Below are 144,179 nucleotides of genomic sequence, written 5' to 3' on the forward strand. Positions count from 1 at the left end.
CATACACGCAGGGCGCAACCATCCAGATGACCAATGACAGGGCCCGGATTTTATTAAAGGGGGCCTGAGCGACTAAGAAAACTGTAGCACCGCCGGGCCCCCTTTAAAAGTAAAAATTGCCCGGGCTCGGGACAGCTGTCCCCGCTGTGCCCCCCTGATGGCGGCCCTGCTTAAGGTATGGAGATCCAAATTACGGAAAGACCCCTTATTCGGAATAGCCCTGGTCCCAAGCATTCTGGATAATGGGTCCTATACCTGTAGTTGGACTCCCATATTAAATTCTGGTTTTCAGGTACTGCAATATAAATATATATATGTAACCCCTCTTTGGCTGTAAAACAGACAATGACCAGCTAGAATGGCTATAGAGCAGGGGTCCTTAAACTACGGACCACGGGCCAGACACGGCCCCCCAAGGTCATTTGCCCAGCCCCGCTGCATCCTCACCCCTGGCTACTACATGTCTGCCTCTGCATTGTCCTCAGCCCCAGCACATCACATCGCCAAGTTCCACCGGCTGACACTAATGGCGCGTCAAGTGGGGCCTGTAGTTTGAGGACTAACTATAGTCCCGCCCCCCAACAGTCTAAGGGACCGTGAACTGGCCCCATTTAGAAAGTTTGAGGACCCTTGCTATAGAGCATGGGGTACACTGGACTCTAACACATAGGACAAGCCTTTGCTATGTGGAAGGGGGAGGTAGTGCAACTACAACTCACTTATGCTGTGTGCAAAAATATAAGAAATAAGGGATGCCTGAAGGTTCTTGCAGCAAACTCAAGCAGAACGGGTTTTATTGTTCAAGACAATTGATCCACAAGGATAAGCACAAAATACTCACAATGCAGATGTAGAGCAATTGATTGATAGGTTAAATGCAGAGCAAGCAGAATAAGGGCTCTGGTACACGGGGAGATTAGTCGCCCGCGGCAAAACTCCCTGCTCGCGGGCGACTAATCTCCCCGAGTTGCCTTCCCCCTGCCATCCCACCGGCGAACATGTAAGTCGCCGGCGGGATGGCAGACGCGGCGGGGCGATTTTGGGAAATCGCCGAAAAAGCCTCGCGAGAAAAAAGTAGGTTGGGCAGTAACAAAGTCCTTAGGGTTTCTACCTCAAGTGTCCCAGAGCTACCTAAGGTAGCAATACCTGTAAAGGAAAATACTCCCAGCTATCTCTCCTGGTTGGAGCAAAGCTGCTCTTGCTAGCTAATTCTGATCTGATTTACTTTCCTAGAAAGTGTTATAACAAAGATCCTGCTACTGTATTATAGTGGGGCAGGGAGCGGTCATACCTATGGGCTAATAAAGCACAATTTGTAATTTGAAAAATAGATACACGTTCTTCCGCCAAATAACAGTGAAAACAGTGGTGTAACAATAATGGAAGCAGACCCGGCAGTTGCGTGGGGCCTGGGGGACAGGGGAGCCTGTACTGTGGGCAGGGCCGCCATCAGGGGGGCACAGGGGGTACGATTGTCCCGGGCCCGGACGTTTTTAGCTTTAAAGGGGGCCCGGCCGCGCTAAAGTTTTCTTAGCTCGGGCCCCCTTTAATCAAGTCCGGGCCCTCACTTCCTCCGGCTCCGGCGGCGTCCTCTGGTATGTGCCGCTACTTCTCCTCTTTTATAAGGTTGCGCCCGTGCGTGCTGACGTCACACGCACGGGGCGCAACCTTATAAAAGCGCAGAAGTAGCGCAGAGCCGCGGCACATAGCGGAGGACACCACGGCAGCAGGCCGGCCGGCCCTGGGGGAACCTGGATAAAGCTTTGTGGGGGGGCCTGGGGAACCTGAATAAAGCTTTGTGGGGGGGCCTGGGGGAACCTGGATAAAGCTTTGTGGGGGGCCCTGGGGGAACCTGGATAAAGCTTTGTGGGGGGGCCTGGGGAACCTGAATAAAGCTTTGTGGGGGGGCCTGGGGGAACCTGGATAAAGCTTTGTGGGGGGCCCTGGGGGAACCTGGATAAAGCTTTGTGGGGGGGCCTGGGGGAACCTGAATAAAGCTTTGTGGGGGGGCCTGGGGGAACCTGGATAAAGCTTTGTGGGGGGGCCTGGGGGAACCTGAATAAAGCTTTGTGGGGGGGCCTGGGGGAACCTGGATAAAGCTTTGTGGGGGGGCCTGGGGGAACCTGGATAAAGCTTTGTGGGGGGGCCTGGGGGAACCTGAATAAAGCTTTGTGGGGGGGCCCTGGGGGAACCTGGAGAATGCTTTGTGGGGGGCCCTGGGGGAAGCTGGAGAATGCTTTGTGGGGGGGCCTGGGGGAAGCTGGAGAAAGCTTTGTGGGGGGGCCTGGGGGAAGCTGGAGAATGCTTTGTGGGGGGGCCTGGGGGAAGCTGGAGAATGCTTTGTGGGGGGGCCTGGGGGAAGCTGGAGAATGCTTTGTGGGGGGGCCTGGGGGAAGCTGGAGAATGCTTTGTGGGGGGGCCTGGGGGAAGCTGGAGAAAGCTTTGTGGGGGGGCCTGGGGGAAGCTGGAGAATGCTTTGTGGGGGGGCCTGGGGGAAGCTGGAGAAAGCTTTGTGGGGGGGCCCTGGGGGAACCTGGAGAATGCTTTGTGGGGGGGCCCTGGGGGAAGCTGGAGAATGCTTTGTGGGGGGGCCTGGGGGAAGCTGGAGAAAGCTTTGTGGGGGGGCCTGGGGGAAGCTGGAGAATGCTTTGTGGGGGGGCCTGGGGGAAGCTGGAGAAAGCTTTGTGGGGGGGCCTGGGGGAAGCTGGAGGATGCTTTGGGGGGGCCTGGGGGAAGCTGGAGAATGCTTTGGGGGGGCTGTTTAGGGGGGCACTGGCTACCAAACTTTTAGGGAGCCCTGGGCTGGCTAGCAATGATTTAGGGGGTACCTGCCCTGGCACCAATGCAAAATGTAACTCCTGGACACCAATGTTTTAGGGGGCCCTGGCTACCAATGTTTTATGTTCTTTGTATTGATGGGAGGGGTCACTGGGGGAGGGGCCATTGGGGGTGTGGGAGGAGGGGGGGGCCCAGAAAACTTTTTTGTGAGGGGCCCCGTGATTTCTGATGGCGGCCCTGACTGTGGGGTCTCCATCCTCTATAGCTACTCTAACTGGAGAAGTTATGCACACCCATTGCTTAATATTTGTAGAGGGCACACATAACTTTGGTGTTCACATAAGAGCGGGAAGGTAGGGGGCAGTGGCTAAGTCCAAATAATGCTTTACCTTTAGTGCTTTAACGGGTGCTTCCTATGACAGTTCTGAAATTGTATCTCTACTAGGGATAATAAGGTGTGAATATGAAGACTGCAGCAGCAGCAGTGACAGGTCAAGCAAACCCACGGCTGCCTGGTTGTGATGGCATTAAGACCCCAGTCAGTGTGACGTATATATAGTTATAAGTTATTGTGTCTCTGTCTGCATGCAACACCATATCCCGAGGCACTGAAAGATCATCTGTGGTGTGCCAGTCTGTCTGTAAGCACGGTAAGGGGCTGGCCCTGTCTGGCTGGCTGGGCCCAGCCCCTTGCGCCTGCGCACTCCCCGCATTCCAGCATGGCGCTGCAGCCCGGCAGTGGAGGAGCTGCGCACTGAGATTGCAGCGGCCCCGGGGATAGCATTGAGCAGTACGTGGACATCGTGCGGAGCAAACTCAGCACCGTTCCCTCCACCGCCTCTTCCTATTGCCCCCTTTCCGTCTCAACAAGGTAAGTGCAATTCCACTGTGTCCCAGGAACTTCCCGAACAGCACTCACTTCTACCCGGGGCCCTCCTATCGCTCTTCTAGCATAGTCCCTGGGGACGCATCATCTGCCTCCTCAGCTGGGGCCCAGGCATTCTGGCTGATACTCTGCGGGATGGGCATGTAACGTCGGGGAATGCTAGGGTAATACTTTATGTGCCCAGCACTTCGTTATAAGGCTCCGCTTGTTTAACCCTTTGCCCTCCGGTGCTTATCATACGTCTCCGGGCTGATGGGTTAAGCCTCTGGGTAGAGCCCGATATTTGCCCGTGTTGGCCTTAGAGCATTAGCACATTTGCCCCTCTAACACATTGGGATTGCAGCCCCCATACCTCTGCCTTGTGGAAATGCCACGTAAGCTTTAGTGACTGCAGATGGAGAGAGGCGCCCTCCCTGCTCACTTCTCCCCCTCCCTCTCTTTTCCCCCTCTCTCCTTTGCTTTCAGTTCTTTCATTTTCTCAGCATTCTCTCTCGCGTTTCATCCTTCCTAACTATTTGCTCCCTGCTTCTTCTTTCCCTATTGATCTTCTTCAGGCACTGCAATTTACACCCCCTCCCCGACCAAGTCACAACAAAGGGCTATTGACTTTTTGGGTGACGTCACCCTTCTGGCGAGTTACTTGTTGCGGGCGGGCTAGAATGTCAGAGGGAATGGGGGGTGGGAGATTCAAGGATTGCTGAGGGAATGCATAGTATCGGATTGTTGCTTTTCAGGCACTAAATGAGACTGTGGCTTCCCAATAGTCCGCTGTAGTCCCTAGACTCCATTGTAGTTGATTCCTTTCTGCTGTGATTTAACAATATCTTTATATTCAGTGCTGAATATTGAGCTAAAATGTTTCCAAATTAGAGCTAAGGGTCTCTAGCATTTCACCTAGTTTGTTTAATCACACAAAACACTCCTTTCCATTAATTATAATGAAAAACCTATGGTACCATTATTGTAACCTAACTATACTGTCTAATGTTCTTTGGAATTTGCTTTTTATGGCGAGTGTTGGGGTTAACTCTGTTACCTTCTGGTTGGTAATAACATAGCACAAGGCATACATTTCTATGAACATGCTCAAAACTTAATTCAATTTTTGGAGAGCTTATTATAATTCTAACAATTTTCCCATCATACACATTACAAACTTCCAGCAGTTATATAGAAGATATTTGTAAATATGAGGGCAGTGTTAGGTTTGTCCCTTTCTATTCAGTACACTGGCAGTTCTCAGTGTAACAGAAGCCAGCTGATTACCAGACTGAAGAAATGTGCAAGGCTGACTTTTCCTGCATTGTTTCAAGAGACAGAACCAGCAGTGCAGAAAGGGACAAAACATACTCCTTCAATAATGTTGAAACCACTGAAGGTTTTTACCAAATGTATAATGGAAAACAGGTTAGGATTATATTTGATAACATTTCAATTTTACAATTAAGTCTTTTTTTAATCTGGCTGAATGTCTCATTGTATCTAAGTCTGATGAATGTTTGAGGCCACACAAGGCTATTCGGATCCCTTTGGTCTGTTCACAACATGTCATCTGTTGCTACACAAAAAAGGTGTAGTGTGCAAAATGCAATGTCATATGCAGTTATTCACATTTTCTCCTATAATTCCAGCATCATTTCTGGCACGAGTAAAAGTGGCACCCAGCGTGATTGTGATTCTCAGTAGAGGCAGGGTGAGCACAATTCTGCAGAATTGCAAGGAGCGTGTTTGGCAGAAGTACCTTTAATAAGTTGTCAATTAGTGCAATGACACATTTTGTGTAACTGTAACTGTGGTTGTGCTCATAGATGACCCCTATAATGTTCAAAATGTTGCATTGGTTAAAGTTGAGCCACCGTGGTATAGACTTGTGTTCCTAGTATTCTGCTAGAATTTGTCCTGGGTAAAAAAAGCTAGTTTTAATTCTAAATTGCATGCATAATGGTAATACTGATGTAATACATACAATTTAAATCAGTTTAAATAATTACAAAATTGTTTATTTTTCTACTTAACAAAAAAATATTTTGGTTTATCTGAGTTCTATTTTATGCATGGACCAAAAATAAAATGTTGCCCAAAGTTGTAATTCTAAGCATCTATCCAATTTACATTAATTACACTTTTTAAATAGCTGTAATGATAAGTATAACTGCTTCTGAAAGCTGTATCTGTCCTTGTTGCTCTGGTAGGTCTGGATTTTAAAACAATGTAGCAGAAGCATGCAAGACTGATTTTTGCAACTTTGTTTCAAAGACAGACCCAGCAAATGGAAACTGGAGTTATTCCACATTCATGCAAGGTACATAACTAGATTACCAATATACAGATAATGGACTTCTGATTAACTGTGCAATGATAATTATCTACCTGGCAGGAACCAAACACGGAGTAGCTTCAGTTTCCCTGATTAAACTAATGGGTAGAAATTATGTTCAGCACAAGCTCTATTCATTTCACTCATGTTGAATAAGAGCAGGTCCTGGCAATCTGTGGGTTCTGGCAAATGCCAAAGGGGCTGCTGTAAGAAGCCGTAGATAATCACTGTGTATTGGGCCTATGGGGGGATGTTTGGGCCTATGGGGGGATATTTGGGCCTCTGTGTACTTGAAATTCCAGGGACTATTTTGAATCCCAGTCTGGACCTAAACAGTTGCATATACTGCCCTTTACAAGTGAGCTCCTTGTGTGCATGTAGTATTTAATAGCTAACCCTAGGGTTAAAAAAATGCAAAAGACTTCATTACCTTGGCTTGTCATTTTGGGTTTTGAAGCTATTATTTTGATATGTGTTTGTACCTTTAAAAGTGTAATATGTTCTTACTTTTTCTCTGTTATTGGAGTACTTGATCTGATTTCTTTTAATGTCCGCCATTATTTAAACACTGTTGCAGTGCGTCTTTTTTTTGTTGCAGATTGAGTTGAATTTCATTTGCAATTTATCTTGGATAAGTATTCTCAATTCTGCAAGACTTATCCAAGATTTGTTTTACTAATTGTAAAGCTTTTAATAATCAAAACATCACTCTTGCACGCTGGCCTGTGTAAAATGCAGATAGAAGTGCAATGTATAGAGGCACATGCTGTTTTGGTGTAACAAGTTTACTGTCCTCTTTCTGGTGCACTTGGCTGAGGCAGTAGTCAGGCTATACCTTGGCAATAATATTGAATAATGAATGTCTAGAAGTGTTTCCTGGCAGACCTTCTGCCTGGCTATAAATAGGTCTTTCAAAAATGAGTAAGCTAATACTCGGCTGGGTTAGTTTTATTTTTTCTCTCCTATAGATTCTTTCTTTCCTATAGAAAACAGAGACTTCCTTGTTCTGTCTAGTTTCTCCTGTTATTTTACATCTGATTTACCAGAGCTGATTTACTTGGATTTTAATCTTTTTAAGAAGGGTTTATAACAAGAAGGAATTTTGTGTGTTTAAACATCTTATCCTTGCCAGGGTAGGCAAAACCTCAGCAGCCTGGTATTTCACCCTTGATCCTTTAAAGGGAATAATATTGACCAACTATATATTATCAGACAGTATGCATTGTGTGTGGCCTGAACATGGTTGCCCTTGTGTCTGGGTAATGCTTTGTTTAAGTTGTTATTGGTAACAGCAATGTAGGGATTCCAAACTTTTGATGAACATTTGGCTGTTGAGTTCATTGTTTCATTAGAGTCTGTGAAAAAAATTGTGCAGTGAAAGAAATATAGTTGCCCCTTATAGCATTTGTTTTTCTCTATAAATTTCCCTTTTAAGATATACCATAAATCACCTAATCCAACTGTTTCAGTCTGTGACCTTTGTTAATTTACAGAATGTATTTTTACACATGGCAGATTCTCAACCTGTGGCTAAACAGGCCATGAATCTGCCCCTACGCTTGAATCAGTGCTCTTCTGCGTCTGCACCTAGAGCTACTATGGCGGACCATGAACAGGCACATGGAGTGGATTCCAGCTCTGAAATGTTGAGTTTGCATTTCACGTCTAAATCCACTCCATTTGCCTGCATCCAGCCCAACCTGCTCTGGGTGCAGATACAGAACTGCACTGATTTAAGTGTAATTAAGTTCAGGCCGAGAATCCGCCATGTGTGACATAAGCCTAAAGTGCTTTATAAATTGCCGAAAGAATGATCATTTACTGTTTACTTGGATCCACCTCTCTGCACCCATTAAAAGTACAAACACAGATAAACATAACATAGAGGGAACATTGCTGCAAACATAGGTGTCTTTTACACTGTGATTAAATATTGCAGAGTAAGTCCCTATTAGTTGCCAACTTTATTGGAATCCCCCCCTGTTTTGAGATCTTGGTACAGTCTGAAAATGCATAGGAATGTTTTAGAAGCAAAAACATATGGAATTGTGCAAATATGGGAGCCAGGTATTTTTTCTGAAACCAGGTATAAACAGATTAATGGGGTTTAATAAATGGTTGGTTGTCGCGTGAAACTTTTGAGCAGCTGGATTTTGTATTCAACAAATTTTAAGCATTATGCATTAGTCTGATTGTTTTGTAATACTTTCACATACACACAAGGAAATCAATTCGGGCATGTGTAGCCTTTTCAGAAGAGAAAACATGTGATTTCCATGGAAACATTGACTGAGAAGTTACATAAGAAACATCTGTCACCAAAATGTTGCCCATCAGTCTTATTAGCTGTGAATCTTTGGGCTACATTGTGGCATTTGCTGATGACAGTCTGCGGTTCTGTTGTGTCTAGACACTGCTACTATAAATTTGTAGAGGTCGTAACAACAGATATGTATACAGCCAAACTGAAAGGGGCTGTTTGAAAAGTTTAATTTTCCATATATGTACTATGTGCTATAATTTATGAAATAGTCTTACCTGAACATTTTGTGTATATCCCCCCTATGTTTGGTTTGAAGTAGAGAGAGTAATAGAGGTTTGTTGTTTGCATGTATATACTACATTTCTTCTTTTTATTTTAAGTTATCAGTTTGGTAGGTTAGGATGTACTTTTGCTATTGGTAAGTACATGGGAATTTTTCTTAAATTGTAACATTTTTGTCCTGTCTGTATCCATGTGTTATATGACCCTGTGTCAAGGACTGATCGTCTTTAACAGCAGGGAGGATTTGTACTCTGCCTTCCTGCCTCACACATACTCCTTTCTTTACCGTACATGTTTGTAGAAGTTTTTCAATGTACCTATTGTGCTAAAATCACCTTTGCTGTTTGCTGAAATACAGTTTATTTGTGTGTTTGGATAACCATTCAGTTTCTAGACAGCCTAACATTCCATGTTATGCTTTCTTAAAAAATACTAATATTTTGTTTCAAAGGCTATGTCATTTATTGCCTGCCGTTTTAAACATACTCCACTGTGAATTACTCTAGTCTTATTTGAGCCATACAGTCCTCATCAACAAATCATAATTAAAAGTGATGTGGATTCGTAATGATCTATTTTCTCTTAAAACCATTTAAACATTCAATGTTCCTACACACTGTATATATATATTTTGTTTGAATAGGGTGCATGCTTGTTATTTTTTTTTATCACCTGAACACCTGACTTATATTTTTTCTGCGTTGATTACTTAGCCTTTTGGAAATGTAGCTTTGCAGTTTTAAAAAGGTGCGTTATACAGTAAGGTAGAGCTGGGCGGTATGACCAAAAATTTATATCACGGTATTTTTCAAAATTATATCGGTATCACGGTATTTGACGGTATATAAATAAAAAATAAATAATAAATATTGGTGGCCCCCCCACCCCCCCAAGCCACAACCCCCCCCACCCCCCCAAGCCACAACCCCCCCCAACCCCAACCACCCCAACCCCAGCCCCCCCAGCCACAACCCCCCCAGCCCCAGCCACAACCCCCACAGCCCCCCCAACCCCAGCCACAACCCCCCCAACCCCAGCACCAGCCACAACCCCCCCAGCCCCAGCCCCAGCCACAACCCCCCCAACCCCAGCACCAGCCACAACCCCAGCACCAGCCACAACCCCCCCAACCCCAGCACCAGCCACAACCCCAGCACCAGCCACAACCCCCCAGCCCCAGCCACAACCCCAGCCACAACCCCAGCACCAGCCACAACCCCCCCAACCCCAGCACCAGCCACAACCCCCCCAACCCCAGCACCAGCCACAACCCCCCCAACCCCAGCACCAGCCACAACCCCCCCAGCCCCAGCCACAGCCACAACCCCAGCCCCAGCCCCAGCCCAACTTACCCAACTTGTGGTTCCTCCAGCGATGCGTCCTAGCGACGTCGCGTGCGCGCCGACGTCACATGCGCGCCGACGTCACGTGCGCACGGGCGCAACCCGGATGTAATTGGATAAAAACTGCAGGAGGCGCGCATACCGGTATAGCGGTATGTTCAAAAATCATATCGTTTTTTTTTCAAAAACCGGTATACCGGTTAAACCGGTATACCGCCCAGCACTACAGTAAGGCTCTCGCTAACAAATACATTTTATAAAATGCTGTAACAAAGATATCTCCTTTCATACTAATGAATACTTTTATGTGGTGGAACTTCGCTGCAGCTTCTTTGAACTGCCAGTCACAGGCCCCTTACTCAGGATATAACTAAGGGCACCAGAGCAGAACCAGTTGTATTTCCTCGTGTTGTGGTTGTTCACTGTGCCGGTTGGTTAAAGGATCACCAATATGTCCTTGAACTAAAAATCAAATAGTTAAATGTTTCTAGTTAAATGGCACTTAATATGTTGGTGTCTGTTAGATTTTGAATAAATGATCCTTTTCTTTGTTTACTACCTCATAGAACAGTTGCTTTGCTTTAAGTGAAAAAGCCAATGCAAAATAAAAGCTTTGCACTGTGGAATGTTTGATACTGTTATACAGAGTTAATTGCAGATAAACAGGTTTCTGTTTTAATATTATAGTGTGAAGTTACACTTTAGCTGAACTAAATGAGAGCCAATGTGCCATGTAATTGAATCATTATCTGGCTTACCCATTATTGCGTATTAAAAGCATTATTATGGGTATCCAGTGTTTTTCTCATGCTCGAGAAATAGGCAGAACTGTGAAGTCATTTTAATGAAAGGAATTATTTTGACCTTGTACAGTGATCTTTGTGCAGTAGATAATCCTTGATTCTTAATATATTTATCTTCCATTTACACACTGATAGGCAACAAGTGTATCTAAAATGGTTAAAATATGTAATTACAGTTTTGTGAGTGTAAAAAATGTTGAAAGAAACATTCTCTGGTTGAGATTTAGTCTATGAATGAAAGATAATGAAACTTCAAATATGGTTGTTTGTTGGAATATGTAAGTAAGGTTGTATAATTTTTTTTTTTTTTTTGCAAGAAAAAATTGTTTCTTAAATGTTGAGATATACAAAATGTAATATGCTGGTCACTACCTGTATACCGTTAGACATGTCTGCCACAAGTTCTGCATTTACAAATGCCCTGTTGGTTGCACATATTTGCACTTGCATTGCTTAAAGACATACACATGTATATGTAGTTTGACCATCTGTGTTTGTTGACAATTTAAATGCAGATACAGCCATGTGTAGAAAATCTCCAAATATTCAAAGATCTCACTTGACACTAGTTGTGTCTACAATCAAGTCACTGCTGTGTTCTTTAAATGTAAACTGCTGCTCTGGGAGTGTTGTCACCTCCAGTACAATATAAACCAGCAATCCACAAATTATGCCACTGGCTCCTCTTGGAATTTCCAGCTACAAGACTTTTTTGAGTTGATTTTTGGGAGGATACCTGTTTGCTGTCCTAGATAATTTGTTAAGCCCAGCTTTGAGGCTAATTACAGTAAGTGGGGTGCCATGCCATGGGTATCCTTAGAACTAAATGACAAAGCTTTTAGAACAAATCAGCTGAGTTAGTCCCTCCAGACCAACTTAGCAGCTTTTTATCTTGTGTATTGGGCCTTCAGGTTTACCTGCCAACTGATATCTGGCCAGAAATCGGGGAGATTTTGGGCAGGTTACAAAATCCAGGCTGGCATTGTTTGCATTGGCACAGTATTGTTCATAATATCTTGGAGCAGAGATTTGCTCATTTGCAACTTTGCAGAAGGAGTAGATCTCAAAGTATATATGACCTGCTTAAAGGACCAGTGTGTTTGCTTCAGGAACACTACTATAGTTTATATAAATAAGCTGCTGTGTAGCCATGGGGGCAGCCATTGAATATGGTAAAAAGTAGAAAAGGCACAGGTTACATAGCAGATAACAGATAAGACACCATTTTGTTCTATGGAGTTTATCTGTTAGCTGCTGTGTAACCTGTGCCTTTTCTCCTTTTGAATGGCTGCTCCCATGCTTACATCAGGTATTTATAAAAACTCTAGTAGTGTTTCTGAAACAAACACAAAACTTTTACAAGTGCAGGGTAGCTGTACATTATAGTTTTAATTTCTTTGATATATTTTCATTTTTTGGTGTTACTGTTCCTTTAAGGCTTAAACGTTATGCAGCAAAGTTTCATGTGCCTGTAAATTCAAGGGGTGGGGGTTAGTCCTTGGCAAATGTTGGACATCAAATGGTAGTTTTAACCACTGCTATAGACTAATGTACTATTTATTTTTATACTGTTTATCCTTTAGTCATAATACCAATCAAGTTTTTATTATACAGATTAAAACAGATAATATCTCTTGATTTTCCTTCATTTATATAGATGGGCTTTCATTAACATATGTGGCTATTGCAGTATAATTTATAATTATAGGATTTTGTGTATATTCAGTCAGTGCATTTTGAGGGTGTTCTGTCTATCAGGAAACAATGGCAGTTTGGGAGAGTGCCGGAAATTTAGGCACATTTTGTTTCTATTGTAGCAAAAAGCGCAAAAATTTTAATCTTTAATTGCCAAGGTTAGAACACTTGGTTTTAGTTGATCTTTTAAGAAAGTCAAAGCGTGATTATAATATTTTGGATTCTTGATGAAAAAAGGGACCTTGAACTTTTCTTGTAAATGATCTGGGCCAAAGAGATTTAGCAGCAAATTTCTGGCTTACTTCAAACCATATACAGATTCATGATAAAAAGTATTTTCAGGATTTGCTCAGGTAAACTATTAAATACTTTTCTTAAATGAGCTGTTGGTTAATCTATTACCAATGTCCTGTTAGAAAAGGGCTACTTCGATAATACTTTATTTACTCTACTTCTGCATGTGTCATAAGCCTATAGACCACCTTGTGCCCTGATATAATACAGGTATGAGACCTGTTATCCAGAATGCCCGGGACCTGGGGGTTTTCGGATAAGGATGAATTATAACTTAGTTAGTATAAGGGTCTGTTTTATTATAACAGAAAAATTAAGTCATTTTTATTATTTGGTTAAAATTTAGTCTATTTGAGATGGCCTTCCCGTAATTCAGAGCTTTCTGGATAACTGGTTTCTGCATAAAGGATCTCATACCTGTATATGAGATGCCCAGGGATAGAAGTTGGTCTCCTCTAATGTAAAGCCTGCACTTGTTGTATGGAGACAGGTCAGTATGCAACAGACAACAAATTTTGGGAAAAATGCCCGTTTAAACAGGTGTTTAAAAATGAAATAAGGTAATCTACACAATTTGAAGTTTACCTCATTAACAAAGTTTGGAACCTTTAGCTTACAGAAACTTTTTTGCATTTACATTTTTATGTACCATCAAAATTGTGTTCTTTTTGATGGATGGAGATTTTATATTTAACCATGTCTAAGTGTGTATGAAAATAATAATTTAATTCATAAGTGCTAGATATTTCAGTACAAAACTGGTCCTGTCCCTAAGAGCTTACAATCTATCAAAAAAGACAGCAAATAGTACCAGAGACAGGATATTGTAGTAGCAGAGCAACATAACTGATTTTGGAAAGGCAAAGCAATGCATCTTTTCCCCGGAAACTCATGATGGCATGATGGCAGAAGATTTATCGCGGGTAACTAATCTATCTGTGGGACATTAGCCTAAGAAGTAACAGAGTATGAGGAGATGAGAGAGAGAAGTATAGAAGTACAGAGCTGTGTGTCCCTCTGTCACTTTGTTGTATGCCTCAGTATGTTATTCAGGAAGCAGTTACCTCCCAAACATCACTAATAATGTCCTGAGGGCTGTGCTGGCAAACTGTCAAAAGACCTCTGAAATGGCATTCTACTGGTGTAGCTTACAGTCTCCACATGGTTTTCAGTGCCTCAAGCTGGCCATACAGGTAATATTTCCACACTCAGCTGGGCGATATCAGGTTGGTATGATCAGATCACATTAGTGGGATTGCAGGCTGTTGGGGTTTTAATCCTGATGACATTTTTAAACTGTTTGCTTTACGATCTGACCGATTTTTGATCAGATGTCAGACAGACCCGAAGGCGCCCCTATACACGAGCTGGTAAAATGGGTAGCTTTTAGTGGTACGTGTACAGCTGGCCACCTCTCGGCCTGCATATATACACGGCCAATCTGTTTGTCCACGCACATGGATCAAATTTTGGGGTAGAAATGCAAAAGTGCATATCTGTGGTGAAATCCATTACATTTGTCTGTGCCCAGGCAGATGCAGGACCAATTTGAAAATTTTGATCGGGAGCCATAGAAGGCGCCTGACCAAAATCTCCCTTCAGCGCTGAATCGGCAGATGGTCGCACGAAACATCGTCAGATCGCCACGTGTATGGCCAGCTTTAGGATTGCATCTGAAAGGCTGACTTTTGGGGTTTGCAACGAATCGATCCACAGACATATTGTTTGCATTTTGTACACAGATGTGCATGAATATATGAATAATGCAATGATTTGGCAGCAACACTAAATTACTATAAAAGGAAAAAAATATTTTGTGTGGTGTCATATTTACAGCTGATTTCCTGCTTCAGTTGTTGCTAACTCATTAGGATATCATAATATCTTTCTCTTCCTTCTTTTGGCCTGTAATGCCTTCCTTCTCAATGGTATACTACTAATTGGCCCATGGGCAGAATATATATATATATATATATATATATATATATATATATATATATATATTTTTTTTTTTTATGTATCTCTTAAAAAAAATCTTTTCTTAACTTCTTTTACACCAGGCAACATGCTGATTTTATGCCCTAACATCTACTATAACTGTGTGTCTGCCAGGTACAAATAAATGTGTTCTGTTAAAACCTATAAATGTTACTGTGGCTATTAATGAACCATGCCTGCTTTTTGTGCTGTATGAGTTTTTCATAGGCCAGACACAATGGAAAGGTGCAGTGTAAAAGACTTGTGTGATGTCAGTAATACATGCAGCTGTATGTTTGTTGAAGGTGTTAAATAGGTACATAGGCAGCTGCACAAACTGAACTCATTTAATATATATATATATATATATATATATATATATATATATATATATATATATATATATATATAATATATATATATAGTGTGTGTGGTTAATAGTTTTGTGTGCCTGTTTTGGGTTTATATACAGGAGAGAATCTTAACATATGGACCTAAAAATTGGTGGGTTTCTTTGACGCCTATAATATGATTAAAAAAAACTTCCAATTTGAGAAAAATTCAGTGAGATGTTCTAAACCAATTTTTGGGTCGTAAAATTGGTTTGAACTACTTTAGGGTCCCATGAAAAAAAAGATGAAGAAAAACTGATGTAGAGACTTTTTTTGTTTGAGTTTCTGCTCTGAAAAAGTGATTCCCCTGCAGTGTGAAGTTGGATGGGGGTTGGAAAAAACATAACTCTTGACATTCCAGGAATGTCCCCTAGGATATGAGCACAGCAAATCATTGTTTAGGAATCTCCATAGGCAAATCTGAAGATGCCAGGCCCTCCAACTTAGCCTGAAACTGTATTCTTTAGGGACTGAGACACATTTGTGTATTTTGCTCTGTAAACTTGCATTATTTTTAACAGGTTTATCTAAAATTTGTTTTTTCGCTGCTTTTGTAGAGGCGTTTAAAGTTTTGTGGCCTTAGTGATTTACTCGCCAAATGAACTTATTTTTTTATAAAGGCTGACAGGCCTGTAATTTAGTAGTCAGTGGTTGAATACTCCTTAATCTGCTATTAACTGTTCCATTTTAAGTCCTGAAGAAGAAATGTGTGCCCCATATACAATTATGTGCACAATAACGTAGTCTGCACCTCCAGAAATTCAGTAGCTTTTTTGAAAGAATATTTTTGTTCACATTATCTCTGTATTTTTAGTCATCATTATGGATTTATACAGAAGACGTGGCCTAGAATAGTGAATGCTTGTGGGGTTGGGTATTGTTGATGTCTGGATTCAGAAAACAGGATATGCAAACATACCTATTAATAATGAGGTGCCTGACTGCAGAGATACATAAAACAACTACAGATGAGATCTGTAAAGGTTCCTCTTTGCTGGGTGAAGCTTACTGTGTGTAATGTAGTGATATTTTTCACAGGCAGTCTCTTATCACGTAATTACTGCACAGGGGATATCTTGCTGTTTGTTTAAGAATGCCATTATTATTTTATTAGCAGTTGAGCTTGACGCATGAAGTAAGGTACACAAGATGTCTTATCACTAGAGTGATTAGATAGTGGCAGTAAATAATACTCTTAAAATGATCTTTCTAACGTCTCCCCAGGTAATAAATGGCATTTTTTACATTGTTAACTGAGACATCACTCTGAATGAAGCGAAATCGACGAGAAGATTGATAAAAGTGAATGGGTGCACCTTGGACAACCCTGTCTTTAAAGGAACAGTAACACCAAAAAATGAAAGAGCTTTAAAGTAATAAAAATATAATGCACTGTTGCCCTGCACTGGTAAAACTGGTGTGTTTGCTACAGTAACACTACTATAATTGATATAATAAGCTGCTGTGTAGCCACGGGGGCAGCCATTCAAGCTGGAAAAAAGGAGAAAAGGCACAGGTTACATAGCAGATAACAGATAAATTCTGTAGAATACAATAGTGTTTTATCTGTTATCTGCTATGTGCCTGTGCCTTTTCTCCTTTGAATGGCTGCCTCCATGGCTACATAGCAGCTTATTTATATAAATTATAGTAGACTCTCTGAAGTAAACACACACCTTTTACCAGTGCAGGGCAGCAGCACATTATATTTTAGTTACTTTTATACACTTTCATTTTTTGGTGTTACTGTTCCTTTAATACTTAGCAGTGCAGACTTTCAGTTAGTCTTGTAACCTGTTGCATCTAAATGGCATGTAGCATTTCCTGGTCAGCTGCTTGAAATTGTTAGAATTGTGTTTTTTTTCTTCATTATATTAATTTTTTATTACTTTAACTGCACAGTTACTAAATCTTGATATTAAAAATCATTTCATATATACACATGTAGAGTCATGTATGCATTCTATGGCTTTCCAAGATAATTTGGCCTTTTCGGAACCTAATGATGATACTTAATTTTACCTTGACACACAATAGCGAGGTGAAAATGTTCACTTGTGAATTTAAGGACATTTACACACTTTTTTTTTTTTTTTCCTTTTAAGGATGCTTTCATGTGCTCGTGGCTTTTGTGTTTCACTGCACAGAAACTCGTGTGTTAATTGAGTCCATTATTTTCAAGGTAGCTTGTAAAAATGCAGTACTGAACTTCTAGGAGGTGCCAACCTACCAAGAAAATAATGTTGCGTCTTGCCTACATAAGTCAGGTCAGCGCAGCCCTGGCTCAAATTTCTGTGGTTCTTTTAGTCTCTTGGGTCTTATCGTCCAGATAGGAAGGAAATGTTTAGTTGTATCTCATTTACCATGGGAACAGGTGGTAGTTGACAATTCAGACCTCTGCAGAGTTGGTCTGCTTGTCAGGGCAGAATCTCCCGGTTCATACTTTATTTCAGCTTCAATAGAGATCAAGGGACAGCTGTTTTTAGATCTATTTGTCATTTAGCTCAACTTCATTGAGTACATAAACAGTATTCAGAGAGCTGAATTAAGGTTTAAAAAATTTGACAAAAAACTCAAATTCAAAACAAAATAGAACATTACATTTGCACAATTTGATCAGATGTTTTGTTTACACTGCTTTATTTTGTTTATTAGCTTATAAGCATTTTATATATTATATATACATATATATTTGTATTTAACTTCTCGTGGACTAAACGATAATCTGTTGTATCATGTGGGACACAACCATTTCTTACCCTTTTATGTAAACGTTAAAACATGCTTGTATACATGAGATATTTTATCATTTGTAATCTAAAATGTAAGTTTTTAATGCTATAAATGCCTGTGCCACTTTTGTCACATGTTTCTCATTTAAATCAATGTGAGGCAGTAATGGTGTTTTAACTTCAGCCTGCTTTGCTTGTAGAAGTGTAGAAAACACTGCCCAGGCCATATCCCTAAAAGTTTGTGTTCCTAATAAGTATGATCAGCCTGTCATATTGTTTGCATTTGACTCATGGTATCTTTGAAAGCAAAGCACATCTAAATATTAAGATTGCCTCATATTAACTCATTGTTTATGTTGTAGTCTCCTATAATATGACTAGTGGCCTTTAGTATGAGGTTTATTTTGATTTTTTTAATATGCTGCTGAGAGACTATATCAAATCTTATCCTTGGCCATCTTTGGAACTAACATAGCTAAAACTCACCCATAACCTGCAATGACTGCTTAAACTGATTTCTGATCTAAAGAAGTATTTGGGATGACTTTACACTTTAAAAAAAGATATGTACCCTTTTAACTATATCCATGAGGTAATTTTCCTAATAACAAATAGTATTTCTCCCCTTAAAAAGAGCTGAGAAACTGCAAGACCTTTACCTATCTATAGCTTGTATCATGCAACAGGTTAATGCTTAGAGGGATGTCCCATTTTTCTTAGCTTAAGTGAATAAAAAAAAATCAATGGTTTTGAAATTATTTGTAAAAACAGTCGCAGTTGTCCAGATCGGTTGTGCAGAGAAAGTAAACTGCCACACAGATACTTCCTTGAGTAGCAGGTACAAAAAACTTCAATTTCTTTTATATTTCCATTGTACTAGCAAATTATTAGAATTAAGAGCTGCCTTAAAGGTCTGTTCAGTGCACAGGATATTTCAGGGCTAACTATTATAATTTATCTTTTTAAGTCTTAAAATTATTGTTGAATATAAGTGTAAATGAAATTAAATATAGCAGGTTTTACCCCAGTGTGTTAGTAATTCTATATGTTCTCTTGCCTGATTACCCTGCTTTTAATGTAAGAGTAAATTCTCGTGTCTTGACATTTTCTTGGCAGGGGAGTTTGTGGTTGATATGACCCTGAAAGGAATGTTAACGAGCAATCTATGGGATTTCCTTAAAGAAGTCCATTCTGTTTGTTTCTGTTTACTTGCAGGATTGCATGTTTATAATAACACAGCCTAAGAAGGGCTAATGCACACAATGAAAAGAAAAGCATAATTTCTCGTATCTTTAGTATATAAAATTGCGTTTGCAGTTTTGTAGCGGGGGGGGGGGGCAAAAGAGTACAAATTGAATTCGGTTTGAACGATCAATTGAACATCTAGGAGTGTAAGAGCTAGAATTGAAACGGGTTCAAGGTGTGATTCTGAACATTTTAAATTTTCTTCACTCTTTCTTTTCTATCCATTTTAAGTTTTTTAAGTATTTAGAAGTAAAAGTTATATTTTAACTATAATAGGTGTGCCAGTTTGGTTCTTTTTTGTGTCTATAACACGATATATTATATTTACAATTTTAAATACTGTGCACCCTAACAAAATTACTGTAGTGCAAGGTTTTTCACACTCTAGTTTACACAGTAGACCACATACATGAACAAATTTGGTGTTTGCCTAAGGGAATTTGTTTTAGTCTGGTCAAAAAACCTAATCAGATATTGCCATCTTGGACTATTGTTAGGGCTCTGGCACACGGGGAGATTAGTCGACCACGAGGAAACTTCCGCGATTTCACTGATATCGCGCTGCCGCGTATGCCATCCCACCGGTGATTTACATATTCGCCGGTGGGATGGGATTTTGGGGAGGTTAGTCAGCCGTGAACAGGGAGATTTGGCGCGGACGACTAATCTCCCTGTGTGCCAGAGCCCTTCATTTTTGGTGGTCTGCAATTAGATGCATTCTGTTGAAGGGTGATAACAGAAATAGTCCACTTATTGGACAAGAATAATGGTAATTGTTATTTTACAGTAGTGGGTTTAATTCATCATCTAACTCGGATGGCAAAAACTGTTTTTCCTTAAAGGTATTGGCACACAAGAATACTTTGGGATACAAACCCACATAGCTTAAATTTATATTACCTGACAAGCATTGGTAGCTTGGAAATGCATTAGTGATTTATTTAGAGGCAACTGTGGCCTGAAAAGCAGTGACATCAGCAATTGTCAGGCTTTTTTCATTCATGTTTATTAGAGTGAGGACTTTTTCAGGCTTAAAAAATTGGGACAATTAGAGTTCCATAGTAGCCAGCACATCCTTCCAGGGAATAGGTTGATGTAGACATTATTATTAGTTGATGGATAATTTGTTATTAATTCTGTCTTATATGTCGTTCTCATTTAATATTTTAAAGTCTGCAAATTTCCACTTGGTGTTTATTTCCTTTAATCATCCCTCATGTTGAGTCATTGCATGTGAGAAGGTCCATTTCAGAATTGCATTGCAAAGGTCACAAACTACACACTGTCTGTTGATATTCATCATCAGCTGATTTCATGTTTAGCATCAAGAGTAAGTTATTATAGGAGGGGGACAGTTTCTGTTTTTTATCCCATTGTCACTGAATTAAAAAATATATATGCAAACTCTGCGATCTTCCCTAGTAATAATTTGTCAAATGTAGCCACAGCTTGCTTGGCATGCTTTGACATGGTAAGTACTGACAGAGATTCTATGATGTATACAGTATAATTGTTATTGTTGTCTGTGGAGTCAGCCAGTGCATGGAAACAGGTTGGTTAATTATTTATTCAAACATAGCCCTAGTGAATAGGATTTTATAGTGAGCACAAATAAAAAAAGTTGTGTATAATACTTGACTGCCTATATTTCTGTTGCAGTTATATTTAGGAATAAGCCTGCATGAAACTTGCAACACGACTTACTAGATTGAGTATGTTCTTTACGCTTGCATTTGACATGCCAGTTAATTGAATGGGTTAATTCAGATTTGAGGGTTTGGGGTGCAGGTGTGGAAATGATTCTGCAAGCTAACTATGGGGTTCCCCCAAGTGAATGGTGGCACAGCATAATATACACACGTTACCTATAGCTAACAAAGAAATATAGAATGTAGAATGAAATAAAATGTTAAAAACCTTTATCATGAAGGCTATCCATTTTAAACTGATTGTCAGCATAAGTAGGTCTCAATTGCATACCGGTTTTCTTGGGATCAGTTCACTCTTCGACTTCACGTCCCAGTGTTATCACAAGGGCCTTTTGGTTACCTATCAGAAACATGCTTAAACATCAAATAAGATGTTAATGTGCTATTTTTATTTGAAATTTGGGCACCCTAAAGAAAGTTTCTCATAAATAAAAATTAACATACATACATTGCCTCTCTCGGTAAACAGTTTGTGTGCTCAGAGCATTCCTTCTGATTGTTTGCCTGCCTGCTGATGATTAAGGATATGTCTTTTCTTAAGAAGCAAAGCGTTTGCATAGTTAGGGGTCCCGGGTGTAGGGCAGTCAGGGGAAGTATAAACAACCTCCCCAGCCTAATGCCACTCATTCACGAGGGTGACACAATCAGAAGAGACTAAAGAAAGCTAAAGAATATTTTGTAGGTATTCTCCTGTTTTATGGTTTAATAGCAGTCTTAGTTAATAGCAATCTGGTTTCTAAATATTGTAACCATTTCATGTTTTATTGTGATCTTTCCCAGAACAATTTGTGCTACAGAAGTTTGCTTTAGTAATATGCAGATGTTATATATGTTGGGGTCTGTCATAGTTGGAAAACATTTTTTTTTTTTCATTTTTACCAAGTGACTTATGTGTCCACAGCCTCAGTGGTAAATGTGTCTGCTCTGCGTCTGATTAATCTATACCTGATTTGTTTAGATATCTGTTTTATTCATTCCAGAGTAGGGCCAGTGTAGTGTGTAGATCCAAAAATGGTTATTTGTTTCACTTATCCGTAATAATAATTTGTTATTTAAGAAAAATAATTGATTAAAACATAAATTACATATTTATAATGCACGCTAAAAGCCAAATTTATGGACTCGAATAAAAAGTGCTTTGGAATGCAGGGCTCTAAGTTTTAGAATGTTCTAATATTTAAATTTGTTTACTTGAGACTGCTAATACCGCCAACCCAGAAAATCTTGATTGAGAAGAGTTTTTCATAAACTGTAATTAAAATGTTACAAATGCTCTCCTGTACTTAAAATCTGCCGATTTTGAGAATAAAGAGGCATTAACAGTTTTTTTTCCTCTGACAGCACAGACTTACTTTATGCAATAGGCAATTAAATGAAAAGCCTTACTATATAGGGTGCTCTCTGTCCGCTTGCTGTTCTTCAGGCGCACTGTTCCTCGAGAACCCAGCACAAGACCCAGGTACATGGTACCAGTGTCATGTTATTGTTTTGGCAGTAAAACACTGTTCGTGATAAAGGTACATTTTACTGTCCTGGATTGCTAGTATCTTGTCCCCTGTTAGTTCCCTGACTGGGCACAGTATAGGTGGCTGGTTCTAAGGAGCAGCTGAATCACTTCTCCAGAGCTCTAGCACAGTGACAAATCTACTTAGGGATGGAGGGCACCCTATCCAGGAAGGGTTCTTATAGATGGAATAAAGTTTCGAAGGCTTTTATAGTAGAAGGTTGGGCTGTTCCACCTTTTAGGTTAATGGCATACAGGATGGCCCAGCACAATCACTACTGCCTCTTCTGCATCTCTGCTACCTGCTAATGAATGTTCTTAGGCAATGATCTGCTTGTACTTGTGGTGTCAGTCAGTTCACTTTGAGCTTTATAGAGAGCAGCAAGGGCCATTTCAGCTGCTTTTCTGCTATCTGGAACATGTCAGTGGCCCTTGAAAGTTATTAACACAACAGCATGTTTAGCATTGACTAAATATTTAATTTGGTTTGTAGTGCCTGTGGTTTTTCATTGCACATTGGTATGTACAGAAAATGATAGCCCTAACCCTCTGGCAAGTGTTTCCTTTTTGTCATTGGTTCTTGCTAGTTTGTTTTCTGTGGGCTGCTTATAATGCGCTAATGCTACTGCCTCTCTCCATGGGACATGTCACTTCAATGTTTGCTTTGCAACAATGGGCTAGTATTCTGTCAAGGTTCACATCAGCATCAAAAGCAAACAGTGGCTGTGGATTCCCAGGCACACAGGGCCTTTCAGACTTGGCTAAAAGGGTCATAGCGACCTTTGCATTTTCTGTATAAACACAGCCCCGGAAACAAGGTCCTGCATCTATTGTTGCACCAGTTTTCTTTGTTGTAAAGCTCCCCATCTACTTGAGAGTTTTGCCTTCTCATTGCTTTATATATATTTTCTGTTCTTTCTGCTGTTCTAACTGTTACCAGATCCTAGTCTAATGTGTGGTTTCCTGCATATTGATCACTTTCTCTGCTGGCTTTTATCCAGTCTGTCTCAAGATGTAGACTACGTTCCATATCAACCATGAACTTTTAATTTCTTAGGCTCACTCCTCTCATGGAAATATGGGTATTCAGATCTGCTGCAATACAGAGCCATAGATTGTTATTTTATACAGAAAAAGCAGTATATCTGTTGCTTTTATTCTGCCCTACTGGACTATATTGCAGAAAAAAATGCAGTGCTCCATAAGTAACTAATTAGAGAGAGATAATCTTTTCAAGTTTTTGAGTGCATTGAGGGGGATTTATGTGGAAAATATTTGTATGTAACATTGGGTATACCCTGGAAATCCACCCTCCAGTGTTGGCCTGAGTTTCATGCTGTCATAAATTACAGTATAATAAAAGGAGATCTATAGCATAACTGAATATCCCCCCAGTAGGCAATAGTGGATAATATATGGTGCTGGTATTACTCAGGGCAAAAATGATCATTAACATAAAATATGGCATCTTGGCTCCCTATAGATTGACTATGGTCCCTGTCCATGTTTCAAATGAGGGGTGGGTGTGTTCCTACCAGAAGCACAGTAGGAGGGGGATAGCCAATCTCAGCCCTGCAGTCACAAGCAAAACCAGGCTTCAGTTCCCTCTCAGGTAAGCCTAGCTGCTGTTTGGTTTCTATCCTGCCATGCAGTGTGCTAGGTGAATATTAATTTTTTTCAAATTTTCAATAAATCAGCACAAAACACAACTTTTTAAAGCACCCTTAATTTATAAAAGAGTATATATGCACTGGCACATTTTTTATTTTTTCAACACACTTATATTAGGCACCTGGTGGCTTGCCTTAACAACATTTCCAGTGTTCATAATGCTGGGAAATTCCTGTTTAGGACTGGATTAAACAGAAAATTTCTCCTGAATTTTAAGTCACTGAAATTACTCTCTAGCTTTATGACCGCAGATATTTTGCATGGACAGTTGGTTAAACATTTTTAATGCTAACGTTCTGGTAGCAACAACTGAATGCAGCTGAGAAACTAAATTAGATGGTTTATTCCAACATCAGTATGACACAGCTTTGTCTTAAGCATTTTCTCAGATTGCTTTCCACTATGACCAACTATTTCCCCAGAATGTGGCAATGGAATTGGTTGTAATTGTCAGAGCTCCCATTATCTATGAATAATCGATAAGATCGTGGCTAAAACAGTTTTTGCCATTCCTCAGTGAGGAAACCTTCAGAGCGCAGCATAAGTTCTATAAATTTCTGTTAAATTCTTGCTGTTTAATCGACAAATTTTAGTCTGCACTTAACGCAATGTCTAAATAAAAAGTGATTAAAAGGCCACAGTTCTTCAGGAAATGATAATATTTACATCACTGCTAAGAGTTGTGTAATCTTGGAAAAAACTGCCATCACTTCTAGCAGTTTTTCCTGTGGCTTGAGTTAACTGTTTTGTATTCTGTGGTTATGCTTTGTGCCTTCTTTAGATCATTCATTTTCTCCACTAACTTTCAGAGCTGAATTGTCAGATATACAGGTAGAAATAGTTCTACCACTATCTGATTATTCAGCATTAAACTTTTGCCGGCGCTCGAACGCTATCAAGGCGCGTGATAAAAATTTCTGTCTAGCCTGATTGACGATACAACCGATATCATTTGCCTCGTCTACTGCCATACACATACTGAATATTGTACGAAACGATGTGTGGCCACATTTTGCATGTCAGCAGCAGCCTCTTTCTGTGACTGAGAAATCTTCTTGCATGAAAAATGCTTTAAATATACCTTTCTCTTATTAATTCCAGTATTTCCTTAAATGTAAGATGTTGAAAAATAGTATGTGAAGTTTCACAGTCCCTTATTGCTGCCAAGGTATATGAGAAAATGCCAATTGTGCCTTACTTCCTATACTGCAGGAATGTTGTTCTTTTTCTTCCCCTCCAAGAGTTAATAGGAGTCAGCTTTTTCACAGTTTAGACAAGGTGCCAGGAAGTGTCTATTCTCAAAGCAGTTTGCCAGTTAAAATTGCAGACTTTTCAGATAGCCATACATGGTCAGATTTAAACAGACAGTTTGGTGAAATTTGACTATATTGTTGCACTGTCTAGGCATGTAAGGCCGGTCAGGGATATGAGCCGTTGAAGGTGACCATATGTGAGTGTGACCATACAGTCAGCCCATGGCCAATTGATCAGATATCTTATGTATGCATGTATGTATAACTTTATTTATAAAGTGCCACAAGGGTACGCAGCGCCGTACAATCTTACAAAATTACACACAGAGAGGACAAGTGTTATAATAAATAAATATATAAATGCACAGGGAATAAGTGCCATGTGGTATGAGACACAGTAGGAAGGAGGTCCCTGACCTGGTAGAAGTTACAATCTAAGAGGATGTTCAACTTTATGGCCAGCTTAACTTCAAAAACTCAACTGTCCGTTTTATTACTCCTTTAGTCCAGCCTAGTTATGAGTTTGCTATTTTTTTCTGAGACAAAGCCGTCAGTATTTAAGTACAGTTTAGTGCAATTTTTTTCCCAGTGAAGACATAGTCTAACCATACTCTGGATCTTGATAAGCCTACTACTTTGACAAGAAATATATTCAGTATTAAAGTGACCATACATGGGCTGATAAAAGCCGCTGGCCCATCTAGTCCAAGTCGGCAACTTTGTATGGAACTCACCATTAGGCCTGCCTGAGGATTTTGCCCACTTATCAATCAGGCAGCATTAAAAATCCTGATGAGAACTATATCGCAATAGCCCTCCATAGGCCCCAGTTATGATCATTGGCCTCTGAGACATCTATAAAATCTGCCTGATTTCTTGCTGCTTGTTTGGTAGCATTTAAATATCTACACTTTTTATTAACACGTTTGCAGCCTTTCTAAGGATTTTCATTGTGTGGAAGTCCTGAATTATTCCTAAAATTGCCATTGATAGTGTCCAGTCTGAGACCCATAGCCCTTTATGGTTAGAAACATGAGCATATATAGCATAGGTGGAACACTAAATGCTATTATAGCCCATTTTCAGAAATGGCAACCTTTTAAATAAGCAGAAAATCACAGTTCACAACTAACATATCCCTAGGGCTTAACCCTTGTATTTAAAAGTGATCCGAGTACCTAAAATTGCCCTTGCAGTCCTAACCCTAGATGAATCTGGCATTCTACTCCTGGTAATTACACATTTTTCCTAATGAAGATCACAGAATGCCTTTCATGAAAGAAACTTGTACAAACATGTAGACTTGTCAGGGTGAAAGTTCTTCTCTCAATATGCAGTGTGATTTCTTTGTTATTCTCACATGCCCGAATGTTGACTTATTTTAGTGTGTCTATTTACAATTGACACCATTTTTCTTTGGTGAGAACACCTGAAATTACTAAGGGTATAAAATGCAGTATTGCATCTGTGAGTGTCTTCAGCCATTGTTTATATTGCCTTACAAAAGTGCTTAAATTTTCCTTTTTACTTCCACAGAGCGCCACATTTTTTTGGGCACATTATGGAAACTAGTGACATAAAAGATTTGTCACACGTTAAGATCCCCTTGTTTGGTGAGGTTGCCAAACTAGAGGATCTTTCACAGATATGCCTACCTTGAGTTGATCAGTTTGGCCCTCAGACCACTGTGAGCATTTACAGGTCTCTGCTATCACGGGCTGCTAAACTGCTCCGAAATGCCTTTTCACCGGCAACAATAGGAGTCGCCGGCAGAAAGGCCTTTGCATCGCTTTGGTTTTCCGAAGTCGCACAAAGTTTCCTTCTGCAGGCAACTTTATGCGACATTGTAAGCTCTTTTGGACAGGGCCCTCTTCACCTCTTGTATCGGTTATTGATTGCTTTATATGTTACTCTGTATATCCAATGTATGAAACCCACTTATTGTACAGCGCTGCGGAATTTGTTGGCGCTTTATAAATAAATGTTAATAATAATAATAATAATAATTGGGAAACTGAAGCAATAATAATAATAATAATTGGGAAACTGAAGCAATACAACGGCAGGCCTTTCCACATCAGCCTTAGGCTCCATGGGACTACAGGCATGCTGGGTCAGAAAATCTCACTTGGTAATGTATGTCGGTCTGACATAATTTGGAACACTAAAGCAAAAAAACCCTGGGTCCGGAGGGTCCCGAAACGGTGCTCTTTGCTTGTTTATATGTACTTGGGCAAATAAAATACAATTTTTTCACGGCTTGCATCTTCAGTGTGCTACTGGATTTTTTTGCTGTTGGATATTGACCCCCATGCAAGGTGAGGTTCTTCCAGTATTTGCACCTGATACCCGTTTGGGTAAGTTAACAGAGGGTTGAGCTCCCCGATACTGCTATTGCTATAATTTGGAACACTGGCTTTCCATACAAACCAGAGGATGGTTTAGACTTCACAGTGACATGGGGATTTCAGTACAGAGAAGTGATGTATAAGGCTTCTTGTCTAGTGTTCACTGTGTAACTAATTGAAACACAGCACTTATATTAATTTTGTTTTTAATTTAATGTTTAGTTATGTGAACCTTGCCAAGGCATGGCCAATGCCCGTGTTCTCTCCAGGTCTGTAAAATGGCATATAAGTCAAAGCCAGCTACGATTGATAATATAATTAATACATGTACTGGGCCCCCCATGACCAGTGCAGTTGGGCCTCTGTAAGCAACACCAGGTTCTGGTTTTTTTTTTTTGCATGTGTGGATATCAGTTGCTGGATTACAAAATAATTGCTGTCTAGGCCACCCAAGGCCTTTAATTTAAAGGACTACTCCTGATGGCTGCACTGAAATGAAAAGCTCTAAGCTTAGATCCCTACTTTTATTTTTAGTTTCACCTTGTGCAAGCCAGTGCTTATTCATGCACAGATTGTCATTGCCAGCCCATCTATGTGTTCATGAAAAATGTATTTATGGTACATGAAGATTAGTATGCTTTATATAGCAATAGCACTTTTACGCAGCAATTTACAAATAGTTGTAGGGGACTGAGTTTGTATCAGGTAATCTGCGTCCCATACATTTGGATGTCGTCAGACTGTAGCAGGTGCAGTTTCAATATAATATGGCATCTGTGCTAAGCCATTTTACATGTGATTAACAGCATCTGACCATGAACATGTGAAGCATGGAAGATGAGAAGCAAAGGCAAATTTCAGTGGTTACTATTCCAGAAACGGTTTCTCATGAATAACAAAACTTTTTTGTCCACAGCTATTTGCTTGCATCAGTGACACAATACATTTCAGATAGCTTTATCCCTATGGACTCAGTTTTGCCTTATATGTTGCAAGTTATTTATTATTTATTTTCCATAACCAAATATATTTTCTGACTCTCTTTTTCGATTTAAAATGCAAAAACAGTGCAGTACAAGCAGTGAAGTAAAATGGGATTTTATTTGCTTCCTTCTTGTCCTTAAATAGCATTATATGATTTCCTGTATGAGTTCATGGTTTGTGTGTGGGTGGGCTGCCCTGCCCCCACTACATGGAAGGCTTATTGTCTTCCTCTTAAGGACACTTTCTGTACATCCCAGTCTTGTGCTGACTAATCTGGGTATTTATAGGCTCTCCAGTTCCTTCAGCCTGTGAATGAGTTATTCAGAGAATGGCATTGGGAGGTTCCTGGCCCTAAGCAATGTGTTCAATGGGTGGCAAAAAATGTTTTTCCTCCAGTAAAGTTCAATTGAAATTTTCTAAGCAGTTTGATCAAAGTAAACTCATTTCTTAAAATTCCCTTGGGCATCAGAGTGCCCTGCTGCAGGGATCTGCAGCTTTTGTGAACTACATTACACAGAATCTCATGACAGCCTATGGCCATTGTGAACCACTGCACTGGGGATTGTGGTGCAGCAACAGCTGCAGAAACACTGAATGTATCCCTGGTTTAAAATTTGAGAGGAAACCGTATGGACATTGTACTATACCCAGTATAATGTAAATGCTGTCAGGTTATTTTATTTCCCGACATGCTAAGTTGTTTAACCTATAATTGTTCAAAACATAAGAATGTCAAATTACATATTTTGCACACCCTCTTTTCATGCCTTATCTTCTGCCTTTCGTTTTTTCCCTCCCCAACAATTTCCATTATTTCCCTATAGTCCATCTTTTTAACACTGTTCTTTGTTTCCCCAATTTTTTGCTACCTTCCAATTGTTGTGTTACTGGTACCCGGGAAGCTTTGAAAGGCCAAAAACAGTCAGCATTTCCAGACTACTACAGGTATGGGATCCCTTATCCGGAAACCAGTTATCCAGAAATTTCTGAATTACAGAAAGACCATCTCTCAGACTCCATTATAAGCAAATAATTCTAATTTTTAAAAATGATTCCCTTTTCCCTGTAATAATTAAACAGTGCCTTGTTCTTGATACCAACTAAGATATAGTTAATCCTTATTTGAGGGAAAACAATCCTATTGGGTTTATTCAATATTTAAATGATTTTTAGCAGACTTAAGTTATGGAGATCCAAATTACGGAAAGACCCCTTATCCGGAAAACCCAATAGGTCCCATACCTGTATTGCTAATGGGGGTGGGGATATACTGAGTACTTTGGAATGACTACGAGAGAGCAGTAGAATATGCCAATGCTGAAAAATGCATCATATGGGATTCATATAAGTGCTGACAATGTAATTTATAGTTTGTAAAGAGGATAGCATCAGTTCAGGCAGCTTAGCACATGCGAGCTGACCCTTTCACTACAGTTAATCATTTAAAGTGCCATCCTGCCATACAGCTCTGAACCCAGAAAAAGGCATTTTTTTTTTACAATTAAGTCAGATCGCTACATGTAATGTGTTTTACATAGGGCAACTGGAAGGTTTTTGTGAAGGGGGGTGGTGGTCTTTTTTTTCATCAGATTTTCCACAGGCAGCAGGACTCCTCGTATGCCATAACCCTAAATGATTCTAAAGCTGGCCATACACGTGGCGATCTCACGATGTTTCGTACGACCGTCGGTCGCACGAAACATCGTCAGATCCGCCACACACCATTCAGGGCTGAATCGGCAGGTAAGGAGGTAGAAACAATAGGATTTCTACCTCCTTCTGCCGATTCAGCTCTGAAGGGAGAATTTTGGTCAGGCGCCTTCTATGGCGCCCGATCAAAATTTTCTAACTTGGCCGATCGGCGAGCCGACCGATTTCAGCAGCTTCCTGCGATATCGGTCGGCTCGCTGACATGCCATACACGCACCGATTATCGTACGAAACGAGGTTTCGTACGATAATATCGGTGCGTGTATGGCCACCTTAAGGGCTTGGCTGAGGATTTTGGGAGTTCTCATCTAGCAAGGAGCTAAAGGCAGCATTGTGGTTTAGCAATTAGTCTTGCTACCTTGTAGTGCTGGGGACTTGAATGTCATTCACACAGTGGCAGTGTGCAATATGCATAGTGTTCATGGAGTGTTTGTGTTTGGTTTTCTTTGGATACTCCAATTACTTTCCTAACACTGAATACTTAATAGTATGTTAGCTGGATTAAGTACAAAGCACTGTTATTTCAGAGAAAAATGTGTTTACATTTTTTTAATTATTTGATTAAAATAAAGCCTATGGGAGATAACATTTCCCCTATTTTGAAGCTTTCTGTATAACAGGTTTCCAGATAACACAGATCCCATATCTGGATAATGTTAAAATTGTTTGGTCTGAGTCAGAAAATGTGGAAGTTTATATTCCACATTTATAGATTCCTCATATAATATTTTTTCCAAGTATTCTGCATCTAAAACTTGAGTAGTGGTTAGTGGTTTGAGCTTTGTGTAGCCAAAATGTGCCACACCACTCTACTTTGCCAATTCTACATACTATATTTATTGGTGGAAGGATCCATCTGATGTATAAACTGCTGTATTTGTGTTCTGTTTATGTCATGCAAGTTTGTGATAGCAGCAAAATCTGTAGTATATGCTCCAGAATTGTTGGTAGAAAACTTAGTGGTACTAAGTGGAGATTATCCTTATTTTTAACTATTTAATTTTTAGTTTGAGTTATCTGGAGTGCTGTACAAAACAAGGGTGTATACTTTAAAGACTTTCTGATAGATATAAGAAGAGGGCCCTCTTAAAAAAAAAAAAAAAAAAAAAAACCTTTCAATATAAACTCTGCACATTGATTTTACCAAGAGATTTTCTAGGGAACTTATTTTTTTTTTTAAATCTAATCAAAATAAAATTATGAATAATGAAACTCTGCCTTACCGCAATAGGAGTTTCATAGAAACTCTTAGATGTAGAAATAAAGTTCTGTGGTTGGATGAGCACTGGTGCAAAACAGCAGATGCCCTGTGACTAACCTCACTTTGAGCTGGAAGTGACAGAATATCTTGACTCAACTGTATGAGGAAGAGATTTTCCAGTTGCTAATTTATTTTCCCTCTGGCTTGACCTAAGAATGCAGCCATGAATGGCATAATGTTTCTACATTTTAGCAAGGAAAATGCTATTTCCTTTAACACCAAAAAATTTAAATGTTTTAAAGGAGAAGGAAAGGCTAATAAAGAGTTAATCTCAAGCTGCAGGCATACCTGCAGTTGTCTCAATAGTGCCCTTAAGTCTTCGCATATTTCACCATTTCAGAAGATCTGAAGCCAAACAGGAAGAACAAACGCTGAGCTGTGTAAAGAAGGTTCCCATAATGCCTCGCTCCTGCACAGACATTGAGACCCAACTGAACATGCTCAGTTAGTAAGACTATAGCTGGCCATACACGCACCGATAATATCGTACGAAACCTTGTTTCGTACGATATTCGGTGCGTGTATGGCAAGTCGACCGATATCGCAGGAGGCTGCTGATATCGGTCGACTCGCCGATCGGCCAGGTTAAAAGATTTTGATCGGGCGCCATGGAAGGCACCTGAGCAAAATCTGCCTTCAGGGCTGAATCGGCAGAAGGAGGTAGAAATCCTATTGTTTTTACCTCCTTATCTGTCGTTTCAGCCCTGAATGGTTAGTGGCGGATTGAACAATCTTTCGTGCGACAAATGGTTGCGTGTGTGGCCACCTTTTAGAGTCAGCTTCCTGCTGATTGGCTCAGATCCACATTCCTAAGGGGGGGGGGGAGTGAGTTCTTAGCATTCTTGAGGGAGGGGGGAGCAGGAAAGAGCAGAGAACAGAAAGCTGTGTGTCTCTGGCACAGGAATTACAGACACAACTAATCTTTTTTCAGAGAAGTCAGTGCAGCGTTTCTGTGAGTGCTTATGGATGTATTTACATAGACCTTTCTGATAAAGCTTACTTAGTTTTTACCTTTCTTTCTCCTTTAAAGTAATTAAAATATAATAGACTGTTTCCCTGCGCTGGTAAAAGTTGTGTGTTTGCTCCAGAAACAGGACTATAGTAGATATAAAAAAAGCTGCTGTGTAGCCATGGGGGCAGCCATTCAAACTGGGGAAAAAAAGGAGAAAAGGCTACACGGCAGCTTTGTTTATATAAACTATAGCCATGTTTCTGAAGCAAACACACGTTTTATATGTGCAGGGCAATATTATATAAGACCACCGTAGAATCCAACAGTGACACATGGTGGCATGCTCGCAATTTGTGGTTCAAGATTTTATGGACTCAGTAGGCATATCCAAGCAAGTTGGTCTTTTATGTACTCCGAGCTGATAATATCCATTCAAGTCAATGGTTTACATGGTTTTGCCTTTTCTATGATGCATTCCATATGGGCTTGTATGTTGCAGTTTTGTTCCTGGACACACAAGGGTGTGCCCAGTTATTTGAATTAGCTTGTAACATTTAAGGCTAGGCCACATGTTGGCTGATTTTATTTTCATAAAGGATCTATCTTTATAAAGGATAATAAAATGATAGTGAGTACATATTGTTCGTGAATTTAGCAGAGCCAGTAAAACACTGATTAGTGCTGGCACCATTGGAGCTTGCCATCTAAAGTCCCCATCATTTACATAGTGTTTTATTGTTATCAGAAGCCCCTTAACTTTCCTGTAGTTTAATAGGAATAGGCAAACATTACCAATTAACTAAAACAAATCAAGCAATATTTAATCAATACAAAAATATTGGGCAGACACATATGAAAACACTAATATTACTTGAGGTAGACCGTAATAAAGCATTGGCAGTTCAGTTTTAAATAACTGAAACTCTGTAAATGTGAAGCAATAATAATATGGAGCAATGAAATGCTTAACTGAATACAGTAGGCTTTTGTTTTATTTCTGCAGAAAAGAAAAATACCAGATAAACGTCATATGGCATGACAAATTTCCTGTATCCTGTTATCTCATTCTTTATTTTTCATATGAGAACTGGGTTAAAGTTTAATTCTTAAAGCCACAGTGTCTCATTTTTTAAGACTGTTATTTTACAGTGAAGATAGGAGGGAACTCAAAGATAACTGCTTGCTATTTCTATGAATTGTTGTGAATAACTTACAAAAGTGGTTTGGCCTTTGTGTGGTGTGAAATTGGTGGTAAAGTTGGAAACTTTCCTCATGTGTGCAACTTTATATCCGTATACACTAGTGCATTTTATCAGATATGAGGAAAGTTTAGCCCTCTATCAAGAATTATCTCTTTGCTAGAAAAAAATAATTTGTACTTGTTTTGTCAAATTTGAACTTTGAGTGATTTTTCTATTATATGTTCTAGTGTTTCAACCTTTATATATTTTCATTTTTAACAAAATTTTCCTTTCTTTTAAAAAACTAAGATGTCTTTAATAGATGACAGAACATTTACTCGCCGCAAGTAAAATTTAGTTTTCATTGTCAGCTGTGTATATCAACTGATTTCTACAGTAGTGGCTTTTCTATTCATAGTCACCATCTTAGTCTTCCTGTCTGTCACTGTAAAACTCGCTATTACTCTGGTTTGTGTTTTTGATATCTTCTATCGCAAATCTTCCTGTCCCCTAGGCTCCAAACTAGCACTATAAACTTATATTGCTGCAATATTTTATGTGTATAAATTTGCATATAATTGTTGAATTGAGTATGCATCCTATCCATTTACCAAACCTGCTCCTAACACTTCCCACCCTCCTGGTCACCTGTTACTTTGCTCAAATATTCTTTGTGTGACTTGCATTAAAGTGTTGTGAAAGTTTTTGTGCAGCAACAGCTGGAGATACTAAAAAAATTGTCTGCTCTTTAGTGATTATTTGTGCGTCTACGCACTAATACAGCGTAGCATGGTGATATGTTGTGATATATAAAAAAAGAGTTTTGCAAATTAAAAACTTACTTATATCTTTAGGTAGTGGATGTGGACACCTGTAGATGAATGATCATTTCAGCCATGATGGCCGACCAGCCTCCACCATTGGAATCAACCCCTATATTGAATGATGTGCCACTTCTACCTCACATGGTGAATGGGGACAGCGCACAACAGGTAAATAAAGCCTGGCAGCCCGTGGCTTCCTGGAGCACTACCACTTAATCTCTTTTGAATTATTAATATTCTTAAAGTTAAACAGTAGTTTCATGTTATTTTCCCCAACAGATTGTCTTTCAGCTGTTTTTTTAAAGGGGCAATATATCCTTCTTGTTCTGCTTGAATTCAGTAAACAGGACAGGTGCTTAACAAACATTTTGCCTATTGGTTTAATCACAAAAAGCTATGATTTTTGTTATGGTTTGTTTGTTATGATTTTTTGTTGAGCTAAACAGGGCAAAGGCCATGTTTGGTCCTTGAGTGGTAGATAATGGGATTACCACTTTACAGATAATCCCCCTAAATAAAGGACTTCTGCTAACAAAACACAACACAACAAAGGGTGAAGGGACTAGTTATATCGTGGTAATTCAGTTCAATATTTTTTTGTGATTAAAACAGAGTACATAAGCATAACCCCTTGTAAACACTGGTGAGGAATCACAGGAATTTGGCAGACAAATAGCTGGTCAGTATGACCCTCCACAAACTATGTCCCTGCCTCCTCTTGTCATCTTACATTAGGTCATGCCTTGGTGAAGCAATACTACATGTTGAATTGTTTAAGAACAAGCAAGTACTGTGCAGAGGGCATACCTAAATTACTTTATAGATTTTATTACTGGAAAGTTGCCCACTAGGGCTTTAGCCCAAAGGTTGGCCATACACGTTGCAATTCGCTCGTTTGGAGTGGTCGCAAAAGAAAGACCTGATTTGGCAGCTGATATCGTGTATGGCCACCTTAATTTTAACCATAACCTGCCCACCCATTGGCTGATTTTGTTGACATGTTTGGCTGTTTTGGCTCAACATTAAATCATTGTTTGCTTCCAGGACATTTATTCAGTTAATCCTTTTTATCTTTTTATGATTGTAACATCCAAGTCCCAGTGTTTTTAGGCTGATGGCCCACAGAGTGAGGTAGTCAATTGCGATAGATCTCTGCTACCGCAGGCGGCTAGCCACTCCAAAATGCCCTTCCGTAGGCCACTCATATTGTTGCCGGTGGAAAGGCATTTCAGAGCGGTTAGTCTCGTTTTATTTTATGCAGCATGTCATTTGCCCTACGAACACCCCATGTCTAATATGTGCTATTTTATAAATTGATGTTATATAGAGGAAGCTTTCTCAAACTGCTTGTGTTGGCTTGTTTTCTATTATTTTCCATGACTTCATGACATTAAGTGCCAATGCTAATAGAAGCCAGGAACAATGCCATTAATCTAACAGCTACATCTCTGGGTGATACATATTTCCTCTTTTTTTAAAATAAAAAAAAAAAAAATGGGATCTGATTGTAATAGTAAGTCTAAAATGAATTTCCCTGCAAATAAGTCTTGGATTGGCAATGTGATTGAATAGATTACTATACAGCAACAGCAACTGTGAAACAGATGTTGTCTTGTTTTTAAAGCTTCCTGTTGCGCAACTGCACTGAAATAAGCTTCTAATTGTTTTGCATGGCTCTGAAATATTCACCAGCCAAAGGGGAAAGCAGCTTTAAGAGCCTTCTTTTCTGTGCAGGTCTGTTGAAATAGAAGTCATATATTAATTACGAAAAAAAAAATCCTGCTTGCCAATGCTGAACAAATCAAATGACTTATCTTCCTACCAGCAAATATATTAGAAGGTGTAAGAAGCTCCCACCTATTGACCAAATGTTGATTAAATGTATAGTGGTTGATTTGCTCATAATTTTTATCTTTGGCATCTTGGCACACTGTTTTTTGACCTTGGCCAGGCTGAATCCACTACCAATTTAGAGTAAAGTAAAAAAAATAAATCTGTGCTGAATTAAGGGTGCATACAAAGTTGCCAGACAAATATGGGAATAATAAGTAGTTGGGACAACAATATCTCATACTGGTAAACCTGTTGAGCAATAAAATTTGGCACACAGCATGTGTAAAGGGGCAGTACACTTTTTTTCAACATCAGTTTAGTAAATATTAAAATAGGCCTTGTGTTAAACATACTTTTTGCTTATAGTTTTACTCATGAAATATCTGTTTCTTTGTTATTTCTTGAGCTAAACAGGGGCATTTATACTACCCATCTTTGGTTCATTCAAGGTAAATAATTTGATTACCAGTAAACAAGCCACTCCCTTCACCCTGTGTTGTGACTGTTTTGGCCCTGGCCCCACAGACCGTTGGCTCTGCTTCTCTCAGCCACAGAATTGTAGACTGAGGTGGATCTGGAGCTTGACTGGGGTCTGACATTCAAAAACCTGCCTGGATCAGGTTCAATCTGGGCTGGCATGGGTGGCACTTACAGGGAAAGTATTTGAGGTTTCTTGAATATTGCAGGAGTTTGTGAGCATAACTGGGTATACTCAGTTTAAACTGAAGGCGTGGCCTGAATTTGTACAGTCTTGGTTGATTTTAAAGTGTTAGGAAATATAACGTGGTGCATAGCCAAATGTAGCATACACAAAAATTAGATTGTAAGACTGGCATGCCCTATAAAAGCAATCACAACTTTATTGTGAACACATTGCACAGAATAATCCAACGTTTCAGTCCTCTATAGGATCCTTGAGAGAGGTCCTATTGTGGACAGAAACTTCGGATTTTTCTGTGCAATGTGTTAAAGGAACAGTAACACCAAAAAATGAAAGTGTTTTAAAGTAATTGAAATATCACGTACTGTTGCCCTGCAATGGTAAAACTTGGGTGTTTGCTTCAGGAACACTACTATAGTTTATATAAATACGCTGCTGTGTAGCCATGGGGGCAGCCATTCAAAAGGAGGAAAGGCACAGGTTACATAGCAAATAACAGATAAGACACCATTGTATTCTACAGGGTTTATCTGTTAGCTGCTATATAACCTGTGCCTTTTCTTCTTTTGAATGGCTGCCCCCATGGCTACACACAAGGGTTTATATAAACTCTAGTAATGTTTCTCAAGCAAACACACAATTTTTACCAGTGCAGGGCAGCAGTACATTATAGTTTAATTTCTTTAAAATATATAAATTTTTTGGTGTTACTGTTCCTTTAACAATAAAGTTATGATTGTTTTTATAGGGTGTGCTAGTCTTACTATATATTTTTGTATATATATATTTAAACTAAGATATATATATATATATATATCTTGAGAAAGGCCTTGAGAAAGGTCCCGATGGGGACCGAAACGTAACGTTGGCTGTTCATGCGTTTTTAATACACAATTGATTGTTTTTGGAACATAACTCGGTGTTGCTGGTCTTTTTTGGATATTTAAGTCATTTACCTTGCACCCGAGCTAAGAGCTGAAGCAGAGTGCCACCCTGGGTTCGCTGCTATATATATATATATATATATATATATTATAATATATTGAAAAAAAGACCAGCAACACCGCTGTTCATGTATTTTTCAATATATAATTAATTGTTTGCAATAGATCCGGTGTTGCTGGTCTTTTTTTTCAATATTCAAACTTTTTTACCGTGCACCTGGGACCAGGATTGAAGCGGTGTGCCACCCTTGGCTCGATATATATATATATATATATATATATATATATATATATATCACATACATACACATATACATAAGATTAGAAATTAGACATTTTTTTAATCGTACTGCATTAGCCCAGATACAAGGAAGATGTTCCTTGTCGCTCCCACTTGTTTTCTGCTTAGGCACAACATATACTCATTCTGCTCTGGCTGCTGTCAGTGTTGGGAGTGATCATTTTGTACCAAAACAAAAGGGACGTGTTATTTTTATAAAGCTGTGCAAAAACTGGAGTAAAGTTGTGCAGTTTATTTTTTTTTTTTTTTTTTTTTTACTCAAGAATTACCTTCTCAATCTGGACATTTCCCATTTCTTAAGGTAAAGTAAAACAATGGTGTACATTTCTGGAGTGAATCAAAATACACATTATTATAAATTATAAACGTCATTGACTTTAATGTGTTACACTGCTTCTGAGGTAGTGTAAAATAATAATGTTATTTTCTAAAATAAATCAAGTTAAATACATTTCAAAATCACTTTTAAATAGATAATGGGTATTGTAAATTGCCACATATCAGGACTTTTGCATGGCTTTTGCTTAAATGAGGTGTTTATTTTGGTTGTTTGCAAATACAATCTACCCACACAATAACCTGCACTAAGGAATGTGGTGAATTGTGCCACTTGGATCATATATTCTCAGCCAGTCTGAAAACCTAGGAGGATATTGGCAGTGTTATACCGGTTACTTAAGCAGGGAATCACTTATGAGTTCTGTTAAAAAAAAAAAAAAAAAAGCAAAAAAGAATATCTGTAAGATAGGGCACTATAAGCATTACATAAGAGATGCTGCTTGTACCACAGGTAACCTCGCCAGATCACATGACCCTCCAGTAGTAGAGACATTCTTCCCTGTCTGGTGAGGCTTTGCCCAGTCTGTGTGGTGACTGGTCACGTGGTGTCTGTATTGTGTTTGTACTTTGACATTCCTGTGATATAACTACCAGACCATGATACCGGCAATGGTGCTTAAAAGGGAGTCTTGCTTTCCACCAGCTCTTTGATCTTTTCATGTATAATGATGGAGATTGCTTTTTAGCATATCCAAGATTTGTGATTGTTGACTGAGCAATGCCAACACGTCTGCCACATGCCACTAGCAAGCACTTTGCAGTTTATTTTTTTAATTTTATTGCAGTTTTATAAAAGTAAAAAGGATCTTAATCAGGTTTTAATAATGTGCGGGAAGATTTGTGAGTTAATTAAAGCTGTTATTCCTCTTCACACTTTCTCCATTCCATTTGTATCAAGTAGTACAGCAGAAATTTTTCTATTGATTTCTATTTAGAGAGAAACATTTAAGGGCTCTTACACACAAGCTTGTGCATTTCCCTGCAGTGTTTTTTTTTTTTTTTTTTTTTGTGTGGGAGGAACTGGACAAGATAACTCAGTCTTTTCTTTTTGTTTGTACCAGCTATGTCTCAGGGAAGCGCCCATGCTAGGGACACATGGCTTCCTATTGAAAGCAGTGTTAAGTTACTGGATAATGTATGCTCTCAGTCAGTATTTGCTTAAAGGAAAATGAATGAAAGGTCAATCCACTGGAAAGAAGGGTCCAGATATTGCTTATTTGCGTTCTATTAAGATCTGCATTGCTAGTGCCACCATAAGTGCCACCAATAATCATTACACTGAGAGAAAAAATTTAAATGGCGCTGTTGCGTGGTTTGCATTTTTTGTGGTAGATGTCTTTTGATCTCCTCTTAAAGTTGGTATATTTACACTAAAGGGCAGATTTACTTAAACTCCATCATTTTTCTTTTTTCAAATTTGACTAAATTTATTTTCCCGAATGTCCTGATATTTACTAAATACAAGTTTATTGAATTGTTGCTGCAACTATTGAAAAAAGGTGTAGTTTTTGGACAAAACCCAGCAAAATCTCCAAAGTTTCGAGACAAAGGTAAGAACTTCAAGGAAAGGGAGCAGACCTCTGCCATTGACTTCTAGATGAACTCTGCAAGTTTACTCTGGCAAATGGTCAAATACGTATTTTTAACCATTTGGTCGCATAATAAATCTCGGAAAAGTTGCAGCTTTTTGTCTCTAACTTCTGAATCAAGTTCAAAATAAAAAAAATCAGTGGTTAGTAAATGAGCACCTAAGTCTTGCATCATCCGTGCCACTTGAAAGACATTGCATCATTTTGTTAACTGAATTTCAGCTATATCGGTTTATAGAATAAGGACAGCACACTTTAAATTTATATTGATTTGTACTAGATTTATATTGATAAATTACTATGCATTATTATTATTGTATATGTTAACTTGCTATCACATTTTCAACAATCACTTGTAAAACTAGAACTCTTCCAAACAGCCTCTCTATTTGCAGGTGATACTGGTGCAAGTGAACCCAGGGGAAACATTTACTATCCGCACAGAAGATGGGCATATCCGATGTATCCCAGGTCAGGATAATGCTGCTTAAAGGCATTTCTCTATGGTTCCACCTTCCCCCAGTTATAAACTTTTATTACTGTTGCATAAATTGACAACACACCTTAGAAAACCACAAGACTCTGTACTTCTCATAGTAATATTATTTAATTTCTTATACATATGTGTTTGTGGTAAAACAGTTGTACAACTGTTTTGTGTTTTTTTTTAACAAAAAAAAAAAAGTGTTTTATGATATGTGGTGATGGAATTTTCCATGTCTTTAAAAACAAGGCTATTTTTTTCCAGGGATAATTTAGCATGTTTTTTTTCCCAATTTATAGGCCCAGCACATGTTCCCATGATGTCACCAAATGGCTCAATGCCGCCTATCTTTATGCCACCTGGTTACGTATCTCAGGTAAAACCTATCTATTGCTCTGTAATCTGCACACACCCTAAATGATGATAAAGGTTAATTTCATTGTCTACACCAAATGTTCATCAGAACTAAAGTAGTTGTTCTGTCCATTTTCTACATCAGATGAGTTCGTTCTTTCAGAGATAGCTGTATAACAGTAGGGCAAACAGTGTCAGCCCTTTACTGATAATGTATGCCATAAGCAGAGCTTTTGTTGTGCTTTGCTGTGTAGAGCAGTGACAGATGATTTAAAGAGCAGTGACATGTAGTTCAAGACAGAAAGCGTGTTCCTTCGGCCAACAGTTTCAAAAGGAGCTCTTAATCAGAAAGAGTCTTATAAAAAGGTACAGATTACATATTGGCCATCAGAGTTGGCCATCAGAGTAACAACTATAATGTCTCATTTATTTTACTGTATATGTGGTTTAAAGTTTGTTTCTCCCTCTAAAAGTTCATCTACTGACTACTCTCTCAGTATGTACACTGGGGATCTGCAGTATCAGAAGAGTCCATAAGTAAACTTATGTTACATAGTTAGACCAAAGTCAATCAAGTTCAAACCTTGCAAGTGAACCCTAGCAAACACATAAACCTATACTGGCCTATCTACACACTCACATACTGTGAATAAACTATTTGTACACCAACATCAATACTAATTGTACTAATTGTAGATTTTAGTATCCCAGTAGAATATTATGCTTGTTCAAGAAATCATTCAAACCACACATAAAGGCATTAACAGATCTGCCATCAGATGTGTTAATACATAAATTGAGATTTTCTCCTGAATTAATACTAAACTGAATTACTCAATCCCCAAAGATAATACATTGAGTACCTGTGCAAATTGAATTATCAAAGCATGTAAAAAAATAACTCCTGAGAAGTGTAGTTAATGACATGAGAACAACATAGAAATGTCTAACACCAGCAACATAACTTTACTTTCACTTAAAACAGTCTGGATGTTTGGGGCTCTCTCTTTTCTACCACCAAATACTTCATGTGCCATGAACCTTCTATCATGCAAACTCCTTTCTGGCTATATCCCTTCTTGCCTTGTGCTGGCTTATGGTGTTTCCTCAGGCTAAATGTTGTTTATATTGTATACTTAGTCAACATAACTCTCTACAGTTATTTTTTTATTACTTTAGATTGATGTCTCAGGACAATCCCTGCACTGAAAAATATATCCCCATACTGTTTTCTTTGAAGGAAACAGATTACTTGCTTCAGATATTCTGCTCCTATGAAGCTTGGAAATAAATTACAATTGTATCCACCCTCAGACTGCATAATTTCATTTAAATTAGACAAACTAACACATTTTTTTATGAGTCTATAAAATATTAAGCAATATGACTGTACTGGGGAAGATCAAAATTCTGTCAAATTACTTTTACTTCGTAAAAGGCTTGTTTATGCTTATTCTACCATCAGCAGTGCAAAATGCAGTAAACATAGCTAAAAAGCACTGTAGTTTTAAGAAATGCTATTAGAGTTTTCTTAATAAATTCCATGGTGTTGTGTTGTTGTTGGTTTTTCGCCAGGATCCTTTCTGGTAAATAGTGCTCTCTGTGTGTGGTACAGAGGTGTTGAAGCTAATAACTAACCACTGACTTGTGTCATCATATTTTGTGAATCAAAGCATTTTCTTGAAACTTGTGGTATATATATATTCCTGTTAGTAAATAGATAATTAGCCTTTTTTACCCTGTAGTTACAGGAACTGCTGCATGTTCTTGGCATAAGTAGTAACTCCATATCACCATAGACCTTTAATTGTGTGAATAAGGCTAGGATAAAGTCCAAACAAAACAAATATGAATTAAAGTAGTGAGATTAATGGTGGGGCAGGTTCAAACATCGTGAGAAAGTCTCCAAAAGTGCCTTGTAAGATTCCTTTATATTATAGATTCTTAAATGCCAACCATAGGCCAGTACTGGAGATTGGCAATATCTGGCATGCTTTATGCCCGCAGGCTGCACCATAATTGTTACCCACAGTGAGCCAAATGCAGACCTGTGCAACACTTTGCCAAAATTATTTTAGCTGCCTCTTATACATGCCCTGCGCTTTGTAGTCTTTTGCTGAATGGAACGTCTTAGCATCCTTCCTCAGTTGGTGTGTATACTTGGCTTCTTTTTAGGCATGTTCAATGATGGGACAAATGCTGTCCACGGCATTTTCCCCTCCAGCACTTATGCACAGGGTTGTGAGACAGAGTTAGGAAAGTTTTAAAACAATGGATAAACCAGTGATTCTGCTTTTTTTTTTTTTTTTATATAAATATGTGGTTTATCAGACTGTTGGCCTCCTGATAAAGCCTGCAAGATCTACTTCCTGATCAACTTGTACTGTGAGATCAAGTCTCAAGCACTATTTGTAATGAGAACTTGTTGTCATTGTGACTAAAAACACAATTCATACAATTAATTTTTTTTTTTTTTGCAGAAGTGATTTCTTTTAAATGTAAAACTAAATGTTATTTGTAAATATAAAGGCAGCACAATGGAATGCCACTGTACCAAATAATGCTGTTGAATGGTTAACATTCATGTCTTTCCTTTTTTTCAAAAATTGTAATGTAAAGATTTTGTTTCAGTTTTTCTAACTGATAATTTATGCTTCAGGTTGTGGAAGAAAATGGAATGCGCAAAGTCTTGGTGTTACCACATTCAGCAGAGTTTCATCCATCAATGCACCCACCTCCTCACGTGGCACACTATATGCACCATCCTCACGCTCTGCTCCCTCACCCTCCACATCCTGTTTACCCCCCAGTGCCTGCAACAGGAGAGATACCACCCCAGTTTATCCACCAACATCCTCCACCCCCGCCACACATATTCCAGGATCAAGGTATGTGACCCTTAATGTTTCATTAATGTTATTTATTGTTCATAAATTGAAATAAGGCAATAGTTCATTATGGTTAAGCTTTGCCAGATGCAGTTCAATTGACTCTGGGGAAAAGTGAACCAAACAGCTGCTTGCTGCCATTTCTATGGCTACTCTTAAGAATTTTAATGGAGCATAATTTAAATTATGAAGTTTGGAAGCAATAAACGTTATGTAGAAGTTCTATGTTATTTCTGTGTACAAGGATAAAGGTACTTTAATGTCTGATATTTGCTGCACTCAGAATTAATTTCTTGGTAAAACATTGGGCCCTTGAGTTGCCAATGTGCTGCTTGGTAGCATCCTCTCACAAATAAGCAAAACAAAAGCATATTGGTTGGAAAAATAGGTTAAGCCATTTATGTTCTGCTTTACAGAAAATGTATTTCATCTTTATCTTATGTATTTGCTACTGGAATAGTAAACATATTATACATATACATTCTAGCAGTCAACTAGTACTTTATTGTGTAGCAGCAAAGGTTCCCATTTTAAATCTGTGGCGTTATTTTATAAGTTATTTCATGCATAGAATAGTTATCTGTGTATTTGTGCCTATGGGGAAGCCATGAGAGCTTCCATAACAGGTAGTTGCCTGCTTTAGCCAAGCAGGAGAGGTCGAGCGAGTATGTTACCTGTCTCTGCATGCTCACACAGCTTGTGCCTTGGCTTTAATGGGATCATTCTTTGATTCAAATATTTTCATACAGGCAAAATATTCATATTATCATGTATTTGTATATCTGCGGGATTATTTGAGGATTAAAAAAAAAAAGTGGCATTTATTTTTAAAATGTTATAAAAAATACTGTATAGTAGTTCCCCTATACACCTACTTTGCCTTAGAGGAAGTACTGATTCTTCAAAGGTCTTGTTTTACCATTGCTTAGCCTTAAGGTGTTTGTCTTAATATGTGAATATATGGTGCCTTTTTTAGTTTCAATTATTATATTTCAATTTTTTTTCCCATTAGATGCACGTTCCCACACAAGGCCAAGTTTTATACAAAGAGATGAACGAGCCATAAAAATGCAGGAGCAGCTTCGGAAAAGATTAAAAGACAGGCAAATTAGTGGGCACAGTAATAATAAGCTAAACAGTCCGCCTCCCTCCCCACACAAAGCACACATTGCTGCCAATGCACATATACAGAATGGATACTCCAAACCACAGCATTTGTCAGGAGGACCCATAAAACTAAAGCAAGCAGCAAAGACTAGAGGCAGTCCACCTTCTGACCCAGAAACTCTAGGTATGAGGTGTCTTTTTGACCAGGATATTCATGCGGTATTGTTAAAACTTTGTGTGTTGGTATACTTTTAGATTTGCTATGTCCCTTTGGTGGTTATTTAATTTCAATACTCTGCATCTTAAATCTCAAAGTCATTCGCCAGTGATAGTTGATAGACCTCAAACTGATCATCCCTAATCAATTTTTTAACCTACTGTAAAAGTAGCCTCAATATAGATCTATATACAGATAAAAATATGGTTAATATTATAAACTCTTTTTACATGTGATAGGTACTTAGCCTTGCAACCACATATTTCTACATAATCTTTCTCCAATTTTTCATATTTTACACTTTATTATTTTGTCAGTTTTTAACACAGCTTAAGAGAAAGCTGCTAAAAAATAATATAAAACTAATTTTTACTGTTCACCTATGAACTGAACCAAAGTATTTGGTAAAAATGTCATTTTAACTTTTCTTGCATTGGCTTTCCATGGTCAGATGATTCATAATAGTGTGACAGATGTATGTCTGACTATTAGTTTTTGTGTACAACTGCTTTCTTTCGCTTAAGCACTGGAGAGAAGAAAAATGTTATTAAAGACATATAACTGTTGTGTTCAGACTTAATGTTGCCCAGTAAGTAACTACTAACATTGCTCTCTCTAATCCGAAATTGGTTCAAAGTAGAAATGACTGATGAACTAAAGTGTTTTGGGACACCCCTTGGAGACTTTTAATCCAGGATGTGCAATAGGATACGTTCAGAGTAAAGGTAATATTAATGGAGAAGTGCAGTTTGGAAGCATACAAGAGCTTCACTGGTGCTGTCTCTAAACAAAATTGAAAAAGTAACAAAGCAACAAATTCCAAATACAGTTCACTAGATGAATTACCCTTAATAAGTATTAAATGTGCTATTCCTATTCACCTCCTGTGTGCTACTTTATTTTTTCATTGTTTGCTGTGCAACCAATAGAGGTTGTAGTCCATTTTATTGTCCCTTGTGTGTCTCCAATGAAATTCTTTATTTTATTTACTTTTTTTGCATTGCAGTTTTATAAAACAGTTATTCAGTGGTGTGCACTTACTTTATGGTTTTAAGTGTTGAATAGTAACATAACAGATGTGCAAAACATATGTGAAAGTAGCATCTGTGCATTTGCCACCCCAGCTCCTTAAGTCAGTACCAGCTGCTGGTTTCTTAAACGACAAAGGAAAAGAGAAGATATGAATCTATTTGTGTGCAGATATAGTACCATTTATGCAAGTGGATAAAATGTATTTTCATATTTTGCTTTTTTGTGTTAGATGGAGAAATGGAACCTAAAAAGCTACAGGATGTGGTCCCTGCCATGAATAAACCTACTGTAAGTAAAAAGCATTGTATTATAACATTAATGTCTTTAAGTACTCAATCTATACTCTACTTCAGTGTGAATCTGATTATAATCAGGGTTTGTACTGTGCAAAAAGCAAGAGAGTAGAATATAGTACAATAATTACCTACTATTATAATATGTCAGTGGCATGACAATTTTTCTACAGGGCCCCCTGGGTCACAAAATTTAGGCCCTCTCCATGTCGGACTGACTGCTCCCCACCCCTGTGTGCCCCCCTCGACCCCAGGGTCTGCTGAACAGTAGTTACACCACTGTTCTAGACAGTGCCATATTTTTGAAGCCATTGAAAACACTAATAAAAATCCAATATTTGAAATAAAAATCTTGCTTTATAGAAACAAAGGAAATGTTTACAATTGCAGACTATGTGAATGTTGTGTTACTGATCCTTTAATATGCATTTTAGATATTTTTATGATTTTTATTTCTGCCTATTGTCCAATATATCACAAACTAAAGTAAATACCAGTAGGTATTCTTCTAATAATAGTTTTATTTTCTGTTTTTAGGTTTCTAGTTTGGAGGCTCGTTCAGCCATCTTATGTTATAGTTTTCACACTAGTACACAAAACTGTGATAGTCCTTCTAATCTTTTACCGGGTGCCATCATTTATGAGGTGACCATATCCAACAGTGGCAAGAATGGAAAATTCAAACTTGTGTACTTGTGAGTAGTCATTATAAGTAACAGATTCTTTGTATTTAAAATCAGAGTACTTAAGTATTTCATAAGTATCATCATCATTTTGTTTGAGCAAATTAGATGTATACTCTACTACTAATGCAGTCTTGCATGCTAAGCTTCCTTAGGAAAAATGCTTTCTACACAGGGTAATACATCTACTGATTGTTGGAAAAGTATTCTAAAGGTGACCATACACACATCATTATGGTTTGGTCTGTTTTGGTCTTACTGCCTGGTCATTGGTACATTGATGGGCACCTTGCCAGGATATTTAAATGGCATGCCAATTTCATGGCATAGTAGTCTGTCTTTCCAGAGCAGCCTTCTCTCACTTTCATTATGTAGTTTATAGGCAAGAAAATACATTTGTGCTGTTTGATCTTCCATTTGGGGCATTTAGTCAGATTAAACCAAAGCTTTGTTTGGCTGATCATATTTCTTACTAATCACAATGTCTTGGAGAGAAAATATTTCCTTCTTCCCTTTTCCTTACTAAGTAACAAAACAGCTGGAAAAACTGCACACATGAGTTCTCTGTAGATGCATTGCATTCTAGAAAAGGTATGGTATCTGTTCTTCAGAAACCGATTATCCAGAAAGCTATAGACCCCATCAATAAAAAATTCAAAATGCATATAATTTTTTTTCTTTGTAATAGTAAAACCATATGCTGTACTTGATCCTAACTAAGATGTAATTAATCCTTATTGGAAGCAAAACAATCCTGTTGGGTTTATTGTTTAAATTATTTTTTTAGTAGACTTAATGTATGGAGATGCAGATTACGGAAAATATCACTTGTCCAGAAATTGCCAGGTCCTGAGCATTATTGATAACAGGTTGTGCATTTATGTGTATATATGTGTTTATATTGTAAATTGGGATTATTGCTCTTTGTAGAGGTGAAGCTGCAACCTGCACCTTGACGGACCTTCGGCCAGCAACAGACTATCATATTAGGTAAATACGGGACACCTGTTCTTTTTTACCCTCTTCTCTTTTCTCTGCTATGTAATTAAACTACTGCATAGCTTAATTTAGTGCTTTGGTTTGTGCTATTTCTTAATCTAAACAGGGCAAAATGAGAAATTTAAGGAATAATTATTTGTTATAATTATTGGTTATTTTAGAAACCTCCAGCCTGAAGCCCTTCTCCTGTTTTTGAACATGCATCTAGGAAGTTGTATTTCAGGAATAGCGTAATGGATAATGGTGGGAAATTGCTGAAATATATTTCCAATCAAATATTTTGATTTGAAATATATATTAGGGGTCTTTAATAACCATGTGCATTCAAGGAATATTGTTAACCATTCCAATTCTGCTCTTTGAGTAACAAGGATGCAGGTTGACATTAAAGGTGTTGTTCACCTTTGTACAACATACACAAATCTTAACAGTTCAAATTAATAGAACAATCTTTGCCATATACATAGTTGTTAAAAAAATGAGAAGCTGAAGAGATATTCTCCTCAGAATCATCCCTCTGCTGATCTATTGCTTCTGCACAAACCCTGTGCTGGGGGGAAAGAACTTCCTATATGCTTATGATGTAAGCATATAGGAAATTCTTAGTCTGTCAGGTTCAAAATAGGCCACTCCTATCCCTTCAGAAAACTGATCAGAGAGACAGAAGGACTGCTATAAGAGATATAAAAAGTGGCTTTTACAGTGGCCTTTTACTTTTTTTGAATGGAAAATGGATTTTCTGACATGCTGAGAGCATTGTAGGTGGTTTAATAAGATTTGGACATTGAAGGTGAACTTAAGGCTTAACGTCTTACATGTTTATTTGTAGTTTATTTGTTAAGTGTGGTTCATAAATCTAGATTGTAAGCTCTACGGAGCAGGGACCTCCATCCTCTTGTGTCTTTGACTCTTAACTTGTTGCAACTGTATTTATCTTGTATTTATCTGTATTTATTGTTATACTTTGTATCTATCTATTATTATCTTAATAACTTCCTGTTTGTATTAATGTATTCTGCTGTACAGCACTGCATACATAAGTAGCGCTTTATAAATATATACATAAATTAAACATGTAAACTGAATATATTTATGTTTAGAGTATCTGCAACATGTCCACCTTTAGAAGGCTCCATTTCAGAACTTATAAGTTTTACTACCGAAAGCTGTGAACCAGATCCGCCCGCTCCTCCTAAACTCTCAAACCGAAGTAGAAACTGCTTGAATCTTCAATGGAAGGTAGGTCTGACTTAGTAGTACATATATAATAATCAATAAAATAAACAAGCACAGATTTGTACAATTAAGAGTAAGTATATGTGGGAGTTTGGAACTCAACGAAATTTGGTGAAAAAACAGTGTAAAAAGCTGTGCAAAGTAAATAGTGAATTTTGCCATCCACACATTTGATTTTACACCTTACGTAAGTTCTGGCAGAATAAAAAACACTAAATGCTATGCTTTACCTTCATAACATCGCTAAATATTTTTTTGTTGCCATTTTGTTTCTTTGCTCACCAGGCTTCAACTGACAATGGATCAAAGATCAATGGATATCTGCTAGAATGGGATGAGGTAAGTTTTTTTTTTTTTTTTAATTTTACTGCTGTTAGATAATACTTCGCTTCTGATTCAACTGTCACTTACTTATGATGTGGACACTGATATTCTGAGACAATTTGCAATTAGTCTTTTTCATTTATTTATTTTTTAAATATTCAGCAGCTAGGGTCCAGCTGTCATTAGCAGTTAGGCAGAAGCATGAATGAGAGACTAGAATATGAATAGGAGTGGATCTGAAAAGTAATTAAAAAGTAATAAAAATTGACAGTGAAACTGAAGCCTTAGGGCTCTGGCACACGGGGAAATTAGACCCACGAGTCTTTTTCGGCGATTTCGGGAAATCGCGCCGCCGCGTGTGCCATCCCGCCGGCGACTTACATGTTCGCCAGTGGGATGGCGGGCTATGGCAACTCGGGGAGATTAGTCGCCCGTGACAAGGGAGATTTGTCGTGGGCGACTAATCTCCCCGTGTGCCAGAGCCCTTACAAACGTGTTGACAGATTTGCACACAAATTATACCCTTTTAGAATTATGCATAATAGTGTTTGCTTTAAAAAAATCTTGCAACGTATATGAATCTGTATTTGAAAATCTGACAGTGTAGGTTTACATTAGTTGGATTGAGGGTTGCCATTTATGTATTTCTATTATCCATTTTTGATTGGTATTTTATATATTTACTTTTTACATTTTTTTAAGCAATGGAGGGCCCCTCCTCTTTTCCTGTGCTCTTTTTTTAGGGTTAGGATATATATTTTTTTTTTTTAGCAGAATTAAAGTATGGTGACCAAATTACAGAAAAATCCCTTATCTGGAAAACCTCATTTCCCATACCTGTATAGTTAAGAAAACCAGTTTTGACACCCAAGGGCCCAGTTTTTTGATTTTTATATGATTGACCTTTTCTGTATCAGTGTTACTTTGTGTATATAAAGGTGACAATTATTGATGTGAAGTTAATAAAAAGAAGAAAATATGATGCTAATAACCCTGTATGCTGCCTGTATAGAATCTGCTGGCAAAAGCAGGTGTTTTTGCAGTGTGCATAAATCCTGGCCTTGTATGAGTAGAGCTGCACTGGAATTCCATACCAGAGCATACATAACAATAAGCGCATTGTAACTCAGTGATTAGGCACAAAGGTTACTGCTTCCTCAGATGGAGTCTACAATGTGGAATGAAACATACTTGCAATGAAAATATTTCATGGGAATTGAATTTGTGATATCTATTTATTTTACTTTTAAGGGAAAACATGGGCCATTTAAGGAGTGCTACTTTGGACATCTCAAACAGTACAAGCTGACAAAGCTGTCTCCTTCAACAAAATATGCATTTCGAATAGCTGCCAAAAATGATATCGGAATGAGGTATTCTTGCTGCCTATTTTTCTTAATTGCATTCTTCTTAGTCACTTGCCTGAGCAGCCATTTTATCTCTGCACTGTCCTTCTCCCCTTATTACTCTATCCTTTCCTCTTTATTGATGTAATATTCTGTATTTCAGTGGGTTCAGTGAGACTGTGGTCTACTGCACAGCAGGCAGCGCTCCGCCAGCACCACTGCCACCAAAACTTCTTCATTCTGGCATAACATGGCTATCGTTGTGCTGGAGCCCACCCAGTGACACATCTGTGGATGATAGCTTGACATACATATTAGAAATGGAAGAAGAAGGTTCAGTAAGTAAAACCTATGTAATAAGTTACTATTATTTTTTCTTTTATAAACTTTATTTTTTTGTTGTTATTTTCATTAATTTAAGAGTGGTTGTAAAGTTTGCCGTGCACATGTTGAGTGTAGCATAATCCCTCAGGTCAACTCATGGACCAATCAGTTATTTTAGCCATCAACACATATGTACCTAAATTACAGATTAATTTGTTTGGCAGTAGGCCTGAACAAATGGAATGCAACAGTAGTTAGAAGGAGCTAAAAACTTACCCACTTTGCTCAAAACTTACACAGATTATTGGCAAGTAAGGTCAAAATTGGCCAATAGTATATAGTTCTGTGTCCACTTTTATGCATAATGCCAGCCTTCTTATCAGGAAATGGTATTAGTTATAAGCATTGCTGTGTAGTACAATGACTCTACAGTTAAGCTGGCCTCATCTGCTCATTTCAAAAGGTCAGCACACAAGTTGATCTTGAACTATTGGTCTAATCCCATCATTTGGCACTCATGCCAATGATCTAATTATAATTGGTGCCTTTGGAGATTTCCTTGTTTAGTGTTAAGCTCCGCCCATTTTCCTTTTGAGCTCTTCAAGTCTCTCTCTATGATGACCTCAAAAGGGTGCCTACTGGCCTCTGCTCCATTTAAAATCACACAGTAGGCGGCACGGCTTTGAGGTCATCAGTTGCAAAGAGAAGGAGGGGACAGAAAGAAAAAGGGAGCAAAGCTTTATGCTAGACAAGGAAGAAGTCAGTATAGAGTAATTTAAAAAAAATCCCAGCATCCACAGCAACCTTTTCTTGCTCTAGGTATATTTTGAAGGTTTTTTGCCTATATCAGACCTTAAATGGTCAATATAAACTTTTGATAAACATTAACACAGTAAGAAAGTCCATATATTATTACTTTTTGCCATTATAAAGAGCAAATGGAAAATTGTCTTGTTTTCCCTGATCACACTCCCCTGACATCCAGTAAACATGGTGTAATGACACACGGGCATTTTGTCTTCCACTGCCATACCAAACAAAACAGGAGCAGTCAGCTGCAAACAAAATGTAATGCTATTTGAATGGAAGGTTCACTGCCACATTACATAGGGGGACAGGCGGACATGGGTACAACTACTGCTCTCTGCTGGATGACAGAAAACTCTGTGTCTCTTAGGTCTAATGGGAGATGCATTTTTTAGTAAACCAACCCCAAAAACGTGAGGTAAGTAGCGGCTTATTATACAGAGGGCTTTGATATATTCAGCACAAGCACAGTTCATCAAACTTATGTTGAAAAAGGGTGTATATTGGTTATTTATATCTTATATCTTCTTTAGTTATAATTGCTGAAAGAGCACCACCTGAAATAGTTTTTGTTTCCCACAGGGGTATGGTTTTAAGCCAAGACACAATGGTGAAGAACTCTCATGCACTTTAAAAAACCTGAGAAGAAATACTTCTTATAAGTTCAGGGTAAGCTTGTGCTCCTTTTTACCCAACAATATCAAATATATATCAAAGACAATTGCTTTATAAATGCAAATAAATTAAGAGTATGAGAATATTTACTGACATTACTAACATATTTTTCCTGATTAGACTGTGTGGGGACTTAAGGTTGGGTCACGGTAGTTGTAGGTTAACAAGTTCCTGGTTTAGCTCCAATAAAACCCACAGCCTTTCCCATTATTAAATATCACATGTACTGAACACAAACTGGTATGTTAACTCCAGTTATAGCACTATTTCCTCATACCTCAACCTCCCTTTAAAATGTTGTTATGCAAATACCCTCTCCCTTTCATGCTGATGTAACACATGCCTGGATTTGTGTGTTTGTGCCGTGTGTGTCAGGGGTAGACTTTGAAGCATGTACAAATAGTTAATCATAGAACTTAAAAAGAAATATCTGAAAGGCTTTTCTAACATATTTAGGTTGTCTTCTAGGCTCAGAAAATGGTAAATGATACAGTGTGTAGTTTGTTTGCTAATAAAATCTTAATCATAAAAAGGCAAGATTCTCTGCAACACAATATCCTGCCTTTCAACAGCTTCAGCTTTTATTTGTGTGAGTATGGCGGGACAATTTAGTATCAGTCCAACAGACCGTGCTCACTACTATGACATCTGAGCTGGGCATAGATAAGCAATTGTTGCAGTTTTCCAGCAGGTTTAAATGGGTACAGTATGGCAGGAATTCTGCTGACCTTACATAAATTATTTAGTGTCTGGGGAAGATCTAAAGGTTTGCATCAGTTTCTGCATTGCTGATTAAAAGTTTGATTTAATGTTAATTTAATTTATATTTAATACTGTTTAGGCTTACAATGCTGTAAAGAGACATTGATCCTAAAGAATCCAGAAATTTTGGTAATATTCAGGATGCTACTATAGCATTTTTTAAGGAAACACAGAAAACATATATAAAGTAGTAATATAGTTTGTAGGTGATCTCACTGTGGGGAAGAAGTCAGCACTGAAAAGTATTTGGTGCTTACATTAATTGACCTTTGTTTTTATTGTGGGAGTACTGTTGGGTAATAGTGAAAGTTGTATGAAGGGGAGCATAATTTACTACACACTTTATTTTCTTCTGTACTTCCTTAACAGCTCTGTATTGGCATTTTGTATTTTACACCTGGACAATAGAGGCATATAAGGAAGCAGCAACCAATCTTATGTGTACATCACAGAATGTGCTGATTCATGAGGGTAGTTCTGCACTAATTATGCTGTTTTTCTTCAAGTGAGAGACATTTTTATCTGAATTTCTCATGAGGCTGAAATAATTATTTACACTTTTTAAAATCACACAGTAGGCGGCACGGCTTTGAGGTCATCAGTTGCAAAGAGAAGGAGGGGACAGAAAGAAAAAGGGAGCAAAGCTTTATGCTAGACAAGGAAGAAGTCAGTATAGAGTAATTTAAAAAAAATCCCAGCATCCACAGCAACCTTTTCTTGCTCTAGGTATATTTTGAAGGTTTTTTGCCTATATCAGACCTTAATGTTTATCAAAAGTTTATATTGACCATTTAACACAGTAAGAAAGTCCATATATTATTACTTTTTGCCATTATAAAGAGCAAATGGAAAATTGTCTTGTTTTCCCTGATCACACTCCCCTGACATCCAGTAAACATGGTGTAATGACACACGGGCATTTTGTCTTCCACTGCCATACCACACAAAACAGGAGCAGTCAGCTGCAAACAAAATGTAATGCTATTTGAATGGAAGGTTCACTGCCACATTACATAGGGCAGTGTCTTGTAATATCATGAATTAGACATGCCAGTTTCTGTATCTTGGGGCTGCAGTTTCCAGCACCATGTTTTCCTGTAGTTAGCCTAATTGAGTGCTGCAGAGTTATCCATGTGGCTGGGGTTAATGGCTAGTTTTGTCTTCCAGTATTTGCAACCAGCATTTTGTGGCTCTGGCTTATCATGGCTTATCATGAATTTTATTTGTTCTATTAGCGTGACATCAGGTGGAGATACATTTGGCCATTTGTGGTGTACTGCAGGTGTATTTTACAGCATTTAAAGTGGACTGTGAAAAACAATATCGTGCCAGTGAATTGTACTCATCTAAATAAAGAAGGAATGTGCTTTAAAAAGTAGTGTTTCGAGCTGATTTATTGAGCGTTTCTCCAAAAACTCCTAGTCCCACCCATCTGTGTAACTTCCTGCTGCTTCCTTTTCCAGGCTGTGCAGGGGGGTCGGCGGCACTCAGCACACTGTACTGTAGAACAAGAACCAATCAGCAGCTAGGCTGACATGATAAGGAACTGAAGCCGATCTTTGCTTGTGTGACTGCTGAGTTGTGATTGGCTATCCCCCTCCTACTGTGCTTCTGGCAGCAACCATTAGAACACGTCTCTCATTTAAAATACTGACAGGAAACTGTCCGTGACCCTATTAAAGGATGAGGGTACATGGAACTTTGGCTCTGCTGCTCTCAGCTTGTGTTGTTTCTGCATGATCCACTCAACCGCACTGACGTACAGTTTCGGTCTTCGCTTGGTTACACAAAGTAGAGCTGAGGCAGGATTTGCTCCAGAATACCTGCTCACACGTTTCCAGACTGATCCCTGCTCGGCTCCGCTTCGTGTAGCTGAATGGAGGCGGAAGCAGTACTTGTCAGTACAATAAGGTAGTGAATGTCAATGCTCCATGTGCCCTCAGCCTAATAAAGTATCTCAAATTTCCAAAAAATAAAAATTGTTGGTGAACTTTGTATAAAATACTTGTGAAAAAAAATCTCAATCTTCCAGTAACTTTTGTCACTGCTGAAAGTATATTTTTTGTTGTGCAGGTTTTTGCAGTTAACAATGAAGGCAAAAGTAATCCTAGTGATATTGTAGAATACACAACTTCTCCTGACAAACCTGGCCCTCCTAGCAAACCAAGTATAAAAGGAAAAATCCATGCACACAGTATAAAAGTCACCTGGGGTAAGTCAATGCACAAAATCATACAGCACTGTATAGCAAGGTATGTAGATATTTTTGTAAAATGTATTTTCTCTCTTTTTTTTCTTTTTCTCCCTACAGATGGTCCTAAAGATAATGGAGGATCCGATGTGACCAAATATTTCCTTGAAATCTCAGAAACACCAAATGGTTAGCAAGTAAACTTTTACATTCAGCGAGTGTATGTAGTCATACACTTAAGTCACTTTTTTCATGTGGTGTTAATACCTCTTGTAATATTATTTTGTATGTGAGTTTATAGTTTAGTGACAGTAACACCATATAAGCCACACTTTTTTAAGCTAAGTAATGTGGTTATTTTACCTTGTAACCCAAATTGTTATTTGGAGGTGCAGCAAGTTTAGTAAGCAGTATATGAGAGCTCAAAGATAGCTATGCACCTTGGAGCTACTTGTTTTCTAGATCCTGAAGAACATGATTTACATCAAAAGTGGGGCTTAGTGACCAGATATAGTTTATCAAGACATGACTGTAGTAAAAGGGTCAAGATTCCAATTTAACAGGGCTGGGTAGAAGGAAAGCCAGCCTGTACTTTTTTTACTCAGAAAACTTGCTTGTGTTCCCATTTATCTCTGTTTGCTAACCAAGCCTGGACCCTTGTATTCCAAGCCTGTTAATTCTATGTATGCATTTTTTACAGGGTTATGATGTGTCCTCCTGACATAGTACATCTCAGACTTATTTTGCTCATGTTTATCTCCAGAACCTGACAGATTATTATATATTGTGCAAAACATTAATATATTATACATTTTCTTTTAGGGAACAAATGGGAAGTGATATATAGTGGGTCTTCTAAAGAACACGTGTGTGATCATCTCAAACCTGGCACAAGCTATAAATTAAGAGTATACTGCATAAATATAATGGGCTCTAGTCAGGTAAGTTGGATTTCCATATTAGCCAGTTTTTACTTCCCTTACATGTGCCAATTTTAGTGAAATTGGAGTTTTTGATACATGTATGGCCACAAAGAACAAACAGTACTAGCAATAGCTTAATGCTAGGTAAGGTTACAAAGTATAATGCTCAGAAGAAATTAGTGACTGTAACATAGTTCTATAGGCTCCAATAAAAAAATAGCTGGTCAATTTTAAGTGTTTTTATGTTAATTTCAGCAGGCATGTTTATCAAAGGGTGAAAACAGGTCACAGCTCCTTCATATTTTTAGGATATATTTTTTAGGATGTATTTATCAAAGGGTAAACATTTACTTTACCTCTCTAAAAAGTACAAATGATCTAACTGTTAAATTTCACTTTGGTGAGCTCTATTTTAACTGATAAACATATTCTTAAATCTTTAAAATTATAAATATCTCATTTGTTTGATTTCCTTTCCTGAATTAGGCCCTACTGTATATGCCGGAAAGCCGATTCCTTAAAGAAGCCTTTCCTTATTAGTTTTCCTACCTCTAACTTAATTTTGTGCCCTTCAGTTCTAGACATGTTAAAAATGAACCCTCCCCATCCCCTTCCACACACACCAATAGTAGTGGATTCTGGAGGAGCGTTCTATCAAACTTAATGGGAAGCTATCTGGGGCAGATGTTTTAATCCCAAGCGAAATCACAAGCATACTAGTTCAAATTAATTTCTAGAAAACTACCAAATCTTGTTCAGCTCATTATTATTAATATTATTGTTGTTCCTGTATAAGCTACAGCCCAGTAATGTATTTCAGGAAAGAAGATTTATATAATGGAACTCATTTTCTAACACTGAACAAATTTGCACCTGGGCAGTAACCCCATGACAACCATTATTTATTTGCTTTTATCCTACCTGCAACTGACTGAAATAAGTTATTTATTTATTAGTTACCATTGGTTAATGCCCGGCTGCTAATTTTCTTAGTGATAATCAATGAGCACCTGTGTCTCCTACACTTGTATTTTCATATTCTAGTGTTTCCTTGTGATTAGTAATGCTGGTTACAATTTAATGAAGTTGTAAGAACCCTATAATTATAGGGTTAAACATTGTTATTGCAGTACTCTAAAATTGAATCCAATGTTGTTCTTATGAAAGTACAGTTTAAGTGGGTATGTGAAAAAGAAATTGGGCATGATTGAATATTGAATATAGCCTTTAGCTACCAATTTAAAAAAAAAAAACAGTTACATAGTTCAGATCTGTTTCAGACACATTTATCTTCATTTTTTTTTTTTAAGGTTTCTGATGTATTAACAGTCCAGACAGCAATTGTACCTCCAGGTCCCTGCCAACCTGTACGACTCTGTGGGAAACCCAAACCCAAGGAACTCAGTCTGCAATGGAGTAAGTTCCACATCATGTTGATTTTCTTGACTACACAGCTTTTGATGTGTTTGCTGTTGGTTTTGGATGCTGGGAATATTGGTCTGCACCAAACCGCCCTAAATGAAACATGCCTTGTACTATTGTAAATACTGACTGAAAGTAAAGATCAATGTATTTTGTTTTACAGCTGTATTGTCTTTGGGTAAAAAAAACCAAAAAGGGTTGGCTGTAAACTACAAAACCCAAGATTATTACAAAGTCAGTCATTTTCCTAGGTGGATTGCACATGAAAAAGAAAAGATAGTTTTAAAATTAAATACCAATAGGTACATATTAAAGAATATTTGGATGTAGCTGTTGAATATCTGCACCATTTTGTGTTAAAAAAAAAATAAATAAAAAAAAGTGACTTTCCCCACCTTTTTTCTTTTTCTATAAAGTGAGTGTTTAGGATACTGAGTAGTAAAATATATGTGCAGAAGCTGATGTGTCACAGGAGGCCATAGAGCCTGATTTGTGAGATGTATAAAAACACTTTGTCGCTTTACAGCTCCTCCTTCCTCAGACGGTGGCTCAGCAGTGACAGCTTACACTGTGGAGATGGAAAAATCTGAACAAGAAGATCGTGCAGCAGTGTACCAGGGCCCTGAGCTTGAATGCACAGTAAGCGACCTCCTGCCAGGACGGTCCTATTGCTTCTGGATCAAAGCCACAAATAAAGCAGGGGTAATGAATTCAGATATTGTAAATGTGGTTTGCTCTCTGTGTTACTAACTGGGACCAATTTTTCACTGCCTGTTTGTTTTTATACTACCTTTTAGTGTGGACCTTATTCACCCAAATCAGAGTTCTGCACAGCTCCAGGCCCTCCTGAAAGATGCAAAATGCCACTGCTAATCAGTAAGACTGCAAACTGTGTCCTAGCCAGCTGGGAGGTGAGAATACATAAATATGTGTGCGTACTCTGTAGTCAGTCTCCCTGCTCTGTATTTACTACATTGGAACACACCCTGTGAACACTTATACACATAAATAGAAACATACATTTAAAGAGAAGGAAAGGTAAAATCACTTGGAGGTGCCAAAATATTAGGCAACCCCCAATGATTGTAATCGCTTACCTGATACCCCGGGTTGATGCTCCTGTTAAGAGAAAACCACACAAGCCCACTAGCTGCTAACGTGCGATCCTCTTCCTCCTGTCTTCTTTCTTCACGATCCCGGTGCTGATGCATGTGCAGTAAAAAGAGCCAGCTTTTTTGTTTGTTTGGCTTTTCACTCTACTGTGCAAGCAGTGCAGTGACAGATAAAGGAAGGGTACTGCACCCTTCTGTACCTGCACTGTGTGTTGCTCTTTCTTCTTCAGGCTTGTGTGGTCATGTTACCCTCTCCGTTGGGAACATGCTTGGTGAGAGAATTTGGAAACAGAGTAGACAGAGAAGATCCCTGCAGTAAAAGATCATAGGCAGTGTTTTTCACCCTAGATTTTGACCTGGTACAATGGTACATTCCTTTCTCCAAGCTCACCTTTTCTTCTTGGTGTTCTGCTTTCAGCTCTGTGATCACACCAGGATTTTTCTTGTTGCTCTACACCTAAAAAAACACGGTGGTAACTGCTTCTCCTTCTAAATCTTCCACTTTGAAAATTCAAGTTGTTAATTCACTCATATAAATAAAAACACACGGCAGACCACATCCACAAACCAATTAGCATAACATTGTTTAATTTAACGGGGGGGGGGGGGGGGGCAATACATGAACTGTGAGGATTTATGAAGTCCTCAGCATTTGTCACATGAGGGTCCCTAGGGAACCTGGGGCCTCCGTTTCCTTGCCCTTCTGCTGACCTTAATGTCATTCTTGTTTTATGGGAAACTGCTAAATTCCAGTCATTCTTTGCACAGCACAGTAGACTGACCAGCAGAAATACTGTTCCATCCAGCTGTTTGTATTTACGGGTTTTGCATCTACGGTCTTTTTTTTGTGGTAGCTTAATAGATCATTTATATTGGAAGGCCACATACTATAGTGGAAGGAACTGTGCAGTTTTAGACACTCAACTTTAATTGCTTTTTTTCATATTTTCAGAACCCTATGTGCAATGGTACAGATATTACTGAATACAGACTAGAATGGGGGAGAATAGAAGGATGTATGCAAATAACTTACAGTGGGCCTTGTGCAAGTTATGAAATCAGAGGACTGACACCTGCTACCACTTATTACTGCAGAGTTCAGGTAACAGCCACAGCACACAGATGTTTCTTTTGCCCTTACCTGCCATAACTGCATGTAAAAATAATAACTTGTATTTGTGCTTGCATAACTTTTGAAGAATTTCAAAATTCCTTTATGAAATTATAATATAATTTCTTCTAGGCTGTTAACTTGGCCGGTGCTGGACTGTTTGGTGACACAGCAATGATAACAACGCCAGCATCTGTACCTGCTGCCGTTCCATTTCTGCAGGTAGTAGATGAAGAGCTATTGGAAGCCTCAATTCCCTCACCATCAGAGTGCCTTGCTATCCAGTGGAAGGAACCATGTTGCAATGGGTCTGAAATCACTGGGTACAATGTAGAATATGGGGAGAAACAGCAACTAACTGTTGACTGTGTTACTAGTTGTATTCTTCAAAATCTGGTCCCTGATCGGACCTACAGGTAAGAAACAAATTTTTTCAAAAGCTCTAACACCTTTGTTTTTACATATGTTTTTATGCCCACCCATCTAAATTAAATATATTTGTTGTATCTCGACATGTAAGAAACTAGTTTTTAGTTCAACTATCTGCATATGCATTACAGGGAAACCTGTGTGAAGGATTTGGGATTGTCTGGCAATATTTCCTAAAGGACCCTGTAGATTGCCTGTATCTTAACATGGACATGTCTCTTAGAAACTTTTGCTTTGCCCCATTGCAGTGTGTCAATATATTGGTGACTTACCTCTATGGTGTCCCAAACACTGTACATTGAGGTGTCAAAAACATGCCCCTTCTTGATGTAGATCCAAAATGTTTGAATACTTCTGATATATATCAGTGTGTCATATGTTGGAACTTATGAAAATGCATTATTTTTCTTCTAGAATAAGAATTCAGGCCATAAACAGCTTAGGTGCTGGACCATTTAGCAGTTCTATCAAGGCCAAAACCAAGCCTCCACCTCCAAACCCTCCCCATCTGGAATGTGTGGTCTTCAGTCACCAGAGCCTTAAGTTGAAATGGGGTGATGGTTCCAGTAAAGCATTAGCAACCGAAACCTCCCAGTTCAATTTACAAATGGAGGATAAGTTCAACAGGTAAGCATCTCAGCCCATGTCAACAATGACTGTGATCAGTGGTTTATCCCTGTGCTTTAATAGCCCATTAGTTACCTTAGGAAGAGAGTCAATATTTGACTTGAACAGGTTTGGGTATCCATAGATAACAGCTCCTTTTAGTTACTTGCTATAAAATAAACTAATTAATTTTGTACTTGTTTGCCTGTTAGCTATGGCATCATTTCACTATTTTCATGATAAATTAATAAACCTAACTTTCAGCTGAGTGGTTTGGGCTCAAATAGCCAATTAAAGAGAAATTATTTGCTTAAAATAAATAGGGGGTTCCCTCCTTTTTATTACCACTTAAAAATGCATTATATTATGGGGACTGAGTTTTTTTCTAATTTTTGGTGAGTACTAAACAGTTATATGAAATAGATTTAGCAATTAGTTAATTTTAGTTAATAACAGGTTAATTTGTTAACTATGCCAAGGCAAGCCTTGTAATGGGTCCAGTTCGGATCAGTCTATTTAGTTTTGGTGATTGTAATCAAACTGTAAACTAGAGCTGGGCGGTATGACCAAAAATTTATATCACGGTATTTTTCAAAATTATATCGGTATCACGGTATTTGACGGTATATAAATAAAAAATAAATAATAAATATTGGTGGCCCCCCCCCAACCACAACACCCCCCCAAAACCCCCCCACAACCCCAACCCCCCAGCAGAACTTACCCAACTTGTGGTTCCTCCAGCGATGCGTCCTAGCGACGTCGCGTGCGCGCTGACGTCACATGCGCGCTGGCGTCACGTACGCACGGGCGCAACCCGGATATAATTGGAGAAAAATAGCAGGAGGCGCGCATACCGGTATTGCGGTATGTTGAAAATTCATATAGTTTTTTTTAAAAAAAAACGGTATACCGGTTAAACCGGTATACCGCCCAGCACTACTGTAAACTGATATATATATATAATAGCATTAGATAATGGAACATCAATCCAACTTTCCTGTAAATAGCAAATATGGCATTGAAACAGTCACCAATTGCAGCAGAAACCATGAGAGGGAATTTGTGGAACTCTATGATCAGTAGAAAATAGGGTTAACTGATGCACATTTTATCTTAGGGGCTAAAGGTGCCCATACACGTGAAGATCCGCTCGCTTGGCGAGGTCGCCTGGGGCCAAACAATCAAATTATAATGGCGGCAATGGGGCAGTCAGTTCGAGGACTGCATTAATGAGCCGATGCAGTCCCCGATCCGACTAAATCTTTTAACCTGCCGATCGATATCTGGACAATTTCAGACCAGATATCGGTTGGGCATGCCCCTTGTTCCTGCCCCTACATGAGCCGATAAGCTGCTGAATCGGTCCAAGGGACTGATATCAGCAGCTACAATCAGCCCGTGTAAGGCAAGTATATGTAACACTTGTTTGGTTCAGTCTTTAGCAGAATTATCCAACTTTGTCTATTTAGAGGTCTGGTTATTTTAGAGACCCCCTGTTTGTGAGCTAGAATATATTGAGATGTTATGTGTGTGTGTGGCCAGGTTTGGAACCATAATGTGAAGTTAATGAAAACAATGGCCAGGTCTGGAACCATAAAAATATGCTGAATGGCTTAACTACATTTGTAATTTCATAAGTGCTGGATCCTCATTTGTTTAGGTTTTTCACAATCTACAATGGACCCTGCCACACATACAAGATGCAGAGATTAAATGAGTCAACTACATACAACTTTAGGATCCAGGCATATAATGATGCAGGAGAAGGGCCTTTCTCTCAAGTTTACAGTTTTGCTACAACCAAATCTCCCCCAGCGGCATTAAGGGGTAAGTATATTTTGTTTTGTATGCATAGATTGAAGTAAAGCTGGCCAAATAAATGCCAGTGTTTGAAGAGCTATATTACATTGATGATTATGCATGATTGTCTGACCAAATTCTTCAACAATCATATGTGATGCAATCACATCTCATTTTTATAATTCTAAATGATTATATTAAACCAGTGTGGCTTAAGAAACCTAAAGAGACATAAAGGCTAAGTACAACAGTCCTGCTGAAGCAAAATACAATGTATACCAGTGTAGGGCAACAAAACATTATATTTTAATTTCAGGTATGGGATTATTACCCAGAAAGCTCCAATTTACGAAAAGGCCATTTCCCATAGAATTCACTTTAATCAATTCAAATTTTAAACATGATTTCCTTTTTCTTTATGACAGTAAAACTAGTAAAGATAACAGTAAAGCTAGCTAAGATATAATTAATTCTTATTAGAGGCAAAACAATCCTATTGAGTTTATATGTTTAAATGATTTTTAGTAGACAGTATGGTGATCCAAATTACAGATGGACCTCATATCTGGAAAACCTCAGATCCCAAGAATTCTGGATAACATGTCTCATACATGTATTTTAAAACAATTTAATGTTTTGGTTTTTCTGCTCTTTTAAGCTTTATTCTAAATGAGAGTTATTCTAAATAAGGTTTTCATAGCTTTTTGGCTTATTGTGTGTCTAGACAGGGATTCATCTTACCCGACTATTTTATTTATCATTTGTAGCAGTTAGTACATTAAAAATGTCCTTATGTTTTTCTTTTTAGCACCTAAAGTGCAGCAGATTGAAAGTACTTTATGTGAAGTTACTTGGGAGCCTTTGCAGCCTATGAGAGGAGATGCCATTGTTTACATGCTTCAACTTACCAACGGGAGAGAGGTTGAGCAGGTACATTCGCAAATATTAGCTGTATGGTTTCTTTTAAACCTATCTAAATAAAATAATGCCTGCTAGATTTGCCATACACCAAAGTTTTTGCTTTTGTATTGCTTTTTTCATTATTCAAATTATTTTAATTAATTTTAGTTATTTTAATGAGAGGTTCATATAACATCTACATGCTTTATAAGTTCCATATTTTGGTCTGTGTCACCTAAAGCTAATATCTTCCCTACTCCCATAACTAACATAGTAGACATCATTTCCCAAAAGCAGCAGTTTAGCAAATATGAACACATTTTCAGATGCCAGGTAATTTGTCCTAATTTGTGATACATACTCTCATATGTAATGAAACTACATTTGCCCAGGAGCAGTAACCAGAAGCAACCAATAATATGTTTGCTTGTGAACAGGTTACCAGTAAATGCTTCCTGCTGATTTAGTTGCTAGGGTTACTGCTCCTGGGCAAAAGTAGTGCCTTATATAACCCCCATATTCCCTTATTCTAAGTGTATCGATGCCTTTCCATGAAGCCATGCTAAAACGAGATTAGAAGTAGTCTCGAGTATTAAAAGGGAAATACACTTCCTTGCACAGACTCAAAATGTGATAATACCTTTGCTTGAAGTATTTATTTCTCTTAGAAGGAACACTATTTCACATAAAGTGTTTTAAAGGTGAGATGATAGAATCCTTTAAGGAAATTAACTTTGCACTATTGTACCATACTAGTAAGATGTGCAAATGTGTTAGTGATGTCATCCAAAGAAAAAATCAGTGGAGTCTGGTGGCCATAAAAAGTCTTTTAAAGGACCACATCCTGCCCACGGGCGTAAACTTACCAGTGTTAAGTAATGGAAATGTTTTTTAGATGACTTGGCATGTGCTTTCCTGCTATGGTAGCTTTTTCAGCTTTATAATCTTGTTTATTCGATTAGTCTGTAATGAATCTGTTTATTGTTGTGCATAATGCAGCCCAGTGACAGATGTTTTTTCTTTCCGTGAAACAGGTTTACAAAGGACCTGACACCTTATACAGTTTTTCAAACTTTCAAACAAACTGTGAATACCGGTTCCGAGTTTGTGCTGGTCGCCAGTACCAAGATTATGCTGGGTTGCAGGAGTTGTTTGGCCCTTACAGTCCAAGTACCACATTCTCATCTCAAAGACAAGAATTAGTTCTAAATTGTGCTAACTCTACCACGGAAGCCACAAAGACCAAGAGGAAGCCTTTAAGTGATGAGCAGTTTGCGGTGCTACTCCTTCTGGTTTTTGCCATTGTGGCTTTCCTGTTTGCTGTTGTCATTCAGTACTTTGTAATTAAGTAGCCACCCTCCTTGCAACTATTCTCCCCTTCCCTTATATTTATGTTTTAATGCCTTGAGCGCCACAGAGATTTCCAGCCCCAGTGCATTGCAAAACTCTCTGGAGCACAAGGGATTAATGATTCTTATTAAACTTATTGATGGAAATGATTGTATTATATATAAGTGCATTTCCATTTTTGCTGCTTACTCACTGAGAGGCAGGATTAGCATAATCCTCCCTACACTTGGAACATGAAGCATCATGAAACTCTTAGAAAGGGAATCCAGTCCTGCCTCTAGGACCATGGTGTAATATGCCTTAATACACTTTGCCAAGGTGGTGCTGTTCGTTTATATGGAACATTTGCTTTTAAAGCATGTCCTTCTTAAATGTGCAGCCTTGTAAGTGGTAGCTAATAAAACAAACATTTTGTTAAACATAAAAGTATTAGCGTCCATTCTCATACTGAACTTGGGTCTTAAAAAGGATGAAAGGTTTTGTTAGTGAAAGGTGAAACATATCTCAAGACAACTAGGCAAGTTTGAGCAGAACTTAACAAGCCAGAACTATTCTAGCCTTCATGTTGTAACTGGAAAAAAGAAAAGCTGATTGTAATTCATCTTGGTGGCTTTTTCTAAATAATCTTTACATGTAAGTGAAAAAAGTGCTGATTAAGTCTGTAGCACCTCATTTAATTCTACACATATATTTCCCCTTGTGTATTAAGGTAAAATTTTACTCCCGAACACTAATAAGTAAAATTCAGCGCTGATACATGAGTGAAAATTTTTGGGAAAAGATGAAACTCTCCAAAATAAAGTAGAGATAATAAGAAAGCATAGCCTTTATCAGCTGCAATTGTATATACATGTGTATGTATATGCATGTGTTAATATGTGCCTTGTATAAGTATGTGTGATAGCTGTGTTGTCATATACGCATACAAACAAAAAACAAGGTTAATTACAGGACTAAATGTGCTTTATTTAATAAGTGCTTGATTTCTGTATTTACCTTAACAAAGCATTTATGGAATACACCACATTTCTTTTAGAAAGTCTGTCCAGTAAATATGGCATCCTTACCTTGAAAAGTAATGCCTGTGATATAAATGTGCCAGCCACAAAGAGAGCTGGGTGCCTCTGGCTTTTTCTAAGCCTGTAGACTGAGCCAGTCTGTATTTGCCTACACAAGGGCAATCCAATCCAGCTAGATAGCGCATTAAAAATTTGAAATATTAAGTTGATGCAAACATGTTAAAAGTAATGCATTAAACTATTTTGGCAAGGCTGTTGCAATATAAAATGCATTTCCTATGATCTTCTCTAAACCAACCCGATTTAAAACCCAATTTCTGAATACAGTAATGGGGAAAACAATTTTAACACCAAGTTCTATTGCAAGCTAATACATGTATGGTACAATCACTTGCATTGTCTGGCCCATTCATGCAGAGCCATTCTTTTTCCAGATCCACAGACTTATGAGACGATAATATATATCTATATATTTTTTGTAACTCATTTAAAGTTTGTTGGAAGTGCAGCCATGTGATTTGAAGCCAATTATATCTCTATTGGTGTGGAGAGGAAAAGCCAATTTAAATTGAAGTTTGGTGCTACTACTAAAATCAGCATACAATTATAGAAGTATTGCATGGACCTTGAGCTTCCGGCCACCTCTGGAAGAAGCATAGTCTACATTTACAAGCATTATCTCTTAGAAGTTTGTTATATTTTTAACTCTAAAGCCTTTTATTGAAGTGTGTCACCTTTTCATAAAATGATAATACTACCATTGCAGGAGAGCGCCTTATGACCCATACTGTGTATCTGAATTTTGTTTTTTGTATATATTTATATATACCTTGACCTGCTTTGCATTTCAATTACAAAAGTGTACTGTGCTTCTCAAGAATACATTGCAGCACTTTCTGTACAAGCACAGGTTTGTCTTTACGGAGGAAAAAAACAAGTGCATTTATTATAAATGTTACACTATTTGGCTCAAACTGAGCAAGTATATGTTTTTATACTGTCTGTAATCTAAGTAATAAAAAAGACGCACGATTTTTTTTTTTTTTTTTTTTTAAGAGATGCCCAGATTATGTATTATCTACTAACCTAAATATTTTTACATATAAAATGTTTTTGTAAGAAAATTATCATGCTGATAATATATATATAAATATATAAATATACATTCCATCACTTTATATTTAAGATTTGTTTTAGAGCTCACAATGTCATTGGTATTAAATATTTCCTTTCTGTTAATGTGGATCATACTTGGCTTTGGCTTGGAAATTTGGTATATTTAAAAGCTTAAATGTACCAAAAGGCCTGGCCTTAAAAAAAAAAAAAATTATTGCCATCAACGTTACCAGAGAATTTAAACAATGACAGACCTACGGACTCTGTAATTAAATGGCATGGGTTGCAGACATTATGTCTGATGTAAATGTCAGCCTCTCTATTGCTCATTGACCATGCATTTCACTATTGAAATCATACAGGATTCTGCATTTATGTATGTAGAAAGTAGTCACTTTTTATACATAGTTGATATTATATGTATTGCTCTGTTCGGAGTCAATCACCTATGAGTATTTCTGCATATCATTTCATTTATGAATATTTTATCGTAACATATACTGCCACTTTCTTTCCTTACAGTAGATGTATGGTGCAATCTAAAATTTTACTTTTCCCCAACCCCCACAAGTGTACTCTAAATGGTATTCTATTTATTTTGATTTAAGGTTGAATGTAATTGTTTTACCTGTAGCAAATCTCTGTTAGTGAAATAATTTGCATTATTTTTAACCGTTTTCCTGACCAAGAGGCCATCCCCATATTACGGCAATACATTATGGGTCCCTCTGGCAAGAAAGGGGTTTATGTCTTTATATGTGCCTGTTTGTACGTCATTACATACATTTCTATACACATGATGTTGTCTTTTGGCTGCAGACGTGTTTACATCTTAATCTTTCTATTTTAATATATATTTTTATGTAAGGAACACCAATGCTATTTTGCATGTTGATTCATATTAAACAGCATGTGTGACCATTCATATCTTTATGGCTAAAACATTCTTTAACTCAGCAGGTTTTTTGTATTTTTTACTTTTAATTGTCTTATCAGAATATGATGTAATGGTTGTAACCCATGGTTAAGGTGGCCTTGTGCCCTGATATGGCCAGGCAGTTCAGATGTTTTTGCCTTGCTGCCTGAATATGAGTGCATCTGAGGGCTTTTCAGAAGATAGTCTACAGTCTTGCTGCAAGTGGTTGGTTTAGACACAGAATCCATTGTTGAGGCATTGGCAGATATGGAAGTGAAAAGACAGTGTATCTGCTTATTTGACCCATCTGGTAAAGGAGTGGGTCAAATGTTATATGTAGCTTGCCAGATTTGGCAAGATTCAACTATTCAGGCCGAGTTCTGCAGTACATGAAGCATGCTAATTGCCCGGTGCTTGGTAAAGCCCAAGTAAGACCATGGTTTCACTGAAACTAGTCAACTGTTCTAAATAGTTTATATGGTTTGATAATTTCAGACCAATCTCACCAATGTATGACCATCTGTCCATGTGTGGGGGCCTTGAGCATGCATAATAAATGATCTCAGTCTTGTGAGATTTCATAACTCAGAATGTTAAACTAAGGTTAGCCAGGTGCCACCATAATTTGATTCATTATCTTAAACAGAAGAGGATTAAGCTTGGATTAGATGTGGTCCTTTGGTCAGAAGTGCAGAGAAAGTAAGTTCAGTTTTGCCCAGCTTTGGCAGGGAATATAGTTACAAATATATGTGTGAATGTTACATTGATCTGTTACATATATGAGCAACATGCAATAAATCATTACAGTCTGCTTAAAGGAGAAATGCTGGCTTTATTTTTTTTAATTGTTCAACTACCCCAGAATCTCAGCCAGCCAACAAGTAGCCTAGGATTCTGGGAATCAATAATTCAAGATCTGGAAGGCCATACTTTTTAGACTGCCAACAGCCTTAGGGTCTCCATTGCCAAAGGATTTCTGCTTGAGATCTCCTATTTTCAAGCACACAAATCAGCTCATTTTACATTGCTGCAAATTAAACTTCTCACCTTCATTCTATATCACTTTTCTCTGAACTACAGTGGTTCGCTGATACCTAACATTCATCTTTCTTGGACACCTTGTGCTCTTTGTTCTAACCTTTTTTTTGTTTTATTTTACAGCCTATACATTCCAGAAGTATGTTTGGTGTTCTTGTTAGAAATCTGTTGCTTTGTACTTTCATTGTAATTTGAGGTATCTTCTACAATATAATGTTACCCTGCATATGTATTACTAAATTGTTACTATGAAATAGATAATATATTTAATATGTTCAATAAAAAGTATAAAATGATTAAAGGGTAGCTGTTTTTCATTCTTTGATCTGATGTGAAAACTGGAAAGTGGCATCGGGAGGGGGGGGGATGAATTCCAGTGCCTCACTGTTTTAACAAATAATTGGCCCATTTATGTTAACTGGCAACTTCTGTTGTTTATATATAGGATGAAAGTTTGCAGTTGCAGGGTGAAAACACAAAGAATATGTATGCAGCAGACAAAATATTAGTTGTAGTTAAAACAGTTTTACATTTATACATATACCTTTATTGCCCTTTATTTTAGGGAAAAGCTTAAACACATTAAAACCAACTTAATAAAAACATAAATCACTTGGAGATGCAACAGTGGCTACCTGAATGGCCTGTTAGTCATCTATTATTATCAACATGTATTAATAAATCGCCAACATATTCTACAGCCCTGTACAATTAATGGGAAGATACATTCAACATACAGATTTGCCTCCAAAAATATTTGAATGATCTCAAATTCAGATGAACCTTGGTTTTACAGATTGATTAAAAAATAGTCACCTATTGGTTTGCAAAGTCACCATTTATCGTCAGTGGACGAATTTGCACCGGAGCAGTAACCCATGGCAACCAATCAACATTTTTCTCATTATTCTACCTGCAGCTGCCTATAAAAGCTAATCACTGATTGGTTGTTATGAGTTACTTCTATAGTGTAGGTCAGGGATCCCCAACCTTTCTTACTCGTGAGCCACAGTCAAATGTAAAAAGACTTGGGAGAGCAACACAAGCATCTTAAAAGTTAATGGTGGTGCCAAACAAGGGCTCAGATTGGCTATTAGGTAGCCTCTATGCACACTATCAGCTTACAGGAAGCTTTATTTGGTAGTAAATCTTGTTTTTATTCAGCCAAAACTTGCCACCAAGTCAGGAATTCAAAAATAACTACCTGGTTTGGGGGCACTGAGAGCAACATCCAAGGGGTTGGTGCTCATGAGCCACTAGTTGGGGATCACTGGTGTACGTAATAGGTATAGTCCCAGATTAAAATAAAGTAGGGATGGCAAAAGGCACATATTATAATAGATATTTTATTTGTAAATGAGGAAAAACAATGAAGTTCTAAATACAAGGCATTCATCATATACAAATTAAGTATATGTGAGAACCACACACACACAGATCTGCAACTAGCACTGGCATGGAGATTGCAGGGTAGCTTTATCTGAAATAAAGAAAAATGGCCACGAGATGCTCCTTCAGAAGATGGAACTCCACCCTGATCAGCTTCAAAAGTTAAGGAGATTGGCATCAACAGCCACTACCAAAACTGAGAAGTGGTCATACATCATTTAAAATCAGAAAACTTCATTATCAAATATTCTTTAAAGTGGAACTCCACCCAAAGAAAACTTAAGCTGTTTGAAAAGTGAACAGAATTTCAAGCAACTTTGCAATATATAGCGGTTTTGAAAGTTTGAGAACCCTTTAAAATTTTCTATGTTTTTATAAGAATGTGATCTAAAACATCATCTGATTTTCAAACAAGTCCTAAAAGTAGATAAAGAAAAACGTAGTTAAATAAATGAAACAAAAATGATTATATTTGGTCATGTATTTATTGGGAAAAAAAAATGATCCAATGATATATCGGCGTGTGGCAAAAGTAAGTGAATCCATAGGATTATCGCATAATTTGAAGGTGAAATCAGTCTGCTGTTTTTATTCAACGGGGTGACAATCAGGTGTTACTTAAAGAACGGGATCCAGCAAAGCCTGATCACACATACAACACATTTGTAGATGTGTATAATTGCTCGAACAAAGGAGGTGTCTGAGGACCACAGAAAAAGAGTTGTCGAGAGCGCTGAGAGCACAATTCAATTACTTTTGCCACACACAATAAATACATGACCAAATAATTTTTTTTTATTTGTTTAAGTACGTTTTTTTTATCTACTATGTTTTAGATCACATTCATATAAAAATATAGAAAATTTTAAAGGGTTCATAAACTTTCAAGCACTGTTGTACATCATTTAAATTAGGCAGCTTTTTCATGATTTTTTTTTTTTTGTAAGTCTTTATTTTTAATTTTTTCAATTTTTGTGGGTGGGGATACAGAAAGGAAAAAGGAAGGGGGGAAAAGGGGGGGAATATACAGAAATATAGAGGATACTTTGGTACAAAGACATGGCAATTTTCCCATTATTTTGTTATACATCTCACTTAAAATACGAAATCCTTGAAATCTTTCAGATTAATAAACATAAACATGAACGTAACTCTTGTTGTGGGAGACTGCCTGGGTATTGGGGGTGGGAAGCAGGTAGGTTTGATAAAATACTTTTCTCTTGTCACTTGTTGACCTTTACTATTGGTGCCTGCTATTAGATATATTCACATATATTATACATGTTTCCTATTCTTGTTTGTTTTCTATCCTACTTATTGATTTAACCAGTCTAACCATATTTTCTCATAGCTTTTCATTCTCCCATATTTTACAGCTGTTAATTCTTCCATTGTTTTTGTATTTTCTATTTCTCCTATCCATTGAATTTTTTGTGGAGTTTCTGGGTTTCTCCAGTTTTTGGGTATCATTATTCTAGCTGCCTGTAATAAGTGTACTGTCAATTTATCTTTAATTATTTTTTGTCCTGTTCTATCCAGGCTAAATAACATTGTTTCTATACAGTTTGTATACACCCCCGGTCTTAAATTGTTTATTGTGTTATATACTTCTCTCCAAAATGGTTTAATTTTTTCACATGCGTACCATATATGACTATAAGATCCTTCAGCATTGTTACATCTCCAACATGTCTGTTGTACTTTGTTGAATATTTTATGCAGATATTGGGGGGTTCTATACCATCTGCTTAACAGTTTAAAATTTGCCTCTTGTACTCTATTGGATCTTGCGCCTTTATGCGCTGATAATGTTATTTGCTTCCAAGTATCTATATGTATGGTTGTATTGAGTTCTTGTTCCCATTGTTTCATATAAAGTGTTTTCCCTTCCTGGTTCCCTTTTACTAGTTTTTTATAGAATTTTGCAATAGGGTGGGATATCTTTTGTTCTTGTAGTAGAACTTCCCAACTAGTAAGTGGTCTAGTCAGTTGTTCCAATCCCATTGAATTCAAATAATTAGAGATCTGCATATGGTTCCAATGGTTTCTAGGATGTTGGCCCCACCTTTTCTGTATTGAGTGCAGAGATATTACTCTACCGTTCTCTATGAAATGACAGAGCTTAGTAGGGTTATTCTGAGTTGTTGCCCATCTGTCTAATTGACCATTCTCGCAACTTGGAGGGAAATTTGGATTGTTCATTAATTCTAATTCTGGTGATGGATATGGTGAGAATTCTTGGTGCTTTTTCATGATTTTTAATGTAATAATATGGTTTGGAATAGTTACCTAAACCCAGCCCCTGTTCTCGTGCTGATCTGGCTCACAGAATAACTCTGATGGTGTCTGAAATACTTGTTTCTCTCATTGAATACATTGACTGTTGGATGTAGACGCAGGAACAAAACACACCATCTTATTATGTAGCATCCCACAAATTCTCAAGCTGTTGCATGACAAGATTTTGGGAGTTAGATAGTTTGATCCCCAAAATCTGATCCAAATGTCCCCTGTAGGTTAGCCCTAAAGCTCTTGACAACTATAATTTACAATGTTTTGTTGACAATTGATGCCATTTTTCCAAAATCCCAATATGCAAATTAGGGTTTGGATTCAGTTTGGGATTTTTTATTTTTTTTGGAGTATTTGCTATTCAGCCAAATCCAAAAATAATGGGTTTTGCATTGCACTGCAGTCATTTTTTTAAACAGTTGCAGGAAGTAACATTGTCTTGAAAATTTACATGCCAGAACTGAGCTCTGTGCCCTCCAGAGAAAAGCGATAACTCCTGGTCCTTCCAGACTGCAGGCCTTGTTTTGGGTACAGCATCCTCCTCATTGCTGACCGATACTTCTCTGACATAATGTTGTACAGCATGGGATTTATAGATGCACTCAGATAAAAAAGGACCATAGAAAGAAGATTAAAATACTGTGTCACTTCAAAGAACACATACTCTCCTACCCCAGCCAACGCAAATAGGATTCGTCCAATGTGGAAAGGCAACCAGCACAGCATGAAACACACAACTACAACAGCTGCAATAAAAAAAAAAAAACATAAAAAGAAAATAACTAGAATTATGCATCTCTTTTGCTAGGATATGTATTTATTCATTGTAAATGTGATAATAAAATTAGATATGATTAATTCTGCTGGCGCTTTGCTTTTTATTTAAATAAGTGTGTGCTATATGCTATTATCTTTTATTTATATAGTGTCGGCATATTAAACGGTGTTTTACAGTGATTGGTCATTATACACATCAGTCACTATTCGTGTGGAACTTGCAATATAATTTCAAATGCACAAACATTAGAGTGAGTTTAACATTGTCCTGAAGAGTCAGCTGAGCCATCAGTATATTTTTGAACTGTGGATTGAAACTAGAATAACCAGAGGGACCAAACATACCACATGGAGAAATTCCACACTGATAGCATCCTGGTCATAATCAAATATATAACCCAAGGACTGCTAGGCAGCAATGTTAACTACTGCACCACTGTGCTGTCAAAATAATTAGCAAAGAATGAACCAACTTTAGAAAACACCCTTTGTTATTTTGTACAGAAACATATAGTCATCTAGGCTTATCTAGTTAATGCTAAATTGAAAAAAACATGCTGCTGGCTCTGCTAAGCTCACAAGCTAATTTTTAATGACTTACCTAACATTTTGACTGTTGCCTTGTTGTACTTCCCTCTATTTGCAGTTGCTGGGCCCCTAGCCCAATGCCTAGTTTGCCAAAGCTTCCTGCATATTAGGCCATAAAGAAATGTCAAGAAAAACATGGGTAAGAAGAAATATATGGTAGAAACCCACGTCATTACATGCAGAAGACCATTTTGTGCAGACTGCTCTGTATATTTACACTCCTTGGTCTCTTCAGGTTGAAATCCCGGGGGGTGTTCTACTCCAAAAAGAAACAAAATTGGGCTGGCTGTGAGCAAAGCAAAAATCCATAGAAGAATAATGACAATTTTCACTCTTCTTTTGGTGATAATGATCTTTGCCTTCAAAGGAAAACATATAGCAATATACCTCTCTATGCTGACCATGGTGATGTGCAGGATTGTACAGTAAGTGCAGCTTTCACTCAAGTAAACAAGAAACTTACAGACGAAATTCCCAAATGCATACGGCTTGTACTTCCAAATTCTGTACAAGTCAGAAGGCAGACCTAGAAAAATAAGAATATCGGAGACAGCCATGCTAGAAAGGTACATATTGACAGTTGACCTCATGTCTCTGTATCTCTTGAACACTATTATAGTTAGAAGGTTTCCTGTGATGCCCAGCAAAAATAGTGAAATGCAAAGAATTGTAACTGGAACCAGAACATAAATGTGAAATAAGGAATCCATATCCTCAGTTGTGTAGTTTGAATGGCTTCCAGTATTGGCAGCACTTACGTTAAAACCCATTTTTATTCCATGAGCAGATCAGCTTTCTTCAGATTTTAGATATCTGCGTAACAGTTGATTTGTCATATATATCTAGACTAAAATGCTAATTTTGTTTTAAGCAATATATGTTCTGCTGGTAAAAAACACATTTATAGCACACATCTCATCTTCTCTGGGTGTCCACATTAAACAGGCAACCCTTTTATTTAACCACTTCAGTCCATTTTTTTTCATTGATGTCATCATTCAAGCCTGCTGCCTACTCTAAAGCAACCAAGACTTAATTATAGAGTAAATCACTTAATTTGACAGTAATGTGTTTTTTAATGTCCAGTTAAGGCTAAACTTATCCTAGTATACCATTAGCTTCAGATGTTTAATTTGTCAATTTTTTGAAAGAACAGAACAGAGTGGTTTTTGGCGTGCTGGAACATACAGTACAAATGAGTTAGGATAAATAAATATTCACATAGAGTGCAGTACTGCTCGCGTGTTAATTGAACTTATACTGTAATATACTCATCAGAAGAGCAACTTAGGGAGATGAATATAATGCACTTTAGCAAGTGCTTTCTCTAAAACTGGACCCTGTCCAATACCTTGATGCTTTTATGGCTACCTCTTTGCAGCAGGCTCTACAACTGAGGCTTTTTTTGTGTTTGTACTAAGTGCCAACAGCGTCCTTGTAGACAAAGTTAAAACACAGAAATCATCTCTTGTTTTTTAGTGATTCAGATATAGCAAGTGTGTTCAGCTTATCTTCCTTTAATTACTAATGTCTATTGTAGATGAAAATGTCACTGTAATCAAGACAACCCACTCTAAACAGCACAGGAACTCAATCTGGGGCTGGTAAACATATACTATAAGGGCTCTGGCACACAGGGAGATTAGTCGCCCGCAACAAATCTCCCTGTTCGCGGGCGACTAATCTCCCCGAAATGCCATCCCACCGGTGAAAATGTAAATCGCCGGTGGGATGGCATACGTGGCGGCACGATTTCAGTGAAATCGCAGGAGTTTCCTCTCAAGGCAACTTCCGCGATTTCATTGAAATCGCGCCGCCGCGTATGCCATCCCACCGGCGATTTACACTTTCGCCAGTGGGATGGCATTTTGGGGAGATTAGTCGCCTGCGAACAGGGAGATTTGTTGCACATTTATAGACGTGTACAAACATATGTCTTTAAAGAATCCAGTCTACAGTATGCATGTATATAAGCCACCACAAAATACATATGTTTTTTATAAGGAACATCACAATCAATATAAACAATGCAAGACAGTTTTTATCCATCTATTGTGTTTTATTTTCCATGTGATAGGATGTGTTTTATCTACAAATGTGCAGGTGCAGAGAATGAAAGTCAAAGATGGAAAAGCATTTGCCTGGTCCATTCCCAGTCAACCAGCAACTGCCTCTATAAAGGCATGAATTGGGCATATTCACAAACAGCTCAAATGTAAATCCTCAGATGTTCCACCCCAGCTTAAAGAGCTTGATGTGTCAGAGTGCAGGGTGATGCAGTCTTTACACACTCCCCCATTGCGATCATTCAGTTTTCCAGACAGGAAACAGACCAGAGTGCGTTCTTTTTTATAAGGCGCAGGGGGACATTTCATATACATGTAGGGATCCCAAGATTTGGGCCCCTTAGGTTGGGTTCCCTTTTAGATAGGCACCAGAGGGTGGCCTTGTGGGATATGGACACCTAAGGGTGGTCCCAGCTGTTTGTGTGTGAAAAGGGAGTTTCCCTGTTATTCAGCAGCAACCATTAGGTGGCAGTGTGCTGCAATATAAAAAGGGATGACACACATTCTGTGTAAGGTCTTTTGTCCTGGGACCTCCCTCTGTAAGAGGTTATCTACAGGCTCCAGTTATAGAGTTCAAAGAGATCTGTTATAGTCACTTAAGGAGTGAAAGGATAGACAGAGTCTAGAAAGGGCAGTCTGAAGCCCCTCCGAGGAGATAGTAAGGTTAAGACCTCCCGGCATTACTGGCCGGAGTTCAGGTACACTAAGTGGCCAGCTCAGGTGGTAGCTAGGGACCACAGAAAGGAGATTGCCTAGGTGAGAGAGTATTCTTAGCGTGAGTACCGGGAAGAGTCCTAAGGGAGTGTCTCTTGGTGGGAGTACTGGGGAGAGCCCTAAGAGAGGGTCTCTTGGTGTAAGTACCAGGGAGAACGCTAAGAAAGGATCTCTTGGCGGGAGTACCGGGGAATAAGCCTAAGTGAGAGGGTCTCCTAAGGGAAGTAAGGGGAAAGTACCTGAACCTGCATGTCATAATACTGGATACTGTGTGGATACAATAAAGAAGTTTATTTGGTTATTCAGCACTTCCAGTCTCCTGGTCAATTACTCAAAGAGTGGATCCTCAAATGCCTGGTAAGCAACCACCCCAAGGGGGGCAAGGTCCCGGGAGTTGCAGGGAGTCCCTACATTTGGAGGACTACAGAGTAACCTAAGAGAAGTTTCCCAGGGAGGGATGTTACAGTTTACCCTGTCCCTACCCTGGGTGGAGGCACGCTAAGTAACAGCATACCTGCTCCCTCATGTAAGTGAGGACACAGGACTCCTGTAGCGCCACACGCATACACATTTGTGTTAGAAGTAAAGCCTGAGCCAAAACTGGGCTACATACACATTCTACGTGGATAGAAAGAGCAGTGAAACTTTAGAAATATCCCAATAACACTTTGCGGTGCTGATGTCTATGATGAATAATGTAATCCCTGTTGTAAAATGTAAGGATATTATAAGTCAACTTAAGTACTTTAATACAGGTCATGGAACTCCAATGTTATCTCTAATTATGTTATATTCAGGCCCGGATTTGTGGTGAGGCCACAAAGGCCCGGGCCTAGGGCGGCACAAACAAAGGGGCCGCCCCGCCGCAACGCATGCGCGTGGCGTTGGGGGGTTGTTCGCACATGCACGCTTGTGTGGCGGGGGGGGGGGGCGGCCTCGGGGCGCCCCCAGTAGAAATCCAGCGCTGGTTATTTTTTACAAGACTACAAGCCTTTTTTTTTTTTACACAAACTACATCACTAAGCACCGATTATAACTGATGGGACCACTAAGCACTGTTGCATTATAAGCCACTATTCAGTTACAAGACAGAGCAAAAGCACTAAGTTACAGGTTTTATTTGCTATCAGTAGTTATTCCATGTCAAACTCATTTCTGCCTAGTAATTCATGCGCAGAACACCAAATCTGGAACCTGCACCCGCTACCAATTGCATCTTATAACACTGAAAGCGCAAGTTCCTGCTCATTTGCCACTCAAAAGATGGCGATTTTTACATACCGGAAGTGTTACTTTCCTTTGCAAACGTATAACCTCTGGGTTCTCTGGCGCTTGTAGACACCGGAAGTTTAGGTTCCAGGCGGTCCGGCGTAATGGAGCAGGCTAAAATGGCTTCGCCCAAGAGCGCTCCGAAGGATGCTCAGGTACAAAAGGCGATGATACAAATAAAATAAATCGGTGTTAGTGGTTTTTTTTGTTTTTTTACAGGAGGCCAGTGATTATGTTGTGTTAAACGGCTGCGTGTGTATGCCGAGCTGTATTACTGGGCTAGTCTGTTTGATACTAGTCTGCACATCACTCGTTTCGCTGCACAAATATGAATTAATTGGCCAAGTATTAGTCTCTGTATGAGCTGCGGCTACACTGACTTTCTTTTGTGTTTTTGCCAAAAGCTCATCTTTTTCTCGGGTTGTGACTCTTGAAACTAAGTAGCAGAAATCCGCTCCCCGCCTCTGTTCCTTAGATGCTTACTGCTGCATTGTCTCTATAGTCATAAACAGAAATGCACGGACTGTAAATTGTGCTGCGATTACATTTATACATAACTTTTAAAATCATTGACCGTGTTTATTATATATTGGAGAGTTAAGAATTACACCCGTGTATTGTTTAGTAAAGGAGCTTTTTTTCCGAGAACCCCCTTTAATAGTGGTGAGTATAGGGGATCTGTACGTTCTGTGAGGGCATCATTTCTGCTTATATGGAAGAGCAAAGATTGCAATATCTTTTGGGCAGGGTCCTCTTTACCTTTTGCATGGGTTATTGGTTGATTTGTATGTCCAGTGTATAAACCCATTTATTGTACAGTGCAGAGGAATATGTTGGTGCTTTATAAATACATGTTGTTGCATACCTCCCAACTGTCCTGCTTTACGCGGGACAGTCCTGAATTCACCACCCTGTCCCGCAGTCCCGAATCGATTTGTAAATGTCCCACTTTCTAAAGTCCCCTGCTGTCTGCTCCTCTCCCCGTGATGTCACACGCAAGTCTCTCGGGAGCGCCACAGCTTCTGCACCGCTCAGTTCCATAAAGTGGTATGAAAAATTTTGACGCGCTCCGCTTGGCAGATATTTTTGTCCCTCCTACTTTTCAAATGTTGGGAGGTATGTTGTTGTTGTTATTATTAAGTGCCAGTCTGTAGCACTAACAGTTTTCCTCATATCCGAATTGTACTATATAGCATAAAATGTTCTCACAGCTCCCTCTGGTAAAGTTCATGCATTAGCTTGTTATATTTGCAATATTCTTTGTTTTACGAGTGTGTCTTTTAGAGCTTGTATTCCATTGCAAAGAGATTGCTGTGACCAAATACAGGTATTGGACCCCTTATCCGGGAACCCATTATCCAGAAAGCTACGAATTACGGAAGGGCCATCTCCCATAAACTCCATTTTAATCAAATAATTCACGTTTTTAAAAAGGGTTTCCTTTTTCCCTCTAATAATAAAACACTACCTTGTACTTGATCCCAACTAAGATTTAATTAATCCTTATTGGAGCCAAAACAATCCTGTTGGGTTTAATTACGGAAAGACCCAAGCATTCTGGATACCGGGTCTCATACCTGTACAGAGAACATGCACTAATCTGTAAAGGGACACCGTAAATGAGAAATACATATGAAATCATTTTCTTTTCGAGGCCCATGTACTGTAATGGTTTTGCTTACTTGTGAAAGCATATAAGCAAACTTATTTCATGTAATTGATATGGTTGGAAAACTTAAATTTTTATTTTAAACCGTTTTATAATATCTGTACAGGTGGCTAGGAATTATAAAAATGTAGGAGAGGAAAGAGTATATTGCTGTGCAAATATCTTACACTGGCCATACACAGGCTAATAAGCTGCCGACTCAGTCTCTATAGATTATGGTCCATTTCCTTGTTTATTAGCTCTTTGTTTTAAAAGATTTATAAGAACATTTCTTTTTATTTGCAGGTGATGGCCCAGATTCTCAAAGACATGGGAATTACAGAGTATGAACCAAGAGTAATTAACCAGATGCTTGAATTTACATACAGTAAGTAATGTAAAGGGAACGACAATGGTTTTTGAATACTTCATAGTGTTCATATGGTATTTGATTAAAGCTGTCCTTAGTAAGTGGCATCTATGGCATCTGCCTCTCACTGGACACATGGTTCCTGAAAAGCTTATTTGAGAATTTTGAGGCCAAAATCTGTTCCGTGGGAAGGACACTTAAGTGGTGTCACATCGTACCCGGTTTCTCCATCAACTCACAAAACACATAGTGTGACAGTATAGTACTTTACAGTATCTTTTTCATGCTTCTTATTTAGCAGGCATGGGATTACCTTACAGAATTAATTGGGGCACATAAGGTATTCTAGGTCAATTTTCAAACAGGCTCAAATGTACTCATTAATAGGTGTCTAAACAGCCCAAGTTAGATCAAAAATGATTGACGTGGCAGACTGAATGTGTGTGTTCTTAGAGAGAGGTCACTTTTTTTTGGTTATGTCAATAGATTTGCACTGAAACACACAGTTATTGTGTTAGTCTGTTATTCAGGCAGTGACTTGTGTGTTGCTCAGTTTTTATTCTGGTGAAAGCAGAGATTGAGAGGTATATAAGTAAACTGCAGGTTTTTGTGTCTCAGCTATATGGAAGCGTGTTTATACCTTCAATGAATAGCATCAATATGTACAACAGACTGATGTTCAGGGCTGAATCGTCAGATATGGAGGTAGAAACAATAGGAATTCTTCCCCTATTTGACAATTCAGCCCTAAACATGGCTTTTCCTCAGGCGCCTTTAACGGCACCCGATCAAAATCTTTTGTCCCACGCGATTGACGAGATGACCAGTATCCAAGGCTTTTGTCCGAGGATTTCCAAGGCAATATTGGTCGCCTCATCAATCCACCATACACGCACCGAATATAGTACGATAATATGGGTGCATGTGTGGTCAAATTTAAAGTGGTAGAGAATAACACTCGGTAGTAAAAAAAAAAAATCCAAGTCTGGTTTGGGACTCCAGTTACATGGGAGTAGGAGAAACAATATGTTACCTGAAAGCAGTTTTTAATGTATAGCGGTGGCTCCTTCTGAAAGCTCAGACTCAGGCACAATGTTTTGAGATGGCTGCCTAAACACCAATATTACAACTAACAAAAATTACATTTGTTGGTTCAAGAATAACATTTTTAATGGTAGAGTGAATTATTTGTTATATAAACAATGTTATTTAGAAATAAAAAGTAGACCATAAAAATCATGATAGAATCCCTGTAAGTAAAGTTTTAATAACTACATTTAATTTCAGCAGATGCAAAGAGCTAACTCATTGTTTTGCCACTATGCTGGTGATAATACTTATATATACTTTAACATGCAACCTCTGAGTTTCTGTTACTTGCTTAAGCTCAGAGTATAATTTTCAGTATATTTCATTTGTGTTTTTTTTTAAGGATATGTAACAACAATATTGGAGGATGCAAAGATTTATTCTAGTCATGCCAAAAAATCTGATGTTGATGCAGATGACGTAAGACTTGCAATTCAGTGTAGAACTGACCAGTCATTTACATCTCCTCCTCCACGAGATGTGAGTATAATTATAGTTTGTTGCTTGTTCTATGAACAATTATAAGCCAGTGATTTTATAACTATACAACTGTAATGCAAATTATTTTCCCTAGAACCACATTTTTGCACCCTCACCTCAACAAGAGAGGACTATAGTCACAAGGGGCTGTGGTTTGAGGTCTCCAGGTTTGATTTGCCAAATACACAAATACACAGCACGTTTATTGTTACATATGTATAGCTTTATTTCTAAAGCGCTACTAAGGTATGCAGCATTGTACAACTTAACTACCGTATATACTCGAGTATAAGCCGAGGTACCTAATTTTACCTAAGAAAACTGGAAAAACTTATTGACTCGAGTATAAGCCTAGGGCTCTCTCCAACCCCCCATGCCCCCTATGGAAACCCTCACGTAGCGACCCTCACAGAAGCCCACAGTTCTCATTTCCCAGAGGGGCCACCGCAACAACAGCGCTGCAGTCTCTTCCGGGGCACTGAGTGAGCGCGCCGGTAGCTGCAGGGCGCCCTGTAATTCGTTACGCACGCATGGGGGGGGGGGGGGGGGGCTGCGTGCTAGCAAACACAAATATTAGATTAGTTGGACTAATACACCTAGTTGGCTACTGTCTATAGCTAACAATGTTTAAGGAGAACTTCCCCTTTAATAACACTGACAGCAGTATCGGTCCCAATAACACATACAGCTCAAGCCGGCAACAGAACTGCAGCCGCTGTGCTACGCTTCCCCAACGGTGCTTCCTATTCACAACACAACTTGCGCCTACGTCCCGATCCCACTTTGACGTAGGGACCGCACGCAACAACACGGTGGTTGCCGCCAACTATGCCTGCCAGAGCCTAACGCCAACCAACCCTGACGTAGCTAGCAGGCAAAACAGCGACCCCTACGTATCCCGTCCGGCGTAAGAGGCTTCCTGAATACCAATCTCCCATTTACAATGGACGGAGGAGGGGGGAATAAAAAAATATATATTACCGATTCCTCCTCCTTTTCCATCCCCGTCTGCATCTGCAGCACGGCACGGCCCGGTTGATAGAGACGCAGCGGTAGAGGTTTGGCGGCGTCCGCGCTCGGAAGGAGAGTTTGCTCATTGTCTCACACAAACACCTGACGCACACGGGAGGAGCCGCACGGTAACGCCCCCTGTGGACTCATGTGGACCCCGGGGTGCACGGGGGGCGCGAGTGGGTACCGTATATGCTCGAGTATAAGCCGATGCTGACTTTTTCAGCACATTTTTGGTGCTGAAAAACTCTGCTTATACTCGAGTATATATGGTATGTAGAAAAGTACATACAGAAGAAGATATGCATTATAATAAATAAGAATTAAGTGCCATGTGTATCGAAAGAAGTTTGTCTGTCCCATTGAATTTATAATCTAGGGCATGGTGAGGCTAATGATTCATAAAATCCTTAGAACACTTTTCTGCTTTGGTGTCTGCTACACATTTTAAAGGAGCAAGGAATGTACTGCTGGCTAGAAAAATAAAATCTGACCTTATGTACTTGTTACAGGGCTCAGCTTTCTGATATAACAACTGATTTTTTTTCTGTTCATGCAGTTTTTATTAGATATTGCACGGCAAAAGAACCAAACGCCTCTCCCATTAATAAAACCATATGCTGGACCAAGGTTGCCACCGGATAGATACTGCTTGACAGCCCCAAACTATCGCCTTAAAACAATACAGAAGAAGGTAACTATGCCTAATATTAGGTGCTGCTTTTAGTTCTAGTACATTGGGGCAGAAATCATTTAAATAAATATTTTAGCTGACGATTTGGGGTCAGCTTGAGCAAGGAGGTAAAAATCTAGACATGGGTAAAAGAGATTTAATATAGAAGGAGGTAAAATTAGTTGTAGAAATTGATTTGGATCTTGAAAAAGCTAGCATTTGATACATAACTAGGCTGCAGCCTTGATTTATCTATGCATTTGGGTGGATAGTGTGTCTAACTGTTTAACTCTTCTATTTTTAATAGATGTCTTCTTCAGCTGGAAGAATAACCGTGCCAAGATTAAGTATGGGAGCTGTAACCAGTCGACCAAGCACTCCAACTCTAGGTATGTTGATTTCCTGGGTCTGCTAATACTTCTGGTCACATTAGCAAACAATATGAAAATTATACAAGTGGTTTCTTTTTAAGGGCATCTAATAGGCGTTATATTTTTTTACTATATTGATTAAATTAAAAATAAAAATCGTATTTTAACAATCAAAATATGAACCAGTCTCTTAAAATTTTTAAGAAGCATTCACAGTTCCCAATAACTGCTCACATATACCAGGGCAAAATGAAGGTAAATGTATATAGTATAGTGTAGTACAGATATATTAGTATCATTTATGTTGTGTATGAGATGTTATAAGAATGCCTGCATACACTCAGCTTGCATTAGGTCTTTCCCTTGCAGGCAAACTGCACTTTATCTGCAGGTTGTGATGGCTCGTGCATATTGCATACAGGCAGTAAAAGAGTGATTAATATATTTTGAACTACTTGATATCTAAAAGCAAATATTGAAAATGTTGATTAGTTTAAAGGATATGTCAACCCCAAAAATAATGTTTGCCTAATAAAAGAAAACATAATTCTAAGCAACTTTGCTATATACATTCATTACATATTTTGTAATGTTTTTTTTTTTTAAGTATTTGTATATATAACTATTAAAAGCAGTGTCAGTGTTTCTATTCTCTGCCCTGGTGGCTCTGGCGTTAGAAACAATGAAACACAAGGCAGCACATTTGACAGACCTCTCTTGATGGAGGAGCTTGGCACTTGCACTTTTGACTTTTGTTGGTTGGCTGTTCTAGGAAGCTACCATGTTTGTTTGGGTAATGAACATTTTCATTTTGTACCTTGCCTGTATATGTAGGGACACCATCTGCACAAACAGTTTCTGTTTCCAAAGTGGGCACGCCTGTATCACTAACTAGTCAGAGGTTTACCGTACAGATTCCAACCTCACAGACCTCAGTTAAAACAGGTTGGTAAACTTTTTGTTTTTTCTTCTTCACTTACAGGAAATAATACAGACTTTGTGGTAAATAGAGTAGTGCTTTCTTACGATACTGTACAATTCTGCTACAGTTTTCTTTAAATATAAAAGTTTGGGCCAATGGCACCAGATGTGATTTTCAGTCATCATTTTTCAGTCTGCAAACGCCCTAAATCGCCCAATTGTGTCAACCGTTTTTTTTTTTAATGGGATGCAATAAACATGCCAGTGCTTGCACTTTTTATCATGAAAATCCCCCCCCCCTTTGCACTCAAAACACTGCCATGAAATCCATGTGGAATTAGTCTGCTACTTTGTTGCGGTGTCAGCATACAAAGAATGTAACTTTACCTGTAATGAGATACATTTGTGATAAAGTAAAACTTTACAGAAAAAGAGAAAATAAAGACCAATTTTAACTAAACTATATTTGCTAACTTCTTATAAAATCTCAATTATTTCTATGTGTTTGTTCTTTTCTAGCTACTCCAACAACGACCACAGTTCAGAATGTCCTCATTAACCCATCTCTAATTGGTTCAAAAAATATTCTCATTACAACAAATATGGTATCATCACAGAGTACAAATAATGAATCCAACTCGTTAAAGCGCAAACACGAGGATGAAGAAGATTACGATGCAATGTAACAAGTTATTTCATGTTTCTGGGGAGTTTTTGGAGGGGGGTGGATACTGGACACTTTTGAAAGCACTGTTTCTATAATCAGGACTTCAGATTTGCTGGATACGAACTGGAGCAGCATATTAAAGGAAGTATAATTTAAAGAATATTGCAAAAGTGTTTGTGCTTTTTGTAAAAAAACAATACAATTAAAATGTTATTTTTTTTCTATATTTGAGCTTCTTGGTGTAGTGAAATCATGTGGAAAGGGAAATGATTGCTGGAGATTTCAGTCAGAGGCTTATGTTCTTATCAAACACTTCTAATTGAAGTGCTTTAATTGTCCTTGCAGTATAACAAATCTAAATTAAATTTGTCTGGTAACCAAAATGCAAGATGTGTGGCAAAATGTAGTTTTGGCAACATTATATTAATCTATCTTTTTAGGCTCACCAGTGCTCTACAGTAGAAGGGTGTACACCTCAGCCATAAAGATTATATACAAATACTGACTAAAAAAGGGAGGGGAAGAGGCCCATGCTCATTAGAGCTTACAATCTAAAAGATTATATATACATATATAAAATTTGGATTCTCTCATTAACTGACTAGTTCCTGTCAGTGAAGCACTGATGTAAATGTTCAAACTAACAGCCTTTGTCAGAGAAATGATAATAGCAGCTTCCACTCCTAAGTAAAAAACTTTTCACGTAAACCTTTTAACTGTAATTGATATTTCCTTCTTCCTTCTAAATATTCAGAAAAAAAGTTACCATTACAAGGAAATAATCAGAGAACCTTATCAAATTGGCATATACATGTACTTATACATGTGGTATTCTGTGTAATTCCCTGATCACATGACAGGATATAATACAGGTTCTAAATGTAGCAGGAAGATGTTATTATCTTATTTATATGGGCTGTTTATGCCATATATTTTTGTTATGTCAGGGGTATAGTTTCCCTTTAACCACATGAGCAGTGTGAAAGCATGAACCATGTGGCCAATGATAACGATGCAACACGTAATTATGATGATTTTCACTACCTTTTCTTCTCTCTAAACTTTTATTGTGTTGGGTTGAAAACCCCAAGATACTGTTCTTCGACTTTGGCTTTTTCTTCCGCTTCTTCTTATTCTTAGCGCCCCTCATTTTCTAAACGCTACTCCTCCTACAGTTTTAGGGGTACAACACCCAAACTCTCCCCACTTCTTCGCACTATAGCGGAGCAGGTTGCTTGTGCTTTTCTAAGCGATCCCGCCCCCCATCATTTTGTGGTGCTGCTCTGAAAACCCCAATTTTTCCGTTGACTTTGACAGGGAAGATTTTCAAACTGCTGCCGCACTTACAGCTTTGAGGCTACACCCCCCAAACTTGAATCACATAGTCATGGGGTCAGCCTGAATGAAAATATGATGATTGCTGGATGCCCAAAAGTGGGTGGAGCTGTGAACAGCCAATGAGATTTTACCTATTGATTTGGCGGAAATCCAACCTGCTGCCATTCTCACAGTAATAACACCAGGGTCCCCAAACTTTGCAGAGTTAGGCACCAGGTAACTGTGGTTCAAGGTAAGAAAAAGTGGGCGGAGCCACCAACAGTCAATTAGAGTTTACCTATTGACTTTCAGTGGGGAAATTCAACCTGCTGCCATTCTCACAGTATTAACACCAGGGTCCCCAAACTTTTCACAGTTGGTCATTAGAGGACTGCAGTTTTAGTTTTGAAATGTGGGTAGGGCCACCAACAGCCAATCAGATTTCACCTATTGAATTTTATTGGTTTGATGCCAGGGTTCGCAAACTTTGCACAGTCAGTCACTGCGTGACTTCGTACTCAAGGTTAGAAAAAGTGGGCGGGGCCGCCATAAGCAAATCACATTTCTTTCATTGTTTTCAGTGGGGAAATTTTAACTGCTGCCATTCTCACATGTTTAATCTCAGGGTCCCCAAACTTTGCACAGTTTGTCACTAGGTGACTATGTTCCAAGTTTAGAAAAGTGGGCGGGACCAACAACAACCAATCAGATTTCACCTATAGACTTCATATGTTAAATTTAAACTGCGGCCATTCTTTAAATATTAATACTAAGGTCTCCAAACTTTGCAGAGCTTGTCACCTGGTAACTGCGGTTCAGAGTTAGAAAAAGTGGGTGGAGCCACCAACAGCCAATCAGATTTTAACTATTGATTTTCAGTGGGGAAATTCAACCTGCTGCCATTCTCACATTATTAACACCAGGGTCACTAGGGGACTGCATTTTTAGGTTTTAAAAAGTGGGTGGAGCCACCAACAGCCAATCAGACTTCACCTATCGAATGTTTTTGGTTTAAATTTAAAATGCTGCTTTTCTCACTATTTATGCCAGGGTTCCCAAACTTTGCACAGTCAGTCACTGGCTGACTACATATTCAGGGTTAGAACAAGTGGGAGGAGCCACCAACAGCAAATCCATTTCCACCCATTAGATTTCACTGAGTATTTGCCGTTCAAAGTTAGAAAAAAGTGGGTGGAGCCACCAACAGCCAATAACATTTCACCTATTTACTTTTATAGGGTCTCAAAGAACCCTATAAAAATAAATTCTTGTATGTTTAGATAAATATATATATATATATATATATATTCAAGGCAAGACAAATGTTAATTCACATGGCAGCAGCATCTTGTTTGGAGTGCTAGGTTCAGGAGTTTAATTAAGCTGGACAATCATTGCTTACCCTGTAGGTAGTATATGTTCTTTGAGAGGTTTCCTCATCTTGCATTAATTCTTCTAAAGAGGAGCAACGTGTGTCTTCCTTTGAATATACATATTACCTAAACTGCCAGCTGATTCTGTGCTGCTTAACATTTGTGCACCGTTTAAATGGTGCATGCTTATTATACATACAAGGGTCACTTTAATAATCATTCATTTTCCTTCTTTCCATTTGAAATTTGGGCTTACCTACTACTACTACTAGAGATTTCACTCTCCCACACTACCTTCATGCAAAGATCTGCAGCAGTTTTGCTAGGTAGAGTCGGGACAGAGGTAGCTGCTACTGTGTATGGCCCATCCTTCCCTTGTTCCGTTGCATAGTGTTAAGGATATTGCCTGTCATTCTGATTAGTGCTGAGTCTGAGATAGGAAGGGAACAGAGCATGCGGAAAAGTGAATGCTCATGCTTCCCCAGCTCTTCCTTGCAGCATCAAGAAAGGAAGTAGAAAGAAAAGCAGCAACTTTAAGTAATATCAAAGTAAGTATTCAAATTGAACTAGAAAGGGAAGTTTGAGAACAAACTTTGTGTTGGGTTGAACAACGTGAAGTCACTGAATGAAATCTGATCTGTTGTTGGCTCCGCCCATTTTTTTGTAACCTTGGACCACAATTATATAGTAAAAACCACTGTGCAAAGTTTGGGGACCCTGGTTTTAATAGTGTCTGAATGGCAGCAATTTAAATTTCCCCACTGAAAGTCAACGAGTTACATCTGATTGGTGGCTCCACCCACTTTTTCTAACCTGGAACTGCAGTTACCCAGTGACTAACTCTGCAAAGTTTAGGGACCCTAGGATTAATAGTTAAATAATGGCAGCAGTTTAAATTTAAACCAATAAAAGTCAATAGGTAAATTGTGATTGGTGGTTGGTGGGTGTGCCCACTTTTTCTAACCTTGAGTCAGAGGGCACCCTGGCATAAATAGTGTGAGAATGGCAGCATTTTAAATTTAAACCAATAAAATTAAATGGATGAAAGCTGATTGGCTTATTTTTGAACTGCAGTCCCCCAGTGACCAACTGTGCAAAGTTTGGGGACTCAGGCATAAAAATTGTGAGACTGACAGCATTTTACACTTCGCCATTGAAAGTAAATAGGTGAAATGGGTTTTAAAAACCTAAAAATGCAGTCCCCTAGTGACCCTGGTATTAATACTCTGAGAATGGCAGCAGGCTGAATTTCCCCATTGAAAATCAATAGTTAAAATCTGATTGGCTGTTGGTGGCTCCACCCACTTTTTCTCTGAACTGCAGTTACCTGGTGACTAGCTCTGCAAAGTTTAGGGACCTTAGTACTAATATTTAAAGAATGGCAGCAGTTTAAATTTAAACATACAGTATGAAGTCTATAGGTGAAATCTGATTGGCTGTTGTTGGCCCCGCCCACTTTTCCAAACTTGGAACATAGTCACCCAGTGACAAATTGTGCAAAAATTGGGGACCCTGACATGTGAGAATGGCAGCAGTTAAAATTTTCCCCACTGAAAACAACCAAAGAAATGTGATTGTCTTTTTGAGGCCCCACCTACTTTTTCTAACCTTGAGTGCGTAGTCACCCACTGACTCACTGTGCAAAGTTTGGGAACCCTGGCATCAAACCAATACAATTTAATAGGTGAAATCTTATTGGTTGTTGGTGGCTCCGCCCAACTAACACTGCAGCCCCCTAGTGACCAACTGTGAAAAGTTTGGGGACCCTGGTGTTAGTACTGGGAGAATGGCAACAGGTTAAATTTTCCCATTAAAAGTCAATAGGTAAAATCTGATTGGCTGTTGGTTGCTCCGCCCACTGTAAAAAAAAACAAAAAAACTTGAATACATAATCACCCAGTGACTGACTGTGCAAAGTTTGGGAACCCTGGCATCAAATCAATAAAATTCAATAGGTAAAATTTGATTGGCTGTTGGTGGCTCTGCCCACTTTTCAAAACTAAAACTGCAGTCCCCTAGAGACCAACTGTGAAAAGTTTGGGGACCCTGGTGTTAATACTGTGAAAATGGCAGCAGGTTGCATTTCCCCATTGAAAGTCAATAAGTAAAGTCTGATTGGCTGTTGGTGACTCCGCCCACTTTTCTTTTAAAAAATAAAAAACAAAACTTGAATGCGTAGTCACCCAGTGACAAACTGTGCAGGGGACCCTGACATTAAACATGTGAGAATGGCAGCAGTTAAAATTTCCCCACTGAAAACAATGAAAGAAATGGGATTGGCTTTTGGCAGCCCCGCCCCCTTTTTCTAACCTTGAGTACGAAGTCACGCAGTGACTGACTGTGCAAAGTTTGCGAACCCTGTGAAAAGCTTGGGGACCCTGGTGTTAATACTGTGAGAATGGCAGCAGGTTGGATTTCCCCATTTAAAGTCAATAGGTACAATCTGATTGGCTGTTGGTGGCTCCACCCACTTACAAAAATACAAAAAACCTTAAAGGAACAGTAACACAAAAAAATGAAAGTGTATAAAAGTAACTAAAAAGTAATGTGCTGCTGCCCTGCACTGGTAAAAGTTGAATGTTTACTTCAAAAAAGTCTACTATAATTTATATAAATGAGCTGCTATGTAGCCATGGGGGCAGCCATTCAAAGGAGAAAAGGCACAGGCACATATCAGATAACAGATAAAACACTATTGTATTCTACAGAACTTGTCTGTTATCTGCTATGTAACCTGTGCCTTTTCTCCTTTTTTCCAGCTTGAATGGCTGCCCCCGTGGCTACACAGCAGCTTATTATATAAATTATAGTAGTGTTACTGTAGCAAACACACCAGTTTTACCAGTGCTGGGCAACAGTGCATTATATTTTTATTACTTTAAAGCTCTTTCATTTTTTGGTGTTACTGTTCCTTTAAATGCGTAGTCACCCAGTGTCTGACTATGCAAAGTTTGGGAACCCTGGCAACAAACCAATAAAAATCTGATTGGCTGTTGGTGGCTCTGCCTACTTTTTCTTACCCCTGGTGTTATTACTGTGAGAATAGCAGCAGGGTGAATTTCCCCATTGAAAGTCAATAGGTAAAATCTGATTATGTTATTACTGTGAGAATGGCAAGTAATAGGTAAAATCTGATTGGCTGTTCACAGCTCTGCCCACTATTGGGCATCCAGCAATCATCATATTTTCATTCAGGCTGGACCCATGACTATGTGATTCAAGTTTGGGGAGTGTAGTCTCAAAGCTGTAAGATTGGCAGCAGTTTCAATTTCCCCATTAAAGTCAATGGGTTCAATTTGATTGGCTGTTGTTGGCCCTTCCCACTTTGGGGTCATCCAACAAATTTCACTGTTTCATTCAGGGTGACCCCATGATTGTGTTATTCAAGTTTGGGGGGTGTAGCTTCAAAGCTGTAAGAGTGGCAGCAGTTTGAAAATCTTCCCTGTCAAAGTCAATGGAAAAATTGGGGTGTTCAGAGCGGCGCCACAAAAAGACGGGGGGCGGGATCGCTTAGAAAAGCACAAGCAACCTGCTCCGCTATAGGGCGAAGAAGTGTGGCAAGTTTGGGTGTTGTACCCCTAAAACTGTAGGAGGAGTAGCGTTTAGAAAATGGGGGGGGGGGGGGGGCGCGAAGAAGAAGAAGCGGAAGAATAAGCCAAAGTGGAAGAACAGTATGTTGGGGTTTTCAACCCAACACAATAAAATTTCAGATTGTGATGAAAAAGCCTCAGTCATCTGCCAGTTAGTTGCCAAATCAATGTAAGGGATTCTGTGCTAAGAGATCCAAGAAGACCTCCCCACTACAGATAAACTTAAGACTGGGGGGATTGTCTTATGGACAGAGGAGAAGAAAGAAGAACTCTTTGGTAAAGCACAACACTTTATTTTTTATGAAGCCTTCAAAAAAAAAGACACTATCCCTACAGTCTCGGCAAACAGTGCATCCAGATCTCTGTCCCATTAAAGGACTGTGATGAGATCTGAAAACTGCAGTTGATTGAAGACATCCTAATTGGAGCAGTTTGCAAAGTAAGAGTAATCCAGTTTTCAATAGAGAGATGCAGAAAGCTCATTCATGGTTATAGTAAGCATTTGAGTTTATTCTTTTCACCAGGAATGTGTTCAGGGCCCCCCCCCCCCCCCCTTGTGGGCCCTGGGAAAAGATCAAATTGGTGGGCCCAATCAACCTTGCACAAGCAGGATACCAATAGCAAAGTTCCCATGCTGCTTGGCCCTCTTTCTCTCTCTCTACCTGGCTTAAAGGAAAACTATACCCCCAGAATGAATACTTAACCAACAGTTTATATTATGTTAAGTGACTTATTAAAGAATCTCATCAAACTGGAATATATCAGTAAATATTGTCCTTTTACATCCTTTCCCTTGAGCCACCATTTAGTGATGGGCTGTGTGCTCCCTCAGAGATCACATGACCAGAAATAATGCAGCTTTAAGTGTAACAGGGAGTAGTGTGGAAGCAAAAGACAAAACTCTGTCCATTCATTTGCTGATGGGGCCTAGCATGTATGTGTGCCTTGGCTTGTTTATGTGCACTGTGAATCCTATGACCCCAGGACCAGGCGACCTTAATTCTTAAAATGGCAATTTTCTATTTAGGATTACCCAATAGCACATACTACTAAAAAAGTATATTTTTTATAAAAATTATTTATTTAGATGAAGTGGGGAGTGGCAATTTTCTATTTAGGATTACCCAATAGCACATACTACTAAAAAAGTATATTTTTTATAAAAATTATTTATTTAGATGAAGCAGGGTTTTACATATGAGCTAGTTTCTGCAATATATTTTTATATATGTTTGAAGGCGTAGTTTTACTTTAAACGCCTGTAAAAAAAAAATCTAAGATGGGCGTGTGTTCCACAGTGGAATGTCAATTCAGGGTGAGGATGGCAGCAGCAGTGGTGACGGTGGCGGCAGCATGGGAGGTAGGGCTGAGAGGCAGGGGAAAAAATTAAAGACATAAACAGTTGCCCCTTTATCAGGAAGGGCAAGTAGAGCAAGTAGGCATTTTACCCAGATCTTACCATAGCCGGCATTTAGGCTGTGACCCAACCCTATAACCCAAGGGAGTCAGCCTTACAATTTTGGAATCACCGACCAACCTGCCCTGTCAGTCATGTTCATATTAATGTCATACAGCCCGATGAAGTATTTTTTCAGTGTAAACTAGTAATGGACTGGATATATAGCAGTATGAAGTAGGCCGACAGAGGTCAGTGGAATGAAACTCTTGTTCTCACTGGTTGGATTGGACTGAAGGTTCAGCATGGTGTATATTAGCCCATGGGACCCCCCCCCCCCCATATATTGAAGTACCATAATGTGGCTAGATAGATCATGACAATCTACAAAATATGTGTAATAACAATTATTAAAATGTGCTTATGTTTTTTACAGGATATAAAAATGCTGGTATTAGTCAAACAAATAAGATCATAACTAAATCTGTATTTGTTTACTTTGGATTTGCAAGCTTAGTTGTGTATTGATTCTGGTTCCAGTCTAAATATGAGTATTAAGTGCAAATGAAAATGTTATTTTAACATTCCATTTATTCAGTATGTGCCTGGATCACTTTTTCACTATTAAATCTTCATAGACAGTGCTTTTCCAATAACTTAACATTAATAAATGCTTTTTAATGTGTATATGCCTGAGAACAGTTGTACATAGCGGCATAACAGTAAAAGTAACCACCAGGGGGCAGTATTATACTGGATGATGCTTCCTCCCATTTCAACACTGCAGTGTTTATATCACATTTTATGTGTAAAACAGTCTCATTCATTAAAAAAATACCAAGAACATCACAAGAATGTTGATTTCTGTTATAATAATATGTCTGAAAAAAATATATTTATCAATGGTCGTGCTTTTTTCCCACCTGGCAAAAATTGTAATGTAAGCATTATTTCGGTTTAAATACCTTCTTAGAGAGATGACATCCCTCTCAGCATACTGCTAATTAATCTGAGAGCATGTAAAACCTTCTTAGCATGTGTATAGGTTCTCCAATCTTTTGTGCTCTGGGAAAAAAGATTGCAAGGCAGCAGTAGTGTCAATAAGTCAATAACTCCGATTTGCAGAGAGGTTAGGTTTTTGCTACTAAAATCCAATCCTGTGGCAAAGGGCAGTTTTGCTGTTTATGCTGCAGAAATAATTTGTTTGGTGAACAGCATACAAAGACCTCCCATAGAGAGGAAAACAGTAGGATAAGAAGCTACAATACCTAGAACCCATGTGCCTATAAAGCTCTCTCCTCCATTTCTGATAATCCTAGGGAGGGGAAAACAGGTCCAGACTGGCAATCTGTAGGTTCTGGCAAATGCCAGAGGGGCTGCTGTAAAATGCCATAGACACTCACTATTTCCTGGGCATATGGGAGGGGGGCTGTATGGGCCTCTGTGTACTTGAAATGCCAGGGTCTATTTTAACTCCCAGTCCAGACCTGGAGGTAAATGACCTGTCTCAGGGTCCGCCAAATGGTGCAGCTTGTGTGAAAATTGTTCTATGCCTATGGGGTGTGTGCACCATAATGTATTCTCTGAGTGCCCTCCAATAGGTATGGCGCATTGCAGGATGTGCTTGTGAGTTAGTGCATGTTATTAACTGTGCCATACAATGGACTCTGACACCGGATTTCATGCAGATGACTAATATCTGCAGTGCTAACATGCTAATCCCAATGAGCTTAATACCCATTCTAATAGAAAACTAATGGAGCCATTAACCAATTAGTTCAAAATAGGCTTTTCAAATTAAGTTTGTTTTCATCGGAAAGGGCACCTCTGAGGGGATTTGATTCATCTGAAAAATACATCTGAAAATTAAATAGCTGCTGTAATAGCACAGACAATTCTCTAGGGAATCTGTTCCTAGGATTAGGCACAGGAGGGAAAGTAACTGGGGGAAAGAACATGCAAATATTGGCGTTAAATAGGCACTTTTCTATTATTACTTAATTAACCCCTTGCATACTGGCAACTTTAGCTCTGTCCAAGTTAATTGTTACCAGTATACATTTCAAAACAGTAAAACTATTTTCTCCTAGTTTCTATGAAGTTTTACTAGCCTAAGCTAGCAGTATAAGCCTTGCCTAAGCTTGCACTTTCTCAGGCTGGCTGACCACAACCTTCCTGATCACCTCCCAGAAACCTTCAATCTTTTTACAATACCCTTAAAAAGAAGCCATTATGGGGGCAGTAGTGGGCCAAGCTGGCTGGGCACCCTAGACAACCCAGCTGGCCACCTCACTCCAACCACCCACCTCCGTTAGAAAACACACTTGCACGCATAGATGTGCTCATCTAAAGGAGATTAAAAGGCTAAATCACTAGGGGGTGCAAAGTTGTTGGTTGTTGTTGGTAGTTGTAGTTGCTTACCTTTTAACCTGGGCTGATGCTCCTCTGCCTCATAATATCTTCTCCCAGGTGTAATCTTCTGTGTCCTCTTCTGTGATTCTGTAGACCACATGTGCAGTTGAGGAATTTCAGGAAAGTTTCTGTACTGTGCATTTTCCTGCCCTAACCAAGGAGGAGGTCTGGAGAAAATGAAGAAGACTTTGGCATAGTGCTCCTCAAACAGTACCCTGGACTGGTAGCCTTTTATGAAGAGGAGAAGCCCCAGCCAAGGGTAGCAGGTAAGCAACTGGAATCACCAAGGGGTCATTGTCCTGTAAATACAAGAATGCATTTTCTATAGACATAGCATAATTGCATTTCTAGATAAATGACCCCACACCTGCATTACTTTTTTATATTTTAGCTAAAAACCATTATGTACATGATATACATAGATACCATGAATACAAAAGTGTGACCAGAACTACAGAAGCCATAGCATGTCTTACAAACAGAGATGGCTTTGCCTTTAAAAACTGGTGGTGAGTAGACTTGTGTTTCCATTTCACATTCGACACAGAAGGTCAACAGAACACTACTGATTGCTCTGTATAATAGTTATATTATGTTTTTCAATTTGTTAGGAGAATCAATTTTGTTTTTTTGTATGTGACACCAGTCTACGGCCAGCACTGACAAGAATTCTTTATGGAATTATCCACCGGGTTCTAGTGGATGCCATTGATTCCTATTTGTCACTGTGTTTGCTCTGTGTAATTCTCATATATTCCACCCTTTCATCTGCATATCTAGACCATTTATTTTAACATTTGACAGGAGTTATCATTTATTTAGAAATAAACAGGAGTCATTATTCACCTTCATTTTTGGTTTATTACATTTTGTTAAAAATTGTGACCTATAAATCATGTCTGTGAGTTTGGGCTTTGCAAATTAATATTAATAGATGCAATTATTCCATTAAAATACCAGATGTTTACAAAGTTTGAGGTTTTTGTCTGCTTCTCATTTTAAAGTCATATATAAATCTCTGCTGTAGTATTAAAATTCATAGTTCTTCTCTACTCCTTAATTTAAAGGAGAACTTAACCCTATATTTAACATTAGGGCCCCAGTCCCATTAAACCAAGTCATGAAATTGGCCACATTTCCCCTGTGCCTGTACAAAAAGCAGAAGGATGGGCGGCTGCCATTTGTAACTTGCTTTTTTTATTCTTACCTGTAGGATTTTCCTTTAGTGGTCAATATACTGAGAAGCTCACAGACTTTCATTCATACCTCTTCCAGTGCAGGTTCAATTTCAGTATACGATTATTTCGTTTTTTTTCTTGAAAAATTTGAGATCATTCAGAGTATTTTCTGAATTAATTAATTTGAATTTATACTATGCCGAGTTGATATGATTTTGAAAGCCGGGAAAAAAACGAATTTTAATAAATCAGCCCCTTAGGGGCACATTTACTAATCCACAAATCGGAATCCCGAGTGGGAAAAATCGGATTAGAAATGAAAATTTTGCGTTTTTTTCGTATTTTGCGCGATTTTTTAATCGCCGTCAGGACTTTATCGTATTTTGCACAACTTTTTTGTCGCCCTCGCGATTTTTTCGTATTGAACAATTGTAAACGGCGGAAAAACCAATCCAATTTTTTCGCAACGGTGACGAAAAAGTTGCGGAAAATATACGATAAAGTCGTATCGCCGACGAAAAAATCGCGGGACATACGAAAAAGTCGCAACGGCGACGAAGAAGTCGCAAAAATACCGGTCATTACGAAAAAAATAGTGTTACCAAAAGGGATCATTATCATTACCTATTATGTGACTCCAGCAACCTTTAACATAGGACAGCACTGTGAACTTGAGCATGAGACAGCTCTGTCGTTTTCAGAAGCCCACAGAAAGGAAGAAACATCAAGAAGATGGACTTAGAGAAAGATATACTTGCTGGTTAAACTCCTTGAATGCCATGTCTGCGCATTAGTTTGCCAAGAAAGGCTTAACAGAGAAGGACATCTCTTTCTACCCAAAGCACGCTAGAGAACATGCTTGTCATCAGAGACCAAACTTTCCTATTTGCATATCTGACATATTATTCATATTATTCATATTAACATTATAAAGCAGTGGCACCAGAGAATTTTAGCTACTATACATTTGAATTTACTCCATTAACTCCATCAATACTAATATCACTACACTCAAAACACCAGAAGAAACATCCCTATATCTCCCTATGTTTTTTTCATTTTTTTCTGTGTATTGGTATGTAGGAATTATATATTATAGTCCTGCTGTCAGCTCTAAACTATATTACAGTCTGTGAGCATGGCTGGGGGTGGGTTTTTTTTTTTCAAGGGAATGTTCTGAGTCACTGACAATAGTATAGAACAAGTGCAAAACTAGTGATATAAGAAGCAGCCTTAGAAAAGGGAATTCAAGTCCCCATAGGCTTGCACATAACTTGTATTAAGAGAACATAAAACAGTGTATAGTGTTGTCATTTATCTGTTCATAACATAATGAATATATGTTTATTGAAGTCATAGTGCCTTCAGCTGAACTACAACAGATACGAATACTTCTGTTTTCCAGTTCAACTCCATAAATAGAAGCAATAGATATCTCAATGAGAAGAAAAAAAAATTATATATATATATATATATATATATATATATATATATATATATATATATATATATATATATATATATATATTGTGACATGCTGAATGCCTGTACATGCAATTTTGGGGGAATTAGCAATGGTAGGTAGGCAGGCAGGCATGCAAGAGGATCAGGAGCATAGAGACAGGGACACCAAGTCTTCAGGCAAAACTCAGGTTTATTTAGGGCCAGTTCTTCCCAACAGAAACATAAAGACATAAGTTCATAAACAGTTCAGTGTTATGATATGTCCCTCCTTCAGGGTTCTCACCTTCCAGGGTTGGTTCCACACTCTGTAACACTCAGACTTCCCAGTAAGCCTTGCTGAGCCCTCTCAGCGCTCATCCGTTTGGTCAGACCCCCTCTGCTCCCTGCAGTGGCAGGTGGCACCCCCAGCTCCTCTGGGAGTTCCTAACACAGGCAGCCCTCCTGCTCTGTGCCCTGCTCTGAGAGTGACCTTCACTCAGTCAGCGTTCAATTCCAACTCCAACTCCCTGTGTAAATCATACAGCCCTTTTATTGGCTGCTCACCTGCAGCCTAATCAGGCAGCTCCCTACAGTTGGCCAAATCAAAACCTTAAAGGGAGATTTACTCCAAAACAGCATTACCTGCTGTAAAACCAGGTATTTTACCTTGGGCCATTTGTATCCCACCTTAAACACTGGTGGAAATACACCAAATAAGGACCTTTCCCATTGCATCTCTCACAATATATATATATATATTCTACAATATATACTGGAAAGCTTAGGCACACACTTTTTAAACAAAACCCTGCATGCAAATCAGAAGAATAGTACAAAAATAGAACAAAATCCTGATGCATACCAGGGACTTAAACATCAGAAGCAAATTTATTTGATTATATACTGTATATATATATATATGAATGTTTACCATAACAACAAAGGGCACTCACCAAAATATGATATTTGTCTGGGCACCGGGTAGTAGTTTAACAAGCACATCCACAAAAAAGGCTCCAAAAAATCACTGGTATTTTATTAGTGCAGAAATCAACGCTTCGGTCACACTTTCATACATTTATCACGATTCCTGTAGGTGTACAAAACCTCATGTAAAAACCCTAGTCTCTGTTTTTTGGCACCAGAATTCATCAGCATGATGTCGCCGGCCCCCATAAATCACCAACATTGCCTAAAAAGTGCAATAAGAAAGTGTAACCCTCAAACAAGGATTAGAACCATTCCCCAACACCAAACTCAAAAGAAAAATGGCTTCTCTGAGTAGCTCTGCATAGACAGTACATGCACATCGTCTTTGTTGCTGATCCTTTTCAGACTGCAGCAAATGAGCAGAGCACTGTAGGCACAACACACACAGAAAGCCTTGTACATACAGAACTAGAAACAAACTCAAGGACCAGAGTAGGGAACACAAATTCATGAAGCAAGTGTAAAGCACAAGGATTGACCGAAACTGAGCATTGGTGCATGTCACTCCGCATAGAGAAAGGGAGCCTGTGAAGATTCTGTCTTTTGTTATATTAAATATCTATTTTTCCCAAATAGAATATTTAGCAATACTACTGCATTATAAACCTTCTTATAGAATATTCTGTACTCTGTCCTCTCACACATTTTTCTACTCTTTATTATTTGCTTCTCTATTTTAAGATTAAAAGATCTGAGCTATTAATATCAGGATATTACAGACTTACTTTAACAGTGCATGATGCAAAAGACATGCAGATCTTCCTTCTCATAGTTGAAAGGCTTGCACCTTTATATAACTACAGTAAAACACACTCCTTGTTCTGAAGAACCTTGGCTCCTTACCCTCTCCTGCTATGTGCAACCACCAGAATGTCATTATAGAAGCAGATTGATAAGTTAGACTGCATGAAATGAAAGGTCGGTGATGTAAAATTGACCAAGCGTTTAGTAATGTCATAGCTATGTAGCCAACTGCTTCGAAAATATACTATCAAGGCATGCTGAGTCCACACACCTTGCATTCAAAACACTCAAACCCAGAGTTTCCAGAAGAGGCAAGCATGGCTCCACATACAGCCCTGACGTGTCCTTTGGGCATTAAATCTGAAGAAACATGTAGTGTAGTATTTGAAAGTTTGGGTGGTTTTCTAAACCTTTGCTTCCAAGATTCAACAGCAATCATACAGATCCACTCTATTCTTTTGATATTTTCAACACATCCTTTTCTTTTTCCCATCCATAACATATATTGCAAATTAAACATGAATCCCAAATTATTTTTATTATTTAAACATCCATATCTATTATAAATGTATTTAAAAATCTGAGCCTGCAATCATATATTCCCTGTCCTTCCTCTACGCCCCAGGCATAGAGGTGGACCAATCAATTACTTTTACTTTCCATTCAGAACTTCCTAGATGTTACTGTGCTCCCCACATTTCCTTCTGTCCTCACAGTCTATAATTCTGTAGCCTGTATATAGACATGGACATCAGGTCCCCCATTCTGATGCATACATATGATTTCGGGCTGATACAAAGCTTGTCCTAATAACAGTGTCCACAAACTGGTTGTGATTGTAAATTCCAAGAACGATGGAAACAAAATTCAAATAATTTGTGTAAAAACAGTTTATTTTGCTCAACTATGACATGGTAGGAAAGGATTTGGAACTATTTATTAGGGTGTCAGTTTCCCTTTAATTATTTTACATCCTATAGCAAAATTTATATTTGTCAGAACAAATATGAATGTTTCAAACTAAGAAAAACTTTTGCATTGTTTAAAAGTTATTGCAGCTGAGAAATAAGATATCATACCTAGTGATTTACAGTTAATTGTACTAACAGTAATGGCTAGTTTCAGGCAATATTCAGGCAATTTGATCCATAGGGAACTATAAAATGTGTCCTACCAAAAACGATGTCTGACATGAAATGACCTTCAATGACCCTCAGCCTGTTTATGTAGACAGTAAGACCTAATATATAGTGCAGGATTTAAATTTGGGTAAAAATGACAACTTTATTGGAGCAGTGTCATAACCATCCTTCCCCTAAAGGAGCCAATCTCTGCCTTCATGAAGGAAAAGATGAATTTCACACTCACTATGTATCACTTTCCACTTTATAAAACTCAGTGCACCCAATCGCCACCTGCCCTCTTTTGTCACTACCATATTTCTATTTATAAAGATAATTCTATGTGATTTTCCTTTTTTTCTATTACAACATATTGGCCAAAATAATTTTTATTGGTCACTATATAAAATATCTTTTTAGCCATAAAATAAAGAAAAGTAAATACCCTTTGATATTGCTTATGGTTCTCTCATATATTTAATTATTTACATTTTTTCAGATTGTATTGTAATATATTTTCTGCAACAATTTAGTTGGAAGAGGAACCCTAGTGGCAAGCTAGCTGTATTCTTATTATTCTGTGAGGCAGGAGACCTCTACCAATCCTCAGGTGGAAGCACTAACAGATAGCCTACTCCACTAAAGGCAGATGGTAAGACTCAAAAACCAGGTGAGACAGGCCTCAATAACTGAAAAATCTAATATAACAATAATAAGAGCTGGCACATCTAAGGAGGTGAAGATGCACCAGAACTGCAGTGTGCATACCACTTGCGCATTAATGATAATGTTAAACTTGGTGTTATCTCTGCAGGCAGAGGAAAAGCCAGTAGCACCTGATACAGCTCAATAACTTTAGACAGCACACATAGCAGATTTTGTCCCCAAAATGCACCAGATCAAAAACAGGGGTGGGCAGTATTGGTGTAATGTAATTAAGATTACATTATTTTGGTACAGGATTCATACTGAGTCCAGAGTAATTAGAATTACATTATGGTTCAATGGTACATTTGTATTCAGCTGAAAGAAGAAGAAACTCTAGGACCTTATTTACAAGCAAAAGCAATGGTGGGTCTATGGCAAAGATCCCATTGATGGATCCTCTACCCCACAATCTTTTAGCAGTACTTTCCCTCACCCTGCTTAAATAGCCATTTGTGTTTCTGTGATTGCAATAAAATGAGGGTTATATGCTCATTCATGCAGTGCTAGCATGATTCTTAGTTGTAAGCTTGTTGTGAATATGCAAAGTGGAGGTCAGTAGCATAAGATTACTGCTTTAAATGTATCTATATACAAAGCCAACTGGCCTGATGAAACTGAACTTTACTTGTATATTACAGTTTTATCTTTGTTATTGGATCAGGTAGGGTATTATGCTGATCGAATGGCTAAAGGCAATTGAATACATCAAGCCCCCTCTCACTAGGGCATATGGGGTGCAAGAAGTGCAGGAAGGAGAGGCTTATCATTCCCTTGCCATCGAGCCCTTGCCATCTCAACTGATAATGGTGCTATCTGAGAAATAAAAGGGGAACTGTATTTTTTGGAAAAAAGGCACTTAACTGTTGTGGGTGTTTAATAGTCTGCTTGATATATTTAAGAATTTTCCTGTAAGATATTTGAAGGAGAACTAAACCCCTGATTGACATTTTAACTTTTCAGGACCTGTACAGTCACCCCAGCTTCCTTTTGAACCACAAAAAATGATTCCTCAAGACAGCATTTCTCCTCCATACAAAGTCAACAAAAGCAGAGATTTGCAGTTAGGTTGGCAAATGCCATGGTTGGCATCAGCTCCTGTATTGTCTCCTGAATTTTGTGCAAACCAGGAAGAGAATTTCTTATTTTAGCATGATAACGCTTGTATTCAATTTTCATTTTCATGATAGTTCCCCTTTAAGATGGACTGAGGTGAAGTTAAAACTCTCCTGGGGTCTTACCAATCAAAATGTCAAATTCTTTTTGAAAATCATGAATGCTGCCTCCTCCAGGTTAGAAAGGAAGTAGACCATTCCGGCTTATTACCATTGCACAATTCTAAAGCCAGTATCTGTGATGGTATGGGGTGGATTGGTACACGTGGCATGGGGAGCTTGCACATCTGGGAAGGCGCCATTAATGCTGAAAGATATATACAGGTGTTGAAGCAACATATGCTACCTTCCAGACAATGCATTTTTTAACTTCTTTTTTGCTTATTTCAGCAAGACATTCTGCACATATTACAAAAACATGGCTCTGAAATAAAAAAAAGTCTGGGTGCTAAACTGGCCTGCTTGAGTCCAGACTTGTCACCCATTGAAAAAAATTGGTGCATTAAGAAAGGAACAATACAACAATGGAGACCCCAAACTGTGGAATGAATTTCAACCATTGTTGAAATGTTGCTGGCATTACATTCAAAATAAGCATGTTTTTTTTAGGAAACATTAATATTTCTTAGTTTTAACATCTGATATGTTATTTTCAATTAAATATTGGGTTTAAATGATTTGAAAATCATCCCATTCTATTTTCATTTATATTATACACAGTGTCCCAACTTTTTTTGGAAATGGGCTTGTAGAAATGGACTTTCCTTCAAAAAACTCCTACCTTAATTTTATTTCTAGTCGACGAATGTAACGTATAAAAAGTTTCTAAAAATCTGGAATACATCCCTTAAAGGGATCCTCTACAAAAAAACATAATGAAAGAAAATGTAATTTTAAGCTCTATTCCAATACATATTACAGTTATTTATAAATGTAATTAATATTGAAAACAATGTTCCTTAATTCTTTTCTGTACTCTGGGTCTGACTCTTATAGCAATGACACACATGACATTTTGTCTCCCGCATTTAGTTGCAGCGAGTAAGTGCTCACTGGGGCCATTTATTCATGCCTCCGGTGGAAGCCAAAGTAAAAGCTCTGGGTTTTATAGTTGGCTGTAGCAGAGAAGCATCTGCAGAGAAAGCTGCCAACATGTAAACATGAAGCAGAGTAATTCCATTTAATAGGTTTCTGAATATGCTGAACTTTTGTAAAAGGATCCATTGTTTTTCTTGTCTATAAAAGTATCATAACGTACATTATTTTGATTAATGATTACATCAGGTATGATGAGGCAGCGAGTATTACATATTTGATTTTGCAGCATTAATTCTACCAATTCAGCTATTCTATAATTGCAGTACACATCTCCAAGTGATCGCTTGTTCCAAAAAGGCTCTCTCTCTCTCTGTATATATATATCTGCATTCTCAGTCTGTCTGCTGGTCCACAGCACAAAAATAAGAGTGCAAGGCAGCAAATACTCTGTAAAAATAAGGGAAAATGTAATTATGTGATATATTGGAATTGTATCAAAGCACCAAATTCTCTGTGACAGGCTGCAGGCAGCAAAGACTGCACAATGAGTCTGATATTCTTGCAGTAATGTGAAATTGTAGCTGTAACGCTGTGCTGAAATTCTTGTCTGGCCGTGTTAGCCAATACATCACTTCTATTTCATTTATATATATGTGTGTGTGTGTGTGTGTGTATCTGTGTGTGTGTTTGTTTGTGCATATCTACCTATCTATCATCTATCTATCTATCTATCATTATCTATCTATCTATCTATCTATCATCATCTATCTATTATCTATCTATCTATCATCTATCTATCTATCTATCTATCATCTATCTATCTATCTATCTATCATCTTTCTGTCTATCTATTTTAAGAATGGGCATTATGGTGCACACTATGTCAGTCAAATGCAATAGCCCTGGGGCTACCATGAATCTAATCCTGAATAAACAAAAAAATAAACTGAGCACTCAAGGGACTTAATAAATGGTGAAAAAATAAAAACAGATTTATTTAGTCAACATTTCTGTCGCTCAGGGGAACCTTCCAATGTTTTTCTAAAGGAATTTTCCCCTAAGGGGCTGAAATGAAAATTGTCTGGATAATTGCACTAGTATAGATGATGGCAAGTAGAATTAAACATTCCTTGTATGGCAATTTTATGGGAACAATTTGTATTTAGTGGACAGAAGTCTAATTATCATCCACATTCTTCCTGTGACTATAAAATATGCAAACATGCTAACGCGAGTATGGGATTGGTTATCCAGAATGCTTGTGACCTAGATATGGGCCATAATTTGGATCAGTATACCTTGGTTTACTAAAAACATTTAAACAATAAATACACCAGAGAAAAAGAAAATAATTTAAAAACAATGTGATTGCTTAAAATGAAGATGGCCTTCCCATAATTTAGAATATTCTTAATATTGGTTTTCAGATAATGGACCCCATAATAACATACTAAAATGCTAGCATGTTAACCTACAGTTAATTTAGGTTTCTATTAGTTAGAGAAGGTTGAATGCATTTGTATAGGTCACAAAATGAGAGGATTAGTTGCCTGCTTTTAGTTTTGGTACCAGAATTCCTCTCAGGATTACATTTTATTGTGGATGGAAAAGATGGGGTTTTGGGATTTAGGTCTCATTCAGCAGATAAATGTATTTTGGTGTCTGAAAGAGACAGCTATTGCAGCTCTTTATTTATAGCCTGCTTCTATTAACTTAATTGCTTTTTTTTTTGCAATTTGACCCCTTTCTATTTAATTAAAAGCATAATCAGTGCATATTCTGCTTAGTGCAACCATGATAGCAAGGCATATTACTGATCTTATTAGCTTACGGTTGTACTTGTTAAAGTAGAGAAACCTCTTCCATTTATGATGCTGAATAGAAGAAAACTGTCATTTTCAACATAGCGGTTATTGTGCAGCTTACAGTATAGAGAAAGGGGAGATCTGACAGCTCTTTCTACATCCAGTCTACTCTCCCTTATATAGTGGTATATATGTCTATATGGGGGTTTCTTCCATCCTGGGACATGTGCTCTGCTCCTCAACAATGAGGAGCAGATATGTACAGTATAGCACTGGCATGTTATACATCAGTCTCTGTCCTACTGAAATTTACAGTCTAGGGCAGAGTTGTACTGGAGCATCTGGGGCCCACAGGGTACCCAACTCAAGGGCCCACCACCCCAATACTGCTGCTCCCCACTCCCCCTCCGCCCCCAGCCACAGCCGCTCCCACTCCACTGTGCTACTTGCTTTACTGTTAAAAAAGAAAATTGATCATTTTTTTTAGACTTTCTTGTAGATAATAAATGTAAATTACATTTTCATAGCTCCTGTATCTTTTTATTTTAGTGTTGTAGAAGCACTGAAGACAGATAGCATAGAATGTGAATGGACATAAAATGTAGTAAAGATGACCTGAAGGAAATAATATATAATGATATATGCATATCTTAATCATTTATTTAAATCTGCCTTTCTCTGTTACATAGTTCTAGGAAATAATTCTATAAAAAGATAAATTATCTGCTATGGCCCCTAAAGATACCGCTAATAAAACATGTAAAAATGATAGGTACTTTAATGTAACAAATTGTACTGTGGCGTGCCTACTACGTGCCTTAGTACCTCAAACAGGAACCTACGGCTTGTGCACAGTTTGATATACAAGATCTGGTAATCTCTACTCAGCAGGATAAACATTATCTAGTGCTTGTACAGGACAAGGAGGAAATTACACAACTGCATTACCCGTTGAGGTAGGATTGAAAGTAAACGTGTCTCAAGAAACTGGTTGATTAAATATAACAAGATATAAATATAACATAAATCACAGAAGAGGTTCTTTATTAAAGGACACAGCATGCAGACCCTTGGCTTTATTATGGGTATGATACTGAAGACTGTACCAACTGGGTACAGGATAGAAATGTACTCACTGAGTGCCACCATATGCCTTGTAATTGCCTTTACTCCATTCATTGGCAGAAAACAAATGCCTCAATTTAAAGGAGCACTATACCCCCGGGCTATAAAAGCCCCCTTAACTATCACTGCCTCGACTCCCCCACCTCTCCCTTATCGCATAGTTTCTAAGTTTAACAACTGTCCCTAGTGCTAACCCCAATCTAAAACAGCAGAGTAGCGCAGATGTGTACCTGGCCATCATCTTATTAGCAACTGAATGGTCTTTGGGTCTCACCGCCGTCGTGGACCCTGCTTGCGCATGCACAGTTTAAGCAGATTTTCTGCTACCCCCAACTGCGCATGCGCAAGCAGGGTATCAACCCCAATATCAATTGGCGGTGAGACCTGAAGACCATCAGTGATAGTTAAGGGGGCTTTTATAGCCCGGGGGTATAGTTCTCCTTTAGTTCTCTTTAGTTCTCTTAGTTCTTTTATCCCATAACAACTGATCAGCAGGAAAATCTACTGGTTTTACAGTCTGACAGCATATATCGTTAGGGTTGCTATGGGTTAATAGAACTAGAACAAACTTTGCTAATGATATTTCATTATGTTTTACAGTAGCAACAGAATGGTACATCAGCGTAATTTTTTGCACTTCATTTGCAGCTTTATTCACATTTAGTAGACCAATGAAAGTATCTTGTATACTAATTGGCTGAGGAGTGAGGGACCAAAGGGGCAATAGCAAAAGGACTATAACTACTTGTATTTTTTAGTGTGGTATCTAAGCAATAAATATGTTTTTTAAAATAGAACTTTCAACATAAATTCAGAAAAAATGAAAAAGAAAATTAATAAAATAATTAAAAAATTATTGTCAACATGCAGTATATTATTTGTTACTTGGTAACATATATAGTTAACCTAAAAAAATATAGACATACATTCATTGTGTTAAGATTTTCCAAAACAGGAAGATTCTCTACAAACTGATCTAAAAGAAGTTACTCCAAAAATGAGTTTCCAATCAAGCCAGGGGGAAAAGATCCCTCAAGATCTCCACAATTTAATTAATATTAATTGTAAATTCATAGACAGATGGATAGAGAAACAGAAAGAAGGCTCAGGCAGTCTGCCGCCTGAATCTGCCTGACTGTTTTGCTTTAGTACTACTGTATAAAGGAATGATATTCATATTTAGAGTTCAGATCTTTCTTTAGGATTGTAGGTTCTAAATCACTGAATGCCAGCATGCACAAACTGTATTTGTTGTAGACATATTAGTTCTGAAAACTGACGTGATTTTGTGTTAACTTGCAGTAATACAGAATTTGGATGATTCTGTACACACAGTGCCTGCGCCAATGGTCTTAATATCTGCTAACATGTAAAAACATCTATCTATCTATCTATCATCTATCTATCTATCTATCTATCTATATATCATCTATCTATCTATCTATATATCATCTATCTATCTATCTATCTATCTATCTATCTATCTATCTATCTATCTATCTATCTATCTCAATGTTTATACCACAAAGCCATAGGTCTAATATATCATCTAATGGTTATTTTACTCCTGTTAAACTCTTCTATTTACTGCTGGTCAAACATTTACTATATGAAATAATTTTCTGATAAAGCTGTACATTTCCCTGCATTCCAAAAACATTTTTGTCTTATTATTCAGAATAAAACCTAACAATTTGAACCCACTTTTTCAACCTAAAAAGTATCTCTAGCTTTTAAGCTAGCACTGTGCAACTAATAAAAAAGTTCACAAAATTTTGACTTGCAATCTCAAAATTCTGATTTAAAAATTCAAATTTTTTTTGTTTAAAATATATTGTGCAGATTAAAAATTAACATTTTATGAGCCATGTAGAATATGCAACACAGTGTTCAACACAGTGTTCAAAAGGCTGCAATGTCCCATTTTTTTTTCACTTTGCACAGTGCCTTCATGGGGTCCTAAATTGCCATTGCCACTCTACTCTCTATTTCTGAGCTCAGAAACCTTTAGCTGCCTCACTGAATACAGGGCTGCCTGTGCTTGTCAGTGCTGTATTTACAAGGGGTGGGAGGCATGTAGGCAAGGTCATTCCTACTCACAAATAAGTAAATGACAGAGGACTCAGGACCCAGGCCTCTGTCCTATGGCGGCTGGTCTGTGCCTCTAAAACTGTACTATATGCCTCACTGGCAAATTTTTATCTGACGCAAAGTGCACTTTGTAGCACCACTTCTGCTGGCCAAAAGTGCTCTTGTACTTCTTCCAGGGGGAATAATAAATAATATTATTTGAAATTTGAAATTAAGGAGCAGATTTATCAGTATCCGAGATTGTGTTTTTTATTATTTAAAAGAAAATACAAATGTTAATATAGAAAGAAAGAGAAAGAAAGAAAACATTTACATGAAAAAATATTTGTAAGTAAAAGCTGCAAAGTTTCTTTAGAAGTCACTGGGAAATGCTACTAAAGATTTCAAGCAACTTTCATTTCTATTTTCTTTTTGTAGCTTATGAAAATAGTCAAGATTTTCAGCCTAGCTGAAAATGAAGCCGGCAATGTGGTTTTTGTTTGCATGCGACTATTTTTCTGTGTCAAACCTAACCGCCACTATTCTGCTAATGCTTAATTAGAATTAAAAAAATGTGTTAGTGGAAAAAAAGTCTTGTCACAAGTTTTCTTTCTGCTATCATGGTTTCTTTCTCAAACTTGAAAACTGCTAAGTATGGACAGATAGCTGCCGATGCAAGCATATTTGATATATCAATTTAAATTTAAGTGCAGTTCTGTTCTTTGACTGTATACTGTAAACCTATTAAGCCTTCTAATGCGAAAGTACAATGTGGTTAGATGTTGGATTTATTTAGCAGTGTCAGTTTCCCAAGAAATGATTCATTAACATGACAAAATGACAGACTGAATGTTTAAAATTCTGTCAGATCCATTAACACAAGTATGTGTTCAAGTCTATAAGGTTGTCTTGCTACATTAGTTATTCAGACAGCCTCCTCAATTACATTATATATAATAAGAATACAGCACTTTTAAATCAGCATTTTGTCTTTGGAAATATTTCAGTTAATGACCATGGCATGAAATGATCTGCTCCACATCAGTGCATATGTAGAAAAGAAAATGAACTCTTTGCTATGGATGCCTATCAGCCTCTGTATTGTTACTGTGAGGGCATATTAAATGAGTTCAGTTCTTCTGCTTCTTACTTTCCTTGAATTCTCTGGTTATTATGATATATTTGTGTAAAAATGAAGTACAGTGTTTCTCATTATTGATTTAATTTCTAATTATAGCATCTCTCAAGATGTTGGGGAGGGGTAAAAGCACCCTCACATTTCTGGAAGTCTAAAGATTAACATTGCATGCTATTTCATAAATCTCAGGTGGCCCAAAGGTTCTACTTGTAGAGTCATGCTAGGTACCCTGTATGTGAAAGGGTCTGAGGAAATCTGCTGTGTTATTGGGTAATGTTGAAGGGATATTATGCTAAATTAAACAATAGTTCAGATGGCTTTAATGTGAAAATAGTCATAGAGTTATCTGTAATGAAAATAACACAATCATGGTGCTGAACACAAACATTTGAAAACTATTGTTAGATGCCAAGGACCTGAGGTCAAAGCCTGATTATAGGAATTTGTTTGTGAGTTTCTGTTTAATTCAGATGTGCCAAGGTAATCTCAGTGCTTGCCAGTATGCAATTGAATTGAACTTGGGCTTCTGAAACTGCCTGGAATAACAAGGGCTAAATTGCAGTTTGTTAGCAGGGGTTTTCTGATAAATTAAGAAAGATGTTATTACTCTCAGCATTAGTGGACGCTTTCCTTAAAGAATGACAGGTGGGTAAAGACAATTCCAACCCATTTTGGCTTTTTCATTTTTGGCTCCTTTTCAAAGACCCTTCCTTCAGACTCCTGTTCCACAGTCATCTTCTACTCCTCCAAAAGAACCTTTGCAGCTGGGGAGGGCACATCTCACTGGACAAGAACAGATTCAGAGATGTGCTGCAGGTCTGTGCCCCTACTGCAGTGGCAAGGCACAATTTGCCAACAACTGTTTGCTGAAGCAGGGAACTCCAACATGTAGGTGAGATGGGAAGTCTTATCTGGGCGTTATTAAACCCTCTCCCCATAAAGGGCAGATTTCAGATCTTGCTGAATACCTTAGCACCTTGCTTAAGGATCAAGGATCTTTGTTAAAATTCTCCACTGTGAGGGAGATAAATGAAAGGCTGGGCATTCTGAGTATCTGGCAATCTCAGCAAGATTAGTAATCAAAATCAATTATATAGTTAGTTTAATCATGTTGATTAAATTTTAGAATTAACACTCAGGGCTAGTGATGAGCCAATTTTTCCTCCTAATTCACTTTTTTGTGAATGGTGTAAAGCCTTGTGAAAATCAAGGTTTTGAAAAATCAAGTTCTTTTTTTTGCATAGGAAAAAAGAATGCTAGACAAAGCGCATAGAAAAATATTTTCAGAGGTCTTATAAATTTATTGTCGAATGGAAATGTGCCAGTTTAACTCATTACTACTCAGAGCATTAAATCCCATTGTCAACTGACTTCCATTGTATGAAGACCATTGACAAGAAAATTGGGAGAGGAGCTGCACATCTTCATTGTAATCCAGTCTCACAGCTTGACTAGATTTGGTCATCTGATGGGAACAAATGTAAGTTTCAGATGGGGCTGAAGACATCTGAAAAGATTCTTTGGATGCTTATAATCTTACCAGGTTTTTGAAAGAATGCATGCTGAGGATTAGTTATGAGCGAATTTTGTTTGTATTGTTTCGCAAAGCTTCCACAAAATGTTGGTTCTAATATCCAACAACAACACCATGTACACATGCAGCCTTACAAGGTTTTGGGATTGCTTGCATTAGAAGCAAGCACATGTTTTTCATGTTTACAGACCCATTTGCCGTTCTCTCATATATTTCTTCTTTTTACCAGATGTAACTATAAAATAAGTGTGTTCTGAATTGATGACTCTGTTCAGTGTAACCAAATGAGGGCACAAATAGCCATAAATAACAAATATAACTGTTATGATTCATAGGACAGTCATATCTAAAGAAAGTGTCCACTCTTTTTTCACTGAAGAATATGAAAAACTTGATTCCTAAGGAAATTAGCTGTGCTTGGCCATTAAAAATAAACAGAAAAAAATACTCTTTGAACATTATTACAAAAAAAAAAGAAAACTAATGCTGGGATGCACCTGAAATATAAGAAACAAAAAGAGCAGCTTTTATTTTTCTCTTAAACGATTTCTTCAAATGCATTAGATTTTTTTTTATATATATTTAAATTTACACGACCATTGTCACCTCTATGAATTACGGTTATGAAGGAAAACGGGCTGTGATGGAAAAAACCTTTCCTGGTCTTGAGATCTGTACCGAAACAATAACACCTTGTAACTAAATGTCTGTCACATAATTTATATCTGTCAAGGTGCAGAAAACACATTGAAGTCAATTTAAATGTATGAGTTTACCTTGTTTGACTGGAAGCTTTGATTGGAACAGTAAAGAGTCTGCTTTTACACTATAAGGAGAACTAAAAAATAAATCTCTGAGTTGCATTTTAATGGCCCTTGTCTTAATAATTACACTTGTACTTTGAAGAAAAAAGCTACATATGGTCAACTCTATACTGTAGGTGTGACTGAGCAGTGACATATAGGTGCTTGTAGCAGCTCCTCAGCACTATTACATGGGAGCAATCAACAGGTTGGAGGTATGTTTTTACACCAGCAAATCGTTTTGTGTGCTTTTTCCTTTTTTTCTTGTGCTCATTGTTATAGGCACCTGGCCAGGTGCATCAGGAGGATCTGCACCAGTGGATAATGGACTAACTAGGAACTGTGAGTGTATGGACTTTCTTTGTTTGCTATTACATGGGAGGGCCAATCCCTCACATGTGTACCTCCCTTAGCTGGGGACTGTCTCACTAGAAATCCCCATTAGAGCTTTTGAGACCAGTTTTAAATTTGGCAGAGTTGTTGAAAATTAAAGGTAGAATGTTATGTTTCAAGATTTTTGAGTATTTTTTTATGCAATTGCATTTTTGAGGTTCAAGGTATTATAATTAAAAAGCGCACATTCAAATTTGGAGACTTTTTGACATTTTCAAGGATTTTTTAAAGTCGGAAAAAAAACACAGAAATATTAAAACCGCATATTTGGTAAATATGCCTGTAAATGAACTTTTTTCACTACTCAGTTACACTTTATTACATAGTGCTTGGGGGCGGGGGGGGGGGGTAGTTAGTTAGTAGTAGTAGCTATTAAAATGTTATAAAGTTTACAATGGAAAGAGGTATTACCACTGGAAATCGGTTAAGTTCAGAAGCAGAAAAGAAGTGTATTTTGAGCTGAGATTTTGGGAAGGGTTTTTATTATTAAGGGCCCTTTGTTGTTAATATGCCACCGAAGAAACTTTCACTTTTCTGCCTCAGGCTGGAGGACCAGTAGTTCCTCTGAATGGTAAAGCAATGCTTAACTTAGTGCAAAAGTGTTGTAGACCACAGTTCCAACTAAATTGCAAAGAACGGATACTAAAAATAAAACTAAAAAAAGTAATTCCATATTTTGTTGTTCACTAATACATCCTATTATTACAAGCCAGAGTCCGCACTCTGGTTGGGAGAAACAATATGGCGGTGATACGTGCACTTTAAAAGGTGGCTTTTTAAAGATGACAGAAATAGCTTAGTGCCAAATATTGATGTTAAAAAGCTATTATATGTTCTTTGGAGTCCAAAATCCTTTTCAAGGAATATTCTGTAAAATCTACGCGTTCTAGAAGTCAGTAAGGAAACAGCTGGTGATGCATTTTAAAGTGATATTAATGCCATTAACTATTTTATATATTAGTTGTTATAAGTACTGAACTTCAGTGATGAAATTGCAAAGTAGTATAAAGTCACAGACGGCAAGCAAAACACAAAGCAGGAACCTGCAAATAAAATGAGTCATAATGGGGGCATTTACTAATGTTCAAATTTCTATTTTTTTACCATGATTTGTATTGTAAAAATACAATTTGTCATGGATTAAAATGCAATTTTTTCACCATTTATTATTATTATTATAAAATGATGCTTTCTAAAAGCTGTCAAAATCATGTAGAAGTCGATGGCAGGTGTACTTTTTACAACTAGAAAATCTTTTTTTTGCTTTGTGGTTTTAGAATTTTTCAGGGTTGAAAAGTTGTAGTTTTTCTGACTTTTTCTGGTTCTCTTTTAATTTTTGCTTTTTCAGTTCTGATATTTTCAAAAATTACGACATTTGTGGGTTTTGTGGAAATGAGTTTAGTCCTGGTTTCAAAACCCTAAACTCTAAAATCACAAAAATCAGGATGTTGATATGTTTTGGTTATACAAATGCTATTGCAAATGCCAAATCTACAGCAGGTGAGGATACTTTTAATCTTTGCAACATGGTCTGTTTTAAATAGCTTCTACTAATCCTGAAATAAATGGCACGTAGGACAGATACACAGCGAAATATTATTGATGAATAAATGGGAACCCATCCCTTAATGGATGTAAAATAACCGAGAGTGCTTACCAACCCAGTTGGGTTGGTGCAGCAGTTATCAGTCATTACTCATTTACTTTATACATTTACATGGGGGGGTCATTTGTTAGGGCTTGTACCCATGAGCATTTTCTATGCATTCCATTCATGTTTGCGGTGCAGATATGAGTGCACCTAAACACATTCCCTAGCAGAGTCCATTATATTCTGCCTGGTTGTACTCACAAGCAGTCAAAATTGTGCTTTACTTCATTCATGTTTCATTTTTTTAGATACAACATGCTGCTGTCCCTTTACTTGATGCACATTCGTACTTAGGTAGAATTCCGCAGATTTTTCAAACTGCACTTGTGCATATCCATTGGTTCTGTATGCAGATTGCTCTAGTGTCCTCTCATACTCATTGTGTACTGCTGAGTGTTTATGTATTTATGTGTTATGGTTATGCAATGCAAACTCATTTTATGCCTATGCTGAAAACGTGAGTATGTGCCAGCTAGGCTTGCATAGACACACTCCCACACAAATTATGCACATTTAACTGGTGCGTAGGTGGAGTGCAGATTTACATATTTATATTGCAAAGATTGGGCTTTGCTCATTTACATCTTCTAAATTCCCAACCCTCATAGATGTATAGAGCAGGCTCTAATAGTGTCTTTCAGCTCAACACAATGCAACATGCTCTGCCATCTTTCAGTTGTAGTGAATGGTTTCCCTCTGCAAGTGAGATATGTTGAAGCCTGCTTTTTATGCAAATGTATCTTTTAATACTTGTTGCGGGATATTATAATCCCAAACACCCCAGTATCACCTTCACTGATATAAACTGCCTATGGTGGAGATAAACCAGGGATGAAAGAGATACAGTGGTGTGAAAAACTATTTGCCCCCTTCCTGATTTCTTATTCTTTTGCATGTTTGTCACACTTAAATGTTCTGCTCATCAAAAACCGTTAACTATTAGTCAAAGATAACATAATTGAACACAAAATGCAGTTTTTAAATGAAGGTTTACGTTATTAAGGGAGAAAAAAAACTCCAAATCTACATGGCCCTGTGTGAAAAAGTGATTGCCCCCCTTGTTAAAAAATAACTTAACTGTGGTTTATCACACCCCCAGTTCAATTTCTGTAGTCACCCCCAGGCCTGATTACTGCCACACCTGTTTCAATCAAGAAATCACTTAAATAGGAGCTACCTGACACAGAGAAGTAGCCCAAAAGCACCTCAAAAGCTAGACATCATGCCAAGATCCAAAGAAATTCAGGAACAAATGAGAACAAAAGTAATTGAGATCTATCAGTCTGGTAAAGGTTATAAAGCCATTTCTAAAGCTTTGGGACTCCAGCGAACCACAGTGAGAGCCATTATCCACAAATGGCAAAAACATGGAACAGTGGTGAACCTTCCCAGGAGTGGCCGGCCGACCAAAATTACCCCAAGAGCGCAGAGACAACTCATCCGAGAGGCCACAAAAGACCCCAGGACAACATCTAAAGAACTGCAGGCCTCACTTGCCTCAATTAAGGTCAGTGTTCACGACTCCACCATAAGAAAGAGACTGGGCAAAAACGGCCTGCATGGCAGATTTCCAAGGCACAAACCACTTTTAAGCAAAAAGAACATTAAGGCTCGTCTCAATTTTGCTAAAAAACACCTCAATGATTGCCAAGACTTTTGGGAAAATACCTTGTGGACCGACGAGACAAAAGTTGAACTTTTTGGAAGGTGCGTGTCCCGTTACATCTGGCGTAAAAGTAACACAGCATTTCAGAAAAAGAACATCATACCAACAGTAAAATATGGTGGTGGTAGTGTGATGGTCTGGGGTTGTTTTGCTGCTTCAGGACCTGGAAGGCTTGCTGTGATAGATGGAACCATGAATTCTACTGTCTACCAAAAAATCCTGAAGGAGAATGTCCGGCCATCTGTTCGTCAACTCAAGCTGAAGCGATCTTGGGTGCTGCAGCAGGACAATGACCCAAAACACACCAGCAAATCCACCTCTGAATGGCTGAAGAAAAACAAAATGAAGACTTTGGAGTGGCCTAGTCAAAGTCCTGACCTGAATCCTATTGAGATGTTGTGGCATGACCTTAAAAAGGCGGTTCATGCTAGAAAACCCTTAAATAAAGCTGAATTACAACAATTCTGCAAAGATGAGTGGGCCAAAATTCCTCCAGAGCGCTGTAAAAGACTCGTTGCAAGTTATCGCAAACGCTTGATTGCAGTTATTGCTGCTAAGGGTGGCCCAACCAGTTATTAGGTTCAGGGGGCAATTACTTTTTCACACAGGGCCATGTAGGTTTGGAATTTTTTTCTTTCTTAATAATAAAAACCCTCATTTAAAAACTGCATTTTGTGTTTACTTGTGTTATCTTTGACTAATAGTTAAATGTGTTTGATGATCAGAAACATTTTGTGTGACAAACATGCAAAAGAATAAGAAATCAGGAAGGGGGCAAATAGTTTTTCACACCACTGTAACTCTGTTGGTGTCTTTGGTCTGCCAGCCTCTTCCATTGAAATCCAAATATTAAGTGTCTACATCACTTGATTGTACTTAGATTTCCTTCCCTGAAAAAGATGTAATCTGGATGGCAGCACATGTTGCTCCAAAACCTGTATATGTTGTATCATGTTCAGTATTAATGGTGCCTTCCCAGTTGTACAAGCACCCCGTGCCATGTTTAATAGTGCAGCCCATGTCAGACCAAATGAGTTTGGGCGGTGTTTCTGAATCTTGTTTATATATGTTTTTTTGTTTTGCATGGTAAAATGTAACATATCAAACAGGGTATCACTGTTTTATTGCTGTATTATTACAGTTAAAAATTGGCTGGCCAGCCTACCTACATTCATAAATCCCATATACAACATTTTCTACAATTGTAATCACAATTCATAAATCTTTACCAATACACCTTTCCAGTCTTTTGTTGCCCCTGTCTCAACTTGTTTGAAACTGGCATCAAATCCAAAATGACCATATATTTTCCAGAAAACATTTCATTTTTTCAGTTTCAACATCTAAGATATTGTACTGTTTTCAGTTAAATATAGGGCTCTCATTTAGTGATGAACAAATTTTTTCGGCAGACATGGATTCGCAGTGAACTCACGCATTTCACCATTAGCAACTTCTGTGAAAATTGACCGCGCATCAAAAAAAGTCACATTCGCGTCAAACTGGACGCAGTCGCGTCAAAATGGGCGTGGTCGTGGCAAAATAAGCACAGTCACGTCAAAAAAAGACACGGGCAACAAAAAAGACGTGTGACAAACACTTTTTGCAGATTTTTTGTTGTTTCCCGAATTTTCTGGTCATTTCGCAAATTTAATGGCGAAGCGAGATGGGACACATTCGCTCATCACTAATCCCATTGTCTTTTTTTTGCAATTTACACAGTGTCCCAACTTTTTTAAAAACAGGGTTGTACGTCCACTAGTTTTCACTGGGAATCATCTTTATTACGGCACAAGGGCACAATACTTATCTGAAGACAAAGGAAGTGTGGCCATGTTCTATGAGCAGAGCAATTTCCTTTAATTTTAACGGAAAGAAATTTCTAGCTTTACTTGGTAAAAGCAACAAAATGAAAATGTTTATTTAGATGAATAAAATGTACTCGTGAAAGCTAGTAGTCTGTTAAAAATAGATCATTTTCATGGATCTTGCATATCTGTTTTAGTTTCCATATGCTACTGTTTTTATTCAATTCTTAATAGTAAGGGTACAAAAAGAGTGTGGGAAAAAAGTTTAATATCTATCTATCTATCTATCTATCATCTATCTATCTATCATCTATCTATCTATCTATCTATCTATCTATCTATCTATCTATCTATCATCTATCATCTATCTATCTATCTATCTATCATCTATCTATCTATCTATCTATCTATCTATCTATCTATCTATCTATCTATCTATCTATCTATCTATCATCTATCTATCATCTATCTATCTATCTATTATCTATCTATCTATCTATCTATCTATCTATCTATCTATCTATCTATCTATCATCTATCTATCTATCATCTATTAGGTGGCATTTCAGAAAAAGCATTATTGCAAATCTGTAACAGCCATATAGAGTATAATTTGTGTGTGTATGTTTTTTTGTTGCCAATTGCTGCATTTAGGGCACAATGACAAAATGCAACAGAACCTGTAATTTGCATAATTGTATGCATAAAAACCTCACTTACCAGTAGGCACGTGCAATGGATATAAAATAGCAACTGAATGGCAATGTCTCATACATTTTTGATATCAGCTAATTTGACTCAGTGCTTTGTGAAAACTACAGATTTCTAATCACCTTAGCAGAACTGGTAGCTATTTAATCTGCGGCATGTTCAGCCATCTCTGCATGTTAATATACTTGCTGTCTGTGTACTCATTCTCTGAATTTCATTCTCTTTCTCCATCACACACTAATAAATTGTATTAACAAGGCTTTTTCACTGTTATTTGTTTTATGCAGTAAGTTGGTTTATTCTTAATAAAAATAATAACTGCTCAGAATTACATTTCCTATAATTGAAATAGTAAATCTAAAAATAGCCCCACTTCTTTAGAAGTGCTGAAGAAATGAAACAGGCACATTCCATGAAGCCATATTACTATAAACGTAACTGTTTTGCTTACCCAAAGATGGATACTGGGTGCTATAATGGTATATCTGATTTATTGCCAGGTATGTGTGGCACAGAGGAACTGATCTAGCACACGCATGACAGACCAACTAGATCATAGCTCTATTTACATAGTGTTTCTGTAATGTAGATTACAAATGATATTTGCCAATAGCCTTTCAAGTTTATGTTCCACTGCAATACATCCATTTGACTTTTACATGGAAATATGTTTTATGTATTTGTCAAGATGAGGCTAAAAAGCCTGGAAACAAAAACTCTATAAACTGTGGCAACAAAAATGAACTGGAAAGAGAAAATAGTTTTTAATATATTTCTATTATAGTCTATTTATTGCTGTTACAGTTGTGCAAAGATGGCTGCAGTTGTTGCAGGTATTGACCCCACCACCCTTAAAGGTGGCAGTAGCTCCAAGGTTCCCAAAGCAGCCTGTGCCAATAGACGCAGCAGCTAAAGAATCACATTCAAATGTAATTTTGACACGGACATCATTTTTTCAACTCCCCCGGCGGATGCAATAACACTGTAGATTATAGATATAAAATGTTGCATTGTAATTGTAAAACATGTACCCAAAATAGTTCCCATACAGTCACTGACTCTTGCAGCAACCTGAGCAGCTTTTATACAATTACAGTAATGCAAAGGGTACTACTGCAGTTATACTTAAAATCTTAGGGGGAGATTTATTAAGACACGAACACTCGGAGCGTACATTTAAACGCTCCGAGCGTATTTTTTGCGTAACTTTTTTGTACGCTGCACGACTTTTTCGTACGCTTGCGCGAAAAATTCGGAAAGGTTTTGCCGCTGTTTACAATCGTTCGGTACAAAAATTTTGTGCCTTTCAGATCGCCAATACCATATTTTCGTGACTAATACGATTTTTCCGCAAGCATTTTCATGATATTTGCGATCTTCAGAAATTATCGTATCCAATACGAATTTTTCCCATTTGGGATTCAAACTCGTGTTTTAATGAATCTGCCCCTTAGTGTTTGGATTGGTGCTCGGCATCAAAATTATGTTTATGCTCAATTCTTTAGATGCAAGTGGGCTGTGTATTTATGTAGGCCACTATGGGAACTCTGGAGCTACTGCCACCTTCGGGGTAGGGTCCCTTGCATTAATAGGTACACAGCACGTGATGCAGTAGAGGTGGCAGGATGGACCAAGTGGCAGGTAGCACAACTATGTGGAAGCACCAGTATCTGTTTTTGATGCAAGTAACTTTAATAAATGGGATTTATCATGCAACTGATTGTGGCAAACTTGTATCACAGTCAGCTAAAAGGCTTGAGCAGTCATAAATCTGCCCCTAAATCTATTAGTTACACAAGTTCTTCAGTTTAAGCCCCACAAAATCTATTACAGCAAATACAAATTTACCCTAATTCTCATCCTAACTTCCCTACAAGCTAAACTTTCAGAAGATGAAATATCCAAGATCACCAGTTCTCACCATAACTGGCTTTCAGGCTGAGCTCCCCTACCAAGCAACTGATGTGTTAGTACAGTATAAATACATATAAATGGAAATATATATTGCTGAAAAATTAGCGATTGCTGCATAAATTACATTAATCAATGAAAGGAAACAAAATATACTAAGAAAAGCTGGTTTAAAACAAAGAGAAATATGCATTTCGTTATTAAGCGATTTTAATGATAATTTTTAAAATTAAGCAAAAAATGGAAGTTGCTTTAACACATAAAACCATTCTGTTTAAAAATATAAGAATGGAAAAGTTTATGGGTACATTATTAAATATGTACTTGTTAGTCATTCAATATAAATAATACTGTTACAGAAAAGTTGTACAGGTATCGGACCCCTTATCTGGAAACCCATTATCCAGAAAGTTCCGAATTACGGAAAGGCCGTCTTCCATAGACTCCATATTAATCAAATAATTCACATTTTTAAATAATGTCTTTAGCAAACTTAAGGTAGGAGATCCGAATTAAAGACCCCTTATCCGGAAAACCCCAGGTCCCGAGCATTTTGGATAATGGGTCCTATACCTATATTTGTATGTCTGTACTGTTTCTTTAGCATCATTTTAAGTTACAGTATATCTTCTGTGAATATTCCTTACTTTTGCTGGATGTGATTCAGCATTAGCTGCTATCATAATATCCTATGTATCATGCAATGTGGAACTTAGAAAAGTGCTATAAAGAATCATTTAATCTAAAGAAAAAAAAAAGACATTTATGGGATTTCTGTTACAGGGGATATTAAACAATGGCACTACAGTGCAGTTAGGCACTAAATGTTATACATGATCAGGAAATCTTTGGAGAAAGGCAATATTCATTTGGATTGAAATGTAAATATTTGGGAATTAAGGGTGACATTAATATTCTCTTCAACTTTTACTATTAATGTTAACTGTGCTTTTGGTTGAGTTTTTATTATTATTATTATAATAGTTATTTTTACCAATGCATAGAACTGACACAACACACTTAGGCTCTCTGGGAGCATCCTCTATAAAACTCCAGGCATTCAGTGCGTTTTTTAATCAGGACAGAAGATAAAATATTGTAAGTAAAAAATAATCTCAATTAAGGAAAAAATAAAAGGCAAAATCATTAACCGTGACTGTTAGACTTAATGTATTAATAAAGAAAGAGACAGGAATATGAACATTTCACTGAAAATATCCTTTTACATTAAAATGAGTAACACATTATATCATTTTAGTAAACTACCCATCAATCACAAAAAATATGAAATATAAATTAAGAGCCAATGCCATTTTGTGCTCGTAGATTACACAATAATAATGATATAAAAGGTAGAAAAGATGCACACCAATAAACCTAAAAGCTATTTTCTTAGATGTATCCATTTGAGCAAACTGTCTTATTAAAAGTAAATCATTTCAATTTTCCAAAAGCAATGAACAGTTATGTTTAGAAGAATATCCGTATGGTGTGATTTTGTTTATTGTGCACATATTCATTATAACAGTGCCAGCCTAAATAATATATCTTGTTGAATTATAGACTACCTTGCAAATGAGTTCAGCAACAATATTTTCTAGAGTCTTTGTAAGAATATATTATATATAAAAGTATTCTCTCCTGCTGTTCCTAGAGGTAGTAATGGCTATATTTATCTAGTATAGCAAGATGCACTGGCAAGGGATTAGTTAGAGGGGCAATGGAAAGAAAATGCTTTTCCTTTTGCCTATAAACATTGTGAAACCTCAGTTAAATTGACATGCAGCAGCAGCAGGGGTTCTGGAACCAATATCTGATTGGTAAAGTCAACAAATTATGGTATTAATGAGTCTGAGCTGGACAGGGTTGTCTTTAGGGACTGTATAATTTTTTAAAACAATCTATAAACTTGAAAGGATTGTTAGCAACTTTGCATGTGAACAAGACAATACTGGCCATTGCTCTTCTGGACTGAGCCACAGGAGGCACTGTGGTTGTAACCTGTCAGGTTATCCCAATGACTTATTCCCCCTTATTCCCTTGCTGGAAAATTAGCCTATCTGCTGTGTCCAAGCTTTTTGTTCCTGCCCTGTAAGTTTTTTCCTTCCCTGCCATTGTTCCTCTGGGGTTTGACTCCCTGGTTTCTGACCCCTGGTCTGTTATCGGATTTCTGCTTGTTAGCCTGTGTTTTTTTGATTGCTGTCTACCCAGACATGCGCCTGAATTTGTTTTCTTTTGCTTGTTCCAGTATTTTCAGTTTTTCATTATTAAACCTTGTTAAACATGCAGTTGTGGCTAGTCTCATATTAGCAAGTGGTCACAAACCATTAAACAGACATTCCAGACACAAGTTAACAGTACTCAAAATGTATGTCATATTAGTTCTGCATAACTTGTACATAACTGCATAAAATGTGAACAGGAACCTAGACTTTTCCATTCTTGAGAATGGTGAAATGAGCCCCCATTGGCAAGACACACACTAATTCCTCTATTAAATCTAACTTGTAGCTTAAAAAAGCGAGATTCTCTAGGCATATTTTACCTCAGTTCTAATAAAAAAATATTGTATTATGTATGATGTGCTCAAAAAACACTTATAAACATTTAAAAGCTTCATACCCCAAATCAGTGTGGAACAGTGTAACACAATGTGTACATAACACAATTAGCAAAATTATATTCAGTAAATACTAGGGCGATTTCCTAATTTCTATTAGTTATTAAATATATAAATTGCCAGATGCACAATAAAATATATAAATATAAAGCCAACACAAATCTCTACAAAATGATAAAGAACATGACACAGATAACATAGACTTATCCCTAAGTCAAAATAATCCCTTACCAGGTCAAAGACTTGGATAAACAGATAAAGCACTATCGGCATTTAGTGGAAATTGGCTCAGACATTACTATACTGTCAAAGCTTGACTCTGATTTCTATAGGACGAAACATGTAATTTATTGTAACATCACTCAGCAGGGTTTCTATTATTGTGTTGTGGCATGAGAGAAGATGCTATAGTATTGCAAACCCATTTTTGAGAAGTTCTCTCTCTCTACAAAATCTGTAAATTTAAATTCAAGTTACTCAAGTTATTCAAGCACAAATTGCTTAGATTTATTAAGGGCAAAAACTCCAACTCACAATTTTGCATCAGAAAGCTGATGAGTTAATGTAGAAGTCAATGGGAGTTGCGTTTTCAAACCTTAAGCTATTTTTCAGTTCTTTAATTCACTTTTAAGTAATTCCAAATTTTAGATTTTTTTTTTTGTTAGACTTGAAACTCTTAATTTTGCTAAATCTGCCCCAAAGAGTCCTGTATATCAGTATGTAAATTTGTGAGTTTTTTAAGTTTGAATTAGCTTGAAATCTTACCAAAGGCTAATTTCTTAAAAAATTTTAATTTCATCAAATAAAATCATGAAATGCAGTGAATTCACATTATACTCATTCCTCATTATTTCCAATAGGTCTACAAACAAAAATATTTTTTTTAAAAACTCAAAAAACTTGAATAAAAAAAAAATGCTAAAATTTTGGTTGGACAACTCCCATTGACTTCTACATGACGCTTTTAGATGCTGAAGTTTTACATTCAACGTTTTTGCACTTAATAAATATGGACCATTTGAGTTTTGAAAACTTTAATTCAAAATTGCAAGTGTTAACAAAAAAAAAGTCATATAGATCTTTGAGAGACCCTGCCATTTCAAAAAAGTAACTTTTAATCTTTCACTGTGTAAGCTATCATTTTAAGCATATTCCTTTATCAATTATAGATTTTTTTATAGCATTATGTTTCTTATTTTCTTACATTTAGCTTTGGAGTTATACAATACATATTTACATAGTTAATTTGTTCCACCATTTAAACCTTCTGGTGTATCCGCCAGCATCACTTACTGCACTGAGGAATAAAACCTCTTGCTAACTCAGCAGCTATTTTGCCTATGCAAAAAAATACCCCAGCTCATCATAAAGGTAATAAATTACTATAATGTGTAACATCACCAGGCAAAACTTTCTAAAATGTCATTGCCCTCATAATAAAGAACATTGCCATTCATTAAGGCTAAATTACCTTTCATCCAGTGTAAAGGTATGACCATTGTTAATGGAATAGCCAATAGGTTTGAGCTAACCCACTGAGTTTTATTAGTATAGACTGGGTTACTGATCAGACCCCCAACTACATAATGGTTTTGCTTGTATTGTGGCTCATATTCATAGTATTGTGATTTGAAATTAATTCCAATAGCTTTTTCCTTAATACTCCCTCCAAGTAGTGGCTGTATGTCATTTGTAGCAACTGGTGAATTCCAGAAGGGGGCTCTGTACCTTTAAGGTAGCAGGAGCCTTGATAGTGCTAGGAATAGCAGGGGGTGTGGAAGGGGTTAATTAATACAGGCTAGGACAGGAGAAAGGAGGGTTTGTAAAGTAGGATGAGGGACCAGGATAGGTAGAGTAACAGCAGAGGAAGAGGCAGTACCAATTTCCTTGTGGAAGCCAAGGAGCCTCGTCCCGTCCACCTGCCCCTGAGTACAATCAGCAGTGGATCGGGAGGGGGGGGGCTATTCATGCTGTCACAGCTTGTGGTAGAAATGCTTGCTTGAGGGTGGAGGCTAAGACCCAGTTTGGGCACATGGGTGTCAAAGGTAGATGTTAACCTCCTCAGACAATCCCAGGAGAGTAGTGGATTCTGGTTTTGCCTGCTCTCACTTGCCCACCTGAAGCTGCTGCACAAGGTGGCTGGCATAGCAGGCAGCCATGGTTGGTGGTTTGGAGTTGGCAGGCAAGCATTCCAATGGGCATAACATGGCTATTTATTGTTATTGGTAAAAATGTTGATCATTTTATAACTTACTTATATATTTATCTATTTACATATTTTCTGTTTAATAAAAGCTGTGGCCTTTTATATCCCATCCTGGATGTCATTATTGTCTCTGAGGTACCGGGGGTGGGGGAAGGAGCTAAGCTAAGGAAGCCTGCGTAATTGACGCGGCATGTAGGAGTAAGTGCTAAAGTATGGGTGTTTCTAGCAGCTGGTCACCACTACAGCACAGGTTAAACTGATGACACTGATGCTTTCTTTCTGTTGTGCTTAAAATTGTTGATTGGTGTTTTGCCTTAAACCTCAAATAATAGGAAACATTGAGTTAAGAGGCTATAAGAAAGAAAGGTGTCCTGCAGTTAAGCTCCACAATATTCATTGTTAGTAGGTATAGCACACTTGTAAGTGTTGGCTAGAAGTATATGAGCATGTGTTATTTGAGCTGTGTAGATATATGTAGGCCTCTGACTTAGGCAATTCTCTGCAACTCTCTGCAACAGGACCTTGGCACCCACTTGAGAATGCTTGCCAGATAGTTGAGGATCTTTCTGTGAAGTAAATGACCAGGACACTGGAGGTTGCTTCGCAAACCAACAATGATATCTTTATTTACCCCAGAACAGCATTTAGTAGTATTATATGCAGGCTCAGGTTTCCCTTTACGGATATCCAAACCAGGGATTTCTATCACTCCAAATGATCTCCCCTCTTTGGTTGTATTCTATGTCCTGAGCTAACCAATGAATTTTCCTGAACTACCGCCAGCAATCGGAGTGATAACCTCTCTAATCTCCTTGGAGGGGCCTGAAGCTGCCCAGCTAAATAATCCTGTCCATCCTTTCGCTCCTAGAGTGACTATGATAAATCTAACTGAATTAGCTAAACTGACTCCTGTAGATACCTCTCAGTGAGGTGAAGTCCCAAGAAGAAAACCTCTAACACATTTGAGTCATCCCCTTTTATACTAGGGAACACCTCCACTTAGTGGGCATTCCTGAACTGCAGGGGAAGCTCCCTTAAACCTGGAAAGAATAATTTTAGTAAGCACATTATTAGGACCACCTTTAGGTGCCCACATCTAAATAAAGGTCACTTGTCTTGCATGCCTGCCTAATGGACAACCTAGGTTAATGGACTTAAATCTTAGGGTCCCTACATAGGTAATTTTATGTATTAGCCTTTATGTAGTGCAAACAGATTTATGCAGAGATCATTAACACACACTTGGGTCACTTTTATCAGCAGCCTATTAGTATGCCTGTTTGTTTTTCAAATGTAGAAGGAAATTGAAGCAACCCATTGCAGACAGTGCCCAAGCTGGGATCTAAGTTGACTCCAGTTCTGTAAAGCAGCCATACAAATTGTTGTACAATAAAGTGTAAATATAGGGATGTAAAGTGTAAATATAGGGATCAGATACATGTTTTAACGCAAAGCATGTGCTGAACTCAATGGCCTCAACAGGCCATAACACCGAGAGATAACTTGTGCTTATAGCAGCCTGGGAGCACTTTAAAAAATATATAATATTTCCTTGTTAAACATACCTCAGGATGCAGGCAGTTATAATGTACATTGCATAATTTATTTTGCTAAAATTTGTGAGAATTTGTAAGTTTTTTCTCAGCAAGTCTCAGACCAAAGTCAAAGCCAGTGTATGGTTAAATGTGGAAGCACAGTCAGGGCAGTAACTGCATTAAACCTCTTGTAAAGAAGGGGTTTGGCTACTTGCTGCCTTCCTGGCATATCCTTCACTAATCCCTATCCCAGCTGGAGGCATAAATGTTAAATTGTAACACCAGCCAGGATGCCCCTTGCTGAGATTTGTTACAGTTATCTGCATAATTATTATGGAAATCATTGTTTGACATCAGAAAAACAACACTGTTAAGTTGCTAATGCCTGTTTTCTTTTTGTTTTTGGCTTGGAAAATGAGAGAGTTCATTAAAATATCTTCCATTCACCATGAATTAATGATCTGATTTAATGTAGATTTAACAATTGTGAAACTATTTCAAAACTGTGCCTGATTCCACAAAATATTGTTTATTATATTCATGAGAGGTCTTTGCTTTTCATTTGTTTGCCTTTTCTTTTATAGCTTTAACTGGTATATAATAGGCTTTTATGATCCCCTTCTGGAATCAGAAAAAAACAACATCTGTATGGTTACAAATTACGTTTGTTTAATAATGTTTAAGTTACAAGAAAAATGGCGTTTATCTTAATCTATAGAACAGATTGGCACAGTTTCTATGGTTTGTATTACTCAGTTGGAGCCCTAAACACACTCTGGAAGCCACATTTATCCCCTTGGAAAAGATCAACACATAAACGGTTTGTGATTATGTGATTATGGGAGTGAATAATAGTGTGTCTAAAAACTGATAAATATCAAACAAAAAAGAAAACACATATGTAAATAACTATGTTATAAGCATACTTTAAAATCCAATGTTAATGAAGTTGTTATCATCCCATTATTAGTGATGAGCGAATCTGTTACGTTTCGCTTCGCCGAAAAATTAGTGAATCATTCAAAAGATCCGCGAAACGGCGAAAAATTAGCAAAACGGCGAAAATGTTGTGCGACAAAAAAAATTGTCGCCCGCAGCTATTATTTTGTCGCGCGGCTATTATTTTGTCGCGCGGCTATTATTTCGTTGCGCGGCTATTATTTTGTCGCCCGCGGCTATTATTTCGTCGCGCAGCTATTATTTTGTCGCATGGTTATTCTTTTGACGCCTGCGACTATTCTTTTTTAACACCGTCGACAATTTTTGGACGTGCGGCAAATTTTTCTGCTGCAAATTTTTTCATCCGTTTCGCGAAACAATCCGCCAATGGCGAAATGCGGAAATTTGCCGCGAATCCATGCCTGGCGAAACATTTCGCCCATCACTACCCATTATGCTTGGGCTCATGTCCATAAAAAGGTACAGAAATTACCCAATATTTTGCTACCATGGTTAGAGGACCTGGGTGATTATGAGAGAGGAATGATGATGCCTGTAACATATTTGCAAAAGTTATGTAAATGAAGAGTGCTCAACTCTTGCAAGCTAGTGTGTGTTTGGAAATCATATCCTGACATTGTATGAAACTAAGAATGACTTGGGCAAGTGCACTAAGAAATATATTTGGTGCTAAGCCTTGATATGTAGCAAATTCAATAGGGTTAGCTGTCTCTAACAGATGTGTCTGACACGTTACTTTACATTTCTTCCTTAACCTGCTAAAAATGATCTAGATTAAATAAAGAGTTCAGGTTTTTACAATTTTGGACACTTATCAAGGATACTTTCTAAAATGTGACAATTTTTTTTTTCAGATATAAAGAGGCCGCTGATGTTGATATGCTGGGGTGCCCCTGGCAGTGTATACCAGGCTGGAGCATCATGATGTGAAAGCAGATATTCCTACAATAGTTAACCACTAATGGCAAAATATGTTCAGTTCAAAAAGTCAAATATTCTCATTGTTTCTGTCTCCTACTGTGTTATACCTACTGGCATCCTTCTGTGTTGTGCGCGTCTAACATAGACATCCTATGCTACTTTGGAATGTTGCTGGCACTCTAACAAGCCTTGGATATAGAGAAACTAAAACCTCCATTCTGTGGCTTGGACGTGTCCCTGATGCTACCCACATTCTGGGATACAGACACGCTGATGAGGTTTGGCAGGTGTTGTCTATGACATTCCAGATTTAGCTGCTAACTGGCACATTCAGGTGTTTACCACTAGTCTGCTTAAAAACAGAAATTTGTGGATGTATTAAGGTTTATTTTTTATTCATACTTTGGAGAATTCCTTCCAACATACACACCAAACTGGACTGGTAAATAAAGTATTAGAGAGTATATTATATGGTTGTCTTATATATTTGTACATAATTATCATATCTACCACTTTTCTCCAACACAAAAAAATGAATTTGGCAGTTGTTTTTCATAAATGAGCACTGGAAACCAAAACTGCATTGCATACTCTAGATGGGACCTTAACAGTGTTTTGTAAAGGGAAAGAATGACCCTCGCTTACCATGAATAGGTGCCCCTTTTAATACAGCTCAGAACCTTGTTTGCCCTTGCAGCTGCTGCCTGGCATTGCTTGCTACAGCCAAGTAAATTATCTACAAGGACTCCAAGGTCCTTTATGAATTTGTCTAGTGCAGTCCCATTAAGGGTATAGGTGGCTGCATATTTTCATATACCAGGTGCATGACCTTACATTTATCCACATTAAATCTCATCTACCACTTACTGTAGCTTTGGCAATACAGGCAGCTACAGTAAGTGGCAGATGAGATTTAATGTGGATAAATCTATGGTCATGCACCTGGGATATGAAAATATGCAGCCACCTATACCCTTAGGGAACTGCACTAGGCAAATTCATAAAGGACCTTGGAGTCCTTGTAGATAATGTACTTGGCACTTTGTTGCATTGTCTGAAATGTGAAATTGCTGGTAGGGTATATTATGGTTTATAGCTTGACCTGTATTGGGAGTTGCTTTAAGCATATAAGGAAGAAAATAGCAAAGGATCATTTTCATGTTCTCCTTGCAAATTTTTAGCTTAAGCATCAGTGCACAGATTGGCCCCATCAATGTGCCTGGTAAGGTGGGGCCCAGCAGGATTGGGGCCCACCGGATTTTTTCCCTGTGCGCTGGTGGTCCAGTCCAACCCTGAAAGCACAATCCCCCAAGATCACAATTTGGCCTCAAGTGAGCATGTGCTTCTTGTGATCACCCAGATGGATGCTGGAACAGGTAAAGGTGTTGGCCAATACTGCTAAGCAGTTCTGTAGTTCTGGACATCCTATGGGGGCACAGATAAGTTGGGGCAATTGTCAGTGATGCCATTGAATAGGGGATACATGCTAACGATATGTGGGACATCAGACGTGCATACTGGAAGCTTTGAGGTTATTTTCTGAAATGTCATCAAAACTACCAATTTTAGGCAAGATTTGCAGTTTGATTGTTTGGAGGAGAAATACATGGTCAGGGTTGGAACTAGGGGTAGGCAGAGTAGGCAGCTGCCTAGGGTGCAGCTTGTGGTGGGGGCACAGATGGCTAAAAAAATACCATGTAGTTTTACTGATCCCATCCACCCTAGCTTGCTCTAAGTACACAAATTGCAAGGAGGAGCAGTCCACAACAGGGAGTGTTAGGTTGGGAAGGGAGGTTGCCACTGATGCCGCTGTGCTGCAATGCTCTGTGGCTTTGGAGCGGGCAGGTGGGTGGGAAAAGCCTTGCCTTTGGTGCAAGTACATCTTGGCCTGTCACTGGACATGGTTAACCATTTTGGATTTGGCTAAATGTTACTTTTCCAAAAATATATTGCTTTCTGGAGTAATGTGTATAAAAGGCAGCTTAGTCATCCATGGTACATTCACATCTAAATGTTAAAAAAATACAGCATATTAATGTAGAATTAATTTGATATCCCTAGAACACCAAAGGCCATAACTCATAAACGGCTATGATAGTATTCCCTGCAACGCAGCATAACCTTTAGAAAGCAATGGCTTCTCTTAGCATTGTGAGGTTAATCGCCAGCGCATGTTGTGTTTCTTTCAGTATCTCCTTCTGATTATCTTTAAAACAGAACAGATTGTCTGTAAATGATCCCATCAATGAACAGATTAATTCCACTGGCAATTGCCACAAGTTGTTTGCAAGATACCGTCTGTTCAAGAATATGGAACCATTCATTGGACAACACATTATACGGATCCTACAAGAGTTTTAATTACAATTTACAGCTTGAACATCTTGCCTGGCAGCATAATATTATCACTACATATTTCAATTCACATTTACATTAATAATATTTCCACAGGCTATGGCACATAGTCAGATGTATTAAAGACCAAACTGGGGAATCCAGAATGATTTCCAGCAAGTTTGATCTCTCTTTTGATTTAATGGCACTCTTCTGTCACTAAACTTATATCTTTGCAGTTGTCACAGAATATAGATATGTAAATAATGAATGGGTGTCAGTTGTGGTGGGGCAAAGGTGGTAATGCAGGTATGGGACCTGTTATCCAAAATGCTCAGGACCTTGGGTTTTGTGGAAAAGGGGTCTTTCCCTACTTTAGATCTCTATACCATAAAACTACTAAAAAAATAATTAAAATATCAAATAAACACAATAGGATTGTTTTGCCTTCAATAAGGATTAATAATAAAAAGGATTTTTTTTAAAAAAAAAAAATTAGAATTATTTGATTAAAATAAAGTCTTTGGGAGATGGCCTTCCCGTAATTCAGAGCATTGATACATTGTTTCCAAAGTGTTTTAATTGTTGTGAAAATCACTTTGTTAAGAATACCAGGAACCTCTGCCAGACATTTCATATTGTTGTGTGAGGGAACTGCTCTGTTGGCACACAAGTTCAACAAAATCTCACAATAATCTCTCCATGTGCCATATATAGTAGAAAAAAGGTCTAATAAAACAGTCATGCACTTAGTAATTGGTACTGGCTGCCTGCATACCTGGCCATGTGGAGAACACCAAGAATTGCTCCATCCCTGGAGGCAATATGGCACAGGGAGTTATAACAACAGCTGTCAGGCTGCTCTTTATACAACTAAAAAGAATATATATGTTTTGTTAGAAAAATTGGCATTTAAGGCATTCAAGTTTGCCAGAATATGTGAGACTTTTATTAGGCACAGAGGCCAAAAAGCAGGCAATAAAAAGCTATTTGAATATGTAAATTGTACTAAATATTAATCCCTTAGGGGGCATAGAGTTTTTTTACACCAAATTTTGATTTTGTCGTGAATTTTTGTTATATTTTTTGTGATTTATTATGTGTCAAAACTGCAGCAAATCTGAATGCATAAATATGCCATCAAAGCCTGTCAAGATCATGTAGAAGTCCCTTTTACAACTGGAAGATCTGTCTTTGCTTCTTGGTTGTAGAGGTTTTCGGGTTATTTGTCCCTGGTTTTTGTGCGACAATACAAAAAATGTTTGTATTTTTCCCAGATATTTTTTCTGTCTGTGCTTTTTTTTTTTTAATTAATTTGCTATTTAACAATCAGTTCATTGGGGGCAGTGAAGTTTGCTCTTTTAAGACTAAACCCTACCCACCTGCTTGCCCATTGCACTGCTTGGCCTTGTCATTGTTTTACATGTTACATAATGTTTATTTGACAGTAACTTAAGTTTTTACATAACTTACATAAGTTTATGGGCCCAAGGATCTTGCTGATATTACAGATATTACCTGACAGCTTGTTCAAGTATTGGTGGTCAGTTTTTGTTGGAATTTTATTTAAACTGCACCTTAATCTTAATTTACATTTGGACCATGGTGATGTCTAATTTAATGTGGCCCCAATAATTGAGAGTGTATTCTGAATATTTTTTACTCTATGGTATTGCAATTTAATAGCTGTAATTAATATAGCAAGAATTGTGTAATTTTATCTTTTTCTATTGATTTACCACTTTTTCCTATTTTATTAGGCTGTTTTTAGCGACACAGGCCTTGGAGCTGCTTTCCGCTGTAATAATGTCAACTAAACCTCAGGGCTTATCTCAAACCTTTGTATGTCACCTGATTAAATAACGCCCTATGGTTAGTTTATAATGAGCCACATCATACTTAAATTGCTCAATTTTTTAACATTCATATTCTTTTCTGCTGGAGCCTTGTAGGATTTAACACTCAAATAAAAATATTATAAACAAATGGGAAGCAGAGTAATTTGTGTAACAGACAAAAGGGTTCATTTCCGAACACAACCGTAAATGTGCAATTTTGAAAGCTAATTGCCATGTTTACCCATAATGCATAATTTTACAATAATTCCAGTGTAATTGTAGCCCCACATCCTATGTGTCAAAATGGATGCAATTGTGCTTGTGGGTTTCTCTTTACACAAATAGGGTACAAGTTTTGGTTGCAGCATTTGCATCTAAATCACTGGGCACGTCTGGTGCGCCCATTGGCACAACCCGAATTTGGGAGCACTGAAGCTACCTCAAGTTTGAAGGTAGTAGCATAATGAAGCTCAGCTCATTTTTCTCACATCTTATTTACCAATAAATATACAGTCTATCTATCTATCTGTCTATAAAATCGAGGTATAAGCTCCCCTTATATTCTTTCTGTACAGCAGTGCGTAGAGAGTTAGTTCCCATAAATGTGCTTTGGCTTAAGTATAATTAGCCTGTTAGTAACCTGCAAGTCTGCTCAGTGTGAAACGAATGAGAGAGCAGAATGTTTTCAGAGGTTCTGAGAAATTGATTTTTTTTCCCAGAGAGGTATTATGACCTACTAGAAAATTTCATTGTTTACAAGTGTTTATAATTCTGAAACAGCACCGAAAACTTTTCTTTATAAAATAATAATAAAAAATAATATATATATATGTATACATATACAGGGGCACTGCTGCCATGAGGCGAGATGAAAAATTCGCCTCAGGTGGCAGCAGCCTGCAAGTTGCCAGGGGCAGCAAAAAGCCATTTCTGGTGGTTTCAAGAGCTGAAATTATGATTTTTGAATCGCACTTTCAGCTCTACTCGTGCTGAGAGCGCAATTCTTCTGAAAGGTAAGTGTCAAGTGTGAGGGGGTTGCGGCATTGGAAGGGCTGACACAGGGCAGTACCCCTGAGAACCCCAGGAACACCCCTGTACATATATATATAATTAACCAAAAAGTTAACACACTTATTTGGAAACTAATAAGTGATTAATGGCAAATAAATCCAATGTTTTGAGCAACGCTGTGCTCTTCTGTAAGGCCCAGCATCAGCTGACTTATATAATAAAGGTAGTGCTCTTTAGCCACCTGAAGGCTTTTACCTAGGGCGGCCCTTGGCTGCCTCTATATAAGATTTTTCTTAAAAAGAAAAAATCCCTCCAACCTCCACTGCAGAGTTCCTAAGGAAATCTGCCGACGGAGCTGGGGGGGGGTTGTCATATGTACGCCCCTTATGCAATGCATTTAGGTCCAGTGCCTAGGGTGGATTAGGATAGGCTTCCTCAGGGTAGCCATGAGGGCTGAATCACCTCTGTTTTATTTGCCATTTATGGTGGCAGCCAGACATTACCCAAAAATGTTTGATCAGCATTTCAGAGCTGCAGTGTCCAGGCATCTCCTGGCAAGTGAAAACACTTTCTGTGATCATGACTTTTTTTTCTCAAATCTCATGTTTGATTATTATATTGGGTGGTCCTCATCTCCTAACAACATGCTACCCTAGGCCCAGACCTTTGTGGCCTTCATGAAATTCACAACTGCCAAAAATCAAACACCCTATGTGCTTCTTTCCCTAAGAGCCATATGGTTTCACTCGTCCATGTCATAGCAGCATTTTCAAGGGAAGCGTTGGAGAAAGAGAACTTTTCAATTATAGAAGCTTTTCCTGTGGGCAGATTAATGCTCCCTCTGTACCTTGCAAAACACCAGTGTCTTGTCTCTGTGACATGCATGTCAAGTTTATATTTTAATTAATCTTACAAAAGGAAAAACAATAAAGATTCCTAACTTTTAACTGTAGTTTTCAGACTTCTTCAGTAAGATCACAGCGGTGCCTCTAAAAGCACTTTGATAAAGATATTCAATTATATAAAGACAGACTATTAGAGGATTAGCTTTCGCCGGTAATATGAAAATTTCTTTTGGATTAACAGATTATTTCATTTTTAAAATACGTCTGCTGATAAAATGCTTTGTTGTTTTATGTTTCTAAAGATTTTCTAAAAGGATTGAATTAATGAAGTTTAAAAAAAAGAAAATGTTTTTGTAATATTGTTCCAGTGTCAACTTATATGATAACAATGTGTCTGACTGCTCTGAGCAGTGCATCACTTTTGTGTTCAGTGGGATGTTAGAGCTCAGTGACAGTGCTGAGCTCTAACAATTACCATATCTATATACAATTAATGACCATTATATAAAAACTGAAGCAATGCAAGGTAATAGGGGACTGTTGGTTTGACAAAAACTCTTTTTATCATATGACAGGACTTTTTTTTAGTTAAAGGACTACAAAACCATCCATATCCATAGCTATAGCAATATTTCTTGCGGGGAAGTATTAAACATATGAAAACATTAATTAAAGCTCTGAATTACAGGCAGCCCATTTCCCTTAGAGTCCATTTCATAGGATAAAATTACTCTGTACAGCCCTTTGAAATAACATACCTTTCTCCCTGCATGCAGATTTGTTTTGTTTCTCTATTACAAGCAGCTGAACTGCAGCTCTTTTACTGACTTCCTTGCCTAGTGTGAATTGCTTTCTGAGCACTCCTTCTCCCTTCAACTATGAAGAACTCAAAGAGGTTGCCTAATAGAGAAACAAAACAAATCTGCATGCAGGGAGGAAAGGTATATTATTCTGGGGGCTGTACATAGTCATTTTAGAGGATAAAAAAAGGTTTATTTATTCTTTAAGCAAATAATTCGAAATTTTAAAAATGATTTCCTTTTTCTCTGTAATAATAATCTCTTGTACTTGATGGTAAGATGCATGAATCCATATTGGAGGCATTACAATCCTATTAGTGTTACAGTATTTAATGATTTTTTTAATGATCCCTTATCCAGAAAACCCCAGGTCCCAGCATTCCAGATAATAGATCCTATACCTGTACGTCAAATAAAACATTTTTATATACAATAGATATGAATAACTGGTCAATTTCGGTTAGTTAGTTACTTTCATTTACTGTTTCTGGTCCTGAAAAACCCAATCAAAAGAATATGTAGCAATGTAGCAATACTCAGTACATCTCCAAAGGAAGCTGGCTCTGCAAAGCAAAACAGCCCAGGGAACTAACTTTGTAAGACAAATTTTGGAGATAATTTACATATACAAACTGACAAACAGAAGGCAATCCAGAACTCTGGCAAGAACCCAAGGAGAATGCTCCCTCAGATCCATCCCCCATTCCTCTTTACCTAGTGCCAGTTCTTTCCTTCCATGTCTAGATTTCTTATTGTCTATTGAATTTTTTCTCAGTGGAGCTGTGCACATACATAAAAAAATGCTTCCGTCTCAGTTAATAATATGGGCACTCTGCTAGAAGCAACAAACAAAAAGCAAATGCTGTTATTTAATAACCTTTACTTCTCATGTCTCAAAAAACATGTTGTTATTAATTAACATTGTACACATAAATTATGGATGCCATTGAAGTTGTGTATGGCTTTTTATCTGAACGTACAAGGTTATTCTCTGAATCTGAGAATTAAAAACAGTGCTACCAGCAAAGTAATTTGCCAGTAAACACAATGCAGCTTATAAGAGGGAACAGATGTATGAAGCAGATAGCACGCACACAGACTAGGTACTAGCGATGTACCGAAATGCATGGAAATTCAGTACAATGCACCCATGGAGTGTAAAACCGCAGGAGCTCTTTTATTAATGTGGCACATAACTTTGCCTGCAGTTACCCTTGTGTCCCATTGACTTTTTTTGTGCTCAGTATATAGTCATATTGCACAGTACAGGTAAACAGTGTGTGTGTTTCAGCCTAACGTTTGAACACAAATCTATGTTTTATACAAAACTATCCTTGTCCACAGAATTTCTTGCTAGACCATATTAAAAAGCACTGTAACCATCAGCCCATCTGCAGGTCCTTGTTTTGTAGACTGTCACATATCTGAGCAAACTTTTTCGCCAGGCATGAAAATTCCATGTTTTGCCATCTGCTCAGGGCCCCTTCTGCCATTGAATAAGAATCTAGCCTCATGTGGTAGTGAGAGACCATTACCAAGGGGGAGGGGGTGGGGGGGGAAGCCACCTCTGGTAACTTCAAAGGTGTGGTTCACGTCTTAGTTATCATTTAATATGTTATAAAATGCCCTATTACTAGAAATTTTGCAATTTGTCTTCATTATTTATTTTGTTATAGTATTTTGAATTAGCAAGAGCAACAAAAAAAATCAATGTATATCTAACACGGATTGAAAAGGGTTAAGAGGTTACAACTGTGTTAATGAGTATTTTAAATCATTTGCTTTTATCTTTTACATCTTTACAGTTTTTGAATTGGGGTGACTGACCCTAGCAGCTAAAGAAACTATTGCTCTGTGAGGCTACAATTTTATTATTATTTTTTTTTTTATTCCTTAACGTTCTATTCAGGTCCCCTTCTATTCATATTCCAGTCTCTCATATAAACCACTGCCTGGTTGCTAAGGTTAGCAATACCCTAGCAACCAGATAACTGCTGAAATTCCAAACTGGAGAGCTTCGGAACAAAAAGCTAAATAACTGAAATTGCACAAATAATAAAAAATGAAAAACATTTGCAAATTGTCTCAGAATTTTGCGTCTGCATCATACTAAAAGTTAATTTAAAGGTGAACAACACCCTTAAAAATGGAATTTCCATTTTATAAAATAAAAATTTGGCTCTTTTAGTACAGAGAGTGCAATACAGGTCCCCCTTTGGCCCACTCTGACACCATAAATGTAAGAGTGCAATGGGTGAAGGGTGTGTAAAAATGCAGTAAGAAAATAAAACACACACAAAAAATGCCTTTTGTCATCAATGCATTTTGCGTAAGAAAAAAAACGGTGAAAAATACCCTTTGACTTCAATGTATTATGTGTGAAAAAAATGCTATGTAAATCGCCCATTGACTTCAATGCGTTTTGTGAATTTTTAGCTGTTTTGTGAATTTTTTAGTGAAAGGAGAAAGTTTTGGTCATTACTAGTATTTAGCTTAATGCAAATAGGCTGCCTGCCTTGAATATCACTATAGAGAAGCAATATCTTCATAGTGTGGGAAATGCATATATTAATGTGTAATCTATATTGAGTATAACTGCTGTTGTGGAATAAATGTAGAAGTCACTTTCCATTCAAATATTTGCACTAAAGTGTTTCACTTGGAAACTATATGTATTTAAAGGGCTTTGTTCATACAGACATATATCATTGTGTATCCCTACAGAACAAGTGCTGTTTTCTCAAGGAGCAAAGTATCCCTGCTGAAAAAGAGCTTTAGCAGCTTAAAGTGATTTTTGTCTCTGCTGATGGGCAATTTCTTGGAAACTAAGACCAGCCTTTCTTATCTGTAATCTCTTGGAATGCTGCATTAGTATGATCTGGGGTACATTAGACTTTTACAGACAAAGGGACACTTATTGAAAGAAAAAAGATAGCAGCATCACATAAATAATCGCATCCCATCTAAGGGGACAATTTAATAATGGTCAGATGTTTTTTTTTTTCTGATTCAGTTTTTTTAGTGCTAAAAGTCACCATAAAAAGTCCCAACTTTTTGAAAATGTACTATGCGACAAAATTCTGAATCAGACAATTTGCCATCTAAAACTTTTCGAGACCATGTACAAGTCAATGGCAGATGTTCCTTTCCTTTGCTGGAAAATCTTTCTTTGCTTCTAAACTTCAGAGTTGTTTTACCATGGTTTTTGTGCGACAATTTGAAAACTTGCAGTTATCGTGTGACAAGTTGTAAAAGTTGTCACAAGTTGCAAAAGTTTTTGCGACTTTTCTGCAACTTTCTCCCGCACATGGGAGTTTATTCAAACGTACATCTGCCTTCACGTGTGTCTGTTGTCATAGTTCAACTATTCCTTCAGTGATCATAAAAATGGAAAAGGGATAACAAGACATGCCTAGGGGCAAGGTCGGACTGGGCTGCTGGGATACCAGGAAAAAACACGGTCGGGCCCCAGAACCGATCCCTGTTGCTGCTCCACCGACCACCAATGTCGGGCGCGTGGCTGGGGCCACTGCAGGGGGCTAGGGGGGCATGGTAGGGGCCCCTGGGGTGGCAGCCCTGGTGGGCCCTGCACCTCCCAGTCTAACCCTGCCTAGGGGAGATATGTAAAAATATCCCTTACTATAGAACAGGTTGTTTATGACCCAGAGGGGGCACAAGTGCAGGAACACTTATGACCCCTTGTCTGCTGTGCTTTGTCAAGAGGGTTGAAAGGGGGTTGAACCAACTTCTGGAATTATTATTAACATAATAAATTAATAGACCTAGAAAGTGTAAACAGATGTAAAATGGTTAGTATTTAAAGGAAGCTAAGGTTTAAGGCAGCTCCATTTCATTAATGCTACAAAGACACACGTACTAAAATGGTCAGGCATCTGTCATACTGTGGCCTGTGCTGCTGTCACGTGCAGATCATGTGCTCTCAGCTGAGATGTTGTTCATCCTAATTAATATATAATTAATCCTTAATGGAGGCAAAACAATCCTGTTGGGTTCATTTAATGTTTAAATGTTTTTTTAGTAGACTTAAAGTATGATGATCCAAATAAAAGAAAGATCCCCTATCTGGAAAACCCCAAGTCCCAAGCATTCTGGATAACAGGTCCCATACTCAGTGGCGCCCCTCTCACTTGCCCCTTACTTACCTCTTCAGCATCGGAGCAGGTCCAGGTGGGTGCATCAAAGCAGAAATTCAGCTTTTCGCCACCCCTGGTAACTGGCTCACAATGCCTCATAGCAGGAGCAGCCCTGCCCATACCTGTACATATTTTATTCATGGATTTTACTCCAATTAAATGCTCATACATTTTTTACATAATTTTCTGAGTGCATTCCCCAATTATTGTGTTAATGTTTCAATTTAAATATAGGAGTATCCTCTTTTTGACAATGGATCAAAATATCTGCTTCCTTTCTCTATATAAGGTTCCAGTAATAGAAAATGCATGATCTTAAGTTACATAACACACCGTTTATCAGTCTCCTGCATATGTTTGCAGTTTAAAAATACAAAACAGAATGAAAGGATAATGTTTTTATATGTAAAGGTGTAAAGGAGTCTACCACACACAGTGTTGCAAACCACTTCTCTTCGGCCGCTACACAGTATCTACAGTATGTAGGTCTGAAAAACCCATCCTTATTTATGTCTAGGAATTTTTAGTGTCACTATATAAAACGGTTGATTTGCTAAAGAGAGTCATGTTGATTGAATCTGAATGACCCTAAGGAGATTGCTACTAGTGATGAGTGAATCTGTCCCTTTTTGCTTCACCTAAAAATTCGCAAAACAACAGCAAAATTCGGGAAACAGTGAAAAATTTGTGAAACGTGTTTGTCACACAATTTTTTTGTCGCCCGCGTCTTTTTTTGTTGTATGTGCCCATTTTGATGTGACTGTGCCCTTTTTTGACACAACTGCGACTTTTTTTGATGCGTGCCGAATTTTCTCCGAAGTTTTGCGAAACAATTCGCCAATGGGGAAATGCAGAAATTCACTGCGAATCTATGCCAGGCCAAAAAATTCGCTCATCACTAATCGCTACCATATTTTTAGCTTTGCTAAGCCAGGATAGCTGGGTTACTTTCTGGACTCTATAGGGGTCATTTACATCCCCAAGTGCAGTGAAAAAAGTGGAATTTCTAGCGCAGCCAGCCTGTTTTTTTTCCCCACAATTTCAGTATTGCTTTCTGAATTTTTCAGTTTTACCAACACATTTTATAAAGGAATAGCATATAGTGATAAGCAATTTTTTTTTGCCAGGCATGGATTCACTGCAAAATTTTGCATTTTAGAATTTCCAAATTTTTTTGCAAAACTGCTGCAAAAATTTGCAGAGCTTGGAAAAAGTTGCATCAAAAAAAATTGCACAAGTCATAAAATTCATATGGTAGCTGTATTTTGCAAACTTTTGGGCGTTTTGCAAATTTTTCAGCGGTTTTGCAAATTTTTCAATGAAGTGAGGTCAGAGTTGCTCATCACTCTAAGCATACTAACAAATATAGAACTAACCCACCATTAAACTGACTACAAATTCTATCTCCTCTCATTTTAGCTATAATTAAGTAATGTTACTCGTTTTGCTTAAAAGACTTTTCTACAACTGTCATGACCAACATCTCTTTATACATTTCTGTTTGGTCCTGCTGTCTGATGTCAGTCGAAATACCCAGCTCAAACTGCTGGACAAGTCCTTTATCCTAATATTTTGATTTGCCCACGTAGGCTTTGTACTGCAGCCTTTGCAACTGTGAAATGTGGCTTTCATTCATTCTATTTCAGAAACAGAAGCAGAAATAGTAAGAGACTAACCAAGGACACATAATTGAAGATCACCATCTTTATTATCATGGGATAGATAAATCAACATCCCTGTCATGTACTATACATAGTAAAACCATTTAGCTAGTTTTAAACAGACAATATGATGAAAAAATGATGAATTAGTGACTTTATTAGATAAATATATTACATTTCGGGTAACTACAAGGATTGCAACTGTAAATTGTATTAATACGTCTCCTATTTGTATATACAATGCTTTATGACAACATGTGGCAGTAAAACCAAATTCAAGTCAAAATACACATTATGGATAAAAGCCTCTACACAAGTATCGCTTTCCGCTTCTTATTTCTTCAAAATCCCAGGTTTTGCTTCTAGGTTTATCAAGATGGTGACATTAAAAAATGTGTAAAAATGAGTAAATATGTTTGTAAATATAAGTAAATATGTTTTTTTCCTCTGAAACATAAACCTCAATATGATCATGTGACAGATCTTTAAATATTTCCCCAGCTACAGATTTCCAACATTCATGTTTATAATTATTAGACTGAACCACAGACCCTTTCATATATTCAAGAAATAAATTAAAATAAGCTAGGTCAGTATGGTAGCAAATGAAAGAAAACTGCACTTGGTATACTAAATACTCCTAGCACATCATCACATCACAGTAGTTTTACATGGCTATTACTCACACCACAAGGTGTCTGTCTCAGCTTTCAAGGATTTCTCTTCTATTTGTGCTTTCACACACTACCATGTGTCCTTATTAATGGTGTCCCTACAGTATAGTAGAAATTCCCCCATTCTACAACCTCTTGTGTAGCAACAAACTGCTCTAACTTGCTCACATTGTCTATAACAGGAGCTTCCCTGCCACTATCTAGAGACTCTTCCACCGCGCTGTTTGTCCTCCCTTTCTTCCAAGTTTCTCCAGTGCAGATCCGTCACCCTGATACAAGGTAGCACATCCACATTGCCCTTTGAATGGAGTCCAAACAAGATGAATTGTGGGATCCCCCCTTCTTATAAACTAGGGATAATCCAATTGGAACACAACCTACCCAAAGAGGCATAGGATACACCAGGGGTCCCCAACCTTTCTTACTCGTGAGCCACAGTCAAATGTAAAAAAACCTTGGAGAGCAACACAAGCATCATAAAAGTTCATGGAGGAGCCAAATAAGGGCTAAGATTGGCTATTAGGTAGCCTCTATGCACACTATCAGCTTACAGGAGGCTTTATTTGGTAGTAAATCTTGTTTTTGTTAAACCAAAACTTTCCACCAAGTCAGAAATTCAAAAATAACTACCTGGTTTGGGGGCTCTGAGAGCAACATCCAAGGGGTTGGTGCCCCCCAGCCACATGTTGCCCCCGAGCCACTGTTTGGGGATCACTGGGTTACACTTACACAGTAAGGAAGTGAACTCCTTCTTATCCTGTACACAAACTTTGTTTATAAAGGTATTCCAAACATCTTTACAACTGATCTTCAAGATTTGTGGTGTTTGACTTAACTACACTGGTCCTTTGGAATCTGGAATTTAAAATGACATCTGCTGGCTGTGGTCAATAACCCTAAGCAGAAAGCAGTCTAGATTGTTTTTGTTGCTTATTTATCATAAGGTATTTTGATAATCCTTTAGTCTTTCATTCAACTGACTGCTTTGTTTTCAGGGCACCTGAGCCTGTCAAACTAGTGGCAGTTCAATACACAAAATACATACATACTTCAATAATAAATAAACTAATTTGTAATCTTAAAAGGTTCAAAATAAATATCAAGGGACACATTTATCAAATAGAGATCACCACAGAAAAACTCACCCATTCTCTAATACTTCATATAGGATTTTTAAAAGTGTATCGAATGGTAAACTCTAATGTTCACTTATTGATAAATACGCTTCTAAAAAAATCTCATAGGAATGAATAAAAAGTGGATGAGGTTTTCTGTAGTGAGCGCTAATGTGCCCCAAATTGTTTTTATAATGAAATTGAAATAGTTATCTTCATTACTTTGATATTTCTCTTGTAAAGAAGGTTGTTTGTAGAGTGGATTTACATTGATTTTTTTGAATCCATAATGAGTTATCATTATATTCCTTTAAGAAAGAACTATCGTAGGGAAAGAAGAAATAAACATCCTACTGTTGTAAATAAATGCTAACATCAAGAAACACAACTCCAAATGCTATATTTCAGTCAAAATCCATTTTCAAATATCTTTTCCTATATGCATAATTCATGTTCTGTTTGCATGGTGACAGATTTTATATTGAAAAAAGTGAACTTTCAATAGTACATTAAGGCCAAATGCTTATTGTTGCTTATTTCCTGACTGACTTATTGTCCATTGTCCAAAAATCATCTGTGCTTTCAAGGTGTCAAAAATTGCATAG

General features: G+C 37.9%; 3 protein-coding genes across 4 annotated transcripts; 2 read left to right on the plus strand and 1 right to left on the minus strand.

The window, feature by feature from the left end:
- The first annotated feature begins 3,388 nt into the window (after positions 1–3,388).
- On the plus strand, positions 3,389–69,834 carry fndc3a (fibronectin type III domain containing 3A). 2 transcript variants are annotated; one of them, XM_031891883.1, is made up of 26 exons: positions 3,389–3,649; positions 34,435–34,572; positions 40,452–40,542; positions 40,855–40,931; positions 43,569–43,797; positions 44,810–45,088; positions 46,383–46,441; positions 46,984–47,141; positions 48,060–48,119; positions 49,229–49,367; positions 49,650–49,703; positions 50,940–51,061; positions 51,198–51,372; positions 52,748–52,834; positions 55,676–55,814; positions 55,914–55,982; positions 56,616–56,734; positions 58,027–58,132; positions 58,665–58,840; positions 58,936–59,049; positions 60,203–60,352; positions 60,494–60,777; positions 61,205–61,417; positions 63,060–63,226; positions 64,008–64,129; positions 65,134–69,834. In XM_031891883.1, exons 2-26 carry the CDS (start codon positions 34,462–34,464, stop codon positions 65,449–65,451), a joined length of 3,618 nt encoding a protein of 1,205 aa, XP_031747743.1. In that variant the 5' UTR covers positions 3,389–3,649; positions 34,435–34,461; the 3' UTR covers positions 65,452–69,834. The 2 variants fall into 2 exon arrangements, with proteins under 2 accessions (XP_031747743.1, XP_031747744.1); XM_031891884.1 differs by having other exon boundaries at positions 40,467–40,542.
- Positions 69,835–73,646: 3,812 nt separating this feature from the next.
- On the minus strand, positions 73,647–75,354 carry LOC108648264 (growth hormone secretagogue receptor type 1). The gene is made up of 2 exons (XM_018096390.2): positions 74,598–75,354; positions 73,647–73,965 (listed from the first exon to the last, which is right to left on the minus strand). Exons 1-2 carry the CDS (start codon positions 75,352–75,354, stop codon positions 73,667–73,669), a joined length of 1,056 nt encoding a protein of 351 aa, XP_017951879.1. The 3' UTR covers positions 73,647–73,666.
- Positions 75,355–78,681: 3,327 nt separating this feature from the next.
- Positions 78,682–86,089, plus strand: taf9b (TATA-box binding protein associated factor 9b). The gene is made up of 7 exons (XM_002937052.5): positions 78,682–78,788; positions 80,588–80,669; positions 82,084–82,220; positions 83,791–83,925; positions 84,212–84,293; positions 85,110–85,220; positions 85,716–86,089. Exons 1-7 carry the CDS (start codon positions 78,738–78,740, stop codon positions 85,880–85,882), a joined length of 765 nt encoding a protein of 254 aa, XP_002937098.1. The 5' UTR covers positions 78,682–78,737; the 3' UTR covers positions 85,883–86,089.
- The last annotated feature ends 58,090 nt before the right edge of the window (positions 86,090–144,179 follow it).

Source organism: Xenopus tropicalis, chromosome 8 (genome assembly GCF_000004195.4).
Source record: "Xenopus tropicalis strain Nigerian chromosome 8, UCB_Xtro_10.0, whole genome shotgun sequence".
NCBI classification, from domain to species: Eukaryota; Metazoa; Chordata; class Amphibia; order Anura; family Pipidae; genus Xenopus; species Xenopus tropicalis.

Excerpts from the sequence above, each read along its gene's own strand:
- fndc3a (XM_031891883.1), top strand. The coding sequence starts at position 34,462 with ATGATCATTTCAGCCATGATGGCCGACCAGCCTCCACCATTGGAATCA. Across the intron at positions 52,835-55,675 it reads ATACTTCTTATAAGTTCAGG|GTTTTTGCAGTTAACAATGA; the intron begins GTAAGCTTGTGC and ends TTTGTTGTGCAG. Across the intron at positions 63,227-64,007 it reads TCCCCCAGCGGCATTAAGGG|CACCTAAAGTGCAGCAGATT; the intron begins GTAAGTATATTT and ends TTTTCTTTTTAG.
- LOC108648264 (XM_018096390.2), bottom strand. The coding sequence starts at position 75,354 with ATGGGTTTTAACGTAAGTGCTGCCAATACTGGAAGCCATTCAAACTAC. Across the intron at positions 73,966-74,597 it reads GGCAACAGTCAAAATGTTAG|CTGTTGTAGTTGTGTGTTTC; the intron begins GTAAGTCATTAA and ends TTTTTATTGCAG.
- taf9b (XM_002937052.5), top strand. The coding sequence starts at position 78,738 with ATGGAGCAGGCTAAAATGGCTTCGCCCAAGAGCGCTCCGAAGGATGCT. Across the intron at positions 83,926-84,211 it reads TTAAAACAATACAGAAGAAG|ATGTCTTCTTCAGCTGGAAG; the intron begins GTAACTATGCCT and ends TATTTTTAATAG. Across the intron at positions 85,221-85,715 it reads ACAGACCTCAGTTAAAACAG|CTACTCCAACAACGACCACA; the intron begins GTTGGTAAACTT and ends GTTCTTTTCTAG.